Source organism: Peromyscus eremicus, chromosome 6, assembly GCF_949786415.1.
Source record: "Peromyscus eremicus chromosome 6, PerEre_H2_v1, whole genome shotgun sequence".
Lineage (NCBI taxonomy): Eukaryota > Metazoa > Chordata > Mammalia > Rodentia > Cricetidae > Peromyscus > Peromyscus eremicus.
In genome coordinates this window covers 48,025,923-48,170,101 of record NC_081421.1, presented here as the reverse complement: position 1 = coordinate 48,170,101, position 144,179 = coordinate 48,025,923, and the positions used below count along the sequence as shown (strand labels likewise).

The window sequence follows — 144,179 nt, the reverse complement described above, 5'->3', positions numbered from 1 at the left end:
CATATATCGTGTGATTTTGTATTTTGTTCTGATTCTTTTGTTTGAATTAGCACATATGCTAACCAAAATCACGTTTTGTCTCACGTGAAGAAAAGCTGCACCATGGTTGCCTATGCTATCTAGAGAGTTTTATAGCAGTGATTATCATACAATTTGTCACCCGGTCAAAGATCAATGTAAAACCAGCTCAGGGAAATGTTATTGTTGTGTAGGTTGTTATAAAAGGGGCACAGTCTTAGCTCCAATCTTCTACAAAACAGGTATGTAACATGTGAGATAAAGTTTGATAAGACAGACACTTGAAGTTGATCATGTTGCAACAATGTAGGAGATACAAGAATGGAAAACTTGTATAGCATATAGTAACAGCTTCAGAGTCTGGAAAGAAATGCAAAAAGATATTTAGTAGGCATGGAATACAAAGCATTATATATTACACTGTGAGATTTAAGGAAAGAATAGTTTCTTCTGTCACTTTCTGTAGTAAGTCCTCTGAAGTCAGAGACAAAAATCAATGTTAAATGAGTCTGAGGAAAATTTTCCTAATAATTTAGTCATCATCTGAGGGAGATATCTTCAAAGACATTGTGCATTACAGTGTTACAGAGTTTTCTCTATGGATGACAGTCTTTGACATTGTCACTTTGAGCTAATTGGCAATAGCAGAATCCTACCTGGACAAGCATCAGAGTTCTCTGTACAAAGTTCTCTAGTACAAAGAGAATCCCTTAGGGGTTTTGATATATTACTTGTCCAAGAGTCTGTTGAATATGCAGATTCCTAAGCTGCTGACTTCAAGGTTTTGAGGCACTATATTTGGGATCCAGAAGCCTGGTTTTGTGGAAATTCCAGACTATTCTAATGTAGTATATTTGGTCTATGTCAGAAAAATCTTAACATGCTTGCTGCTTATAGACAGGGAGGTTGCTTGTTCAGTAATGATTCAGGTACCTGAAACTTTAGGAAATTGTTACTCTTTGTAGTCATAACAGATGATTTTCTTAACTATAATCAAAGTTCTCCAATTGTTTAGAATCTGTCAAGATGATAAAATATTGACTAAATATATAATGGCTACATTATTTATGGTAGCCATATTCTTGCATATATAACTGCAGTAATTGTTTATAACCACAATAAATTCCTTAAATTGAGACACAAGTCTCAATCTGGCATCACTGCATTCTGCTTTTGAATTTGAAATATTGAGTTTGTATTTTTTATTGTAGTGATAAGATCCAGCACATTGCCTCGTGCTTGCAGCCACCATCCTCATCCCTGTGCAAATGCCATTTTCTAGAAGTCCTTCTCACACTAAAGCATTATCTCATAGTGCTTCTTATTCTTGATTTCCTGTACAGATATTAATTCACTTCAAGGTGTCTGAAGCCTTTTCTTAACCTTTTTTTTTGGCAAAATATATTTCAATTGGAGAGGTAGGAAGGCTAGTATTACTGCTCTGTTAAGCTTAGGAAGGTGACATTGGAAGTGCCGATGTCATATTTTTCTCTGCTTTCACTCCATTACCTGATGTAATGAACCAAAGTGGGAGATCTTTAGTCTTTTCTCATATTTATTCTCTCTTCATTTATTTATTTATTTTTGAATTTGTGATTGCAATGGATCTACTCATACTGTTAAATCTGAAATTCAGAAAACAGGTCCATACAATGTTGGTTAATTTGAGAGATAATATAAATTTGAACACAGCTATTTTATTTAGAAACCTGGACTGAGCAGCTGGTAATTAAGAGGGAGTGACTTAGCAGAAACTGCTTTGTAAATATACGTATCCTGGAAATAAATTAACACGATTGTTAAACACAGACCCAATCTGTCTTAGATGAATCTTGGGATCTCTGTTTAACAAGTCCAAACACCTGCTTATTGGTGGGGAATCTGGTAACACCTGCACTTATAATGCTGGGTTTCTTTGTCAGGAGCATGTTTGTGTAAAAGTCTTCATAACTAAATCAATGAGGAACCTGTAGCCATAGCTAGCAACTCTGAAAGCATCTAAGGAATGTTTAAAAGTGCATCTGTAAACCTTGCTTCACTGTCTTCCTTTTTTATTAGATTACATTAATTATATAAATTCATGGATTTTATTGGCCCCTGAGTACAATGTCTTTTGATTGTGTTGATCACATCTGTTGCATGTCCTTCCCCTCTTATTCCTCTACTGCATCCCTCATAGTCTTGTTGCCGTCACATCCTTCTTTTATCCAATGTCATCTTTTTTAGAAGTTGCTAAAAGATTTTTCATGCAAATTATTTCACTATATTATTTTCCATACCTCAACTCCTTCAGCTCCTCCCACCTTCCTACCCAAACAACTTCATGTTCTTCCCCTCCCTTTCTCTCTTAAGAAAAAGCAAAAATAAAACAAAAACAAAAAAAATCAAAACAAGCTAAAAAAAGATTGAAATACGTAACACACACATCACCACCACAAAATAATGTCCATTTTGTGTTGGTCAACTACTCCTGGCCACGGGGCTTATCCTGGGAGGTGGTTGATAAACCTACCTAGTGACATTAAGTTATATATATAAAAAAAAAAATTTCCCTCTCTAGGCCAGTACCAATTGCTCATAGCTCTTTCTTTAAGGATGAGGATTTTTTTCCACTTCCCCTTCTCTGTACTGGGATTTTGTCTGGTATTAAAATCAGTCCATATGAGTCCATTTAATGAGTAATAGGGATTTAGTAAGATATAAATTGAGGAAATACACTCACGAATACAGAATGGAGTAGACAGCTGAAGTTATCCTCTGATCTGATCGGGAGCAAATCCACCTCACATGTAGCAAGGAAAAGGGGCATGTGACCCTTCTTCCTCTCCTTTTAAGAGATCATGTACAGTGGTGGGAAGCACCACCTCCTTTGGGCTTTATAGCACAAGGTCATGGGCAGAGGAAATACTACTACATTTCCCCTTTTTGTCGAAATAAGGAGATTCTAAACTTAATTCAAACTATATACAATAAGAATGATTATCAAATATTGTCCAGGAACAACAAAAGGTAATAACATAAATAAAAATGGAACTACAACCAATAAGAATAACATCAAACAGGAAAGGCATGTTAAATGTCTAGAACATAGGTGAATGGCAAATTACTGAGATTACTCCATGTAGTAGGTAGACGTTCCAGCTTTGACCTGAAAATACCACCCCCTTTGAGGCTTCAGTAACTGTCATGCCTACAAGGCAGAGGCGAAAGAGGACCCCTGAAGACCCAGATATTGGTTAAAATATTAAGGCAACTCCACATAGTTAAAAGGGAGGTTTATTTTGTGGGGTAACTTACAAGTGAAGGGAGAGGTTACAGGGTCTGGGAAAGGTGTAGCACAGTCTGGTGGTGTTCTCTGGAGAACTCTGCTCAGTCTATCTCCAGTGTCCAGGGTCCAGGAACCAAGAGAGCTCCCCTATCTGGATCCTGGGTCTTCAGGGGTTCTCTTTCGGCTCTGCCTTGTAGGTGTGACAGTTACCGAAGCCTCAAAGGGGGTTTATTTCCAGGTCAAAGCTGGAACGGCTACCCACTACAACTCCAATAGCTATCCTATCTTGAAGATTCTAATTCTAGCACTAATATGTTCTAGCTAAGATATGAGAAGATTGTAACTGTAGCTATCTAGTCTTCAGCTCCATCAAAGCCCAGAGGAGGAAAATATTAATATCTGAGAAAACAGAAAATGCAAGCAAGCAATTTCTGAAATTCTTGTGAGAATAGACAGAGACAGCTGGCAGCCTGGACAGTCAGTTAATGTTTCTCAGCATCATTGGGGCATCCAATTTGGCTACAGGCCTAGAATATCTGATGGACCATTTTTAGAAGTGGAAATTTTGAAAGAACATCTTACCCTGTCTTGGCAGAGCTCAGTAGTCCCTTTCCTTGTGTCCTGCTTGTCCAGAAAGGAGAGCATTCATACTGTCAGCAGTCAAGGCAAGGGAAGTTTTTTGCCCAGCAGGCCATTTTGTGCCAAGAAAAAGACAAACTTCCAAACAGAAATGTCTAGAAGTCGAACATTCTCTTGGGATCAGATTGGTACTGCCAGGACCAATCATGTCTCATATCAACAGAATTCTAAGTTATCAAAACATTTAAATGCCATATTCTCTAGGTCTATGTAGTGTTTGAAGATGAAATATCCATCTGACATATGTTTCTGTAAATCTGGAGAACCTAACTAACATAACTATAGAAATGATAAGCATGAGTGATTATAGTTCTGTAAGTCTTATCTACCAAAATAACCTAAGAACTAAGGCTTCACATTAACAAGATACACAGTCAGCAAACAGATGTACCATATAAGGACAATGATCTCAAAATTTTGAGAATACACAAAATATCTTAAACAGAGGTAGAAATGTATAGTGCAATATCCAATATGACAACAATATCCTTAATATGTATTGACATATGTTGCTGTATCCTAATGGCTTCCTCGGGGAAGGGGTGAGAAGGTGTGGTGTCAATGGCACAGACATTGGGAGTCAATTGAAGGCAAACAACAAACTCATTTATTCAGTAATAGGGAAGGCCTTATATACCCTCCTCCCAGCACCCAGTCTGTGTTGCAATCTGGTGGGATTGCATGACTATCTGTCATTGGCTGGACAAGATCAGGAACTCTGACAGTGCCTATGCTAAGCCCTCAGGCTGACTCTGCATGATCTGGAACTCTTGTGGCAACCAGGAACTCCAATTGCACATGTTCCTAGGTCCCTAGGCAGACTTCAGGTTGACTCATAAGAAGTATGTTATGTGAAAGCCTTGGCAACTGATTTGAGCCAATTTCCTCAAACCTATGGGCCTGTCACACTATAAATATACAAAATATTTCAAATAGGAGTAGAAATAAATGTATAATACAACAAATATAGTTTTGTATTTGTATCAATATACAAATTATCTTAAATAAGAATATAATAGTTTACATTCGTATCAAATATACAAGAATCCATATCAGTGCAAATTATCCAAGGCTGATAGTTTGCTAAAACAGATTGCTAGTAGATACAATAATCTACCTTAATATACTATACCTATTCATTCCCCTTTTCCTTTCCTAAAGGAGAATGCTGAGTCTAAATTTTATTGTTTCATGCCCAACCCTATAACCATCCATCCATAATCCTGAGAAAAATGAAACCTTTGGGAGACAGGTGTCATTTTCTTAGAATTGCTTCCTGCTGTTTAGGGGATGATGGTATCTCTGTGGGGTCCTGCAAGAAAGCTTAGACAGTTAGGTCTCAATACAGCTAGCCATAAAATGTGCAGCCAGTCTCATAGTAATGGGTAAGATCATCTGAGATTCTGGCTAAAAGTGTAGTATGAAGGACCATCTTCTCTTGGAACTGTCCTGAAACACTATCAGTTCAAGGCTGGTCATTGAATAATGTTCTTAGGTACAGTGGCATCTTTCTGGACCAATTGGAGTCATTGTTGTGGGGACCCCATATTCCTTCTGGAGACTTCAGAGATTGCTATTGGAAAGACTTATTTTTTACTGAGGAAAACTTGACCATTATTAATATCAAAACGGAAAGTTCGGATTTATGCTCGATGGAGAAAGGGTTCCCAGAAAGCAAGGACAAGTGTTGATAAAAATAGAATCCTGATAACAACGGCTCTTGGATTATTGTTTTTCTTCTATCCCACATCATTTGACTCTTCCAATATGAGACAGAGTTTCTTAATTTTTCTTTTAGCAACATGTTTGGATTTTGAGAAGGAGAGAGCCACATTCCAACTCCAAAGCCAGCTTGATTCATAATTGAACCAGGACCACAACCATCCTAGAGTTTAAGAGATATCAAAGTTAGCCATTGAGACATTACCCTGTAGAGTATATTGGTACCAATATGTCCTTCTTTTATGCAATAGAAATCTAGGTGTCTAAGGTCTTATGATTTCATGAAGATGGGAACTTCTATTATCCTATAAAGAGAAAATTCTGTGCTAGCAGGAATACATTCAGCAGTTTCAATATGTAAAAAAAAAACTCTCTCTGCATATTGAGAGTCAGTAATTATATTGAGAGGTTCTGTAAAGTCCATTAGTACCATAAGAATGGCATACAGTTCTGCCTTTTGTACAGAACTGTAGGGGATTTGAACCACTTTACTTAAGTCTCCTGATTTATATCCTGCCTTTCCTGATTTATTTGCATCAGTATAGAATGTGGGAACTCCAGAGATTGGTTTTTGTTATACAATGTGAGGAAGGACACTTTCAGTTCTTTTTATGAATTCTATTCTCTTGATTTTGGGATAGCGATTGTTAATCTCTCACAAAAAGTTACTGCAGGCTCTTTGCCAGTATTCCTTATCTTCCCATAAAGAGGAAAATTCCTCATTAGTTAATGGTACTACAATTTCCGTTGGTCTATTCCTGTCTGTAGCTAGGGTTTTCCTGCCTGGCCCACAGTCAGGATAAATCTCTCTCACCTGCCAGTCCCATAGCCTCAGACCCGACCAAGTAAACACAGAGACTTATGTTGCTTTCAAACTATATGGCCGTGGCAGGCTTCTTGCTAACTGTTCTTATAGCTTAAATTAATCCATTTCCATTAATCTATACCTTGCCACGTGGCTTGTGGCTTACCGGTATCTTCCCATGCTGTTTGTCATCGTGGTGGCTGGCAGTGTCTCTCTGACTCAGCCTTCCACTTCTCAGCTTTATTCTCCTCCTTGTCCCGCCTACACTTCCTGCCTAGCCAATGGCCAATCAGTGTTTTATTTATCGACTAATTAGCAACACATTTGCCATACAGAACTTCCCACAGCACCTGTCAACTGACAAAGTTTTAATTTTCCTTTTAGAATCAAATCAGAGATCTTTTTAAAATAAGTCTTTAACTTCTTACTCGGTTTTACATGGTAGAAATATCCATTCCAATATAACATTTTCATTCTGCATCAAAATTCCTGTGGGGTAGTGTCTAGAGGGGAGTATGACCAGAATGCAGTTAAGTTCTGGATTCACATGATTCACATGTGCCTCTCATATTTTCTTTTCTACCAATTCGTTCTCAGCTTCAGATGATCATTATCTTGAACTACTTAAGTCCTTGTCCCCTTTTAGGGTATTGGCCAAATTTATTGGTCCATCTTTAGGTATTCCAATGATGGTATATAAGTTGGAAATGCTTCCTAACAATTTTTGAAAATTATCAAGAATCTGCAAACGATCTCTCCTGAGTTGTATTTTTTGGGCTCTAATTTTTTTTGTAGATCTATCTCATATCCTAAGTAATTAATAGTATTTTGTCTTTGTATGTTTTTTTCAGGAGCAATTTATAATCCCCAACAAGGTAAATTTTCTTTATTTCTTCAAACATGTTTTCTAAGGTATATAACTTTGGATTGGCTGATAAGATATATCATCCATATAATAGCAGATTATAGATTGTGGAAATTTTTCATGGAGTATTTCCAACTGTTTTTGCACAAAATATTTGCCCAAAGTAGGGCTATTTAACATTCCTTGTGGAAGGACCTCCCATTGATATTCCTTGACTGGCTGGGAATTATTATAGGTAGGTACTGTGAAGGCAAATTTTTCTCTATCCATTTCTTGTACAGGTATGGTAAAGAAACAGTCTTTTAAGTAAAAAACTATAAAAGGCCATTCTTTAGGTAACGTGGAGGGAAAGGACATCCTGTTCTGTAAGGAGCCCATAGGCTGAATTACTTTATTTATGGCTTCCAGATGTGTCAGCATTCTCCATTTACCATAGTTCTTTTTAATAATAAATACTGGAGCATCCCAAGGGCTGGTAGATACTTCAATATGTTGGGCATTTAACTTCTCCTGAACCAGCTAAAGCTTTTAATTTCTCTTATATCATAGGCCATTGTCCAATCAAGACAGGTTTGTCCATTAGCCATTTTAAACATAGGGCCATTGGTACTTCTGAGAGTTCAAGAGCAGTTGTGCTCTGTTTATGTACAGCCTGAATGGTTGGTGGCTGTTTTTTTTATAGTATCTTATAATATTATTCCAAGAAATATGAATTGGTCTATTTTCCACTCCTGAGATTGGAGGAATTTTAATCTGGGTGTTCCATTGCTGTAACAGATCTCGGCCCCAAAGATTCACTGCTATATTTGCCACATATAGCTTCAGACTTCCTCTTTGTCCTTTTGGCCCTAGGCATTCAACCCATCTCATACTGTGTTTAACTGAGATAGGGTTCCAATCCCTAGTAATTGGACATATACCTCTTGAAGAGGCCAATTTGGATGCCATAATTGTGGTGTAATTATAATCACATCCAAACCTGTGTCCACTAATCCATCGAGGACAATGTTATTAATTTGCACTTTAAGCTTTGGTCTTTGTTCATTTATGGAACTCTGCCAAAATATTCATTTTATGGAATTTTTGATCCATCTATCAACGTTGTTCTATCATCCTGTGCAGTATCATTCTTTACATTAGGCACTGGGTTATTTAATTGTCCTGGGGAGTAATTTTCTCTACAGTGATTGGAAATGTTTGGACCACATTCAATTTGGGGGCCTTCAAGAGGCCCCATGAGTTGTTTCTCACTTGTAAAAGGTTGCCTAATATGTCTCATATTGATCTGCATTCATTGGTCTAATATTGGCCTTTGCCACATCTTCTGCATAATCCAGAAAGTTGGGGTCTCCTGTTTGGGTTATTTCTATAAGAAACACTGATTCTAGGCACACCCTGTATACAATTTCTTCTTATATGACCTGGTATACCACAGTTAAAACATTTGTTATCTTGATGCCTCCTTCCACCTTTGGAAATCACTTCTCCTATCCAAGCCACATTACCATAGTTAAGAGACTCAACACCATTTATATGTTGAATCCATTCTTTCAAAGGTGCTGACCGACCTGACCTCTAAAGGTGTAAGTATTCTTTTTCATTCTGTATTAGCATTATCAAAAGCCAAATATTGAATTAATACTTGTCTTAACTGTGGGTCTGATATTACCTTGTTTATAGCCATTGTCAATCTTTGTAAAAAAGTCAGTAAATATTTTTTTTTTTTGACTGTTGAAAAAAACCTTCATATATAGCACAGTTGGTTTCCCTGGTTCTGGATTTTTTTCCTCCCTAGCATTTAAAGTTGCTGCACAGCATAGGAATAATGTATGCTCATCCAAGGCAGTTTGTACATTTAAATCAGCAAAACAGCCCTCACCAAGAATTTGATCTTGGGAGGTCTCAAAACCTTTCCATTCAAAGGTCTTAGCCTCTTCTCTAAACCAGCTTTTCCATTGTAACTGCTGGCTGTACTCTAATAAATCTGTAATTAATTGAGTCCAGTCATCTGGTATGATTCTATTTCTAGGAGATGACATATTTTACATATGTTGAATGGATTCCATAGGTGACTACTGCTTTTTAAATATTTAAAAAAATATCTCATATGAATATGTTACCAGATATATTCTGTATATTCTTCAAGGATGTGTACCATCTGCTGGCTTCTCATGGATAATGACAGGATAAGCCATTTTATAAGAGTCACCTGGTAATGTTATTATTTGTATGGCTCTGCCCTTCTGCTTATTAGTTTCTTTATTATCCTTATCAAGAGACTCCTCCAGAGCTTGAAATTTATTTACTACCACCTGTTGCAGTGTTTGAACCTCCTCTGTTGTAAAGGATTCTAGAGATTTCATGGAGTCATACAGTTTTTATGTTCATCAGAAACATGTTTCCACAGACTTTATTCCATTAACTAGCAAAGATCTTTCTTCCTTAGAAGTTATCTGAATGGCATTAAGATTGCTCTGAAGAGGTATTGTTTAATCCATTAAGTATTCATATTTATTATTAATAGAATTAAATCTGGTTGTCCAGTTATTATTAACTGACTGAAGTTCTTGTGGTTAATTAGCAGATTCCAAAGAAAGAATCCTTCTATTTAAGTCCTCTGTCGGTCCCACTAATGTCTCATTTTTGCTGTTATTATTAAGCCAATTTTTCATTGATAATAGATGAATCACTATGCTAATTACTATTATGGTGATCATTGTATACTAATCAGGAAGGTCGTGTATGTCCTGTAATATTTCATTCATAGTACAAACAAAAAGATTTTTAAATTCCTGAGTGGTGAAATTGTCTGTCATTTTTTGAGAAACATTCAAAATTTGTAAAAAAATTATATTATTTTTTGATTTATTAATCAGTTTAAAGTGTAAAATTGACAAGTAATTTACCTCAGATAAAATCCTTAAAAGGCCGGGCAGTGGTGGCGCACGCCTTTAATCCCAGCACTCGGGAGGCAGAGCCAGGCGGATCTCTGTGAGTTCGAGGCCAGCCTGGGCTACCAAGTGAGTTCCAGGAAAAGGCGCAAAGCTACACAGAGAAACCCTGTCTCGAAAAACCAAAAAAAAAAAAAAATCCTTAAAAGATTGTCCCACATGTCCAGATGTTCCAGGTGTAATTAACCAGGTTAGGGGAATGGCTGTTTCGTTCAATGACTTTTGGATGTACTATCTGTTTCTTGGCCAGTACATGACACAGGTGTAGCACCAAAACAGGTCTGGTGCGGGCTGACTCAGGCTCTCTGAATGGGCTCTGTGAATCAAACACTAACCCAGGCAACTCCTACCTATGAGTCCTGGGCACAGCTGCTGGGATCACCATGGATGAGGCAATACACAGAACATTGAGAAGCGCTGCCTGGGACACTTGCAGACACTCTGCAGGGCTGGCTGCACGTGTCTTGGTGGTTGTGCACAAAATGGCAATGGCGGCGGGCGGGAGTTTCAAAAGGTGGAGTTGGCAGCAGCTTCATCAAACAGTTTTAAAAGAAAAAGAACAGTCTGCTGGTAGTCTCTAACCAGGCGGGGGTCTGCTACCCAATCTGGTGCCTACAAGTATGGAACTAGAAAGGCGCCCAGCGCAGACACCTTTTCTCTCTTGCAGTGCTCTATCCACCACAGAACAAGCATGCTTCTGGCAGCGGTTGAAGTTCCTACAGCTGCCTGGCCTACAGACTCCCCACATGGCTGCAATCTGCAGACGGTCACCTTAGCTGGGGTCAGACAGTTCCTAGGGGCTTCACAGGGACTCTGCAGGGAAGAGAAACTCACCAGCAGCTGACCCCATGCATTAGAGTTTGGTCACATGAGTAGCCCCAGGGAGGACATGTGGGACTCAGATCCCTGTGGTGGGGCCCCAGGGGCTTGTGGGTGCTAGTGAGGCAGGCTTGCAGTAAGCACATGCACCACTAAGCAAATCTGCTGCCACTGCCACTGAAGCTGTAGGCAGGAGCCACATGAGTGTGGGGTCTTTTTGTCACATGGGTGTCACTAAGATCAATCCACACGAGTCTATTTAATGGGTAGTAGGGATTTATTAAGACATAAATTGAGGAAATATACTCACGAATACAGGACAGAGTTGACAGCTGAAGTCATCCTCTGATCTGACCGGGAGCAAATCCACCTCTCAGGCAGCAGGGAGAAGGGACATGTGACCCTTCTCTCTCTCCTTTAAAGAGGTCACATACAAGGGCAGGAAGCACCACCTCCTTTGGGCCCTATAGACCAAGGTCATGGGCTGAGCAAATGCCACTACAGTCTGGTTTAAACCAGTACAAGTCTTGTGCATCTTATCATAGTCTCTGTGAGTTTATATGTGCCTCAGTCCTGTCTTGTCAGAAAGACACTGCTTCCCTAGAGTCATCCACCACCACCTTTTTGTCTTATAATCTTTCTGCCTCTTCTTCCACCTAGATCCCTGAGACTTGAGGGGGTGGCTCATTAAAACATCTCATTTAGGCTGAGTGTTCCAAAGTCGCTCACTCTATTCTATTCGTATTGTCTAGCTGTGGGTCTCTTTGTTAACTACCATTTATTGCAAGGTGTTTCTCTGATGAAGGGGTTGCAATCTATGGGTATAGAAATATATCATTAGGAGTTATTTTATTGCTTTTGTTCCTTTAGTGGAATAACAGTAGCAGGTTTTCTTCTAGGGCCTTTGGTATACATAGTCTCAAGTTCTTTGTAACTTTAGTGGTGTCCTGGAGTGGGCCTTAAATCCAATCAAAAAGAGGCTGATTTATCCCTTATTTTTTGTGATACTCTTGCACCAGTACATCAACCTTTTTGTTTCCTTTTTTCTTTTTTTCTTTTTTTTTTTTTTTTAAGATGGAATATCACTATGTAGCCCTGTCTGGCTTGGAGCTCACTAAGAATATAAGGTTTCTTTGCACCAACAAAATACACCTGCCTCTGCCTTCAGAGTACTGGAACATCAAGGACAAACATCACCTTAAGGTAAAAGGATAGAAAAGATGTTCCAAGTAATGGAAACAAGATGCAAACAGATGGAGCTGTTGTAATATTTGACAAACTAGACCAAATAAAAAATCAGAAGAGATAGAAAAGGACATTACATACTTGTTAAACGTGTAACCTACCAAGAAGATGTAATTCTAAACATTTATGCCCCAAACCCAAGGGCACACAATTTCATGAAAGAAATACTACTACAGCCAAAATCACAAATTGACCCTAAAATAGGGATATTGAGAGGGATTAATGCCTCACTCTTGTCAATATACAGGCCATCCAGACAAAAACTAAGCAGAGAAATGCTGGAGTTAAAGTGTTTTAAATTAAATGGATCTGAAAGACACCTGAGGAACATTGTACCCAAACACTAAATAATATACTTTCTTTACAGCAGCTCATGTGACTTCCTCCAAAAATGACCACATGACACAAAGTACTTCTCAACAGACATAAGAAAATTGAAATTATACCCAGCATCCCATATGATCACTATGGCTTAAATCTGGATTTTGGCAACAATAGAAACAACAGAATGTATGCAAATTTACGGAAGCTGAGAAACTCACTATCGAATAAAAATTGGTTCAAGATAGAAATCAAGAAGGATATTAAAAACTTGATATAGTTAAATAAAAGTGAAAACACCAAATACCCAAGGCTATGGGAAACAATGAAGGTATTTTTAAGCAGCAAGTTCATAACACAAAGTGCCTACATAAAAAATAGTAGAGATATGTCATATTAATAACTTTGTGGCACAGTAGAAAGTTCTTGAAAAACCAAGAAGAAATTATACCAAAAATGAGCTGACAGAAGAAACAATCAGTTTCGGAGTGGAAATCAATGAACTAGAAACAGTGCAATTAGAAAGAATCAATGATATGGAGAACTGATTCTCTGAGAAAAATCTACAAAACTGGCAAAACATTAGCCAGTTTAAAGAAGAAATTTTAAAGACAAATTTATTTTGGTGTACTTATGTTCAGGCATGACATCAGTGATATTATATAGTGACAAATGTAAGTTCATCAAGAAACTGCATGTGTGAATAGTGTATAGACTTTTAGCTAAATAAATAAGTTGCTCATATTCTCCAGCTAGAGTTACTCTGAAAGACTATACTTATTAATTCATCACACAGATTAGATTAGTCTAGTTAAATTTATCTGAGTAGCTCAATTCAGTTTAATTTGGAGAAAATAAACATTAAAGGTATTTAGAACTGTATAAATCCAAGATGGAACTATATGAGTGATAGGAATGAGCATAAACTCAACCAATGTTAATACTGATTTTCAAGTTATTAATTTTAAACTCATGATTTGCTGCAATTGTCCATTAACTTATCTTCAAATTCCATCCCTTCCACCTCCCAAGTATCCAAGACAAAACCAAATCTTACTTAAAATTATCTTAAGGAGAAATATGTGATAAAAATGAGGACAAGATGTTTCAGCTTTCCCTGTTTAATATAGTCAACAGTTAATAAGAAACTCTAAAATCAACATGCTGATAATGTCACAGCCTTTAAAACCACTTTAAATTACGTAATAACTATAGGGCTTATGTCAAAAGCAATATAACAAAATGCGTGTGTGCACATATCTCCTTAGAGTGCCAGAATGGATATTGTGTTTGAGAGTGTATTCTATGACATTGTGAATACGTTATTAAAACTAGATAAAGATTTTATTGCCTGTAACAATCTCTTTCAAAAAAAAGTATTTAAACTTTCTGGGTCTCAGATTTTCCCTGCATTGCTTAGATTTATGATTTCCTAATGTCATAAATGATTTAAAAATCTCAGGAGGCATAGCTTAAGTAACTAACCAGGAAGATTCATCAAATAACTGTGATGTGAGAATTTTTTTATGTTTTCATTTAATCATCTATTGATGTAGAGTGTTTTAAATAATGTAGATAATTATTTTTTTCTATTAAATTTCTCAGTGTTTCTCTTTGTAGGATCCTAGTTCTGAAACACATTTAGATACATTTCTGGTCAAGTTGTATGTTTTAATAAAGAGTAATAAGAATAAGACTCTGGATTGCTGTTTATTTCTATTCCGTTTATAGTTTAATAGTTTCCATGCTTTTTTCTATCTGGGAGATTTAAAAAAAATACTAATTTATTATTTTCATTTTGTTGGGAGGGACATGCATACCACTGCACATACATGGAGTTCAGAGGGCAACTTTCAGAAATTAATTCTTTCTTTCCAATATTTGGCTCCTGGGAATCAAACTCAGGTCTACTGACTTGGCAATAAGCATCCATTGAGTCATCTTGTCTTTCTCTGGGAATTATTTTTGAAAATTATTCATGTATTGAACACATTATATGTAATTTTCTAGATAAGGGTTTATTTAAATGTAAACTCTGTCAGTAGTATTTTGCACATTATTAGAGGTTTTAAAAATGGCAAATTACTCCATACGGCAAATAACTAAAAAATGTTCTTAAAATGTAGCATTGAAACAGATCCATGGCTATCACCTCCCTTCAAAACACAAACATCTAAATTAAGCCAACATGGTGGTATATTCCTGTATCCTACACCATAGAAAGTTAGGGGAAAAGGTATTTTGAGTTTGAGGCCAGTCTGGGCTGTATGGAACATTATAGGTCATCATTAAAAACAAACAAACAAAAAGCAACCTTGAGACATTGTCTCAAAACCTCAAATAAAATAAAACAAAGAAATGAAAAAAAAAATTAAACATATTTGATTTAGAGAAATTTTCCAGGTTTATCAAATATAACAAATATCTCATGGTAGTCTTTAATAAACTTAGGCTACACAACACTCCTAGGTATACAGTAAATTAAATTATTTAACTTTATTTTTGTTTAGGCAACTTCTTTATTGCTCAGCACATACTAGGTAAGTCCTCTACCCACTAAAACATATTGTTGATACAACATATTTGTCATTTGAATCCATTTTTAATCACCTTTGCTGAGGCCAAACTGTCATCCCTTTTCAGTATTTTAATCACTATGGGAAGAGAGAAATGAAACTTGCATTTCTTGATGAAGAGCTTTGTTAGAAACCACTCTATTATAGCACGTGCTACCTGCATGTGTGTTATCAAATCAAGATAAAGAATTCTTATGAGTATAAGTGACCCTGGGAACTTTGAGACGTTACTCAGCTTATTCAGGTAGTGCCAAGAAGCCTTCTAATACTGGCATTGTACATGAATCTATTATTAATTATTTAAAATATATGACAGGGTAAATTCCAAAGTTGCTCATGATTGATGGAAAGAGCATTGCCTTTGGAGATATAAATCTATGTTTTTCCACTGAACATGGACATTGAACCACAGAGCAGCTGAACAAGTGCTCCTGAATATGCATTTTCCTTATGGATTTCTTTTCTTTCTCTCCTTTTCTGTTCCTATGTCTCCTTCCATCCCCTTCTTTGAGTATACAGCAAAAGCAAAGCATAATACAGTAGTAGTTTTGTTTTTGTTTATTAGAAAGTTCACATAGCATACATAAATGACTCCCCTTTCCTTTTCTCTCCCTTCCTGACACTGTCCTCGTGCATAATCCCAGATCTTCTCTTTTATTCTACAACCTTCTGTGATGACTCACCTCATACAACACAGTTATTTGAAAGTGTTTTAACTTTTAAATCATTTTTGTGGAACCCAACTGTTTTCATGTAGACTTCCTTTTCATGAGGAAGGTGACTTCAGATAGTGACCTAAAATAGATAAACCACTTCAAGTAACTGCTTTTACTTCACAATGATGCAGATTTTTAAGGGAAAGTCAACACAGAGTCATTTAATATTGGACAATTTTACAAGATAAATGACCTTAAGCTTCTCATTGTTCTTGTGTTTTGGATTTCCTTACCTCTGCATGTCAATAATGCAGCTTGTATTTATCTGTCTTCTTAGATCTTTGTTTGAATGGCTTTTGTTAAAATTGTTTGTATATTACTGCTTTTGAAAGAGAAAATATGGCTAATTATATCTCAACAATTTACATAATCTTGCAGACAATAATCTATGTGTAGATGTTAGAATATACAGATTTTCTCTAGATAAATAGCATGTAGTTTCTCTTTTAAATAACTTGATATGACCAAGAAAATACTAAAATATTCAGCTTTTCTTGCGTATTTTTAATGCAAAGTAATTTAAAATTAAACCATACAAAAAAACCTCAGAACAAATAATTTTGGGTGAGACCTTTCCACATCCAACTTGATTGGGACTCCTTTTCTTGTATTTATTCATGTCTTCAGACTGACACTGAAGCTAGAAACAGACATTTAGATAAAAGTACTATTTATTTTTTCAGAATGGGCTTCTATTTTCCACTTTCTGAGTTATGTTTTAGTCACAAAAGTTAAAATTCCTTTGTTTTTGAATCCTCATCAATATACCCATTTTAGTGAGCTTATGCTTATTATGATAGCTGTCCTATCTGAAGCAAGTCCATGGTGTTCCCAATCAATAAAGGACTGGAAAAATATTAATCAATTGAATGTGCAGACCTTTCTAATTTTTGTCAGTCATCTTAACTGCAAGAAATTTTATCTAAAAGCTAGTATGCATCAGTGGGTATATTATCAGCAGGATGATAGACTGGAAGGAAATGAAGGGATTAATGAGCCACAAAGGATAACTCCATCGTTATAAAGAACAAAGATGTGGGTAAAGAATATGGGAATCAAGAAGAAAGAGCTAAGAGGTCAGGATTTGTGTTTATCTCTGATAGCTAGATTCGCAAGCTAACACCAATTCACAAAGTGTACAAAAACTCAGATTATGTACAAAGAAGAATTTCCGAATTTTAGACCCATAGTTTGAATGTAGCAGCAAATGACAATAGCTGAAAAGCAATATTTCTCTGCCATACACACAGCTAGGTTTCATAGAATGACAGACCTTTATTCAAACTAGAACTTAGCATATAGATACAAAACCTGAGATTTGTCAAATGACTTGCTCAGTCTCAAGTTTAAGCATTCAGTAGTTTAACTAAGGTATCTGGCATCTGTCTCTAGGAATAAGGGTCAAAATTGGTTAGGATAGTCAATTCCCATAGACACAGAAATAAATATTAAGTAACCCAAATTCATGCTGGCTTTAGAAATAAAATCAGAAAACCGAACATTATAATGAATGCATTGTTACTTAAATGCTATACTATAAATACAGCATTAAATATACTACTATTAAATTATTCACTAATCTTTACTTAACTGATATTTGTTTATTGTATACTATCTAAGCTTCATAATACTGCCAAGAGTCAGTATCAAACATCATTTGCCTACTCTCTGTCTTTTTCATACATGATGTATTTGTGTTTGTCCACAAATATCACTCATGTGTGGACATGTGGAGACCAGAAGTCAATATGTCAGTATGGTTTTCTGTGTGTGTGTGTGTGTGTGTGTGTGTGTGTGTGTGTGTGTGTGTGTTTCCTCTCTCTCTGTCTCTGTCTCTGTCTTTGTCTCTATTTCTCTCTCTCTTCTAACAATTTCTTTATTGATTCTTTGGGAATTTCACACCATGCACCCTAATTCTGCTCACATCTCAGTCCCCCCATATCCTTTCCTCAGCCCTGCAGTGTCCCTTCAAAAGAAAATTTTTACCAAATCAAACCAAACCAAAACACAGCAAGTCAACAAACACACAAACAAAAAGAACAAAACCACCCCCACCATCTTAGCTTCTCTCTCTTCCCTGCCTCTCCAACACCTCTGGTGGCATTGGGAGCTCTGTGTTACATAGTACACCCTTTTGTCCAATCAGTTTTACTAGCAAATGTTCATTGCAATGGGTCACTTATCTGGTTCAATGTCTCTGGTTCATGGTACATCATCATCCCTGAATCCTCACTGAAACTCCGGAAGCCACTGAGAGTCTCGGACCTTCTGCCAGTAACGTTCCACAGGACCAGTTTCTTCATGAGGTCCAGTTGGTCCTAGAAGGGGTTGATGTTTGGGTGGGACAACCCAAGGTCCTGCTGGGGGCCTGGGTGGTAGCTAAGCTGGTCAGTTGAGGCCACTAGGGCCACCTGCTTTAGGTGAGGGGTCAGAGTCAGCCCTTTATGCCCATGGCATCAGACTCATTTCTCCCTCACCTGTAGTGAGGGGTTGGTCCACCTCTCCTGAGTGCGGGGGCCATCTCTCCAAGAAGGGTCAGTACCAGCTCTCCTTCTGCAGTGTCCAGTAAGAAGCAGGGCCAGTTTTCTCAGGGCCAAGGAAGGGTGGACAGCTCACCTCTGATTTCATCATGCATGGTTCCTATGGCCCCCTGAGGTGACACAGGCCTAGACCTCAACAGACCCCAGCTGCAGCTGGATCACAGACCCAGACACGGCCCTTGGCAACAGCTTGGGCCAGATGACATCCTGGCTCTGGGTAGAAGCACTGGCTACTCAGATGATATCCTTGGCTCTGGTGGCCACATGACCCACGATACCACCAAGGCCTCAGGTTGCAGCCCCAGTTGTGGATTTCAGTGTGAACTTTGGTGCCAATACAAGTCTCAAACTCCAACACAGACCCTAGCTGCCTAGTAGGACCATGGACCCAGGCATGATCTTTGGCAGCATCTGGGTCTGGATGTCATCTCTGCCTCAGGTGGCAGTGCAGGCCACTCAGATAAGCATGGGCACCAACATGACCCAGGCTTTGGGCATCCACACAGCCTTCAATGGTAACATGATCCTTGGACATCAACACAGACTTTGGCTGCAGTAGGGCACAGGCCTACTCAGATCCATATGGCCTCAGCTGCAGCCTGGTCCCTAGACTCCAACAAGGCCACAAGTTGCAGTCCAAACTCTGGGTCTCCATGTAGGCCCTAGTGGCAATGTGGGCCACTGACTTCCACACAGATCTTGGCTGCAGTATGACCACATCTCTCTCTCTCTCTTTTGAAAAGTCATCACTTCATAGAGCTTTATACATATTAATGTTACTGAAGGTTAAAAGTTCACAATTGATTTATAAAATTTGTTTTATTTACCTTTAAAATAGTTCTTGTGTCTTTTCCCTGTTCCTGTGAATTGGAGGTATAATCTAGTATAACTTCATCTGCGGACATTCTCTGACTCTAATTCAGCTTTGCTACTTTGTAACAGTGTTGTCAAACATAGGACACTTCTTACTCTATTAGCCTAGTAGTGTTATGTACACATACTTTCATTGAATCACTTCTTAAACAGCCAGAGACTAAAGGTGAGAAAATACTCACTAATACTATCACTTTCTTCCTTTTTGTGTGGGGGTTGTTTGTCTGTTTTGACAAAGTCTCTTGTGGCTCAGGTACACAAGGAAGACCTGAAACTCTTGACCTTCCCTCATCCACCTCTTTAGAACTGGGATGACAAGATTATGCCACCACAACTGTCTCGTGTTGAACATTATTGAAGTTTTTGCATACAAAGGCAAGCTTTTCATTGTGAGACTTTCATTTTGTTCTGATTCACACCCCACTGCCCTGTTTGGTTCTTCTCAAAGACCTTATTGTTCCCCTCTCCATCCCTCAAACAGTCCCTTTTCCTGCTTCCATGTCACATACATTCCCTTACCCTCCTCATGTTTCCCCTGAACCCTCTCTTTTATGTATCTTCTCCTCTCATAGTCTTCTGTATACTTTCATTATGTGGCTTTTAAATTACCTTTAGTGAGATATATATATATATATATATATATATATATATATATATATATCACTAAACTGAACTCATTCATATATATATATATATATATATATATATATATATATATATATATGAGTTCAAGCTGTATACAATCATAAGGACAAGCAGCACATGGCAAAGCATATTTTTTCATAGTGGCATATAAAGGATAATAAAAGGAAGCAATAATAAATAACTGAAGTAAACTCACTCCTGTCTTCTATACCTGGGAGGAGCATGAAAACACATTCCAAGAACAATTCCGTGTTTTGAAGAAACTGAGGTCAAGGACATTTGTGTTATTTTCTTGGAGTTTTCTCATAAGCACTAAGAATTCTCACAGACTCCATTCCTGGACCACGTTCTGATGTTTTAGTGTCTCTTACAGGGTGGATCTGATCACAATACACTTGATGTGTCTCTAGTTATGCCTTCTTTATTTTGTATATATATATATTTTGATCATGTTTTTCTCCTCCCCAAATCCTTCCACTTCCTCTCCTCCTCCCTACCCAACTTTAAGTTCTTTCTCAAAAACAAATAAAAGCCCAATACAACAACAACCCCCAAAACAAAAACCAAAAACCCAAAAACAAAAACCCAAGATGAAAACAACAGCAACAAGAAGGAAGAACAAACAAACAAACAAACAAAAACCCCACTGCTGTGGATGATTGATTGATAAGCTAAGTGCTGATTGGCCAGTAGCCAGGCAGGAAGTATAGGCAGGACAAGGAGAGAGGAGAATTCTGGGAAGTGGAAGGCGATGGCAGAGACAGGAGGAGATGCTGCCAGCTGCTGCTGCCATGAGAAGCAAGATGTAAGGATACTGGTGAGCCATGCACCACGTGGCAAGGTATAGATTTACAGAAATGGATTAATTTAAGATAGAAGAACTAGATAACAAGAAGCCTGCCACAGCCATACAGTTTATAAGTAATGTAAGTCTCTGTGTGTTTGATTGTGTCTGAGGGGCTGCGGGACTGGCGGGTGAGAGAGATTTGTCCTGACCATGGGCCAGGCCGGACCAGAAAAACTTCAGCTACACCCCACAAAGCTGTAACCAAACGAAAGCACCCCCCCCCACACACACACACACAAACAAAATTGTTGAGTCCATTATATGTTGGGCCTGTGTCAGTCTATTGAAGAAAACTGATTTTCTCTCTCCCATCAGGTATAAGTGACAGCTCAGTTGTAAACATTTACCATTGATATGGATTCACAACATGCCCCCACGGTTGGGTATGGTCGCGCATGCCCGGCAGGGCCTAGTCACTTCTGCCTAGTCATTTCCGGGTCAAAATGTCTTGCGTGACCAGGACCCTGTGGCTTTGTGTGGTTGTGTAAAGCAAGCAGCACAACCATGTGATCTACACGCATGCGTGGAATAGCCACATGGGCCTGTGTGCGCAGACGAAGCCCAGCCTGTATAAGCCGGCACCATGATTCCGGGCTCCATCTTTACCATGATTCCTGGCTCCATCTTTACTCATGTGTCTTTCCACAGGCCTGTGCACATCTGTCTCTCTCCCTTATCTTAATAAATCTCTTGTTAGTGGATTCTGTCGTGTTTTTTGACGTTTCCTCGCAGGGTAAGAGCGCTGCAAAAAAACCAACAACCATAATAGCTGGTTTTCATTCATTCATTCATTCACTCATTCAATCAATCTTTCATTTTAAATGCACTGATCTGGGAATACTTGGGATCTGAATTAGGAATTTCAACAAAAATTTGGAATTCCCAGAGTCAGTTCGCCTCATCTCCATTAGCCACTCCCAGCACCATTGGAATCTAGTACCACTTGAAGCCTGACTCAGAACTCTAGTTAGAGACACCCCAATCCAGTCTCTTCACCTGCTCATCTATCTGCCACCATATCAAACAAGCTCATCTGGGACCACTTGGAGTCTGAACCAGAAACCAGAGTGGCTAGTGTTAAATGAGTTGTTTCTTCTAACTTCTAAATGTCTAACAGAGACTTCTAACTTCCCTGATTTACTAAAACCTTGATATTGAAGTCCAGTGTGAATTATGTGCTATTCTTCCATCACTGGCAGGTACTTATACTAGCTGATGATGTTCTGTGCTTCTGGTGACCAAGAAGTCTCTTCAGTTATGGATAACAGTCTTTAAGGAATCTTTGTGACTCTGATTGCTGAGGTAACTGAACTAGAAACTGATTACAAAAAGATCAGACCATCATATTCAATGAAATACTGGATAAAGACTGATTTTCAGTATGGATTTATACACTTAAATACAAACACTTTTTTTTAAAGACTGTGCTTCATGTGACATTTTCATATTAACTCAGAAGTCACATTGAGAACCTGACACATTTGGTAATCATCATGTGAAGTGAATCATTTTATATTGTCCAATATTTTCCATATTGTTTCAACATTGGGATTAAACATGCATACTTAGGTCTCAAATCTAGCTGTTGCATGGACTCTTTAACAGGCATTAGCTTGGTTGCTAGCAGTGATGGAAAATTCGGGTAATAGTAGGAATCCAGAGGGCCCTAGTTATTGTTTAAAGTCAACCATGCTAAAGCCCTGGGAAGGACTTAGAATTCTACCCATTTCGCTCGCCCCACAGCTCTGCTGCTTCTGTCTGTAACAGGTAATGTTCCTGTTGATAGAAAGGAGACTCTCTAGAATGGTCATTGTTTCTAAGGTCCCAAGAACTTTCTTTTAACAGAAAGGATTTCAAGATGCTAGAAACAATGCTTTCTTCTGAGTGTCTGTTTGAGGTACAGTATGTTATACTGTATGTTTTACTAAAATGGTGACATTAACCAATGTTACTTTACATTAGACATGTGCATTTAAAACTGATCAATGTTGTCCTGAGGTACCCTCTCCAATATCATGTTTTATAGACTTTTCACATGTTGACACTTGGCAACCTGTCATTTGATTTCAGATTTTATTACTTTTTGCATATTATATACGATTCAATGAGTCTTAACTGTGGCTATAAACAACCCAGAATATACTCATGAATGCACAATGATTTTACTATCCATTAAAGCTGCTGCCTCCTTCTTCACTATCTAGTACAATTGTTTACATTTTCCAAGCCTCACATTCATCAATAATCAACAACAGTTATTTATTTAATATTTAAGTTTTTTTTCAGAGTAGGGTACAGTTTAATATCATGTTTTTCAGATAGATCTGAAAAGATGTCATGTAAATCACAATAAAATTAAAACTGAATTTCTATCTTGTAGTTTTTGAGACAGATATATTAGTATCCATAAGAACCATGAACTATATGTAAAGTCAAAATTACAATTTCTACTTAAGGGAATTTGATACGAATTAGTGGTTGTATAAGGAGGACAACATATAACAATTTTAGCTATATAAATGTTCACATACTGTGTCCCACTCACTGAAATCACTGGGCAATAAAATAAGATGTATCTAATGTTAAATGCATTTTAAAGTATTTTTAAAAGTAAATTGATTTTATCTTATATATTAAACCAAAAACCTACACACACACACACACACACACACACACACACACAATGATACAATAAAAATTCTGAGAAGGGAAAATTCCTCAAGAACTGAATTTTGTATATGTATTTGTGCGGCTGGACTGTGCCTTTGGCACCAAGTGAACGGGGAGGTCAGAGAAAAATTTGCATAAATGAGTTATTTCTGTCTTCCTAACATTTGACTCTAAGGCTCCAGTTCAGACTTGACAATAGGCATCCTTTACCCACTAAGCTACTCTGTTGACCTGAATGATCAGACTTTAATGAAATAATTAAAATTTGAAAGACAAGAAGTTTATCCTTAAAGATTTCTCTAAAACTGGTGGCACAAAAATGTCTCAGAGTGTTTTAGGAGAAAGTCAAGAGAGAAGATGGAGAGTATAACTCTGGAACTATTGACCTTGGGAGATGAAAACTCATTCAAGTCAAAATGTACAGTGGAATGTTATATGTTTGTGTTCTTGGAGAGAAGAAGATGAAAATAGAAATAATATAGAGGGAAAAGTTCAGCATGCTGCAGTTTAGGTGAGAAGAGAAAGTAAAAAAACGAGTTTAGCTGTTTTCAACAACGATATGACAGTTTGAGGGGTGAGTTCTCCGAGGAATAGGATTGTAAGAAAAAACATGGGTCTAAAGTAATTTTAAAAGCCAATAAAATTTTTTGTTGATCTATCTTTTGATATCTAGCTCAATATTCTCTTGACAATCATGGAAAATATGAAGAGTCCATGTTCAGAAAGCAAAGCTGCTGCCTCAAACACCTATCTTAAAAACAAAGACTTATATCAAATTCCATTTAAACCAACATACTTTTAACAAAGCAGTAAGTCATCTCTATATAAGCTAGGCACATCTTTTCTTATGGAAAACTTGATTCCATCCAAGTATGTTATCCCTTTGGCATTGAAAACAGAGAGAGAGGAAAACTATCTTTATTTTCTAGAAGTGCCTAAGTAAACTCCACACCTTTGTTTTTAGCCAAAATCCAGAATTGAAATTAAATATGAATTTTTCTATTTGCTATTACTAACTTCTGGTAAAATCTGTATTTGTTTAGCTAATTCTCTGTTACCATAGGTTCTTTTAAAAATTATTTTAATCTATTTTATTATAAATTGATTATATACGTGTGTCTATGTGTTGGAATATGCAAAACGAGTGGGAGTGCCCACAGAGGCCAGAAGATTTTTGTATCCTCTACAGAAGAAGTTACAGGCCGTGGTGAGTCAAAAGGCAAGGATGCTGTGAATCAATATTGGGACCTCTGCAAGACCAGTATGCACTTTAATGACCAACCTATCTCTCAGGTCCCTTTTAAATAGGTTCTTAATCTAAATTCTTTTATTATACAGGAGAATCATATTTACAGTCATTTCATGAGCTTTTGGATAAGTTGTATGTGTGCATAAAGATAGTTGTTATAGAACACTTAGCTTGTTATTGCTTTTTAACTGCATTTAGTTTTCTGACTTGTTTCTTTTGGAAGGCAAAAGGAAAAGTTGGATAATGGTACATTTTCCATTTTTAATTTTTTTCTAGAACAAAGTAATTGGTGGATATGGCTGGTGAAATAGCTCAGTGCATGAAGTCCTTGATGTATGTGCATGACAATGAGCATTCAGATCTACAGAATCAAGGTGAATTCCAGGAAGAATGGACAGTCCACCTGCAATCTCTTGCTAGGGGGAAGGACACAAGGTATACTAGTTGACTAGCCTGTCTAAAAGAATATAGAAGCTGTGGGTTCAATATAAGATAGCAGATAATGACTATGACCAATGATACCCAATGGTAATTAGTAACTTCCACATTCTCTCACACATGTGAATGTGTAGACACACTTTCATGTACATTTCACAATGTACTCACACAAAATTATTTAATATTTCACTTGATTACTTGAAGTACATATGATTTTAATTATTTAAAATTTTCAGAGAAGACATTCATCTAAAGTTCACTTATGGAAATTTTATCACACATCACAAGTGGATTAGGGTTCTTAACTTCCTTTTGTGCTATAATGAGTCATATCTATTGACTCAGAAGAACTGGTAACATGTTGCTAGACAAAAATACCACTCGTGTTTGTTCCTAGCACTCTTGACAGATAAACATCTGTCTTGTTGATTAGTACAGTCTAATATTTAAACAAATTTAGAAGGAAATAACTACATATATTTATAAAGAATTAAAAAACAATGGAATATGGTAAACTACATTTGTTGCTTACTAAATAAATTATTTACATAGGAATGAATTATAAATATACATATAATAATGACATATAAATCTGATCATAATATTTACATAGTAATAAGGATGATAGTGGCACTAAGAGAATTTCATTTTACATATTAAGATTCTTAATAAAAAAATCTTCAGATTGATTAGTGGTAAATACTATGTTTTTAAATCACTGATTGTATTTCTCTCCTGGTAGGCTCTGTGAGACAAACTTTTATAACTTTTAAAAAGACATTTTATTCTCTGTACCTAGAATAGAACATGATATTTGGAAATTGCTGAGTAATTATTGAATAAGTAAATAAAAACTTAAACACAAACATATTTCACGAAAATAACTTTCTAGTCTTTATATCTCTTTGGAATATTCTAAGAACTCTATATGCATTAGCATCACATGCCTATAATAAAAATGTAATTAATATGTAAAGTATTTAAAAATGACTTATTAATTTTGTTGATTTCATACTCACTTCTAGTGAATATTTAGTTATATAAATGAATATCTATTCTAGTTTAGAAGAATGAAGGATATAGTGTGTGAAGATGTCATTAGCGTGGAAGAGTCTAAATGAATAATCTGCTAAGGTATAATCCAGAAGAGTATCCAATTTTTTTAAGAGGTAACACTTGGCCAACTATGTTTATTATAACTTTATTCATAATAGCCAACTACTGGAAGTATCCTAGATGTCCCTCAACTGCATTGGTGTATTACTCAGCTGTTAAAAAAAATATCATGAAAATTGCAGGCAAATGGATGCTGTAGTCAGATGTTTCTATCCCATGTACCAGTTTGCGAATAACTACTCAAAGGCTTAATATTAATTATAGAGGCTTGGCCCTTAGCTCAGGCTTGCTATTAGCTAACTCTTATACTTAAAGTAACCAATATTTCTATTTATGCTTTGCGACATGGATCATGGCTTGTTACCTCATTTTTACACATTCTACTTTTTCAGTGACTGGCTAGCATTTCTCTGACTCTGCCCTTCCTTTTCCCAGAATTCTCCTAGTCTGGTCACTCCACCTGTACTTCTTGCCTGGCTACTGGCCAATCAATGTTTTATTAAACCAATTAGAGTGACAAATCTTTACAGTGTACATAAGCATTATTCCACAGCATTTCCTCTTTTTGTCTAATTAAAAAGGAAGATTTTAACCTTAATACAGTAAAACTATATACAACAAAAACAGTTATTTAGCAAGCTTTATTTGTTAAAACAAAAACAAAATATCACCACAGGATGAAACTAGAAAAAATAATCCTGAGTAAGGTAAACCCAGACCCAGAAATATAATAGTGCATATTAGCTGTTAAGTAAATGATAATCAGGCTACAATCTATAGTTGCAGAGAAAACAGATAAACAGAAGGGCTCTAACAAGGGGACCCATAATCTTCTCTGGGAGAAATGGAATACATTGTGTTGGAACACTGGGGCTCAGTGAGGATAAGAGTAAGAGGGATCAGGAGGCAGGGAAAGGATAGAGGGAGAAAATTTGGGGAGAGAAAGCTGCAGTTGGAGTACATTGTGGGGGGCAGTGTGGAATACTAGTGCAGTGGAAACGTCCTGGAATCTATAAGGAATACCCTAGTGAGGACTTCTAGTAATGGAGGATACAGAGTCTGAACTGGCTATCTTTTGCATCCACACAAGGTTTCCAGTGGAGGGACTGGTTTACATTCCTGTTGAGTTGTTGGCCAAGGAGGAAGTTCACTGGAGATCTCTAAACAACACAGGCTGATGCTAGGACAGGTCAGTCTCTGAAAACTGACAACAAGGCCCCATTGCTGAGGATAGCTCCCACACAGCTAATTCAATGTCTAGAGCTTGTAGGCTTGAAGCCCATGCCCTACACTGCTGGGATGACCAGGAACCAGAGACTGGATAGCTCAGAAACCTAGAGTAGACCCAAACAAGACTGTCAAAAAGAAAAAAAAATGAAATGATTCATAATGATATTCTGCTATACTCATAGATCAGTGCCTTATCCAGTCCTCATCAGAGAGGCTTCCTGTGGCAACAAATGGGAATGGGTGCAGAGACCCAAAGTCAGACAGTATGAGGAGAGTTAAGTATAAACTGGATGTCCCCATCAGGTCTCTCTTTTAGGAGCTCCAGGAATCTAGCAGATGAAGAGAATTTATTCTAGGAATTACCAGATGGGACACCAGGAGAACAGAATCAACTAAGTAGGGCTCACAGAAACTGAAGCGACAAGCACAGGGCCTGCATGGGTCTGTACTAAGTCCTCTGCATAGGTTATGGCTATAGTTTGGTGTTTTTGTGAGATTTCTAACTGTGGGAGCGAGTGTGTCTCTGACCCTTTTGGCTTGTCTTGGGTCTCATTTTCATCTATTGGGTTGTCTTGTCCAGCCTAGATATGAGGGGTTTTGCCTTGTCTTATTTTATCATGGTTTGTCCTGCTCAACTGTCATCTCTTGGAGGTCTGCTCTTCTCTGAAGAAGAAACAGGTGGGGTGGGGGGAGTCTGGGAGAAAGAGGAGGAGGGGGGAGGTAGGGCGAGTGTAGAGAGTGGAGGCTGTGGTTGGAATGTATTGCATAAGTGAAGAATCTGTTTTCAATAAATAAAAAAAAAGAAAATTTAAAAAAGGTAGCTTTTTGATCTTTCCCATGTTCTGTTTTAAACAGAAGTCAGAATTTTCAGTATTGGATAAAACAATCATTTAGGGAAATCATATTAAATTTTACTCATCAAAATTATACACTGTAACATTTATAATACATATTTATTGCATATAATGTAGCCTAAATCTAAACTTAATCCAAAATATCATTCTAAATTTATATTGCAGCTAAGGTCTCTCAAACGTTCTGAGAAGAATAAGTATGAAGTTAATAGTGTAATGTATATTTCTGAAAACTGTAGGGTAGTCACTGGCAACATAAAATGTCACTTTAGTCTTTGATTTATCTAAGTTAGACAGTTTTCTTATCATTTCATGAAGAATTCTGTAACTTGAGACTTTTGTTCCAAAGAGAAGCTCCTTCCTAGTTAACAGGCCTGTGATGGGAGTCTTACTTTCCTCTCCTCCCTAAGGAAGAGCTGGCCTTCCTTAAAACATTAACATGTAACCATGGTCACAAAAATCTCAAGATGTGGCACTTATTAATATTTGAGCTGGGAAGATTTTCTTGGTCCAATAGCTGTTCAGTGGTTTAGAAAATATATGGGCTAAATGACCCTTTATGTCCATCTTTTCTTCCTGGAAGCATATTCTTGAAATGACTGTTGATGTGGACATAGAAAAGCCTGTATTGGAAGTTGGTAGATGTAACATTAGGAATATCATATAGACATGGTAATTTATAAAGATTCTCTTATGACTCTCAACATTTTACATTAAATATCATTTGAAATTCCCCTGTGGTAACTGAGAGATAACATATAAACATTCTTAAGTTCTGCCTTTCTTCTTTATTTCATGGATAAGACACCAAAACAAACTCAGAAGAGGGAAAGGTTTATTTTACCTTACAATTTACAGTCTTTCATGAAGAGAAACCAGAGCAAGTATTCATAAAAATGGGAGTCTTAACAGCAGGAACAGAACAGAACATGAGAGGGATGTTTCTTACTAAATTCTTCCTCAAGGGCTTGCTAGCCTGATTTATTATACAACCTAAGACTCCAGGACCACCTGCCCAGTGATGGTACTTCTTAAATAAGAAGAACTCTCCCACATCAATTATTAGTCAAGAGTACACCCTACAACCTTGCTTATAGATAATTTGGGGAGGCATTTTCTTGGTTGAGGATCCTCTTCCCAAATAACTTAAGCTTCTGCCAGATGACAACAAAACTCACCATCTCAATTCCAAATATGAGAAATTGAGTATTTTTCCATGTTTCCTTGAAAATGCACTATTATTATTAAATACTTAAGAGACTTAGAATTTAAGGTAAATTTTATGAAGTCCTAGGAATTAATATAATGCAAGTTTTACTGTACATCTTTAACCATATGAAATTACTTTTCATATATTTAGAATGTAGATTTTGAAGATAGCTTTAGGGTTTTCAGGTTATGTGTCAAAGAAATGTGGTTTTAAGTTTCTAGATGTCTAGTTCAGAGAAGTAAACCTCAGCGTATCAGTTACCAGACTAATTTCAGGGAAGTCCTACTTGCCTTTAAAGTCTTTTCAGCTTTTATGTGTGCAACTTCTGTTTCAGCATGGTATATAGCTGTTCGAGTATAGTCAATTTTCAAAGTTCTTAGTCACTTTACTTTCTGTTTTTAATATATAAACAAATATTCCATATTTCCAAAGTAGTTTTGCCTGTAATAAATTTCCTAAAATTAAAATATGGAGATACACTTAAAGAAAACTATAAACAAGTTGGTAGTTTTAGACATATTTTTAGAAATATGATAGATTTTCAAAAATGTTTGCCTTATTTGTTATATCAAAATATATAGTGCAATATTTATATTAATTAAATGTTCCACTTTAGGTGAATTTTGTAGTGATGACAAGATAAACATTTTACATATCACAACCTGAGTAACTGCTAGATGAAGTATATTTTACCCATTTGCTCCAATGATGAACAAAGAACATGTTTTGAATATTATTAGGAGAATTTTAAGGACTTACGTTTGAAATAATGGACAGTTTTTTCCCCTCTGTCAATCTGAGTCTCCTCAGGCTGCTCTAGGCACTCATCGGCTTACACGTGAACAGCGTTCAAGCCCTTGATAGGCTCCTCTCCTGTAACGCTCTTTGCAATCACAGAGCACAAATCCAAATCCTGCTTCAAATCTCATGCCAAGTTTGAACCGACAATCTCTGCTCTCCCCAGATTATCTACAGCTGTGTCCCAGACAGCATTAGGCTGGTGCATCTTGACAAGGAGAAACTGCTGTGAGTATCTAACTATGCTATCCACTGCCATATCATTCCACAGAAAAGATCGGAGCAGCATTGTGGACCAAGGCAGTAAAGGTACTTCTGCTCTTTCTGTGTTCTCGCTCATCTGATGGCTTCAGTATAGGATGAGCTGAGCCAGCACTCGAATATTATATAACACATTGAGTTGGGTAAAGAAGAAAAATCTGTACTTTTGAGAAGTATTGTAGGAGAAGAAGTGGAGGAGTTTTTTTTTTTTTTATTTGAAAAATGATTGCTGTCAGGCAGGCTTTAAAATGTGGATTCAACCTGCATTAAGAAAGTACAAATCCTATGTGAGACCAAATAAACAAAGTTGAGCAGGTTGAGGTAGAATGGAAGCAGATTGTACTGAAAATGAAATTTAATACAAAATGGGGATCCAAGTCTATAGAGTTTTCAAAATGGTGCTTTTGGAGGGTTTTGTCTCACAATGCTTTGTCTTAGCTTTTTTTTTTTTAATATATATATATATACGTTTTTTAAACATATATATATATATATATATATATATATATATATATATATATATATATATGTTCAACAGAGAAATTGGGAGATTTTAATCTGCATGACTCTGAGAGGAAGAGACATTGAGAAAGAAACTGGAGTTGACAGAGTTCTATTTCATATCAACTGAAGATGAGTTACCTAGGAACTTGGGCATGAAGCTTAGGAGAATAGTCAGATATTGAGATTGAACCCTACAGTTGTCTATCCAGTGTATCCCTTCCTAATAATCTTGGGAACATTCCAGTCCCCCTAAATCTCTATTTTCTGAAGGATCTTTGAATGACGTCTAAGATTGTCATCTCTCTAATGACGATGACTTCGGGGTCTTGTCTTCCTCTTGTACTCCTCTTTCTGTTCTCCTCCTCCTCCACTAGTCCTCTCTTGCTCTCTTCTTCCTTCTCCTCTGTTCTTATGCCTTGTCCTACTTGTCCTCCCTTTATTCTCCTACTGAATTCTAAGTTCACCCTTTGTCACTGTGGTCCTCTGCTTCCTCTTGTTTCCTCCTGACCTTCTGCCCTTTGTCCTTATGATCTTCCTCTTTCCCTGCTGCTCCTTCTGCCCTCTTCTCCCTCCCTCTCTCCTTCCTTCACCTCATCTCACCTTTCTGCTTCGCCCCTCCCTCTTTTCCTTCTCGCCCCTTCTGTTTCCCTTCCTCTTTATTTCCTTTATTTCCTGGTTGGTGAAGTTTTTGACACGTTCCCATGTAGGATCAGTATCTCTCCCTTTTAACTTTGATATTTACTTCTGCTTCCGGCTTCTGTAAGTAAAGCTCAAGTTCTTCAAATCCTAAGGCCCCCTGCCAACTTAGCTTCACTCCCAAGCCTGTTATTTTATTTCATTTCTGGGTATATTTTTTGTAAGTCTCTGAAATAAGTAGGAACTTTCTGATAATTCCGTGTTTTTTTTTTTTTTTTTTTTTTTTTTTAATATCTCCGTATTATTGCTGTGAATGTTAAAGTTTGGTCCCTTATTCTTTCTACAACATTAAAAATCCACATTTAACTATAAAGATTTTGTAACTCTTACTCTATTGTGCATATTGGATATGTTTAGCTACCACAAATTTCAAATCCAGAAATGCTAATTAATATGTCTAAGCACATTGATTTATATAGAGAACATTTTAGCATAAATCTGTTTTGATTATAGTAAGTGTCACTCACTATTTATTTAATTTCACTCTAGTGTTTACAACATCATCTGCTATTTTATAACCTACTCAAATTTGAGTTATTTTGTCTCACAGTTTTAACATTTTTGTACAGTTTGTATTTTGTCAACTAAAAACTTTGTGGCTGGAGAGATGGTCAGGAGGTATGGCTGCTGATGGTTAGTTTTGGTTAACTGGGCACAAACTAGTCGTTTGAGAAGCTAGAACCTTAACTGAGGAGTTACCTACATCAGATTGGCCTGTGGGCGTGACTTTGAGGCATTTTCTTGTTTGATGATTGATTCTGAAGGGCCCAGACCAATTTGGGCAATGCTATCCCTAGATCAAGAAGGGCTTCTCCCAAATAATAATAATACTAATAAAAAGAAGTAGGTGAGTAAGCCAGGGAAACAAACTAGTCAGCAGCATTACCTCATGGGCTGTCTTAGAGTTTCTGCCTACAGGATCTTCTCTTGAATTCTCTCCTTGACTTCCCTGGATGATGGACTGTAAATTATAAGCAAAGTAAACCTTCTCCTTCCAAGTTTGCTTTTGGCCAGTGTTTTATCATAGAAGCACAAAGCAAACCAGAACACTGCTCTTACAGATGGAACTGAGTTCAGTTCCCAGCACCGAAATTAGGCAGCCCTAAATTGCCTCCAGCACCAGGGGAATTGATGCCTGTGGTCTCTGTGGACAACCTGTGCATACCCAAGCCCCCCCATAGGAACATAATTATAATTAAAAATAAATCTTTAGAAATTTACATTTATATCAAATTACAACATACAATGTGATAAATGCTTTTTTTTTTTGCTACTGCATATAATTTGTTTCTGTTCATAATTGAAGAGCTGTCATGGTTTTATTGGAGCTAAACCTCTCAGTAGTTTCTAAACCAATTACTTAAGGTAAAGGAGAGTGAGAAGAAAGATAAAACAGTGGCAAAGAAAGAAAAGGATGAAAGAAAGTGCTCGAGGGAAAGACCAACTCATAGTATCAGGCAGATGGGAATCACAGAAGAGAATGTATGAAAATGCAACCATATACATTTTATGAAGATTAAGTTTACTTTAAAAATAAACTTTGATTAGCACGTAAATATTAGATTTCATAGCAATATTTCTGAAACAAATGTTTTGTGGTTTCTTCTCCCCTCCACTCATCTCTCTTCCCCTTTCTACCACCCCACACTTTAGTAGCTTCCTATACTTCACTTTTTCACTTTTGCCCTTTTGGCCTCGCTCTTCCTCAACACCTGTGAATCCCCCCCCCCCCCCGTGCCACCCCTACCCCCAGCACCAATGATATTCTATCTAGTGTCAGGGCCTCATGCACTCTCACATGGTTTTACTAACGTACACACAAACACTCAAATTAGGGTCCACGTTTGAGAGAGAACATATGATTTTTGTGTTTCTAAATTTGGGTCAACTCAATGTACGTGGAAAAGACAAAAGCTACTACTTAAGATGTATTAATATACAAAAGAAAATGTGAAAGTGGAATAATTAAAATTGATAGTTTCATCCAAAGACGTTGAGCACTTGTAAAAATATTTGATCTTAATAGAGGGATAATAAGGGCAAACAGGCACAAACTGAAAATTAACAGGATTTCTTTATATTTTCAGAGAACTAAAGCTGATGCTAAAAGAATTAAACTGAACATTAAAAGTCACTTATGTTATTATTTTCGTAAATTAGAAGTTTCTAAATCTTGTTGCTGAGTAATTTGCCAGTTTATGTATATGTAGGATTGGCAACTAAATTCTTTACATTTTAAGGAAAGTTTGAATCAAGTAATTATGAAAATTTTGATACAAAATTTGTGTCTCAGCTGGGTGGTGGTGGCGCATGCCTTTAATTCCAGCACTCGGGAGGCAGAGCCAGGCGGATCTTTGTGAGTTCAAGGCCAGCCTGGGCTACCAAGAGAGTTCCAGGAAAAGGCGCAAAGCTACACAGAGAAACCCTGTCTCGAAAAACCAAAAAAAAAAAAAAAAAAAATCTCTCATCTATGTCTATTTTCTATAATTTTTAATTGATTTTTTATTTTATAGATGAATATTGTATTTACTTCATTTCTACCCTCTTCACCTTCCAAATTCTCATGTGCTTCCCAAAACTTCTTCTCCTCGTTATGTTTTCTTCTTTAATTATAGTTTAGTAATCCTATAATTTTATATTTATACATTATACACACATGTATCTCACCGAGTTTATTAGTGTTGCTACTGTGTACATGTGTTTAGGGATGCTGTCTCACCACTTGGGGTTGGATAACCTATCAGGGAGCTTTAGAAAAGTGCCTGGAGAAAAGTGATTCTTTCTCAACAGCAATTGTTGCCTATAGCTTTTTATCTAGGTTTGGGGCTTGTGAAATTTTCCACAACTATGTTGACATGTCTCCTGGAATTGTCACTATGCAGATCTTGTTTGGGAAACCACATTGTTGAGACGTTACAGATACAACATTCCTACCAAGCAGAGGAGCTATCATATCACACCAGACATCTTATTCTGGCCCTTACAGACTTTCTGCCATATGACCAAGCTGTACCACAGAAAAGATTCTTTCTACTACAGAGAAACTTGCTCATCCTTATTCACTGATGCTCTATTCATAATAAGAAATGGAAACAACCCAAATACCTTTTAAGTAAAGAATGGATAATGAAAATGTGGCATATATATGCAATAGAATCCCATTTAGCTGTGAATAAAAATAAAGTCACTAAATCTATAAGCATATGGTTAGAAATAGAAAATATACTGATATATATCTATGTATGTGATTATAGATAGAAGATAGATAGATAGATAGATAAATGATAGATAAATTGATAGATTGACAGATTGACAGATACAGATTTAAATGTATTTAGGAGATATAGAGGGAATTAATTCTCTCCACAAGAGCCATAGGCTATATAACAAAACACCAGTACCTCCCTATCATGTAAAACCTACTTCTGAATTCTTAGAGTAGTAGTCCAAGAGACCCTCAAAACAATTTATGGCCTTTCCATTGATCTTGGTTTATTCCCTAAATTTGAATTTAAGTCTCCATTGAACAAACCACAAACTTTGTACACAATACTTGAAGGAATTAATCTGTAAATGACATTGTAGTTTCCTCTGTGAATACAGCATTTAATATCATTGGAAGGTGCTAGGCAAGTTGCCAAGAGAAAAAATAGCTGCATGACAATGATTGTCCCAGCAATATACCCCCAATGGTTAAATAGTGGCTCTTTTATGTGGGAGTAGTCAATAACTGTCTTGTTGGATTTAAGGTCCATTCAGTGGGAGGGAATTCGTGTCTCACACAAAAAACACAGCTAATTACCCATGACTGAAGAGCTCATAGATCCCAGAAGAGAACCCAAGGCTGCCATTTTCTTAAAACAATATAGATTATAACTGTATAAAATATTTATCTTTATTCACACAGATTAGTGAAGATTTCACTTCTTATCCACATTCTTTTCAGCAAGATAGTAACAAAGATTCTCAACTGGCCAAACTATAGAAAATAAGTGACTATGTGGTAAACAGTCCTAATTAGTACATGTATAATAAAACACTCACAAGACAGAGACCCAAGACAGAGAAATAGTACAGATGAAATTTTATTTTAGCATTTTGAAAATATGCATTTTACTTTGTAGAACCAGCAGCTTGATATTAAATGAGAATGCTACCCATTTATTCATTTGGCTATTCTTTCATCAATAGTTTTTTAAGTCTTCAGAATAGAATATCTTCTAATAGTTGGGAAAAAGTTCTACCCAGACGAGATCGGGCGCGTTCAGGGTGGTATGGCCGTAGACGAGCCACCGCTATGTTCATATCAGCATTGTTTGTAATAGCCAGAACATGGAAACAACCTAGATGCCCTTCAACTGAAGAATGGATAAACAAAATGTGGTACATATACACAATGGAATACTACTCAGCAGAGAAAAACAATGACATCATGAGGTTTGCAGACAAATGGATGGACCTAGAAAAAATCATCCTAAGTGAGGTATCCCAGACTCAGAAAGACAAACATGGTATGTACTCACTCATAACAGGATACTAGATGTGGAACAAGGATGACTGGACTGCTACTCACATCACCAGGCAGGCTACCTGGAAAACAGGACCCCAAGAAAGACACAGGGATTGCCCAATGACAGAGAAATGGAATGAGATCTACATGAACAGCCTGGACATGAGTGGGGGTAGTGAAGGGCGAGGGTCGAGGGAAAGAGAGCTTGGGTGAGTGGGAGATCCCAGCTGGATCAACAACAGAGAGGGAGAACAAGGAATAGGAGACCATGGTAAATGAAGACCACATGAGAATAGGAAGAAACAAAGTACTAGAGAGGCCCACAGAAATCCACAAAGATACCCCCACAACAGACTGCTGGCAATGGTTGAGAGACAGCCCGAACTGACCTACTCTGGTGATGGGATGGCCAAACACCCTAATTGTCATGCTAGAAACCTCATCCAACTACTGAGGGATCTGGATGCAGAGATCCATGACTAGGCCCCAGGTGGATCTCTGGGAGTCCAATTAGCGAGAATGAGGAGGGTTTATATGAGAGAGAATTGTTGAGACCAAGGTCAGATAAAGCACAGAGACAAATAGCCAAACAAACGGAAACACATGAAATACGAACCAATGGCTGAGAGGTCACCAACTGGATCAGGCCCTCTGAGTGGGTGAGACAGTTGATTGGCCTGATCTGTTTTGGAGGCATCCAGGCAGTGGCACCGGGTCCTGTGCTCATTGCATGAGTCGGCTGTTTGAAACCTGGGGCCTATGCAGGGTCCCTTGGCTCGGCCTGGGAGGAGGGGACTGGACCTACCTGGACTGAGTCCACCAGGTTGATCTCAGTCTGTGAGGAAGGCTTTGCCCTGGAGGAGATTGGAATGGGGGGCGGGCTGGGGGGAAGGTGAGGGGGGCGGGAGGGGGGAGAACAAGGGAATCTGTGCCTGTATGTAGAACTTAATTGCATTGCAAAATAAAAATTAAAAAAAAAAAAAAAGTTCTACCCAGAAATGTGGCTTTTGTTCTTGAAAGGTGATTTTACAAGAACAAGTATATATATATATATATATATATATATATATATATATATATATATATATATATACTTGTGTCTTAGTTTTAGCTTCCAAATGGTAATTGTTACCTTGGAACTTAATGGGCTAACATGTATCATCCTTATATACATTGTTTGCATTCATATATTTTTTCTAGGGGATTTGGGGAGAATTTGTGGGGATTTTCTACATGTATTCACACAGTCTATAGGTAGAAAATAATAGTCTCAAATTTTCTGTTATATTGAACTTATTTTTTGCTTATGGAGGCCAGTCTAGGGCAATCTCATCTTATTTCTTTGTAACTAGAAGTTTTTCATTTCTCCCCAGAGTCCTGTAATGACTCACTCATACTGGCCTTTTGTTGTTTATGTTCACATTTGTACTCCAATTGCCTTGAAAGGGAGTTGTTCTTTCTTTTGTGATCACATTATTTTAATATTGCTCTGTTCAAAACGAAGTGAGAGACTGTTTGCAGAATTCCAGTACTATGTATGAGTCAAAGTAGACTGCCCTCGTGACAGTAAAGGTGGAACAGTGGTAAGAGACTATGAGAAATGATCTTATTCTCTCATTGAGCACAACACAAGGTAGTTTCTTTAGCTCTTTAAAGAAAACGAGGGGTATTCTTCAATAAATTTGCCCATAAAATTTGTGGGCAAGATAGATCTCATATCATGTCCTATGCTCTCAGAACCATAGTAATGATACCTTCAATTAGCAACATAATCAATTCTGTAAAGTTTGCAGAATGAACTGAGAAACATTTACATTATGGTTTTGTAAAATAAATTAGTGTCATACATAAAAATAAATGTATGTTGCTTAAGCCCTACATTTACATTTTCTTCTTATGAATTTCCTCAGTTCTGCCGCTTTAGGGCTAGTAATATACATGATTAACTCTTATATAATCATTATTTTCTAATGAAGTATTATCACATAATTGTTTTCATCTGAATGAATCTGATTTTAATTATTTCTTGATACAATGAAAATCAAGCCTGAGAGTGAACAAAATCCAATAGTCTGTAAACAGCTTCAACGCCATGTGTGGGAGACAATGACGGAAACTTAGAAGTGGTCCTGAGGGTTCATGTACCATATTCAGTGGTTCTGTAAATCTTTCTGTGCCATTTGAAGTCTTGTGATGTAAGATGTCAGCTCCAAACTTTGATTTATCACAGTGAAAAAATGCTAGCTAAGTGTTGGTTCTTGTAAATATTTTATAATCTACATTGTTCAAATGTTTTTTAATTTCATAAAAGAAGATAAAAATTCTTAAAACCACATCCAAATATTGAAATAAAAACAGACTTTACAAAGAGTAAAGCCAATTTCAAACAGTGACTATGAGATGTTTCAATATTTCCTACTATCTAGACTTCAAAAGCTATCTAAAAACATGGTTATTAATTAACTTGGGATGGCAGAGAGGTATATTTATATAAACCACTTTCAGGGCTCAGTTTTCAGCAATTGAATGTTGAACAGAAGAACATTAAAGGTTGATAAGCTTATGAAAGTGCAATAAAAGTTTGAGTAGTCAATATATACCTGAGCAATTTTCTCTGATCATTACTTTAACAGCCTTGCCCAGCTCCAACAGAACACAGCAAACAGGACAGGCTATGAGCTAAGGTAAGTCTCCAGGTCCCATTATATCACTCTGCTCATGTTTCTTAGCAAATATGGTTTTCTTTAATTATGTTAGATATAGCCCCATTTCTAAATTTTTTAATAGTCAAATAGTAAATTTGTCATTCTAAGTATGTTTCTTGTTCTGAAAGCAGAGAAATAAATTTAAATTTTATAAAATATAAACATGTTTTTCTTGCTTGTTCTAACAGTTTTTATTCAAATATAGGTAAAACCTTGGTTTTGTTTAAATATTTTTATAGCAGAAAATAGATTTGAATGTTTAAAAAATACTGGGAAGCTCCAGTTATTGTGAAAGTATTTTTTAAAGAATATCTGCATAGGAAGAATAGATTCTAGATTCATAACATATTTTATTATTGCTTGCAGAACCATAGAATAACATCCATCAAGATATCATTTAATAAAGCAATATTCATGTAAAATTGGTTATCAATTGTAACTTTCGTAGTTTTGCTGAAAATTAGTATGGTCTGAAAAATAATTGCTGTAATTTTCACTCACAAAGTAGATAATTTTAGCCCCTATTGTTTTTAATGCTCATATCTAATTTGATTTTTGAATAAAATTTTTGTTCTTGTTTTCTACATAAAGGAATGTTGGTGTCATGATACTATGCATTTTCAATTCTTTTTTTGTTGTATTATATTAGACTTTATAAAATGCACTTTTTCATTTTTTTTTGAGATTACAATATAATTACATTACATCTCTCTACCCTTTCCTCTGCCCAAAACTCTTCTCTGTAATCTCTTCAAATTCATGGCTTCTTTGTTTTTCATTGTTCTTACATATATGAATGCCCACAGCCTGTTGGCTTAGAAATTAATATATAAAAATTCATAATCAGTTGTGGCTTACTGACAAAAATTTTATGTTTAAGCACAAATTTCTTTCTTTCCTCAGATGGCAAAGAGAAAATTTAGCGGATTAGAAATCTCTCTGATTGTCCTCTTTATCATAGTCACGATAATAGCTATTGCTTTGGTGGTTGTTTTAGCAACAAAGGTGCCTGCTGTGGAAGGTAAGTAATACTCTCCATTGTGAGCAGTAGAGGGAAGTTTAGGGAAAGTTACTCCTCAAGTATCTGTGGGTTAAAAACTGTATTGGTGCTTGGTAAGGGGAAGTAATGGATTAAATTTCGTAAGTTGCAAGTTGCCCTCTTGCTTCCATAATCATGTAATAACATCAAAGCAATACCCCCTGATCAATGAATAAATGAAGGAGATCAATAAATAATTTATGAAAAGTGGTATGAAATGTGAAGAACTCAGTGTAAGTTCCAAAGTTGCTACAACATTTTCTGTCCAATGAAGTCTGATGTTTTCAATACAAAGCACTAAAATTAAAGAATCTGTGCACTTTGACATTAGTGGACTTCCCAGCATATGTTATTTAAGAAAGAGAAATGAAGCAAAGTGGTAAAATATTAAAACAGGTGGAATAACTTGCCAGTGGGATCTCCCTCCTCCTCCATCTCATCACTCAGTTTGTGGATGCCAAGATTTTTGCTTTGGTTTTCAGAAATTTGAACAGTACATGATGGATAGCATAGACAACATTCTCTTTGTCCTTGCTGTAATTGATGAAGTAGAGAATACATGACAAGGTACAAAGAAGGTGACTTAAGGCTTCGTGTTTCTAATGATCTTTTCCTATCCTAATTAGAGGTCCTTTATATTATTGTCGACCTCAAATTGTCTTTTCCACTTAAATTTCCATTGACCAGGCAGGAGGTGAAGAGGATGTTCTACAGTGTACTTAAGTCAAACACTAGTTAGAGATCCCACCACTGTCACTATCATACCTTCTCCATGTCTTTGACAGCTCTATAAAGACAATATTCTTTTTAAAAAGTTATTTAGTATGTATACAGTGTTCTGTCTACATGTATATCTGCATGCCAGAAGAGGGCACCAGATCTCATTACAGATGGTTGTGAGCCACCATGTACTTGCTGGCAATTGAACTCAGGACCTCTGGAAGAGCAATCAGTGTGCTTAACCTCTGAGCCATCTCTCCAGACCCTCTCATTTCCAACAGTTTAATGAAGATCTAAATAAAATGCTAGGTTCTACCCCCCCAAGACAATATTAATCTCTACTAGAAATCAGACCATGCCCATAATTTAAAAATATTATTTAAACCTTTCCTTTTACTGACCAAGACTTGAATTTTCAGATCTTCTAGAATCAGAAATTGATGTCATTTTAATTAAACATAAAATGAATCAACTTGTTAAAATAGTCATTACTTGAGAAATGCATAAAAATAATTTTAATATTTTCTTCTTCCAGTAACTGAAAATCCAACTTCAACCCCTAGTCTTGGAAAGTGCCCCAGTGAGCAAGATGATCGTATCAATGAGAGAATAAACTGTATCCCAGAACAAACTCCAACACAGGTCTGCTTAGAATGCTCTGGATGATTTTAGGAATAAATACACCATTATATGAAGATAACTGCTCAATAGAGATTAATTCCATATGATTAAAGATCTAAAAATAAACTTCACTTATGTTTCCATTATTTCTCTGGATAAACATACCACAGAATTGATATTTTAATGACTTGCTTTTGATTCCTTTGCTCTTCTCAAATTAAGAGGTTAATATCCATCCATACTTACCAAACTATGGTTGATATTATAAACCTTCATGAAATTTCCATCGCTCTTCCCTGCTCCTTAATGTATAATCTGTAATAGCACAGGGCTCTTGAATAGCACTTGAGCGTGAGCTATGTTATTTGTAGTGGCGGCGAGAAGAACAATTTCTAGAAAATTAAATACTACTCACTTTTCCAAATATATGTCCATTTTATTGTATGACAACTAGAAGAGAAGCTTGTTGGATTCATGTGACCGTATGTTGACTCAGACTTTTTAATTCACAAAACTTGTGAAAATAAAAGTCAATAAGTATATGTCTTTTATGTCTATATTTGACAAGTCCTATAATATTTGTGTTTGAATCTCACTTCAACATTCATTATCAAGCTAAATAATAAAATATTTACCAGAACTTTCATGCATTATAAGTTACATAGGATTTTCTTATTAGTTTATCAGAAATTATATAAATAAAGTATGCATCATAGTAGTAAACTTACAGTAATAACTCATATTACTCATTGATGGAGTAGCTAAGTAGATCAGTGATTACTGTTATATAGATGGAGGAAAGTTGATATTCTGATTACTATTATTCTCAAGAAATTACTGAAGATTAACCCTAAATTCTTTTTGGAAGAATATTGGTCTTCTAGGAAAGTAACAGATAAAAAGGCAGTGATTTAGCTTTGACGCCATCCTTAGGTCTTTCTTGTTTATTCAGTCCGTAAGTTGCTGAAGAATATTTTCCTTTTCATGTGCTTAGTAATAACCCAATAGTAATGAACTTAGTTATAAACTAAGCTCATGAAGTAAACAAATTCTACTTCAGCAAATACATTTGCCTTTGTCATTCAACAAGACGAAGTGAATCCAACATTGTGTTCCGTGCCTATCATTCCAGCTCCCCGAGAATCTGAGGCAAGATGACCATAAATCTGAGGCTAGCATGGGGAAATTAGCCAAGATTATAAATACGTCTTCAATGCACTCAGTGGTAGAGAGCGTACAAAGCATTGTAGGGTCTGGGCTGGATTCAAAGAACAGGAAATGAAGTTGAGGTAGAAAGAGACAGCAACAGAAAAGGGATTTCTTGACATTTAGAGAAAAAAAAATTCAAACTTAGTCAAAATAGTTTATCACTCTCACGCATTGAATTTTAGACTTAACTGGAAATTCAAAGAGCTTATCAAGGCTAAGTGAATATGTCAGAGGAATTCTACAAGTGTGTACAAAGGTCAATCTTAGCTCATGTTCCATAAACTAAATAGGCATTAGTCATTAACTAGTATATTATAATGTTTTTAATTAGATGATTTTCAAAGGTAAATTTTTACTGCAGAAAACTGATAAGTAAATGATGAATGAATAAAAAATAAAATGTGCCAGAAATCAGAAAAATGGTCTAAGCATTCTTTCTTCTTTCTCATACTTAAATTATAGTATACATTTTAAATGCAATGTTTATTCAAATCATGTTCTGTGGATTTTTATAATTCTATTTTTAATTATGTGTTTCCAAAACCATTTTCTCAGTAATATCTTGTAAAATCTTTAAGACACTTGAAGTGTTAACTTTACATTTTCTTTAGTGACAACCTAAAATATAGTTTATTAACTTAATATATATATATTTGTAACTCTAAATATGAAATTAGCATTTGAATACATTTTATCTAGCCCAAACAAGGCATTTAAGATTGAATTAGTCAAAATGATTATTTTCTGTTAATTTCCATAAGTTTTTTTATTATAAAATTTTTCTTGGGTTTTATATATTTGAAGATACATCATAATTGATCTAAGATTTAAATTTGAAATGCAAAACATTGTATATACAAGGCATGCAATATTTATTGTTCAGTAATGACAAGGTATAGAAGAGTCAAAATGGTAACTTAACAGCTATATTCTCATTCAAAGTGTTTTAGTTCATTTAGGCTCTGATAACAAATATCTCAAATTTGATAGCTTCTGCATATAGTTCCCATAGCTCTGGAGGCTAGTTGTCCAAGACAAAGTAGACATTTTCACTAATTTATAGTGAGGACTTTGAATTTGTTTTTAAGTATGTATGCTTATTAACATTATACCCACCCTTTCCTATCTTTCTCCCAACAACCCTCCTTCCCCCAGTCTCTTCACATTCATGCCTTCTTTTTCTTAATTGTTACATATACACATATAATTGAATAAATACAACCTCCTCAGTCCATTTAGTGTTGCTTGTCTGTGTATGTTTTCAGAGCTGACTGCGTGGTATTGGATAACCAATTAAGGGCCTTATCCTTTAGGGAGACTGATTCTCCTACTATCAGCAGTCCTTGACTGCCTGCACCTTTTCTAGGAATGGGACCTTGTGAGATTTCCCCATCCACATTTGGCATATCCACTACTTGTATTATTATTCAGCTCTTGTGTGGGTAACCATATTGTTCAGATACCATGGGATGCCTCCCTGCCCATATTTAGAAGAGACTGTGTCACAACAGAGATCCTGTTCTTCTTGAGCCTTAGGTGTAAAGGTTGGGCTGTACATATATCCGATAGAGCTAGGCAACATACCATTATTTATTCTTTACATTTTGACAAGTAGTGGCTTCCTGTAATGGTCTCTGTCTGCTGCAAAAGGACACTTTATTTCATCTGGAGTGAAAGATCAACTTCTCTGGGGGTATCTAGAGATAACTTGCTACTGTTATTGTAGGTACTCCTTCTTGCCATCCTTACTGAACATTTCTTCAGTGTGCAAACCAGAAGGAAGAAAATGTTTTTATAAGGACACCAATACTCTTGGATGAAGTTCCATACTATGACTTCATTGTAGTTCCTTTTCTTCCCTTAAGGGCTCTATTGCCAAATCAAGTAATATGGGAAGAAGAGGCAAGGCCTTCCTTCAACATTTGAATTTGAGAACACAATTTTGTTTATACCACTGATTCAGCTTAGTGTTATATACTTACGCAATAGAATTCTAATTATAGTATACACATGTATTCATGATGCATAATTAAATAAGAATTGAAGATTTTTTTGCAATTTTATTCATGAGTTTACTTAAATTATGACTATTAATGGATTTCAATGTTTCTTAACCTTTTGTCTTTCAAGCAAATCAGAAAAAACTATGAAATTAGAGAAATAAATAAGAGTATTAAAAAAATTAAATAATAGGAAGAGTAGAAAAACAAACAAAAGAAACATTAAATTCCACAAATGAACTAAAATTAATAACAATCACCTTTAAAGTTCATATTATTTTTAAACTAACACTATAATGTATGTATGTAGTGAGTTTCATTATGCCTGTCAAGTATTTATGTTGACTTGAAGAGTCCCAAAACTGGACCTTAGTTGACAAAAGGGTTTTCAAAGATCTATTTCAAATGTTGACTTTATATGGAGAATCTATTCAGAGTGACAGATAGAATAAAATTGAATGAAGATCAGAGCTAAGGGATGCCATCTCTTCCTGGAGTCACAGGGAGTCATGGAAGAAAAGGAGGATTCTCCTCTGGATCCTCAGAAGTAGCGTGGCTGCCTGGACACCTTGAGTTAGGACATCAAACCAGTAGTGCTCTGAGAGTTTATTTCTGTTGCTTTAAGGCACCTTTTGTTTTATGGTTTTTATGGCAGCCACAGGAAAGTAATAATAGAGTATGTTTTGAGAAATTTGCTATAATTCCACTTTACTAACTTTTTGCTTTGTCAAACTATGCTTATAATGTGCTCTGTTTTTCTTTTTTAAACATAACCTCACACGTTTTCTGATTATTACATCTATGTCTGGTTTTACTTTTGCATTTGAACTAAATTAAAATAAAACATCTTTGAAAGATTGCTATAATGACCATTGTTTTCATCTTTTCCAGCATATCTTTGTATTGTTGAGCATGTTTTGACAGGTTACAGAACTAGAGATACAACTATCCAAATAAAGGCTGTATATGAGTGGTGTCAACTGATCCTTTGGCACTCTCACGTGTAATGTATGCATGTGCATGACTGTGTACATGTCTGTGTACATGAAGCCATTTTAATGTGATAGGAAGATAGAAGATAGGAGTTTAAAGCATATATTCAATTGATCAACACGTACAATTTGAAAAACTGTTTTCACAAAAATAGTTATGAAAATGTTATACCAGTATTCAAACTGTAAAAATGTTTCATAATTGAAAATTATGTTATATGGCTATTCAGCTGTGCTATTGGTAATATTCAACATCATCATGCCATTCAACATTTTAAGCACGTGTGCATTTATGGCTTTTTCTACTTTATATGATTTTTTTAAAGAAGGAAGTAAAATCAATCACTCTAAGTCAACATTTTATAATGTTTATTAAATTATGGTAATTTGTTGTGACTATTTAAAATAACTCAACTGCTATAATGTTTAGCTAATAAATGGTTGTAAATTTGTTATAAACCTTTGGGCTAAGAATGTGATTAAGTTGCTGAGCAGTTATCTAGGATGCACAAGGTCCAGTTTGTAAGCGCTAATCTTTGCTGCATGGTGTATGGGCTTGAATTGAATCTAAATTTTTATTTAAGTAACTTCACCTGCTTTTGATGCTTGATGAACACAACATATGCATTGAAATTCTTCCTTATAAGTGTCATGATGAAGAAAAAATCATAATTAATGAAGGGCATAATGTTTTAAAACGTGTGTGCTTAGAGTGATAACAATAAGTGAAAATAGAGTCTAGTATGTCTGATTACAGTGCCAATCATGTTATTCATTTAAAAATATTTTACCAGGCAAAATGTGAAGAGCGTGGCTGTTGCTGGAGCCCATGGAACAACTCTGTCATTCCTTGGTGCTTCTTTGTAAATAATCATGGCTATCAGGCTGAGGCAGTAACTGTAAAAGATACTGGTAAGGAGTGTCCTTGTCATGGTAGATCAGTATATGTTCTAAGTTAAAAGATTTTATTTTATGTTTTTCTTGAAAATAATATCTTCAATAGAATCTAATAAGTACATATAGCAAAATATAATATTGAGTCATTTTTCACAGTTTCATCATGTAATGTAAAAAAGAAACAGTTATTTATACTATAAGAAAATTATTAATATAGATAAATTATGAATAATTGTTAATATCCATAACTTATTTCAAATGTATGTGCTTCCCCCCCCCTTTATTTAAGGACTTGAAGCCAAATTGAACAGGATCCCTGCTCCTACTCTATTTGGAGAAGACATTCAAAGTGTTGTCCTCACAACTCAGAGTCAAACCCCAAATCGTTTGCGGTTCAAGGTTTGACTTTTACTATTTCTAAAGATTCATTTCTGTTTAGTTATGTGTGTAAAGTTTGTCTGTCTATCTCTGTGTGTGTTTGTTTGTGTGTGTGTGTTTCACCTGAGAACAGTACCCATAGAGGACAGATGAGGCCAATGTATCTCCTGGAACTGGAATTATAGATGGTTATGAGGTATCATGAATATGCTGCGAACTAAATCCATGTCTTCTGCAAGAACAGCAAAAGACATTAACTATAGAGCCATCTCTATAGCCTTTGGCTTTTAATACTTCTAAAGAAGATTTTGTGATAAAGTGTACTTAAAAAACATACTTTGTCTTTCTCCTTTCCATGTGTTGTCCACTGTGAGAAATATTTATGTCAAAATAATAACTACAATACTAGTTACCCTTTCACATGTCATTCTCTCCTTGAAGACAATATCAATAAGAAAAGTTTCTTTTGTAGTCATTTTTCAAGAATTCAAGCAACGTATTGTAATTTAAAGTTTGCTTTGATAAAAGTTGATAGTGTTCTATGAATGCAATGGTTGAAACTTCATCCTTGAGTTTAAAGAGACCGTTGGCTTATAGGAAGGGATTAGTCATGTGCATGTATGCTCAAACATACACAGATATAATCTGGAGAGGAAAACGATGACTTCGCAATTTTTGGGAACACATTCAAAAAATAAATGACTTAAATTATTTATGTATTAAGTCAGTTTTGCATTGATAATGATGGAACCCATGAGAATGAATATGCTATAACGTGGTCTACTACCACAATGTATGACAAACATATTATTTAAAAACTCTTCCGTGTGTGTGTGTGTGTGTGTGTGTGTGTGTGTGTGTGTGTGTGTGGTTTGTTGAGAAAAAGTCACTCTGTATAACAGTCCTGGCTGTCCTGGAACTGTCCAAGAACAGGCTGGCCTTGAGAGATCTGGCTGCCTCGGCCTCCTGAGTTCTGGGAATAAAGTCATGCACCATCATGCGCAGTCATTTTAAAACACTTTATTCACTGTTGCAAAGAACTGGAATAAAACAGATGAACAGATAATTTACATACGTATATATGTATATAGTATGATGTATATACTATATGTATAGTTTGCTATTTTAATCTAGAGAAAATGTAATTACAAAAATTAAAATAATAATGGGTGGAGGAAGTACTAAACAGAGGTAATAAATAGCAGTTATGAAGAAGGATATATACCTAATTGTTTACTGGTATTAATTCTGTCAAGATGGTGGATAAACGCATAGGAAATATTCTGTACTACAAGCTTAAAATCCAGTGTGAAGCTTCACAACTTCCATTCTAATGGCTGTTTATAATCTAGAGATTCATTGGAATGTGTAGATTTGAGGTGTAGTTAATTTCAGTGTGTATTTTTTCATTTGTGAGTTTTTAAATAAAGTATTTAAAAAATTAAAATGAAAAATATTCAATCTTCATGGGAATATCTATAGAGACAGACACTTAAGGCACTTATAATGACTTTAAAATCTAGTTGTAAATTATACTTAGTGACAATATCTTACTCATCCTCATAGAAAACTTCTTAACCAATTAAATATAATTATCTCATAAGAATTCGTATGGCTTATCCTTGCACAATCATTAAAATGTTAAATTTATATTGTGGCATTAATTGATATTTTAAAAAAGTATATATGCATATATATACACATAATTCACAGCTTGTATGCAGTAAATCAGAGGTGGGAATTTCTCTATCACTTAATGTTTATGTATTAAAATTTTGACAGATTACAGATCCAATTAATCGAAGATATGAAGTGCCCCATCAGTTTGTAACAGATGTTGCTGGAATCCCAGCTGCTGATGCACTTTATGATGTACAGGTCACAGAAAACCCATTCAGCATCAAAGTGATCAGGAAAAGCAACAACAGAATCTTGTAAGTGATGCTTTCATTTTGCATTTACATCAGTTCCAATAGGTGGCCAACATTATACTCTTACCCGAGGATAAGAACCTCTTAATGTCAGTTCCAGTTCACAAAGAATATCCCAAAAAAGTGTAAGTAAAGATCTATAAATATGATGATGATGAAATAATTTTGATCCTCATTAAAAAATAAACTAAAGTAAAATTTGAAAACATCAGTTGATTCCAACCAAAGGCAGAGATGGAGAAAAGTGCTGATAACATTGTGTATTGTCAATATTACTCAAATGTACAAATGACTGCTCTGTTTGGTACCCTCATTACTACCTCTTTTCCAAAACAATCCTCAGAATTAAACAGTTTCTACTCAGTGAGGTAGGAATTTTCATGGCAATATCAAAATCATTTCCTCGTACAGATCAAGTTAAATACAAGTTGAGTATTTTCATTTAGAATGTGTTGTCTGGGGCAAGGAATAATTGTTGCAAAGAATTTAGTAATTTCTTGCTAAAATTTCAGTCTCATCATACAGGAAGCATTATATGCATGCACACACACACATAGAGTATGTAACAAGAATTAATAATAAAAGTTATAGATTTTAAAAGGGTAAACAGGGATATATGGGAAGGTTTTGGGGAGGAAGGGAAGGGGCAATGATATAGTAATTACATTATAATCTCAAAAAAAGAATTGTTTTAAAAATAAAGGTAATGATTTTTAAGTAGAGAAAAGTGAAGATGTAGGCTCTATGTTACCAGCTAATGATGAACAGTGTTGAAAACCAAATCTCATAAAATGACTTTCACTAACTATATTTGGAAATTTTTATATTTTGCTTTGTGCAATTTCCTAAAATGTACTTAATTCTAAGCACAGTAGTTCAGCACAGAAAGAAAAATATTCCACTGAATCAATTACGTGTGAACTCTAGACAACTTTAGCCATAGAACTGAGTAACACGATGCTTATCTTGGGTCTAGGTCGTGGTAGAAGATAGGAGGCCTTTGCTAATTAGTTAGACGTGAAGAATATGTTTTCAAGATTTTTCTCATGGTATATGTTTTATTTTTAAAACAGTGGTTTTCAAATTAATTTTACCATGAATGAAACCAGTAGAATGATGTATTATACACAGTACCAAGGACAATGAACACAGTTAAAACCTGAGTCTGCAGAATACGATTCATGATCTTTGAAAACATGACTTGCTTCATTCATTCATTCATTCATTCATTCATTCATTTACTTATCTATTTTTTATTTATGTGTATGTTGCATCTGTGTACAACGATAGATAGTGGTAGTTAAATTCTGAGACTGTGAGGAGGACTAAAGGGAAGCATGCCTGTGAAACTTTGTATTAATGAAAACGAAGTTATGTTGATGATATAAACAATTTATATTTGTGGAAGAATTTTTGTTTTCCCTAATCATGACTGCAGCTGAAATCTGACACCTTATAAATCAAATATCCTGGGTGGTGTCTATGTTTAACTAAAACGAAGGAATATTTCATCTATACACATACCATTTCTTTTTCTTCTGTGGTCCAGATTTGATACCAGCGTTGGTCCACTGGTGTACTCAAACCAATATTTGCAGATTTCAACAAAACTTCCAAGTGAATATATTTATGGTTTTGGCGAACATATTCATAAGAGATTTCGTCATGACTTATACTGGAAAACATGGCCAATATTTACTCGAGATGAACTGCCTGGTGATGTATGTTATTATCTTGGATTTATAGATGAAATGATTATACTGGAGAAGTTGATACATTCATGGAATTTGGCAATATTATTTATATGACGTTGCTGATTAAATTATTTACATAACAGAAATGCCTATCCTAGCATTGTACTTATTTTTAATTTGTTTTAAAATTATATTTGTAAAACAAATTATCAAGTTTATTATAAAATTTTCAAACACAATTTGTTTGTCTTAATCCTCCCTCCCCCACCTCCTCACAACCCTCTCATCCTCCTGCTTCCAGACTTGCCCCCTCTGACCCCTAGTAGCCTTACTGCTTTTTCTGTCTCATATGTTCTGTTACCGTCTCCCTTTCTCAACATCTATTTCTCTTCATGTTCTCTTTTCTGGTTACGTGACGTGTAACATGATAGAGGGAAAGAGTGAAAAAGAGAGGGTAGGTGTTTAAAACCAGTACTCACATGTGAGAGGGAACATATGGACATATAGTATTTGTCTCTCTGAGTCCAGATTACTTACCTAATTACAGTATTTTCCAGTTCCATTCATTTCCCTGTAAACTTCATTTCTCTTTAAAACAAAACAAAATATCGTTGTATATATTTATCACCTTTTCATTATTTATTCATCAGTTGATGGCATCTATTCTGATCCATTCCCTTACTATTATAAATAGAGTAGCAGTAAGTCTAGATATGAGGATATCTCTGTTGTAAGATATGGAGCCCTTTAAGTAAATGTCCTAAAGTGGTAAACATCAGTAATATGGTATTTTTTTTAAAAAGAAACTTACATACTGATTTCCATAATGGATGTACCAGTTTACACTCCCAACATCTGTGAATAAGGGTTCCTATGTCCACACATCCTCATTTGGGTTTTCAGCCATTTGTTTTCTTTTTTTGTTAATTAAAAATATATATTTATTTATTTTACTTTTATATGTGTGTGGATTTCGTCTGCACCTATGTATGTGTACCATGTGCATGCATGGTACCTGCAGAGGTCAGAAGAGTTTATGGATCCCAGGGAACTGGAGTTACTGATGGTTCTAAGCTTTCTTGTGTACTTCCTAGAACTCCGGTCCTCTGCAAGAGTGCCTCACACTCTTATCCACTGAGCCAACTCTCCAGTTCTCATCTGTTTTCTTGATAACCAGTCTTATTCAGGCAAAATGGAATCCAAGTGTTGTTTTAGATTGCATTTTCCTAATGGATAAGGATATTGAACACATTTTAAAATATTTATTGATCTTTTCTGTATTTCCTTGTCAGAGTCACCCATTCCATTGATTATTTCAGTCAGTTATCAGATTTGTTCTTTGGGTGTCTTGCAGTTCCTTATAGATTCTATTAACTACCCTGTCTGTAATATAGCAGTCAAATACTTTCTCCAGTTCTTAATATGGCCTCTCTTTTGCTCATACCTTCTTGGCCATGAAGATTTTAGATTCACCTTATCTAATTTGCTAACTCTTTGCCATTAGAGACTTGTTCAGAATGTTCTTCTCTGTACCTAAACACTTGAATTATTTTTCTCCACTAATTTCAGCATTTTAAGTTTTTAAAATTAAGAACCTTAAGTCATTTTGAGTTAGTTTATCTGAATTTTATGCAATAGAGATATGTAGATCTAACTTATCTTAATGAAAACTGATAAAAAAAATCTTCACTGATTGATTACTTGAGCATGCATTTCCAGCTAATGACTGCTTACTTTTTACTTTTGTATTTTATTATTCTATTTTTAGTCCTCTTGTAATTAAAGACAATGATCTGGAATAATTCCAAATACTATGCTCTCCGCAGGATGAAGTATCTACCTACATTTAGTCACCATGCATTGCAGTTTTGTTAACTTCCTCCTGATCTACAGCACACAATCCCCTAAAACATCTAGTTTTTGCAAGAAAGATGATTTCTTTGTAAATACCACAACTTCATGTTGTTTGTACTTCACATAATAAGTTATATGAAGTATCATGTTACAAGAACTTCTCCCAGACCTTACCACGAAGAATTCAGCTTCTAATACTTTCCAGAGCCTCTCACTTTAAGAGGATCATAGTCAGAGTGCTTTTTTTTTTCTGAATGAATTTGTTTCTTGCATTAATGTGGAACTTACAAGGCCAAAGGATCAACCTCTAAAGTTATTTTTACTTACTACTTGGTTATCTTTATTATTTTTAGACATGATCGCATGCTATTTCTCCAAAGGAGTAAATGGACAGTTGTTTTAAGCAACTTCCCTTGTTACAAAACTACTGATTAATTCTAGCAGTCTCTGTGTTAGAGTTGACCGCATTGCCCTCTGAAATAAACACCAGGCTGAAAGTTTCTTCAAGCTGTCTTTCTACACAGGCTTTCCTTTAAGCTTCTGTATAAAACCAATCAGATAGATTTAACTTTTCATTTGTCATCCTTTTTAGGACTTGCCTGTATTATCACACATTTTCACATGCTTTTAACAAATACACTGCAGAATCTAAGATAGACATCTTTCTGTGTGAGCTATGAAAAAATGGATCCTGATGAGTGTAGCCATATATCCGCATGGCTTATTGAAATATTTCTATTTCTAATAAAGCAAAGAGAAGCAAGTGATCTATTAATACATGTTAATGTTTCCTTTTGCTAACATAAAATAATTAACTGCAGTACATTATATTATTTTATACTATAATCTTCTATGTGATATATAGTAAGGGAAATTAGTGTAGAACTATAGAAGGTTAAACAACAAGAGTAAATGAATTTGTTAAGTCCATTCTAGCATATTTTGTTTTCAATTTAGATTCAGTTCAATATTTAAAATTTGAACTTCACCTTTCAGAATAATCATAATCTCTATGGGCATCAGACATTCTTCATGGGCATTGAAGATAACTCTGGAAAGTCATATGGTGTTTTTCTCATGAACAGCAATGCAATGGGTAAGCATGGTTTAATTGATAATATGTTTACATAGAGTTTATCTTGACATGTTCAAGCACACTTTTGATTCCCATCATAGATATTTGATTTCAAACTAAACAGTTTTGTAAAAATTTTATTAGAAGGTTTTAAAATTAGGTTTTAGCTGTGAGTGTTTCTATTTGCGAAAGTATACATTGTGTTGTGACTCACAGGCAATCTCTTTCCCTTCAGAATAAAGCTGAAATGCATTCACACAGATAGGTGCTTCACACAGCCTCACTGTCAAGATAAGTTAACACACTACCCTCAGGAAAACAAAAACTAAAACAACCAACCAAAAAACACCAAACAAACAAACCTAGAAAGATCTTTATGGCCAGAGAAGGAGTAAGTTCACTTCAAGTAAAGTAGAATCTTGTTTTCTGTATGATGTGAACAGACTATCTTAGGAGTTGATTGAATACTATTGAAAAGTTACAATTGTTCAGTAAGAAAAATTTTTTTTTTATAATTATTCAGTCAATTACTTGCACAAAGTTAAGTTAAACACTTTTCAGATTCTTTTTAGAAATTAATGTGTGGTAAAATGATCTTTCAATTGAAGTTAAATTGCAATAACTAATTGAGATACAATTTTAGCAAGACATTTGTTCTTGTTATGAGTTTTATCCATGCCAGCTCTGGAGAGGGTATCCTGTATCAGGCCTTACAAGGTGCACCTTCTGTTTTCCCCAATGTTGTTATTTTCAATAGCTTACTTCTTAACAATTGAATATAATGTGCACTGATACAGTTAACAAGAGGCTCTTAAATGTGGGTCACAATTATTTTATCATTATGAGCATTACTCACATTATGTATATGTTTTCCTATTTTTATTTGTAGAGATTTTTATCCAGCCAACTCCAATAATTACTTACAGAGTTATTGGTGGCATACTAGACTTTTATGTATTTCTTGGAGATACACCAGAAGAAGTAGTTCAACAATACCAAGAGGTTGGTTTCAGACTGAATTTGTCAAGTATTTCCTGTTTTATACGCTTTATAAGTGATAAACAGCTTTATAAGTTGTTTAATAATTTATTGTTGCATATATAGCCTTTCTTATCTACATGTATTTTTCTTCTCAAAATGTAAAGACATGGAATGATAATTTTTATTTCTTCCCTGTATAATGAAATCTGCATATTTTTAAATGTATGTTTTTATTTAATTAATTTTTATGATAGGATAGCTGAGTTCAGATGTCATATTTATTTAAAATGCTCCACATCAAAACTTTATTTAGTTAAGATCATTTTTGATAGAATAAAGCAAAGAAAGTATATAATTTTGGAGAATAGAAATAGTCACTGAAAGTGTAGGTCATTCACAATTTTGATCAGAATAGGAAATGAGGACATGACAAAACGTGTTCCTTTGTGTTATAATATCTTTTTTTTTACTATACTTTAATTCTTGTCATTAATTTTCCATGATAGACAAATATATCTTTGCAAATTTTATCTTCCTGATTATTTCTTTAACACAAAATACACAAAAGATGTGGGACAGAGCATAAACGGACTAAGCATTTTATAAGAAAGCTCTGGGAGATTTTGAAGGAAAAAGAATACCATTCAGATGGGATTCTGTATTGATAGCATGTAGTTCAGTGAGTACTAGAGGAACAGTAGAATAAAAGCACATCTACCAAGTTGAACTCAATCCTCAGGGGAGTCTTTGCAATGGAGGAGATGGGAATGGGGGGTGGCCTGGGGGAAGGCAGGGGGGAGGGAGGAGAACAAGGGAATCCATGGCTGATATGTAAAATTCAATTAAATTATAAAATAAAAAAAAAGAGTAGTAACTCTCAGGACATTCTTCTTTATTGAAACTAACTGACTGCCCATTTACCTCAAGCTCATTGGACGACCAGCAATGCCAGCATATTGGAGTCTTGGCTTCCAGCTGAGTCGCTGGAATTACAAGTCACTAGATGCAGTGAAAGAAGTTGTCAGAAGAAATCGGGAAGCCGGCATCCCATATGTAAGGAGAAGGGACTGGGGAACCAAAGATAAACATTATAACATAATAGGAAATGACTCCAAGTGTCAGGGTACACTGATACGTAAAGTGTGCTAGGTTGATGTTCTAGAACATTTATAATTATAAAACTGATTTAATGGTAAATTTATTCTATATTCATATATGGTGTCCATAGGCCAATTGAATTTATTTCCTTTTTTCTTTTTTGAATTTATAATGTACTTACATCATATCTCTCTCTAAACCCTCTAATATCTACCTCCTAGCTTTTTCCAAATTAATGGTCTCTTCTAATTTTTAATTGCTTAAAAAACATATTTTTGAAAAAAAACTTATCAGGAATTGTATTAAAACAAAAACGTTTGTTGTTAATTTTTAATGTAATTTTTGAGAACTCGTAAGTGAGTGCTGTTTTTAATCATTTGCACCCTCCCTCTCAGACTTCTAGTTCCTTCTGTGTTCCCATCATTCCTTCTCAAATTCATAACTTCTTATTTAATTACTGTTATATACACATAACATGTATATATAATTATATCCTCATGAGTACATTTAATGTTGTCTGTATGTATTTAAGGCTAATCTCTTAGGATCCAATAACCTATTCCAGGCCTTGTCCCTGGAGAAGATTGATTCTCCCTCTCTTAGCATCGATTATTTGCTAGGAATCTTCATCTAAGCTTGGACTTTGTGGACTTTCTACATCCATGATGATACACCAACTAACACTGTCATTGTGCAACTCAAGAATAAGGACCTATTATTAAGATTTCAGGGTGTCACTTCCTGTCACATACAAAGACACTATCTCATGGCAAATGTCCTGGACCTCTGGCTCTTACAATCTTCCTGTCCAGTCTTCTACAAATTTCCCCGAGTCTATGGGGATTGCACTGTAGATATATCAGTCTGAGTTGGGGACATCATGATCATCTGTTCTTTACATTTTCACCAGTTGTAGATTGCTGTAAAAGTCTCCACTGGCTCCTAAAGGAAGTTTCTTTGATTAGGAGTAAAAGCTACATTTATCTGTGTGTATAAGGATTGCAGTTAGCAAGTATATACATTTAGGTATATACATTTAAGTATGAAAAATAGCATTCTGTCTTTAAATATATATATATATATATACATATATATGTATGTGTATATATGACATGAATAGAACTCAGCAATGAAAAATTTCAATTAATAGTAGTTTAAGGCTTTTACACATAAAAATGAGATAACCTAGGGCCAGGAGAATTGTTCAGTAGTACAGCACTCATTAGATTCTAATTTTCTTAACAGCACTAAAAAAGGAAACAAAATAAATGAACCATATGAATGAAAGTAAACAATTTTATGAGGAATATTATGTCTTATTTTTATGAAAATAAAGTAAATTATAAACAATGACTCTCTCTGTAGCTCAGGCTGGCCTGAATTTTGAGGACCTCCTACTTTACCTTCCAAATATTGAGATTAAATACACTAGCCTGCTCTCTGATGACTAGATTGAGTTCATTGTTATGTTAGTTTCTCTCTGTATGAAACAAATGTTTGTGATTAAAGATAGACATTACAAGAAAACTCTTTCAACTCTCACTGAAACACATTTTGCTAATTTTCAGGATGCACAAGTCACCGATATTGACTACATGGAAGACAAAAAGGACTTTACCTATGATGCAGTTGCTTTTAATGGGCTTCCTGAATTTGCTCAGGATTTACATAACCATGGACAAAAATATGTTATCATCCTGGTAAAGATAAATTGTATAGTAAAATATATATTATCATTGCACATTTATACATTAACATTGCCTACAGAATATTATTTCTTTATCAGGACCCTGCCATATCTATAAATAAGCGTGCTAATGGAGCAGAATATGAAACATATAAGAGGGGTGATGAACAAAAGGTTTGGGTGAATGAGCCAGATGGAACTACACCACTTATTGGAGAGGTAAGTTCTCCCATCCATTAAATTCATGTGGCTCTGGTTTCCTATTTTGCAAACATTGTTTGTGTAAATGATGTGTGTGTGTGTGTGTGTGTGTGTGTGTGTGTGTGTGTGTGTGTGTTGTTGTGTGTTGTTTTCCTCTTTGGATTTAAATTGTACAAATATGCCATTAGTCCTTTCAGGAATTTAGTTGTACAAGAGTAGATAGCAGGTCATTTAAAGTCAATAATCAGAATCAATGCCAATAAATCTGGCATACTGTTTAAATTCTTACAAAAATTCTGCAATGTTTGTGTAGATGATTTAATACAAAATATTTGCAAATACAAACTGAGGAACTTTATACTAGGCACTGAGTTTTTTTTATTTACATTGAAACCTCAAAATACTGTGTAGTTATTGAAACTGTTGCAAGGAAGAAAACGGAAATATAGAAAATTGAATTAACATTTCAAAGATCACAAAACCAATTATGAAAGAATTCAAAAGATGCCTATCTTTTATATATATATGTGTGTGTGTGTGTGTGTGTGTGTGTGTGTGCATCTGTCTACCTATCAGTAAATGTTTCTATCTTTTTATCTATCTATCTATCTATCTATCTATCTATCTATCTATCTATCTATCTATCTATTCATATGAATGCAGGCTTATGTGTGCCATGGCATGTATGTTTGAGACAGGGCCTTTGCTTGCTGCATTCTCTTGTTCCAGGAACTCCTAAGGATTCTCTTGTCTCCTCCCATCTCATGTTAGGAGTGCTGGGATTTTAGACTGCACTACTGTTTTGGGAATCTGAATGGAAATCTCATGCTTATGTGACAAACACTTTACTGATGTAGCTGCCCAACATGTAAAGTACATGTTTGGATAGAATGAATATTCTTTTTAACAGCATACTCATAAGTCATGTTAAAAGCAAAGAATGACTTTATATATGGAGTTGGTAATTCACTGATGTGGTTTAATAAAACTAAGTAACACTGTAAGAGTAAATAACAATTTTTAAATGTGTATTTATTAAATCATTATTTACAATAGTGACAAATATCCTACCTATCCTTACTGTAGTTAGGAAACCTAAACTTTCTGGGGAAGCATTTCTTTCCATGATAATAGGCTCCACCAGACCTACATGTGACCCTGTTGTTATTACCCACTAATATTTTACAGATTAGGTTTTGTTAACACTTGTCACTGTGATCTTAGGCAGATCAGTAAGCAATTGTGTTTATATGGTTTTAAAACTACATAAACTTGTCCTAATTAATTAAAAAATTATTATTCTTTAATGCCATTAATTGAGGAATAGATCAGGAAATATAGTTTGGAAAGGAATACATAATCAAGAGACAACATAGTATACTTTATCTTTGATATCATAGGGTCAGGTCTTTGATGCCTTGAGTTTAAATTCCTGCCAGCCAGGTGTGAGGAGGACAGCCTTGAACATCCTATTTGACATGTCTGTGTGTCACTTGTCTCTCCTGAAAGATGGATTTAATTAACCTACCTTATATGTAAAATGATGACCAAAATGTATCTCCCAAATTTCTGTTGACTATTTTGTTAACAATTATAAAAATGTTTAGAACACAGAAAAAGTCTAGTGTATATTGCTATAATAATGAAATTTTCTTCTCTTGAAGTTTTTGGAAGTAGATGTCTTTGGAAATGTAGTATTATGCTTTCATTTAATGAAACTGGGATGCATTATATTACTCTGGTTTATTAATCTGATCAACAAAGATACTAAGAGATACAATTACTTCTACTCCATATGACATCTATTACATTTTCTTTCTTTTCTAAATACTTAATGCTTTTTTATATTTACTTAACTATTTTCCTGTAAGGGAGTTTAACATAATGTCCAGATAATTTTGAATGTAGACTGCACATGAGTCATACATACCTACTGAAGTACAATATTAGGAATTTAAAACTGATATTAAGTACTGGTGTTTGAAATACCACTTATTTTTCAATTCTCTTTTACTCATGTGTATATGTGAATGATCTATTCGTCTAGGTTTGGCCAGGATTAACGGTGTACCCTGATTTTACTAATCCCCAAACCATTGAGTGGTGGGCAAATGAATGCAGTATTTTCCACAATGAAGTCGAATATGATGGACTTTGGATTGTAAGTAGCTATTGTAAACAAATGGTTTTATTTTGTGATCATAAAATGAATTATTCATAAATACATACACAGGTATGCATTGTGTATCTCTATAGAGAATGTATTCTAAATAAAATTTAAATACTTTCTATCACTTTCTAAAACACAAACACAATTCATGTGGAAGAAAGGAATCAAAAGTAAAAACTGTAAATTTAGATGTTTTTCTCCCTTATTAGTGGAGTTTGAAAAATAAATTTAATTTTTTATATGAGGAGTTATATCTTTATCATCTATCATTTTTTTCTGGGATGGTTGATTTGGGGATAGGCCTAGGACAGCACAGTACCAAAGCACATTTGAATATATACAGGGGCCAGCTGCAGCACACTGTGTACCACTAGTGTCCACCTTAGGAGGCTTCCCTTCTAGTAAGTGATGGAAGAGAAGAACCTGAAATCGGTAGTGGTCTGTATTTTACTTCAAAATACATTAAAATTTAGTTCCTAAATGATTTATGAAATCACTAAAAAAAAAACCCATAATGTTTGGAAAATTCTTGGGATAATTTTTGTTTGCTTCTTTTCATAATTTTACTTAATCACAATTTGCCATTTACAGGGCAGTCCCCATAAGATAACAGTCAAGGCAAACCTGCATTTGCGGTGACTATAAACCTACTGGAGGGATAAAAATACCTCAAGATTCTAAACCCTAAGCTTAGAATAAACTTCTCATAAACATGAACAGAAAAAACAAACAAACAGAGGTTTTACGAAAAGCAGAACAGGCCGGGCGTTGGTGGCACACGCCTTTAATCCCAGCACTCGGGAGGCAGAGGCAGGCGGATCTCTGTGAGTTCGAGGCCAGCCTGGGCTACCAAGTGAGTTCCAGGAAAAGGCGCAAAGCTACACAGAGAAACCCTGTCTCGAAAAACCAAAAAAAAAAAAAAAAAAAGAAAAGCAGAACAGCTCTGTACAGTATTAGGTATTGTTGATGAGTTTTCTTTGACTATCTGGGTCTGTTATCATCTTAATGAGCTCACCCGTAAGTTAGTTATAATTAATTTATCCAATAAATTAATAGTTATTAGTTTATCTAGTAAATTAATAGTTATTAATTTTCTAGTAAATTAATAACTATTAATTTATCTAATTGGGAGTTGTTCAGTCCACAGAGATGGATGACTCAACTGGTCTCCTGTATATCCTATTAGAATCATGTAAAAGTAAGTTGCAATACCAGGTGAAGCCAGAGCAAGGGTATGCAGGAAAGGGCAAACACTTCCTTCTTCTCTGTTCTTCATATAGGCTGCCAGCAGAACCTGTGGCCCAGATATAAGGCAGATCTTAATTAAGTCATTTGAAGTGACTTAATTAAGAAAAATCCCTCTCAACTGTATTGCGCTGCTTGAGTTTTAATTAACTGAAGATATAATCCAATTTACAATAAGAATACCTATCACGTATACCTTAAAATAATTTCCCAACACTTTAAAAAAAATTGTTTAACAAATTCTTAAAATAAAATTAAGCTAGCTTAAGTTTCCTTGAAAAACTTTCAGGGTTTTATGCTGCTCCTAACATCCCATGCCTCCATTATGTATGACAGTTTAGAAGCTGTGGACCTGTGAATACTGGTATCAGCAATAGTCTGAGTGAATGATAAAAATCTAGATAACTGCCCATCAAAATCAAATATGTATAAGAACGACTGTGCTGGGAGAGGGGATACGTACACCACAGTGAGAAAACTGACACAACTCTCTCAATGATGTCTACTACATGAGCAGATGTGCTTTGTGTAGATTTATAATTCTGTAAAGTGAGAGGTGTTTGCAAGATTAAAATCTTTCCCTTCAGTCAAGGTACCTGTCTTAGCATATGCACCCATTCTTTAGGTCTGTCATGTCCATACACATGTATGTCATACATGTGAATGTGTGTGTATGTAATCTAGGAATTAATTTCAAGGATGTCTTTTTAAATAGCATAGGAAATCTGTTATTCACAATTTATTTTTCTATCCACTCAGGACATGAATGAAGTTTCCAGCTTTATTCAAGGATCTCTGAAAGGGTGTGCTGTCAATAAACTGAATTACCCACCTTTTACTCCTAGTAAGTTCTATTTGCTTATCTAATTACCCATAGTTGGGACAAAATTTGTGTTGACTTATAAATTCTAAAATATATTTCTAAATCACAAACTTGTTTATAATTTTGAATCCTAAAAATCACTGATTTTTTTCTTTTCCTTTGCCTAATAGAATAACGTGTGGTTCTAATGATGTAATACGTATTTATGTATGTGTTGTATGTATGCATGAATGTTTTCAAACTTACAGATGAGATACTGAGGGTCTTATCTACTGCTCTCTATCTTATTTATATTGACCTTTTCGTGTGTGTTGTTTGTGTATGTACACGTTTGTATGTTTCCACATGAATGCATGTGGAAAATAAGATGTTCATTTCTTCATCTATCATTCTCCATCTTATTTTGTTAATTTTATTTATGTGTTTATTTACTATGCCCATATGAGTGTAAGCATACACGTTCATAAACATGTAGGCTTGTGCTGAAGCATAGAGCCGAGAAGAAGTTTTCTGCTTTATTCTTCTATCTCCTTGTCTGTTCCACTGAGGTAGAGTTTTTCCTTCAAGTTAGGACTCACACTTTCCCAGAATACTCTAATGACTCTTGTTCTGAACCACTGAGTTATAGATCTGCACTCTACATCCATCCTGTTAGCTGGGTGCTGGGATCTAAATTTCAGTACCCAAGTTTTCGGAGCAAGCATTATTAATGATTGAGCCAAACTCCCTCAAAACTCATTTTGATATCGGATTTCTTCACTAAAACTAGAGGTCACTGACTGACTAGATAAGAGAGAGAAAGGAAGAAAGAGTGAGAGAAAGTGGAGAGAGAGAGAGAGAGAGAGAGAGAGAGAGAGAGAGAGAGAGAGAGAGAGAGAGAGTTCTGTAGATCCACCTGTCTCTATCTTACAGTGCAGGGAGGACAACTCATCATCATGTGTTCCTTGCATGTGAGTGCTAGAGATTCAATCTCAGGTACTCATTGTGTGCTGAGCACTGTACATACTGAGCCATTCCTCAGTTCCTAACCAATGTCACATTTAAACAAACTTGTGTACTATAAATGACTAAAATTAGTATTTGGGGAAATTTTATAAAAGTGTGTAAATTGCAATTCACTTATCAATAACTCTTTCCCGTGGATTTATTTGTTATTAAAACCATAGAATATTGTTTAGTTAAATTAAATTACCTTAAATGAATTAATGTGTATAGTATTTACACTTGTTATAGCTAAAATCCTTTTCCAGTCTCCACAGGAATGAAATATATAAACCTAATTGGATATTGTTCAACTAAATGTAGACTTCTGTTATTTTTTTTATTAGGTACGAGAGAACAGATTAGAAATAAAAGACACAAATGTTATCATAAAATATCTCATGAGAACATTTGCTTTGTTATTTCCTCTAAGGTATTCTTGACAAAATTTTGTATTCCAAAACCCTTTGCATGGATGCTGTGCAGAAGTGGGGGCAACAGTATGATGTCCACAGCCTGTATGGATACAGCATGGCCATAGCCACAGAGAAGTAAGGGAAATTTTATGCAGAAACTCAATGGCTCATTGTTTTGTTTATACACGTGTTTCTGGAAGATTAGCAATTTAGATTGAAAGTTGCAAGAGTAAGAATTAAAAAAAAATCTTTATGGTAAAATTCCATCCTATTAAAATATTTTTCTCTTTTACTGATATAGGATGGTATCAATATTAGTTAGTTATCAAGAATCACATACCATGGAGATTTGCATAATTCCTAGAGGTTATCCTTTACAGATTTATTCTATTTACTTTCTATGGAAAACCATAAAGTTTTTTTTTTTTTTTTTTTTTTTAAGCAACCATGAAGTTCTCAACTGGCTTAAAAAGTGATGATATAATAGCTGTTCTTTACTTTCCAAAAATAAGTGTTTCAATTCACTTAGTTTTTAAGTAGTTGAACATAATAGAATAAGGAGCATGACACAAAACAGAAAGCAGAAACCCAGTGCTTACTGACATTCTGTTCCTTACTAGTGTTCCATAAGGTTCCACAGAGCAATCACTGATAGCACTCAGATCTAGGGCTCAATATATTTGCAACTTTCTCTTTAAGTAAATGCTCAAGTGTTAATGCCTTGCTGGTGGCAAATCATGCAAAGTATCAAAACCTTTGCATATTTTCATTACAGTGTTGATACTTCTCTTTGTGCACATCTACACATATAAATAGTGAGAAAGGAACACTAGGCTATTTATTAGCTTGGAAATGGAGGACAACGGATGGTTTTGAGGGAGCATTCCTGGCACAGGTTGGGGAGAGGAAAGGGAGGAGGGAAACGTTATAGTTCTATTTTAATTATCACCATTCAAAAATAAATTAATAAAACCTTAATGCAATGTGAAACATTACGTTTTTTTTTTTTTTTGAGACAGGGTATCTCTGTGTAGTTTTGGTACCTGTCCTGGATCTTCCTCTGTAGACCAGGCTGGCCTGGAACTCACAGAGGTCTGCCTGGCTCTGCCTCCTGAGTGCTGGGATTAGAGGCCTGTGCTACTGCTGCATGTCAACATTGGGCTGGAGAGATGGCTCAGCCGTTAAAGGCTAAGTTCACAACCAAAACATTACATTTTTTAAGTAGGTAAATTATTGGAGGAAGAAAAAGAGCAATATCTTTTGGTTCAATATAATACAGTTTATAATATGAAAAAGGCATGTGATGATACCATATATTCACAAAGCGAGTCTGGTTGACTTCATATTTTGAAGTAATTATTATTGGTGAAATTATTTGTTTTTTTTTTTTTTTTTTTTTTGGTTTTTCGAGACAGGGTTTCTCCGTGTAGCTTTGCGCCTTTCCTGGAGCTCACTTGGTAGCCCAGGCCGGCCTCGAACTCACAGAGATCTGCCTTGCTCTGCCTCCCGAGTGCTGGGATTAAAGGCGTGCGCCACCACCGCCCGGCTTATTGGTGAAATTATTAAGGCCACTCCACGTGTTAAAAGGGAGGTTTATTTTGTGGGGTAACTTACAAGTGAAGGGATAGGTAACAGAGTCTAGGAAAGCTCTGGAGAACTCTGCTCGGTCTACGTCCAGGGTCCAGGAACCAAGAGAGCCCTTGCATCGGATCTCGGGTCTTCAGGGTCCTCTCTCGGCCGCCTTGTAGGTGTGACAGTTACAGAAGCCTCAATGGGGCTTGGAACTTCCAGATCAAAGCTGGAACGGCTACAAACTACAACTTATAGTTTTTTTGTTTGTTTCTGATGATTTTCCTTTGAGAGAATATTGTCTTTTCCAAAGATAACCTTTTGTATTTGATCAGAATGTATTCAAATGAGCTACATTTTGGCAGCTAAAAGCAAAATTGATGTTAAAATTTTACAAATTTTTGTAAATATTATGTCTTGTGTTGGAAAAAGGATCAAATATACATTTGAAAGTAATATTTTTTAAGTTAATGGATTCAATTTTATTTTAGAGTAATACTTATGTTTTATTTTGGTTATATTTTTAGAGCTGTAGAAAAAGTGTTTCCTAGTAAGAGAAGTTTCATCCTCACTCGGTCAACATTTGCTGGCTCTGGAAGGCATGCTGCTCATTGGCTCGGAGACAACACTGCCTCATGGGAGCAGATGGAATGGTCCATCACTGGAATGCTGGAGTTTGGTCTGTTTGGAATGCCTTTGGTAAGACAGTTTAATACTACACAAAAGATAAGGGCAGAGTAGTGTTAAAAATTTTTAAGGTAAAGAAAGTATAGTAAATTCTAAATATGAATTATGAGTCTGACAGTAAATCTAACAAAAATCACATAAAATTCAGAGATTCAAGATCATATAAAGTCATCACAAAATATTTGAAGTGCATGTCTAATGATTGTTCAGTTTTCTTTCATATGCATGAATAAAGTGAACACCCAAAACGCAATGAAACAAAGTAACTTTCACACACAATATTGAATTTGGAAGGTAAAGAAATACACCATCATAATATATACAAACAAATTCAGCAAAAAACAAGATGAATTTGAGAAAAGGAAGAAAGATCAATCTATTACTGAATGTTAGTAATTTGATATTTCCTAATGAAAGTTTGTATGTTTTTAGCTATAAGGAAAATTTATAGTCTTAAATACTAAACCAAAAACACAAGCAGGCAAGCATGGCCGGCATGCACGCAACCTCAGCACTAGGGACGCCATAGTCAAGATCAGGCTAGACTACTGAGTGTCAAGTATCAGGAAAAACTGGACTATGGAGCAAAACCTTTGGCTTGAATAATAAAAATAAATAAAATAAAACAAGCAAATATACGCTAACTAAACAAAATTAAAGATACAAGTAGTGCAAATTTTAATTAGTGCATGATTTAAATGTAGAAAAAGGAATGCAATTAACCTGAAATGTATAGCAATGAAAGAAAGATTATTTCAATGACACAAAGAGGAATATAATCAAACACACAAAAGTGATTATTTGAAAATTTGAACAAACACATTAAGTTAAAGCATATGCTAATAAAAGTAGAATTTCAACAAAAAATGTTCCTTAAACAATAAACACTGATATCAACAATATAAAACATTTATTTTGAATTACTTTTATTAACTTTTCATTTGTGTCACTCTGTTTTGCTCTTATTCATTCTTCTCCCTCTGTTCCAGCTCATCTCCCCTGATCCCCATGTTTTTTAATCATTTGAAAATTTTATATCTGCCTATTATGTGTTTTGATCAAGTTCACTCTCAATTCCCTACCCTCCACTTCTTTCTCTATCACCTCCAACTTTCCGCTCTATTTTTAAAACACGAGTATGCTTAACGCAGCCAGCATTACATTGTTGTAGGACAGTCTACAGAAGCACAGAAAACCTCTCAGGGATATTATCCTGAAGAAAATTAACTCTTCCTCAGGAGCCATGTACTATCAATAGCTAGGTGTAGGATTTTATGGGCCACTCTCCATCTGGGCTGCGATTTTGGTTCAGTCAGTCTTGTGGGCCTCCTTCCTCATCTCAACATCCCACACATATATTTACCTTCTCTTTTTGTCCTCTCTCCCCTTTCTCTTAAGATCTATAAGGGTCAGAAATAATAAAGGATCACTAAGTAAATTGAAGAGTTATACCACATTTGTAAATAACTGCTATACTAGAAACACAAACTTTTCCCAAGTTGAAATTCAAATTCACTGCACATGGTTTTGCTCTGTCAGATAAAGAAAAAGTAATTAACACATTGAATATGGTCTGTGAGTGTTCAATTAGGCTTACAATAAAAAAAGGCACAGGCTCATGTATATATACATATTTTCTAAATGTTCCACATTACTGTAGATATTTAAAGTACCAAATATTCATATAGATGTTTAATTGTACATTTGAAAAGACAAAATAACACATAGCTATTTCTCATGTATTCTGTAAAAAATCAATACCAAGTAGATAAAAGACATGTAATTAAAGTAAAGTTTAATCATTTTAGAAGAAAATATGAGTATAATTTATGTCATGTTAGAGGAATAATGTCTCAAACAGAACATATTGGACACAATTACAGATGAATGTAAATTGGATTAAAATGAAATTAAACATTTTGCTAATCAAAAAATATCTTAATGGTTAAAAGTAGAAAGCGACCAACATACTGGGAAATGATAGTTTCAATTTATATAATCATAAATGATTAATATTGAATTTACAATGCCTACTGTAAATCTATAGAAAACAAGAAAATGTTTGGAAACCTATGGAAAACGTGTGACAAACAATACTAAAAGAAAAACCTCTGCATAATCAAACACTTCAAAACATCTCAACCTAAGCAGAAATCAAGTAAATTAAAGTTAAACACTGGTGAGACACATTGCATGTAAACCAGTGCTAAAAATTAAGCCTGGTCATCGAGAACAATTCCGAAAATTAACAATAGGAACATTTAGGGCGTGGAGGTGAAGGAAGGAGGGAGATGGGAAGCAGAGAATAAAAATAATGTGGATAGAGATAAAGAAGGATAGAACATGGAGAGTAAATCAGTTTAGAGGATGTGTATGAAGGCCATAAAACAAGTAGACTATGAGCAATGCCAACTAGTTGTTGCATACATTGGAATGTAATAGACAAAGCAGAATGTCAACACTATGAATAAGAGGAACACTATTGTTTAGGTTGGAGCAGACATCTGTGGATTTGTGGCTGATACTACTGAAGAACTCTGCAGAAGATGGATGCAACTTGGAGCTTTTTATCCATTTTCTAGAAACCACAATGCTGATGGCTATGTGGTAAGTGACACTTGTTCCTCGTGTTTTTAAACAAGCACAACTGTACTTTTGAGCAATGTTCTTTCATTAGTATAAGTATGGTAAGATAAAAGTATGTAACATATTTTATAAATAAATGTTTGAAATCTACTTCTCAGTGTCAATATATTTTATATCTAATAGTGGACAAATGAGAAAAATCACAAAACAAAATGTATCGATACCATATTTTTGTCTTGGGTTTTGATAGTGAAAGTTTTGGATTATTTTATAACAAAATATAACATTATATGCAAGATCCTTGCTGTTTGTTTTTCATAAAAGGAAGTCCAAAGTTCAAGACTCTTTCTTATAATTGAGCCCAAAGTTATTTTGTAATGATTATTAAGAGTGCAATAAGCATGTCAGCAAAGACAATACTAATTACTAAAGCATACTTCTGAACTGGTAGGAACAGAATCGTAAGAAAAGTCACATATTATCGTCTGAAATATGCATGCTGTGGGCTATCATGGAAACATTGTAAAAAAGAGAACCATAGCATCCATTTAAATCTTTAAGTCAGTTAAGAACATGCTGATCAAGATAGTTTCAGTGTTCAAATGTTGCTCTGATACAAAATCTTACCTCCATGTGGCAAGTGTCAACTGCACAGTTCAGGCTGTAAAGAAACTTCAGAGAACAAAGTCAAAATGGGTATAAAGGAGATTTTGGGGAGTCCATGTCTATAGGAGAGCTTTGTACAAGCAATGCTGTATACATTTGAGTTTTCTAAAATGCAAATGGCATGGCAGAATGACTATGGTAATGATTAATTAGAAAAATGAGTGTGAAAGACAACAGAGTGACCGTGAGATAGTGGAGTGGTGAGACTCTTGGATCCACTGGTCAGGTCTGGGCTTCATGAAGCTGACAGAGGGTGGCGACTGGACAAGGGGCACCAAACAGAGCTGGGTTCTAGCAGGCTCTGTCAGGTCATTGGGAAAGATGTTATGGTGAACAGGACCCCTGGAATAGCCTTGAATCTCCAGAATACAGTCATGCACAGCAACACCACTGTCTATTAGGTGGTTGGGCTTAATTAAACAGGAAGGATGATTTCGCTGTAATTTTAAAGGGAAAACTCAGTAAATTCTGTGACCCCTTAGCAAAATGTGTAAACAAACTTTATCACTGTGGTCCTCCTTGGTACAGACTGGCAGTTATTTCATAAGTAGAGGATCTTTTGGTCTCAGGAGGAGTGTTGAACTTTAAAGCTGAAGTTTGCTAACTGGCCAGAAAGCTTTGTTCCTTATAGTTCTGGATCTGTAGATTGTTACTGTCCTTTCTGAAGTCCATGGCTATGAACAGGACAGAATCCATTAGTACATTTCAGGCCTGTGCTTGAATGTGCTACATACATCCTATTGGTCAAAGTGTGCCATGTAGCTGAGCACAAATTCAAGTGTAGGCATGCTGTTATAATTGAAATAAACCACAGATTATTTGACCAAGGTTTTTGAGAGCATGGAAAATTAGAATCATCAAAAAATTAGTAGTTTGAAATTTGGTCATTTTTTGCCTATTTAAAGTATATATTTGAGAAATGTGTACTTCGAAATACAATTTAATTAAAATACAACTGAGGATACAAACCCTGAATCATCCAGTCATAAAGAGCTTATACTAGAGATGTATTTAATTTTTCATAGAGGAGCACAAATTCAAACAATTTGCTTTAAACACAATAATCAGAATGGTTCCATTTAAATAATTATTTACATTTTCTTTTCTCATTTTAATTTCTTTTGATATCGTACAGGAGCAGGATCCTGCATTTTTTGGACAAGACTCTCTTTTGGTAAAGACATCAAGGCACTACTTAACCATCCGCTACACCTTACTTCCTTTCCTCTACACTCTGTTCTATAAAGCCCATGTGTATGGAGAGACAGTTGCAAGGCCATTTCTTCACGAGTGAGTATTGGGAATTATGAGTGAGAATTATGATTTCAGGGCTTAGAAAGCTGTCTCAGAGGGTTAAAATCCTGACTCTGCAAACAAGAGGAATAGAGTTCTAATCCCCAGCACTCATTCAAAAAGTTAGACATAGCTGCTTTTGATTGTAACTACAATATTAGGGGGCACAGAGAGAGGTTGGGTCCCAGGAACTCGCTGGTCTGCCAGCCTCGCAGGCCAACCTGGTCAGCTCCTGGTTCAGGAGGATGCCCTGATCCAGGTAATAAGATGAAGAACAATTAGAGTAAGACAAATGTCTTTGATCTCTACATGTGAAAATGGGCATGTGTGCTTGCAATTTCACATACATGCACCATACACACATATATTGCACACATGTGCAAACCTCACATGCCACACATATACACAACGTGACACATCCACACACACACCAAAAAACATAACATACATGCACACCACTTACACACATCATACACACACACATAAACACAGAGAAATCATAGTAAGAAGTATATTCAGAAATATAAGAAAACACTAATAGAAAAAATCAAGATGCAAAGTGGATCTATGATTACTATTTTTTTCTACTTGTATAGAAACTTTTTGAGATATATACATATATATATATATATAAAATGATTGTGATAAATATAAAGAGGGTAGAAAAGATAAAGCTACAAATGAGATAATTTAGCAGAACTTATGAAAGAAACTACATAAAAAATACATCAGGGATGCCAGAAAGATTTAGCTTAAAAGTTACTGAAAATGTAACAATCATGTATTGTAAAATCACCTAAATGTAGATAGTGTGGTATAATTATAAAAATGTACATCGTCTACATGCTTATATGATATGAACAAACAAAGTATTTCTTAGGGAATGACCTAACATTTCTTATAAACGCACATTACATTTTTGTTGAAAAATACTGAAAGTACATTATGAAATAATTCTAGAAATTTATGGACCTGCTTTACAAGAAAATAACAAACAAAATTTGTTTATTAGACTAAAAGTAGCCATATATCTATGGTAGACTTCTTAGGGGTTTTGAGTATGGAGCTAACTCATGCCTACCGTTCCTCTTTCCCTTTTACTCCCCTTAATTCCTCTTTGCCTGTATTCCTTATTGTTTGTTGTATGAACTACATTAGAATTATTGCTTAAGAATGTCAGAGTAAACAAGTATTTAAAGTAATGATTCTCAGTTAAGAGCTGAAGAGATAAAGAAAATGAGAAATTTTGCCTTGTGTGTTTTATAGTATCTTACATAATATCATTGTTCTTAGATTTTATGAAGACCCAAACAGCTGGATTGAGGACACCCAATTTCTATGGGGCCCTGCACTACTTATCACTCCTGTTTTGAGACAGGTAGGCTTTACACATGTATTATATTTATTGCTTAAAGACAATTTTGCATAACAAAATTTGTCTACAGTTATGATGAACCTGGATGCCACTTACTTCTCAATGAACTATTTCAAGCTCACAAGCTCTCACTGAAATTTAAAATGTCAAAAGATTTTAAAACTCACAAAGTTATTTTGTATGTCTAGATTACAAAATATATAATAAATAACTTAGCAAAGGCATCTGTATAGTCAGTTTTATATTGAAAAGTTTATATTTATTGCATTACCTCAAAGTTTATCATAATGTTAATTAGCTTACACTTAGAGAGACGTAAACATAGCAATTTTGCTAAGATGTGAGTAAAATAGCCGTGAAAAACAGCTGACCTTAAGAAAATGTAAAACAAAAAAGTGGACTGAGATTATGTGTCTTCTGTTTCTAAACTCTAGTGTCCATGTAGTTTATGTAGAAATGAACAATTTACATGACAATAATCATGCGGCTTATAACAGCACAAGTGCATACATGAATTGTAATTGTCACCCACATAGTATCCCCTCTGCCACTACAATGTGTATTTTACACATAAAGCTAAGAATTCAGAACTACTGGAGTGTAAGAACAGAGAAGTATTTTTTTCTCTTGAAAATGGAAAAATCTGAGCCGGGCGGTGGTGGCGCACGCCTTTAATCCCAGCACTCGGGAGGCAGAGGCAGGTGGATCTTTGTGAGTTCGAGGCCAGCCTGGTCTACAGAGCGAGATCCAGGAAAGGCGCAAAGCTACACAGAGAAACCCTGTCTCGAAAAACCAAAAAAAAAAAAAAAAAAAATGGAAAAATCTAAAATAATTCTTAGGAAGATTCTTTCTTAAGAATTTGAGTTTCAAAAATGTGCATAATATTTTGTGTATATTTATTATATTTTGTATATTTACACTGATTTTCTTTATCTTAGGGAGCAGAATCTGTGAGTGCATACATTCCTGATGCTACCTGGTATGATTATGAAACAGTAAGTAACCTAAATGTATATAAGGCCACAAGTACGTTTCCACATAACAGTGTATCTGCATCTGTGTTTGGGAGTTCTGAGATTATTATAAGAAATGTTTCTCAACTGGAGAGCTGTGTAAAAACTGATGTACAATTACTCTCATTACATAAGAGACAGATTTTTAATATAAAGCCATATTTTTATTAATATATTTTTGTTTTTAAATGGAATTAAAAGTTTTTTAGAAAGTAATGGAAACTTATTTAATTCCTGTCTTCTAGTTTACATCTGCCTTCTTGCCAGAAAACTTGAGATAGGTTTATGTGTTTTTAAATAAAAAAAATTAAATCATTGAAAAATTTTTTTCAAAGCCAATTAGAAAAGCCCAAATAATAACATTCACAAATTCATATATACAATTCTTTTTTTTTAATTTTTTGGAAGTGGATGTTACTAAGGCATCTTCAGATTCAGATATATTTATTTTTTAAAGTGACTATGTTTTGCATATTCATTTGGCTGAATAAGACTTTTGTTTGAAACAATGTTTGAAAAGACTTTCTCTAAAGGCAAGCAGACTTTATTTGGCATGTGTCATTTTTCTGTTATTTACTTCTTTATTATTTTAATTATGTATTTATGGAGCAACATGACAACCTAATGCAAGTATGCAATGTGTAACGAACAAATATGTTGACACTTGCCTCTCAAGCATTTTACATAGCGCTTTGATTGAAACATTACAAATGTACATAAATATGAGTTCAGTGTAATGTTTCATTGCATTTGTCCATTCTACACTGGTCAAATCAGTTTAATATCATTTTCACTCCCTTATCATTACCTGTTGTGTACTGCCTTTGAGCTCACCCTTTAATAACTGTTGTTGCCCATTATAACTCAAGTGTTGTTTCATTATAACTCAAGTATAATGAAAAAAATTGTAAAATGGTCCTTGGATGACAGTTACACTATTCTGGTGTAGAAAAATAGTACTCATTTATTACTTCGTTAATCAAATTGTGTCTTGGTATCTCTTACAAAACTCCCTTCTGTTTTCCCTTCTGTAAGGTAGCACAAAAGTTCCTCCCAAATCTACTGACAGATTTGGTTTACTATCAAATTATGTCACTTTGGAATGTATACAAGGATAGTGGCAGGGATGTTTCAAAATGATATACTCTTACGTTTAAGGTTGCACTATTCTGAGAGTAATATATCAAATCAAGCTCTACGTCCATTAGCTGAAGAATGTACAAAGAAAATGTGGTTTACATGCAACATACTATTACTCACACGTTAAAATAGTGAAATCCTGTCTACTACCAAACAATGGGTCGGGTCTAGAGGGTGTTCTATTGAATGACAGAGACACACTAAAGACAAATACCATGCATTCTCTATAAAATATAGACATATGTCTGAATGAAGAATCATTAATTATTAGAAGCATGATAACTTTAAAAAAGAGTAGAAAATGTGGGTATAATTGTTAATTATTGTAGGAAGGAAATATTTCTCTCTATCCTATTTTATATTTTAGAAGAAAATGAACTTATTTTCATATGCATTGAAAACTGAATGAAAATTATTTTCTCCCCATGATTATAAACAAATACATGGTTAAGTAGATAAAATGTATAACTTACAAACATTATGAAGAAGTTTAAAACATGCATTAACAATAAAAACAATATTTGTTCTTTAACTATAGGGTGAAAAAAAGCCATGGAGAAAACAAAGGATTGATATGTACCTTCCAGCAGATAAGATAGGATTACATCTTAGAGGAGGCTATATCATCCCAATCCAGGAACCCAGTGTAACCACAACAGCAAGGTAAAATGAAGGGCCATTTCATAGTCATACAGGCTCCTTATGCTTTATTTGTTGTATGTAGTATGTCTAGTATCCTAGACTACAAACTTCATGCATGTCCGGACTCACATTTTTATAAATTTATAACTCAAGTATGACACTGCCTGACCTCTATTTTCTGCAAATATTTATTGAGAAAATATGAGTGAGTACATAAGGTTACATTAGCCTTTTAATACTTTGGTTTTCTGGAATTGATTATGTTTACAAGTGTTTCATGAAAGTTTTCTCAAAGATCAATCATCACCCAGATCTTCCTGAACAACAGAATCAAACTTTGGCTAATGTGTGTAACATTTTCTTTGTAGAACAGTTGCTAGGTCCCTATAGTATCAGAAGCGTTATCTTATGGTGATACAGCAAGAAGATATGTAGTAATTGACCTCATGATTCAATTTCATTCTGACTGACCTCACTTTTGAAATTATTGTACATTTCAATGTTTTAATTTTAATGTTTAAAAATAACACTATTTTAGTTAGGGTTACTGTTGCTATGATGAAAAACCATGACCAAAAGCAAGTTGAAGAAGAATGGGTTTATTTGGCTTACACTTCCACATTATAGTTCATCACTGAAGAAACTCAGGACAGGAACTCAAGCAGGGATGGAACCTGGAGGCAGGAGCTAATGCATAGGCCATGGAGGGGAGCTGCTTACTGATTTGCTCTCCATGGCTTTGTTCAGTTTGCTTTCTCATAGAGCTCAGGACCACCAGGCCAGGGACAGCACCATGCATAATAGGCTAGGCCTTCCCACATAAATAACTAATTAAGAAAATGCTCTACAGGCTTGCCTACAGCAGGATCATATGGAGGCATTTTCTCAATTGGGGCTCCTTCCTTTCAGATGACTCTAGCGTGGGTCAAGTTGACATAAACTTATCCAGTACAGTCATATTTTCATTTGAGTAGGATAATTAACGTGTTTCAATTTAAGGTTATATTGGTTGAAATGAACAATCTATTTACTTTAAAATTTTATTTATATATATATATATATGCTTATATATTATGTTTTTGTTTGTTTACATGTATGTGAATTACCTTTTAACTCATAATAGTACATTTATATTGAAATTATGAATACAAAAGTATATAGATATCAGTGTTCATTTGTTAATAAACAACTAAAACTTCTTAAGTGGAAATGTATTTGTTATAAGTTATAATTTGATTGCAAAATTATTTTAATTCTGTACAAACCTCATTTTACACGGTAGCCGTAAGAATCCTCTAGGCCTCATTGTTGCATTAGATGAAAACCGCACAGCAAAAGGAGACTTCTTCTGGGATGACGGTGAAACTAAAAGTAAGCCTCAACAACATCTGCTCTGATGACTTGCTAATTCAGCTTTATTCATAGAGATTGCATTCATAATGATATTTTTATGTTTCTTTATGAAATTTGACATCACTATTTGACTTGTTTATGTGATTAACATATCAGCTTTGTGAACTGCTTTGACAAATGTATGTGATTCTTATGTTACATTCATACTTTTAATTTGACATAATTTTAATTTGTCAAATTTTCAATGTAGGAATTGCATCATGTTTTTGAGTATTTTGGATAATTCATTGTAATTTTTAAACATGAAATGTTATTAATGAAAACAAAAATGAAACCAATAATTTCAGATGTAGTTAATGTCAGTATCAATTTATTTAAGGTAAAAAAATTTCCTTTCCATTATTCAGAATGCTTTAGTTTATAGTTTGAGAATTTAGCACAAATAGAAATAAACTAAATAATTAATAAAACAACCACAAGCCATTTTATTATACAATGTTAATCATACCTATTAATTTTATGTTTTTAGATTTAATTGATCCTTTAAAATTTTACTGAAATTATTTTAATTTATTTATTTTAATATGTGACACTTAGATAATAACCATTTTATATGTATCTACAAATATTATCCTATAGTCTCCAATTGAACTCATTACTTTTCAAATCTTATTAAATTTTATTATCTTCAGTTTCCTTCAAATTTGGCTAGTACTACTCTTCAGTTTGCTTATAACAATGCCTTGGGAATGTTTTAATACATGTATGATACAGACATCACTGTTTTCTTACATTTCCCTCATTAAATGTCAGTTTATTTACAGGTTAAATTAGTTTTTAATATCTCTCTACATTCATTCCCTTTTCCAGAATAATGAAAAATAATAAATATAGAAATGTGAAATAGAATTGTGCTATATCATGTCTTCATAGAAAAACATGTAATTTCATAGCAAAAATATAAGAAACAAATATCACTTGAAATAGTAATTTATAACAACATATCATTCTTTATAATCTTTCCTGTTGTTTTAGTAATGGAGACAGGATCCCATATAGCCCAGACTTGGTAACATTCTCACTCTGCTTTCTCTACCTCTGCCTCTCCAACTGGGATTACAAGCTCCAGCCAATACATCTGAGGAGAATAAGTTTTGTTTCTTCTGAATTTCTAGACTCTTTTATTACTCATGAAAAAAAACTAAATTAGATAATATATTTCACAAGGAAATGAGATAACAAAAATTTAGTATCTTATTTATTATTTGAAATACACATACCCATATATGATGTTAATTTTAATTACTTAAAAATGATATTATAACTGCATCATAATTTCAACATGTCTCCTTTTTCTCTACCTCAAATCAGGGCTGACCATTAGATGCAGGATAACCATGTTGAGCCTCTTCCCTGGGGAAGACATTCTCCCGCTCTCAGCAATCATCAGTTGGCTGTAGTTCATTGTGTAAGGTTGAGTCCTCAGGAGCATTCCCCCACATACATGATATTTTTAAACTGTGCTCCCCACACATTAATTCCCTTCAGCCCACCTTGTAGCTGCCCAAGCAATTTCCTTTTAAACTTCTTGCCCTTTTTTCTTTTTAGTATAAGTCTTAACCTCTGAGTCTAGTTACTAGAAATGTAAAAGTAATTAAAACTGTCTACAGCACTTCATTATTATGATTTTAAAATAACTATTATATAAATGTAAAGTAAGAAAAGAAAATTTATTTCACTTTGATCGAATAACTATTTATTTTTCAATTTCAGATACCATAGAAAATGGAATCTATATACTGTACAACTTTTCGGTTTCCAGTGTAAGACATTGTTTTGGAAAATATATGTGTTTCTTAATGTCTGTTTTATAATTTACTATAGGCTACTTCTGGGGAGTGCTTAAATTTCTCTCCAGTTTTCAATAAAATTCAGTTAAAATAAATTGTTGAATTAATTGTTAAATTGAAATTATTAGATAATGAACAAACAAAACCTTTTTATTAACTGTATTAGATTATATTTATAATGAAGCTATGCATTGATTATTTGTTCTTCCTTAAGTCTATTTTAACATAGCTTGGAAAATAATTTCTATATATTTTATATGTTTTAATATGTAAATCACAGTGATAATTCATATATATTTGGCGATAAAAATGAAAAGTATGTGCACATTTAATTTTTTAAATAACTAATGAGTTTTTTCACAGAAGTTACATTTCTTTATTTGTTCTAACAATTCTGAGTTATCTCTTATCAATATAAAGGCTAGAATAAGAGATATTATATATCAATGACCTCATACGTGAAGTCGTCATTAATTCTAAAAATAAAGTTTTATGACATACAAACAAAGTCAATTATATGCACAGTGGTAACTGGTGGGATGGAACGGTGGACGCCTCAACCATTTCCTTTTTTATTCTATCCATTAATGGGGTTAATATCAAAGGACTTAACAGCTAACATGGCATACCGTTCTTCCTCAGAATGAACTGATTGCTACTTGCACACATTCAGCATATTCAGAAGGAACTGCCCTCTCATTTAAAACAATCAAAGTCTTTGGGCTGACAGAGACAGTCACAGAAGTCACAGTAGGAGAAACTGCTCAGCAAATGAATGCTCATTCTGGCTTCACTTTTGATGCTTCCAATAAGGTAAACTGGTCCCTTTAAAATGTCTGGTATATGTTTTTACCTTCTTTCATACTCAAGATAGAGTTCTAGATATTCAAGTCACACATGTGTTTCTCCGCCCCCTTAGGTTTCTGTTCTTCAAAAAAATATATCAAAATATTAAATAATTCTGAAAACCTACTGGGTTTGCTGTACTTTGAAATACTTTTAAATTTACCCATCATCAAGTTAAAGAATTAATCATTCCTTTTTTCCATAGGTTCTCTCAATTACAGATCTCACCTTTAATCTTGGAAAAAACTTTATAGTTAGATGGAATCAAATTTTCTCAGACAATGAGAGATTCGGTTGTTATCCAGATGCAGGCATCGCAACGAAGGATGTGTGCGAACAGAGAGGCTGCTTATGGCAAGAGGTAATGGCAGTTTTCTTGTGAACAAATATATGATTTTCATGTAAGCACATTAGTGGGAAATTTACACATGCATATTAAATTCAACAGCATATAAATTACATTCATTTGTGAATCGTTTTGTATTGAAATTTACACATTTAAATGGCAATCAAATTTTAAATAAATTCATTCTTTAAAGACGTAGCTTATCCAACCTTGGTCTCAACAATTCTCGCTCATATAAACCGTCCTCATTCTCGCTAATTGGACTCCCAGAGATCCACCTGGGGCCTAGTCATGGATCTCTGCATCCAGATCCCTCAGTAGTTGGATGAGGTTTCTAGCACGACAATTAGGGTGTTTGGCCATCCCATCACCAGAGTAGGTCAGTTCGGACTGTCTCTCGACCATTGCCAGCAGTCTGTTGTGGGGGTATCTTTGTGGATTTCTGTGGGCCTCTCTAGCACTTTCCTTCTTCCTATTCTCATGTGGTCTTCATTTACCATGGTCTCCAAGGTTGGATAAAGCACAGAGACAAATAGCCAAACGAACGGAAACACATGAAATATGAACCAATGGCTGAGGGGTCACCAACTGGATCAGGCCCTCTGAGTGGGTGAGACAGTTGATTGGCCTGATCTGTTTGGGAGGCATCCAGGCAGTGGCACTGGGTCCTGTGCTCATTGCATGAGTCGGCTGTTTGAAACCTGGGGCCTATGCAGGGTCCCTTGGCTCGGCCTGGGAGGAGGGGACTGGACCTACCTGGACTGAGTCCACCAGGTTGATCTCAGTCTGTGGGGAAGGCTTTGCCCTGGAGGAGATTGGAATGGGGGGCGAGCTGGGGGGAAGGTGAGGGGGGCGGGAGAGGGGAGAACAAGGGAATCTGTGGCTAAAAAATTTTAAAATAAAATATGAAAAAAAAAGACGTAGCTTAGCAGATGACAGATGAAGTGAACAGATAAATCACTTTTCATGTGGAATGGATGATAAGCTTTTCCCTTATAAAGTAGCATTTCGTTGTACTTCCTCTGTTCATTGACCACAGCTGACTGGCTAAATTGGCAAGGTATTTTGTCAGTAGTGGCAAGTACTTTCAAAACAAATTTTCAACCTATAAAAACTTGGATACATGTCACTCTGGGATGCTCTAGTTATTTTGGCCAGTCTGAGAAGAATGATGGCCATGTACAGCAGGTGTTTCTATCAGTGCTATAGGACAGAGGGATCAATGTGAAACATTCTCACCTGCTATGCTTATTATTCAGTTCTCGGCCTTTTCTTACATCTCAGAGTTTTGAGAGCAGGAAGCATTTATTTATAAGACCGAGTAATTAAATTTTCGTGTTATAGGACTAAAGCTACAACACATCATCCATCAACTTCCCAGGGGGTTCTACTTATGTGAAATAAGTCATAATTTCTGCTTCCTGGAAAATGCCCCTTTCCTATCTGTTTATAAAGAAGTGCATAGTGTTTAGCATTAGGAATAATTAGGCACATGATAAGTAAAACAACAAAAACAATTGCTTCTTTGTAACAACTCTGAAGGGGAGGAACAATTCTGAAGTCAATGCGAAGAATGTTAAGTGGTATTTGGTACTCATTTATCATGAATCTTATTGTTTAAATGCAGTTACAATCCTAAAGGTAACTAAGAACAAATTTTTTCCTCAAACACAGGTAACTTCTAAACATCAAAAAGTGTTAAAATGTACTTTCACAGAGTCAGTAATACTTAAGAAAGAAATATCAGCTGGTAACATGAAAGGAGTGGTTATCCACCAGCCACATTTCACAAATAGTAAAAAAAAAAAAAAAGGCCAGTGTGCGGGAAACAGAATTAGTGATGGAATAACATCAAGAATTGTGTCATAAAAACACAAAAACAAATCATTTAGATCAATCAGATAGTCATTTTTTAGAATAATGAGCCTTAGCCTGAGGGAGGTTGCTGGTAAGATACACAAATATCGAATCTGAATTTCTATTTTAATGCTGCCATCATTGTTGCTGTGTTGAAAAGACTGTTAGAGAGCCAATCAGTTAATTTGCTGTGGTCATATTTAAATCAATGAATGATTAGTCTCACACATATTTAACAAAAAAGCCAAGAATTTTTGTTTTCTCATTAGTGTGGAAAAAGGAGAAGAACAACTATTGACTTGAGGTTGTTGGTTTGAACAATTGGAAAAAAAAAGAAGTGTGTTAGGAGAGACTGAGGAATCTTTGTGGTTGAGGAGCAGGCTTGGAGGAGAAGCTTCTGTTTTAGATATATTGAGGTTGAAATTCCTAATAGAAGTTCAAGTACCTCTGTCAAGTAGCAACACACATTTAAACGTCTTAAAGGATACTTCCTCATCACATGTCAGCATATGTGAAGTATTCAAAGTCATGTCATGGGATGAGATGACCAAGGGAGTGAACATGAACAGAAAAGGGAAGATCAGGTCAAAGACTAAACCCTGAATCCTCATGGTTCTCCATCAGGAAAACAAAAAGTAGCAAAAGTATTAATATAGAAAATTTGTGGGCCCTTGGTAAGGAAGTTAAAATGCATCTTAAGCCAGATAAAATGATCTATCATTTAAATTACAGTTATAAATCTATGAGAAGAAGACTTAAAATTGACATCTGGATTTGGTAGGATGAAAGTCATTAATATTATTGGCAAGTAAAATGTTGAATGGGTTTTATGGCTACTTTAACTTAGTTAAACTAAAATGAAGTGAAAAATTGGAAATTTTAAGGTAGTAAATATGATAAAATTTTCATTTTTTTTCCTGTAAAGGAAAAAGAAACATGGAGCTGTGGGGGAAAGGTTTGTGAGGTGACAGTGTTTTTACTTTCTTTTTTAAAATTTATTTATTTATTTTTAAGAAATGTTCTGTTCATTTTACATACCAACCACAGGTGTCCCTCTCTTCCTTCTTCCCACCCCCAGCCTTTCCCCCCAACCCATTGCCCATTCTCATCTCCTCCAAGGCAAGACTCCCTGGCTGGAGAGATGGCTCAGCCATTAAAGGCTAGGCTCACAACCAAAATATAAGATCGTTTTTACTTTCAAAATGGGTTAAGTACAATCAGCCAATATTATTAAGGATAACCTATATGAATAGAATAATAAGCCATATAGGAGAAACTGGAGCTGAGATAGAAATGTCTCCCATCAGAGGAGTACTGGATACACAACTAAAATGTTTCTTATTTGATATAAACCAGACAGTACATACCATGTACTGGGAAGTGACATGATAAGTAGTTGTGATATTCTGCTCTGTGTTGTATTCTGATTGCTCTCCTTTCCACACTCAAATAATAAGGAAAGCCGTGAAGTCATAATGTAAATAAAAAAAAATTGTTGGCCAGCAGTGAAGAACAAATATTTTTGCACAGGTTTGGTGATAGTGGTTGAACAGTGAGAAGTCAACAAGGGTTTCAGCATTAGTACCCACTGGGTCTGTTGTGATTTTAGGAAAAGTGAGTGATCAACACGGCGCTGTATTACGCTACTCGTACATATCTTCATTCCTGAAGCATAATGCCAATTGTTTGTTCCAGGATGTGTGAATTTATATCGAGAATATAATATGAGAACGCTAATAAGGGTGTATGGATTAATGTCCATTAAAAATGAGGGAATTTAATGATGGAGAACTATGTCAGCTTGATAAGGAAGGAGTCAAAGATAAAAAGTAAAAAACAAGACAGCATTGGATGGTGTGGTTAATCCAGCTGCATTCAGACTGTGCATAAGTCATGATGCTTATTCCGATAAGAAAGCAAATATAAAATTTTTCTTCACAAGACACTACAGAAATGAATCACTGATATTATCGGGAAGCATAGACTTTCCTAGAATTGAGGTCCATTAGAGATTGCTCCAAGTCCACCAAGTGATCAGCAGTCTTTGTGTTTCTATTTAATCTGACATTAATTTTTCTGAGCCCTAAATGTCCTAATTGATCTGATGTCACTTGAAAACATCATACCTAAACTACTCAGAATTACTACTTTCAAAGTCACAGCAACTTATTTAATTCTCTAACATAGAGATTTATTGCCACATTGTAAATTTGTTTTAAAACAAACATTTTTTTTTTAAATCATGTATTTTAAGTTTAGGCATTTAGAAATTTCTTGGAAAACTCAAATTACTTATTTTTCTGTTGAATACTTATCATATAGGTACTTAGGCTGTTTTTATGAATTATTTTGTTCAGTTTATTATTTTTTTAGTTTTATATGGATGGCCATTTTGCATGTATGTTCAGTGCATGTGAAGGTCAAAACAGGATGTCCCATGGCGTGGGACTAAAATTTCAAAAGGTTATAAGCCACCATGTTGGTACTGGGAATCAAACCCAAGCCTTCCAAAAGAGAAGTCAGTACTTTTAACTGGTTAGCCATCTCTCCACTTCTCCCTAAATTACTAATACTAGAATATACACACTCTAAAAGAATGTCAGTTCTAATGGGAATGATAAACAAGAGGGTGATGGTGAAATTTAGGAAAATAACTCTGATAGAGTCCCGTAAAGTTGACCATTGTGTGAACTGAATTTCGAATGTGAACCACAGTATTCATATTTTAGAAGGATTGCTTTAAACTGATATTTTAAGCACCTAAAATCTGAGTAGCTAAAGCAAAATAAATTTGTTTTTTTTTCTTGTAAATAGAAATCCAAGTTTGGTTTGTCAGCATTTTAATATGATCAATGCGTCAGATTCTTCTATACAGTTTTGTCTTCAAAGTTTATCATAGCTATTGACATTATATTTGCAAGCTACCCAGTACAAGGAAGTTGGGAGGAAAAGACCATCTCGATGTAATTAGTTTGTATCAAATTCTTTTAAGGAGATTTGGGTGTTTCATAAAATTTCTGAAAAATAGACTGAAATATGGAGAAATGTATTGCTTCTTGAGAAACTATAATTGATCAATAACTATGGAAGACTGTGAGAAAATGCTATAGTAAGCTATTTAATGCTCAATGCTGTAGTTATCAATTTCCCTTTGAGTACTGTCTATTACTGTGTCAAATAGCAGATATAAAATATCTTAATTCAGAGTTCCTGTTTTAAATTTTGATAGGAATGCCATATCCAGCTTTGAGTATAAGCCATAAAAGATACTGTGTTAATATCAGTATAAGTGGAAGAGAAGAAACTACAACTTTATATTTTACAGTCATTTTCAGAAAGAGAAAATAGCAGCATTGTGAGGCATAAAATTACATACAGGCAAAAATTAAAGTAATGTTTATAAAAGCAATACAGTTTATATTATTTTGCATTGAAAAACAAACATTTGATCACTTGTGTCTACTATTCTAACATTAGAGTCAATATGTAAATATGTGATATAATAATTTAGAACATATCTCAGATGAATAATAGATTTTTTTTATTATGAGTTACACAAATTGTTACTAAGCTCAGATAACATCTTCCTGTTTGATTTTTGTTTTTTTTGTTTTTTTTGTTTTTGTTTTTCGAGACAAGGTTTCTCTGTGTAGCTTTGCGCCTTTTCTTGGAACTCACTTGGTAGCCCAGGCTGGCCTTGAACTCACAGAGATCTGCCTGGCTCTGCCTCCCGAGTGCTGGGATTAAAGGCGTGCGCCACCACCGCCCGGCCCTGTTTGATTTTTTTTTAAGTTCAAGTTTCCAATGCTTATACTTTCTGATGTTGAACATGTATTGCTTTTAGGTTCAAACACTATCCGGTGCACCTGAATGCTACTTTCCTACAAACCACAATCCCTATTCATTAACTTCAGTTCAATATTCGCCAACGGGTATAACAGCTGAACTCCAGTGGAATCCTGTAAACGCCAGAATAAACCTTCCATCTAATCCCATCTCCACTCTCCGTGTGGAAGTAAAGTATCACAAAAATGACATGCTACAGTTTAAGGTAAGTTTCAAATAAAGTTTCTTAGGAGAAAAGGTTAAACAATTTAATATTCTACTGACTTCTTAGTTTCTGCATTTGCAATGTTAGGTCTGTAAGGTAGATATGCAGAATCAGACAACAATTCTAAGTGCTCTCATTGGACATGTTATTTAAAACATGTGCTCTCTCAGCAGTGAGAATGAATACTCCTGTGTTGTTACTGTTTCTCTGCAATAGATTTACGATGCCCATCAGAAGAGATATGAAGTTCCAGTACCATTAAACATTCCAAACACTCCTACAAGCTCTTATGAAAATAGACTCTATGATGTTGAAATCAAGGAAAATCCATTTGGCATCCAGGTTCGAAGGAGAAGCAGTGGAAGGCTTATGTAAGTGATTAAGTTATTTGATACAAAGGAGAAATTTTTTAGTTTAAAAGAGCAATATGCTAACAGTTGGAGGTTTATTATTTTCCCAATTTTAATATTTTTAAATAATATACTCATAGAATCATATAAAGACTCATTTAAAATTCCATTTATTTTATAGGTATGATTACTTTTATTAGTAAGTATTAGATTCAGTAGTATAATAATGTAAAGCAAATTCATGTTAAAATACATAGTGAGTGATAATAAGATATGCAATTAGGAGTATATTATGCAAATGTACTATTAAAACTGTTGAGAATATTTGTGAGATCTGGAACCTGATACATACTGAAAAAAATAAATTGAGCAAAATATGTATTGATATTATGGTGAATAAATTTATTTAAAAAATCACTCTCTTTATTTTCACCAATTGCACCAGATTTAAAAGCATTTTCAGTTCAGCTCTGCAAGCCTTCTTTTAAATGATATCAGGATTCTGTCAGTTATTGGCAGTGTTGATGCAAATAAAGAAACCCTGACTGACCTGGCTTAATATGATTTTATTATAAAAAAATTTTAGTTTAAAAGATTAAGAAACAAAGTCATTCATGAAGCAGGCACTTGGGGACTCTTCTTATACAGTAATTTCAAAAATGATGCAAAAGCTTTGAGTGTGCCTCTGATTTTTCATAATACAAACACCTCTCCTTTGCTGGCCTTGATTACTTTTCATCCTTCTTTCTATCTTCTCACAAATAACTAAAGTAAAATGCATTCCTTTAAAATACATTTCTTCCTATATTCCATGTATTATAAATGCAAAATATAATAAAAAATGGCTGACTGCAGTAGCCGGGAAGAACTTGAAGTTGAAGGATTTTTTTAAGTTATAGAAGTTAAAAAGAACAAAAACAATGATTACCCCAAAGGATAGATCACATTTAATTTTAGGATATAAATCAAGGAAACAATATAATTTTTAAAAGTTTTATTTTTAAGACAACACTGAACTAAAAATGAATACATATAATATAGTCTCATCCTATATTTCCACACAATGTTACATAAAACACAGTTTACTTGTTAAGTCATTAACTTAGTCAAGAAAAAATATATATTACAGTAATTACATATATTCATTTGAGGCCTTGAGGTAATTAGGGCTATGAGAAACATTATCTCTTTTAAGATCACAAAGAAAGAATTGACATTATTATTTGCAATATGATTTTCTGTTTGCATACAGAAAAAGTATTTGTTTACTTTCAAGACAACAAAAATAACTACAGCTATTACTTTTTATTTTGCACATATTTAGAGTGATAGGCTTATTTCCTTTTATTTTCAGCTGGGATTCTCGCCTGCCTGGATTTGCCTTCAATGACCAGTTCATTCAGATATCTACTCGTCTACCATCACAATATGTATATGGTTTTGGGGAAGTAGAACATACAGCATTCAATCGAGATATGAACTGGCATACTTGGGGGATGTTCACAAGAGATCAACCTCCTGGTGTAGGTACCCATATGTGGCTGCCTTATGAGGAAGCTAAGATAATGATGGGGATCTAGTTCACTTCTTTGAAGGCTGATAGCTCAAGATTGAAACAATGCAAAGAGTGCCAGAGATTCACAGAGATGATGCAGTAGTTTTCTAAAAAAGATAAACAATATTATCAGAAATCATTGAGAAAAGTAGAGAAAATACAATTTGTTGGGTATTTTAAGAAAGTATATTGAACAATTTCTTTTAATTTTACTTCATGTTTTTATCTTTTAATTTTTGGAAATGTATTTTTAATTTGGGTATCTTTTTTTGAATCCACTAAGTCCAATTAGTGGTTCCCATATGCACATGGGCTCTGGATAATCTAGTGGAGCATGGGGAACCCACTAGTAGCTGTTTGTAAAGAGTGATTCTCTCTTCCTAGTACTCATTAATGGTAGCTAACTCTCAGCTGAGGGTGGGACACTCTGGCTCTCCTCCCTAATCTGTATGGAGATCCATTGCAGACAAATGCAGGAACTGTGAGTTTACGTGTACAGCAGTCATGTTATGTCCACAAGACAGCATTTCACAGAATTCTCCTTTCCTGGCTCTTACATATTTTATGCCTTGTCTTCTGATATGTGACCCGAGCCTTGAAAGTTGTTTGGAGATATAGATGTTCTATTTGTGACTGAGTAGTCACAGTTGCTTAGTTTAACCGTTTTGAACAGTGATACATTTTTTTTTTATGACCAAGATCAGTAGCAGCTCAAATCTGTAGAAATAAACATGACTTTGAAAAGTAATTTGACAGCATGCTCATTCAGAAAAACAACGTCAGTAGGTTCTCTGCTAGAACCTATGGCTTCTCTAGTCATGGTTTTTGACCGTGTTTGTAGTATTAGGCCTGAACCCCTCATGTGGGCTGATCTCAAGTCCAATCAGGACAGCAGGTGGTTACTTCCATATACTATCTCGCCACTATTGTCAAATTGTGAATCTTGCCAGGTGAGTCAATATTATAACATGTAGGCTCCAGCACTGGACAAGACCACTGATGTCTTTTCTATCCCCAGAAACCTGCATAGCACCTTGCAGCATTTATGAAAGCTAACCAGTTTCTTTAACCTTTCCAGCTACATTAAACAAAACATACTTATTCAATATTCTTTGAAATAACTGCTTATAAATTTTAAATTTCACTGTTCATGTTACATATAATACTTAATTCAATGAACAATAAGTAATATTATTATCACAATTTCAAATATATCATTAATAAATGTGTTTTAAAACTAGCTCACCTTTAGTTTTACTTGCAATTGCTGCTTAAATTATACATTTAGGAACAATAAAATTAATATTGCATTCATTTTGTGGTGATACGCACAATCCATTGCTATCTTTACTGTGTTGAAATTGTATCAGAATCTATTTTAAAGAAGGCTATATCAAAATTATTTCTGAAAACTCAATATTAATATAATAATTATTTGATAATTTTATCTTGATTCCACATTTGAATAATTTACTAAAATTCAAGTTTAGAGACACAAATTACATGTTATGCATATGTAAATTTGTATCCTTATGAACTCTTTCTTCTTGACAGGTTGATTACTTACATGACTATGATTTTTTTCCAGGATGTTTTATTTTAGGAAAAATGTCAACTTACAAATAAAGTGAGACACCTAACTTCTTGAAAGAAACGTAACTACTCTAACACCAGGGTTGTTTGCCAGTTATTCTTGCATATATCATATTCATTTTCATGCTCTGTGGAAGTATTATTTCAAACAAAAGAAGTAATAATTTTAGACGAAGTACATTTGTTTCATTCAAGTACTGTAACTTGGTAATCAGGAATATGTTAATTTCCAAGATCAATTGTAATGAATTTAAACAACGTTGCTGTAGTTTGTGCTTTAGTTTTCCTTAATATACATTATGTTTTTTATATGTTTCAGTATAAACTTAATTCCTATGGATTCCATCCCTATTACATGGCTTTGGAAGATGAGGGCAATGCTCATGGAGTTCTGTTACTAAACAGCAATGGAATGGGTAAACCTATTACTTGTTAAATTTCTCATATTAAATGGGTAAATGCGATTCAATAACAAATAGATGTCTCACATATAAATAAAAAAAATTAAGTCTTATTTTGAATTTTCAGATGTTACTTTCCAGCCAACTCCTGCTCTAACATACCGCATAATTGGAGGGATCTTGGATTTTTACATGTTTTTGGGACCAACCCCAGAAGTTGCAACAAGGCAATACCATGAAGTATGATTAAATATTCATTTAAAAACTATAAAGTTTTATTTATAATGTAAAATATTTCTTTTATCTCACATATAATATTTTTAAAGGTAATTGGCTATCCAGTCATGCCACCGTACTGGGCTCTAGGATTTCAGTTATGTCGTTATGGATACAGAAATACTTCAGAGATTGAGCAACTGTACGACGACATGGTGGCTGCTAAAATCCCCTATGTATGTATACCAATAAACTAGATGCTGTAAGGACAGAAAGAAATGCTTTAACACTATATTCTTTAGGAGTAAGATTTGGAAATAACGCTCATATTTTGGTGGTATCTTAATAATTGGATGAGGGATTTTTATATATCTTTGTCAGATACATAAGTAAGGAGCTAAAATATTCCACCATTGCCTACTTTGCCCCTTTAGTAAGACCCTGAACTGTTCTAAGCAAAACTCTTCACTTTTTTTTCCTCTCATAAGTTGTTGATTGCATAGTCATACATATTCTGTGTTCTCTTTATGTTTGAGTAATCTATAGTATCAATGGTAATGTTACAAGTTGGATTCAACTCCCTGACTTGAGCCTTAAAATATATAATTAGAGTCCATAGAGCTAAACAGCAGGCTTTACAGAATAAGTTCTTTCCACAATGCTTAGAAATCAGTTTGTTTTCATCAATAAAAAGAATTCTAGTACCACATAAACACTGCAGTATGTAATTCCTCTATGGAAGTCCTCATTTTACATCATGAACCTCACTAGATGACATTGATGTTGATTCTATATCAGAATCTAATAGTGCTGCATTATTATCATAAAATTATTTACATACATTGAAAATACAGAAGTATGCAAGTTGATATTTGAAATTGAGGTTTTCCAATATTATCCTAGTATGACAGCTACAGTTTTTCCAAAAACTAGAATAATCAAGAGTAATGTTGATTAAGAGAAAATGGTTAGAAAACCTGTTGCTCAAGACCAATTTGAAATTTTTATGGTAAAATTCAAATTTGATGGCTTAAATAAATTCCAATTTTTTAAATATAAACCATACATCCTTTAAGGTATATTAAAAATCAATTTGACTTATTTGAGAAAAAAATTTTATAATATCTGATGGAATTATAAATAATTTCTCCTTTTTGTCACTGGTAAAATTATCTTAAATTATTTTGATGTGATTTCTGGTTAACATGAGTTCAAAAGTATTTCTTTTTTTGGGGGGGGGGGTTTCGAGACAGGGTTTCTCTGTGTAGCTTTGCGCCTTTCCTAGATCTCGCTCTCTAGACCAGGCTGGCCTTGAACTCACAAAGATCTGCCTGCCTCTGCCTCCCAAGTGCTGGAATTAAAGGCGTGCGCCACCACCGCCCGGCTCAAAAGTATTTCTTTGTGCATGCATTGAAATTTCAGTTATAACTGACCATATTACCATAATTTCATAGCATTAAAAGTTTTTTACCTCTGTTTTTCATGGAAACCGATATTGCAATATTGCTGATTTAGAATGTTTACTTCTCAAATTAAATTATTGTTGAACTATTGACCAAACCAATCAAAATTGTTTTTAGCGTACTTTCCATTCTTTATCACCTTTTTCTCTTCTTTGACATAGACTTTGCTATACAGGTGAAGCTAGACACAACCTCTATAATGCTGTTACCAAGTTGTCTCTATTATCTATTTTAGGATGTTCAGTATACAGACATTAATTACATGGAAAGGCAACTAGACTTCACAATTGGTGAACGATTCACGACTCTTCCTCAGTTTGTTGACCGAATAAGAAATGAAGGAATGAAATATATTATTATCTTGGTCAGTATTTATTTTTGCATGAATTATATTATTTGTTTATATTTACTCTTCTAAAATGAATGTATGAAAGCTTTTCAAAAAGAAAGAGTATACCATTGGGCTTCGAGGCCTAGAGATGGCTCAGTAGTTAAGAGAATGTCCTCTTTTTAAGAAGACCTGAGTTTTGATCACAGTACCCATGTTGGACAGCTCACAATGACCTGTAACTCCAGCTCCAGGGTAATCCAATACCCTATTCTGGTGCACACCCCCACACAAACACACAAACACACAAATAAATGCAAATTTTATAATAATGCAAAAAACAGTTTCACATTCTCCTCCTATCTATTGATTTTTCCCACCATTTTATTTTGTTTACTCATGCTCTTACCATCTACCTTAAACTAAGTTATGTGTGTAAAGAAGCAAGGCAAGGGACAGATATTAAAGGCAAGTTGTGCTTGAGTTACCACCCAAGTTACAAACTGGCTTTGATTTCAAAGAATGATAGTAGATATTTTTGTCCCTAAGTAATTTTCAGGTGTTCTTTTGAAACAACAACAACAAAACATCGAATAAGCTTGCTTGAGTTCCTGACAGATGTTTTTGAGCATTTCTTAGAGTATAGCTGTGGCATTGGTGTCTGGTCATTTTTCCAAATGGGAGCCAAAGGCTACCATAGTGCAAAAAGAGAAAGTGACAGCATCTCTGAATGGACACACAACAAGCTGCAGTTTGGCTCTATATGTAGTTTGTTTTCATTTTGTTTTATTTTTTATGTTTTAATTTTAGGATCCAGCAATTTCAGGAAATGAAACAAAGCCTTACCCTGCCTTTGATCGAGGAATACAGAAAGATGTCTTTGTCAAATGGCCTAACACAAATGACATCTGTTGGGCAAAGGTACCTAATATTTTAAGTTTAATAATTTTGAAAATGTTAGGTATTTTATTTCATTAAATATTCTAAAAGCATATTTGGTATGATAGAAAAAATATATAGATTTAATAACTAAATATTATATGTAGTATCTGATCTAAGTATGAATTATTAGGCATAAATAAGGGATTCACACAAATCCTAAAATAAATTTTTGTCACTAAATTAGATTTTATTAAACTTTTAGATATATTTTGTGTTTAATAATGAAACTTCCAATAATGGAGTGGCTGCTCAGGATGCTCTGCTGTGACAAATGCTTATGCATTTTTCCTTTTGTTAAAAGTATGAGCAAAATGGTTTTGGGTCTTGCTGTTGTTTTGCTTTGAAAACTGAACTTATATGATGAAAGTGAAGAAGGAAACTCATTCACTGGATGTTACAAGCAGTGATACTTAGATTGAGTGAATTATGGCAATATCTGGATTTGGTTCCCATATAGTGTTTGCGAGGATTAAGCAGGCAGAGGGAATTGAAAGATGGAAAAGTCAGAATGACCTCTGCAGCGATATGAGACATTCCTTGGTGTGTTCAGGACATGTCAAGACCCAGCAGGACAGCCCCAAGGGTGCAGAGTAAAGGGCTCTCAGGAGTCACAGGCTTTGTAACTAACTGCCAGTGGGGGAGGGAGGGAAGTCAGGTCTTAGCCAGACCTGAAAACATTTTCTGTGTGAACTGTATTTGCGATAGAGAGAGCTAAGTCAAAATGCCTCTTTTTGCATCCTCTGGGCTTCATGGCCTGTGATGCGGGTTGGTTGTTTCTTGGGAATTCTATGAATAACAACTTCCTGGATCCCTGGGCCTGTTTTAGGTCCCTGGACTTGGAAGATTTCTTTCATATTTAAGAAAAATGTTCCCAAGCATCCAATAATGACATTCCAAATAGATTAATTTTACAAATTGCTATGATGGTGACATAATTTGCTATTTACGGGGTTTTTTTGTGATTTAATGATTTAGGGTTGTATTTTTACCATTGTCACTGGATCAGAGTGTTGACATTAATTATGAAAGTGAAGGAGTTCAAGCACAGCCTAAACATTAGTTAATTATATTGCATCTGTGGTGGTTAAAGGGAAGGTACATAAAGGAAATAGACTAATTTTTATCATTCTTTTTCTCTAAGTCTAAATATATTATAAAATGAAATGGATAAGATATAACTATAGGGATTAGAGGGCCAGGGATCTCAAAGTTAGACTATGTCTCTAATAACATATTCCTAATTGTTAAAGCATTCACTCCTTATTCATTTTGAATTATCAATTCACTTATATTTTCTTACAGGTTTGGCCAGATTTACCTAATATTGAAATAAATGAGAGTTTAACAGAAGATGAAGCTGTTAATGTAAGTTTTGTATTATTGGACTTTATAGCTAAAACACATTCAGAATTTGGGATTAAAGGTCATATTAGTGTATGATTGAATTTGAGTATTTTCCTTTAAATGAAGGAAGTTTACTTTAAAATATTTTCCACTTGATTAATTTTAATCACCTTTAATGAACTTTTCCAAAATAGGAAATTTTAGGAATAAATAGATGAAGCAATTGTATGTTTTACATTGTTTTCATGTGACAATAATATCTAAGATTTTTATCTTATCTTAATGCATAACATGAGATATATTTTACAAGAATTTTTAAATACCTTGTTATTAGATTGATGCTTTATTTTTCTTCCCTTGATTTTCTTATATCACTTAGCATAATACTCGTGAATTCTCAGTGATGGTAAAAGAAAAAGTATTATCATGCTTATATCAAAGAAAATAGATTTTCAGACACAAAAGTCAGAGATTTGCCTGGCTCTTCCTTTCCCAGAAGATATCAATTGCCAAAAGCTCCAGCTAGGAGTTGGACTTTTTGCACACTTCCTCTTTCTGTGTTGGGAATTCATCTGGTTTGAACTTGCATAGCTCTTGTGTACGCTGTCACATCACTGTGATTCATATGTGAAACTGCTCTATTTTGTCCAAAAAGGTTTGTCTGTCTCTGTGTGTGTGTGTGTGTGTGTGTGTGTGTGTGTGTGTGTGTGAGAGAGAGAGAGAGAGAGAGAGAGAGAGGAGAGAGAGAGAGAGAGAGAGAGAGAGAGAGAGAGAAGAGGTTTTCACTGAGTTATGTAGCTTTGGCTGATTTGGAACGAACTCTGTAGACCAAGCTGGCCTCAATCTCACAGAGATCCACCCGCCTCTGCCTCCAGAGTTCTGGGATTAAAGGCGTGTGTCACCACTGCCCTGCAGGCTGTTCTCTTATCATTCACTTTCTCTTTGCATGTGTATCCCTGTCCCATTGCCCCTGGATGCTGGAGAGAAACACGTGTAACTAGAGTCTGAAGACAAAGTTCTGTTCACATATGCATGTTCTCTGAGGACTTTTTGAGTATGAGCATGCACCTCCACTTTGTTTTGTTTAGGCTTCCAGAGCACATGTAGCATTTCCAGATTTCTTCAAGAATGCCACAGCAGAGTGGTGGACAACCGAAATTTTTGACTTCTACCATGAAAAAATGAAGTTTGATGGCTTGTGGATTGTAAGTAAGCTTTTAATATTTTATTTTATGTCTATTCTATAGAGGTTTTGTAAATCTAATAATGCCCATATAACCCTGTGCAGGTTAGCTCACTCTTTCATTGCTCAACATTGTTATACAAAAAGAATGCTAAAAATAGACATTTAACAATTTAATATATATATTTAATATATATGTATAACTGTAACTTCTTGGGCTTCTCAACTTGACCAAGTATCCAAAACAGCCTATGTTTCTGGCTATGAAGATGTATTAACCACTTATTTTATTTTTACCTAATGCAAGAATGACGCACTCAAATACTAAACTTTTACCAAAGTAACGCCTTTTGAACAACTTCCTTATCTTAATAAAAATATAGTTGCATAGTTTTGAGATGGTATAAAAAGAATCAACTCTTCTATAAGTAGATATTTAATGCAGGAGAATGTACACGATGCTTGTCTAGCTGTTTAGAGTGACATTGCTTGCTGTGATGCTTTGCACATGAATACTTGTATTTAGGTCGATTTTAACTGAGTACCTACATGTAATGTAGGTACTGCTATGTGCACACATATAGGATACAAAATTGCATAATATAGAATTCAAAAATCAATATTTATTTGATATTCAAATATTAAAGTATAAGGAATATTTCATAAATATGTCCTTGAGAATTATATATGGGTCAGAGAAGAAAACTTGTTCTCAGGTGTGAGAAGTCATTTCACGAGAGCTCCCCAGGTTTCTGTCCATTTTGCAGGATGACAGAGATTCTAGTCGATGTGCTCAGTAGAGAGGTTCCTTGTTTCCTGGCCCTTTGGTTGAGATCAAGCATAGAGATGCCTCTTGAAGCTGGCTACATTTTAAACTACATCTTGTATTAATTTATTTTTTTTTAATTTTTAAAATTTTTTTATTCATTTTACACACCAACCATAGTTTCCCCTCCTACCCCTCTTTCTACTCTCTCCACTGCCTCCCCCCTGACCCATCCCCAATCTCCCCTCCAAAACGGTAAGGCCTCCCATGGGAAGTCAACAAGGCCTGGTACATTCAGCTAAGGCAGGTCCAAGACCCTCAGCCCTGCATGAAGGTTGAACAAGGTGTCCCACCATAGGGAATGCGTTCTAGTAAAACCAGTTCATGCAGCAGGGACAGATCCTGATCCCACTGCCAGGGACCCCTCAAACAGGTCAAGCTACAGAACTGTCTCCCACAACAATTGATGTCACTTTGAAGAAGGGCTAGAGAGGGGAGAGGTTTTAAAAGATATAATATAATTTATATCATGGAAGCGTATTACTCAATTCACTCCAATGTGCATAATCTACATTGGGGATACAGTATTTTATGTTTTTAAAGTGAGGTAGATTATAGAAATCACTTTAAATATTCTGAAGAAAACTATACATCTTGATGAAATGTTTTATAATTTTGAAATATGGAGTAAAGAAGAGACTGTTCAAACCCAATTAATTCATTTGCACCTTAACCCTTCAAGTTGATTACCTGGAACTCCCTACCTCCCAGGTATCCCAGACTGCCTAAAAGTCATGACAGTACTGCTTCAGTCTCCTGAGTTCTGAAATTACAAACTTGTGTTACCTATGAAAGTTTACAAATTATTATTTTCAACAGATATGCAGTAAAATGCTTAAAACCCCTTGTTTTTCTCTTTCAGGATATGAATGAGCCTTCGAGTTTTGTAAATGGAACTGTTAGTAACCAATGCAGAAATCACACACTAAATTACCCTCCATATTTCCCAGGTAGAATTTGATGGCTATACATTTTATAATATAATACGGTGCTATTATTACTGTTTATTGTTTGTTTAGACCTTAAGTTGCAGTAAGTGGAAATTCATTCTAAAATTAAGTAGTCAGTCACACAGTCCAATATGCCCAACCTCAGGTCCAATATCTAATAATTCAACACTCTTTTGAGAAGAAAAGTAAATGTTTTATTTATGTACCCATAATTCTATCTTAATTTAATTTGTTTTGTTACAGTTTCCTCAGAATTTTCTATTTTAAATGATTTAATACTCTTTACTCATTAAATATTGTTTGCAATAACTATTCTAATGAAGGGAAAATGGAAAAAAAATATTCTCTGCTCATCTGTGTCCTGGTGACAGCTAATGTCTGGAAGGAGGCAACAAACACGATGTTTGTTGATGACAACAGTGGCTTTTGTTCTGAGATTTGTGCTCCAATTGGATTCTTTTAATGAAAAAGTACTGAATCAGTACTTTTCATTTAAATGAGTAAAAAGAAGTAGAAATCTCAGGGATGGACAGACGGTTTAAAGGTAGAGTGCCTACTGCTCTTGCAGAGAACTACAGTTCAATTCCTGGCACCCACATGGGGAGACTCAATACTATCTATGTAACTCCAGATCCAGAGGATCCAATACTGAGTTCTGGACTTCATGGGCACTTATGCTCATGTACATTTGCACATATACACAAATAAAAAGTAAAAAGGAAATCTTGAAAAATGTGTGTAACTGACAATATACTCATGTTTTAGATTTTTATATAAGTACAAGGTTCAACTACTATTACATAGATCACTACAGAGACTTAAAATTAGTATACACAAGTGTACAAATGATTACAAATCAATAATTATTTGAAATCTCATAATTTGAATATCAAAATGTATGAGTGGATGCAATTTTATTATTTGAGGGAAAGAATACCTGTTTTATATGGCACATCAGGTGTTTCAGAATATTTATAAGAACAGGTTGTTCACATACATATTCTCCATAAAGAAATGTTTAAAGCATTGAGTGATCATTACACAATATGCTATAGTAATCTGAATCAATTACCATCCAGTTTATACTTGCTTAAAACATTATCTTGCACTTCATGTGTATCTTTTAAATCATTAGTAAAATTAGAATCTGAAAATTAAGTTTTAAAGAATGTGTGGTTATGAGCTACACTTTTAAAGTCCTGTTCTTCAAAGTATTGTTACTACATTTTTCTTGTTTTTTACCAGAACTCACAAAAAGAACGGAGGGGTTACATTTCCGGACCATGTGCATGGAGACTGAGCAGATTCTTAGTGATGGATCATCAGTTTTGCATTATGATGTACACAATTTATATGGATGGTCACAAATAAAACCTACTCTGGAGTAAGTAATATTTATCATTTTCTTCTCTGGCTTTTCTAGTTCATTTTTATATTGATGATATCAGCTTCAAGGTTTCATATTTCAGGAGTCTTGCCGAATTTCTTTCTTTTCCAATTGTTCTTTGTAAATTACTTCTTCCCACCTAAGTCTCAGAAGAAAATAATTTCTATGTATCAGTCAGTTGAGCAATGGAACAAAATCTACCTGTCCTCATTATAGCCTTATTATTTTTATTTCTTTCATGTTATTCCAAAAAATTCTTGGCCATACTTACTTGTTTTTCAAAATATACTCAGCACAATACTTGGTGAATAATGTTGAATGTATAAATGAGTAAATAAAACTTGAGTAAATATACAATTTAGACTAATTATTAACATAATCTAGATAACCTCCCACCAGCCTTCAAACAAACCCCCAGATTATTCTAGATTATGTCAAGTTGGTAACTAACACTAACCATCACTTGAATAACAAAGCAACACAATGAGTTGTTATAGCTAAGCAGATCCTAAGAATCACTGTGTTTCTTGCTATGACCAGAAAATTATATGATTCTGATAATGAACTTAGTCAATATTAAAATCTACCTAATTATGTATTTGAGTTGTCATCTCCTGATATGTTTGGGTTATTTTTATTTATTTGTTTTGTTCTGCTTTTGAGACTAGATTTCTCTTTGTAGCCCTGATTGTCCTAGAACTCACTCTGAAGAGTTCAGGCTGGCCTTGATCTTACAGGGATCTGTCTGCCTCTGCACCCTGAGTGTTATTATTAAAGGCATGAATCACCTCTGTCCATCATTCTGAAATACTTTTATAGTTTGTATTCATATAAAGTCATTTTTGAGTAAGAGCAAATTTTATTTCAATTAATAGAACTTGTATGTATATGTATATGTATATATATATATATATATATATATGCTAGTCAGAGAAAGAAAGTGATAGATGAGAAAGCAAATGAGGAATGACAGAGAAAAGTGAAAGAAAGAGACGCAGAGAACATAAACTAATGTAATATTGCATTATATTTTAAACTTGAATATGTTTTAAGATGCATAAGTCATCAATGCTACTCTCTCTCTCTAAAGGTAGAAAAGAAAGAGAAGACAAATTATAAACAAATTTGTTTATTTTCTTGATGAGATTTGACTTGAGATAAATTCCACAACTAAATTATGATGATTCTTTATTAAAAAAAATAATCCACTAAATATTTTCATTCTTTATTTACTGTAAAGCAGGGGAGGCCTTAGCATACATATTTTTCATATTAATATGTACAATAAAAGTCATAGGTTATAACTGAAAAGAACTGCATTGATTTATCACATCTATATTTCTACTAAATGTTGCAAATTTAAGTAGAATAAAATGCTCTATTTGAATAATTAGCTTAATTAATATTATTTGTAGTTACATACATTGAAAGATTAAGAAAGGGAAATTTCACATTATATATGCATTTCACTCTAGCAAGTTTTAGAAGGGAAGAAATTTATCTGTTGTACCTTGGAGCATTTTACTCCATAGTGAGTGAAGGCTCTGTTATGAAGAGTTGACTATGACAGGAAACCTGACCCTAAAGTAGATACTGTGTGTTCATGGAAGTTGTTTGTATGGAAATATTTAAGCCATACATGGTAACTCAAGTCTCCAATCCCAACACTAGAAAGGCAGATCTCTGAGTTCAAGGCCAGCCTGGTCAACAAAGCAAGTTCCAGGACAGCCAGGGCTACATAGAAATACTCTGTCTTATAAAACTGCAGCAAAAAGAAATATTTAAAGAAAATAAATAATGTAAACATGCAACATATGTCTTCATTGTGTAGTGCATTACAGAAGACCACTGGCCTGAGAGGGTTAGTCATCTCTCGGTCTACATATCCCACGGCTGGTAGATGGGGCGGACACTGGCTCGGAGACAATTATGCAAACTGGGACAATTTGGAAAAATCTCTCATTGGTATGTGATAATTATAATCTATTATTATTTTAAGCCCTACAATAAATATTGCTTTGCATTGTGCTAAAAATATATCACAGCTAAATTGTAAGAATTAAAATACTCACATCATTTTTATGACACAGTACTTCATTGAAATGTCACTAGTCAGAAAGGCATAATCAAGGATGCTTCAAAGAAACAAATGACTGGTGATATTCAGCTAGTTTATTTAAATTAAAAAAAATCACTATCTGTTCTGGACCCTGTTTCCTAGTTGAAGAAGGCACGGGCTTGAAGAGACACTATTCTAAAGCTAATAAGGCAATGTATAGAAATAATCTGCTAGAGAATAAATCACTGAGAAATGGTCAAGAAGGAAACACATGAAATCAAAGCCTTTTCTGAGAATAGAAACATGGCAAATAGCAATGTCATTTCAAACCACAAATAAACAATTACTGGTTTCATTCTAGACTTAAATCTTATTGAATAATGAAAGGTTCATTAAAATCATATTTAGAATGTTTCTTTTACAAAAGAGCTGAGAAGTTACATACATTCTATTTGGTTGAAGTTATCATTTTAAATATTAATTAATAAGAATAATTATATTTGTTTTATATTGTAAATAAATGGTTAAATAATAGCAGAAAAACAATTTATTTTTAAAAATGAAATTAAGGAAAACACTACCACTCAGTCTTATGCCACTGTTGTGTTTATAACTTAATTGTGTTTACATTGTTTTAGTGCTATTGTCTCTATTTTCTTAAAGCAAATGATCTCTTATTTTTGAGAATATCATTGACATTAATAAGTACAATAAGTATGATTATAAGAGAATAATTTATCATGAATATCAAAATGCTTTATTTAATAAAAAACATATATATATATATGAATAGAGCATATTCACTAATAAAATACTAAAATTTTTATTCTAACTTTTAGGCATGCTGGAATTTAATCTTTTTGGGATACCATATGTAAGTAAATCTATTCATTTTAGATTTGCAGTCTATAACTATTAAGAAATAGTACATAATATGCATTAAATATAACTGTCTTTTAGGTTGGAGCAGACATCTGTGGTTTCTTCAATGACTCAGAATATCATCTCTGTGCTCGTTGGATGCAAGTTGGAGCCTTTTATCCATATTCAAGAAACCACAACATCCAATTTACTAGAGTATGTAATTACTACATTTAGGTCAATTTTCTTCTATTATGTTTGTTTTTGTCCCCTACACAACCTTAGATTGTATGTTGTTGTTGTTTCAATCATATTTTACTTGACAGAGTTTTACATAAATGCTTCACATCTTTTCATGTTTATGAAGTACTTAGTCTATCTTTTTAAGACTTTTAGGACCTGAGGTGGACTCAAGGCGCATGTTTGATTGGGGAACACACTGTTCTATAAGATGTTGGAAGAGTTAGGAGAATGTCCTACTGTAGAACTTATTCCATGCTGGGACAGAGCAACAATAAAAAGTCAACTTGGAACTAAATTGGTTAGAAGTATGAGACATTTGCAACGATGAATGAAATGGGAAGGTTTAAAATAAAATATCTAATGAGTAAGTTGGTAAATTGAGAAAGAAGAAATGATAGCATGAATTGCAAGCTCAGATTTCTGCACAATGCCAATCACTGAGAGTTATTAACCTATTTCCACACAAATTTTGAGCACTGTATGAAACAGTGCTTAATTTTATGGAAAACTGTGGACAGTTAGAGGCAATATCCTAATAAACACTAGCTTGTGCTAAACTTTTAGTTAATAGTGCAGAGAAAGAGTGAACTGAGCAGAATATACGTCAGTCAAAGGTCGACAATATAAAGACATAGTCAAAGCATATTTCCTAATCAACAAATGCCTGCTGCGCTGAGAAAATTTTGTACCATCCAAATTTCACTTAACTAGAAGAGGTGGATTTATTTTCTTTATAGCCAAAATTCAGTGACATAAAGCAAGTTACAACTACATTTTGAAGTAGATTGAAAGACAGACAAACTGTGGTGATATGTTGGAAGAAATATGAAGAATATAATAGAAACTTGTTACTAATGGATGAGATAGAGACACTGGAGGGAAAGGGCAGGGACTAAGAAAGGCCCAAATCAAAAAGGAGTGATTTGGGGAATATGCATTGAGATGTATCTTTTAAATATTTAGTGTATCCATTCTAGCGATTCATTATATTCTAATATGATTTATTTATATTTATATCTCCTTTACATTTAAAATATTTTAAAGTCATATGAGCATAGGTTAAGGAATATATAGTTGAAGAGATACGTGGAGATTCTGCACCTGAATGGTAGTTCCCCCAAGGACTTGTAAAAGAGAACATTTGAACCCAGATCTCAGTGAGAAAAATATAAATATTTGGAGGAGGAAAATTTCAAATGTAGAATTCTAGATTCAAAAGTCCCTAAGATGGTAACATTGAGAGGGAAGGACAGATGAAAAAAACATTTGTAAGTAAGCATTCCCAGAAAAGAAAACTCAACTTGCTTAAGTATGAATTAATATAATTGAGCTTAACACTCTATGACTTAGATATATATGCTAGTGTAAGACCAGAACAAAAGCTGAGATTAATTAACTTGGCTATATCCTATGATTTTTGTGTCTTTCTACTTACTTGACTATGAAACTACAAAAATATATTGTGTATAACTAACATATATTATACATAGGATCAAACATAATTTAATAATTGTTCAGCTAGTGTAGTTTCAAGTCTTTGATTATTCTAATAGTGCATCTGCCAGGGAGAATACCAGGTTATCATTTCAAATTTCTTATTTTCTAAATCTAGTAAAGTTGGAATCTTCATAAATATGATGTAGCTCTAAATGACCCCCCAATGATTACTATAAACAAACATGAGAGGTGTTCTTTGTAATTGTGAGGAAGTGCAGTTTGTATACATGATACAAATTAAAATATACAATAATCACTGTCCCTCATTCTTCATAAAAGGAGAACTGAGACAGCATTCAGAATTTTTGTAAAGATAGTTCATAGTACATGACATTGCTAATAACTTGCTACTTTTATTCTCCAATTTGATGTCAAGATTTAAACAGTGAGTTATGGCTTTCTTTCAGAGACAAGATCCTGTTTCCTGGAATCAAACTTTTGCTGAAATGTCAAAGAACGTTCTAGAAATCAGATACACTTTGCTGCCCTATTTCTACACACTGATGCATGAAGCCCATGTTCACGGTGGCACAGTCATCAGACCCCTAATGCATGAGTAAGTACAAGCTGTATTTTTTCTACAAGTAGCTTTCATTTACTTTAATCTATTATCTATTTTAATACAATATATTGTAGTTGCTTTACTATATATTTTGAGCTAATAAAGGGTTTACAAAAAATAAGTACAATAAATCTATTATTGGAGTCAGTTAGCATATAAATGCCCTAATTATTAAAAAGTAATGCTTATTTTAAAATATCTCTTTAACTTATTATAAGGCACTTTGCTTCTCAACTCTCCAACTATTTTAACTGAATTTTACTAATAATCAAGTAATAAAAATCACAACTGTATAGTATAAATTAAGACTGAGTACTCAAAGTAAATTTATCAAAATAGTAATTTTCCTTGTATGCCTTCACTTTTTATTAAAGATTAAAATATGTAGCAAATAACAAACCGTAGTGTGCTCAGCCCTAAATGGGATATCCATGCAGTTCCTCCTTTCCCAAGGCTCAGCAATCACCTCAGGAGAGGTGGAATGCCTGTAAGAGGCGGAGGTTGTGGATGACTTCACTCAGTGTTTTCTCCACAGCAGGGCAGCTGCACATATGACCTCACAGTGTTGTGACAGTGTGCACAAGACCTGTGCAAACTCAAGCCAGACAAAGTCCAAGCATGGAAGGGGAAGGTAGACAGGAAATTCTACTCCTGGCTGAGGAACTACTAGTAACAGATGACTGGTAGGAGAGGAGAATTAGTTTGATGTGTATAGTAGGTTGAAAACACTCCAGTGGCTGGCCATAGAATGAAGAGTGTATAGGTAGCACTATTTGGACCCAGTAGCTTTTTATAATAAAACAGAGGACAGAGAGTAAGGTATGGAAAACAAAAGGATGTGGAAGTGAAAGGACCCAGCAGTTGTAAAGGGGATTAAAATACAAAAATAAATTCCCAGGGAAATTATAAAATGTTTTAAAAGAGGTAAGGGTGTAGTAAAAAATACATGCCACCATTTGAAGTACGTTAAGGTTGTACTCTTACCATAGCTGCAGCCACTCATCTGTTTCATTGTCATAATGACACTCTTACATTTCAGATTAATCCCCTTTGTATTTCTAAATTTTGAAAGTCTGCTTATAGATTCTGAATTTTTTTTTTTTTTTTTGTCTCACTGAGAGTGCATCATGCTTCAGCCTTTGTCTCATGGGGAGTTCAGTGACGGCTAAACCTCAACTGCTTCTTTATCACTCCTCTTGGTTGCTAATGAAACAAAACAAAAGCAAAACTAATTATAAAAATGATTAATTGTTTAATTTCAATAGCATAAGAAAGGAGAACATTTGTTAGTGACGCTTTCCAAATGTGTAACTTTTTTTTTTATGGTCAATTATTTTTCAATGTTCGAAATCAACTTACACATGTGAAAATCTTTAATGACATAATGACATGTTAGACAATATAAAGAGCTCAAGATAGGCAACCTCCCCTACCACACACACACACCATGACATTTTTTACTTCGTTTTTTGAACTAAGCATTCCCTCTGCAGCAGTGTAACTCCTAGCTTCTAAGGTCTTATCTTAGTTCCATACCTGTTAAAGTGGTATCTCTACATCAGTGGGTGCTGTGGGATGGTCTGTATGTGCTCTGATTGGTCAATAAATAAAACACTGATCGGCCAGTGGCCAGGCAGGAAGTATAGGCAGGACTAACAGAGCGAGAATTGAGAGAACAGGAAGGCGGAGGGAGACAGAAGGAGACACTGCCAGCCGCTGCCATGACAAGCAGCATGTGAAGATGCCGGTAAGCCACGAGCAAGGTATAGATTTATAGAAATGGATTAATTTAAGATATAAGAACAGTGAGCAAGAAGCCTGCCATGGCCATATAGTTTGTAAGCAATATAAGTCTCTGTGTTTACTTGGTTGGGTCTGAGCGGCTGTGGGACAGGCTGATGACAGAAATTTGTCCTGACTGTGGGCCAGGTAGGAAAACTCTAGCTACAAGTGGGCCTCACTTACTTTTTATTATTTTTAAGATTATTTGAATTTTGGAAACAGAATTTTACTTTGTGTATTTAGAACTCATTACGCAACTCAGACTAATCTTCATCTCATGGCAATTCTCCTGCCTCAGTTTTCGTGTATGGCATTACAGGTGTAAACCTACACACCTTGTCTTTAAAAAAAATTCCATTTTAGAATTTTAAAAAGAAATAATAAACATTCATATAGTGACAGTTTTACAAACTTTTTGCAGGTTGTTTGTAATCCCTGTTTCCAATTTTGCTGATTTTCCACTAGACAAAGTTGATATTTAAATACCTATACTTACTCTCCTGTATAAACTCTACTTCATAGTGACATCATTATTTTGTTCAAATATTCCTTAACAATCCCTTCACTAGAACATTTAGACATAATTTGGTTTTACTCGTAAATTATATACTTTTCCACACTGTGTTCCAAACAATAGACTAGCTTTTTGTTTTAACTATTTTTGAGCATAGTTTTTAATTAAATCCACAATGGTTCCAGCAATCTGGGGCCTGAATAAGCATTTTATGGTGTTCAGAAGAAAATAAGTTCTTTGGTTTAATTGAATACCTTGTGATTCTTCTGTGAAGGTTCTTTGATGACAGAGCAACCTGGCAAATCTACAGGCAGTTCCTGTGGGGTCCAGCTTTCATGGTGACTCCTGTCCTTTACCCTGTAAGTGTGACCATGTGTTTGTTCACACAATGATTTGACTTGATTTCAGGTGATTTCAATGACTTCCTTTCTTCCATTCCAGTACATGAACAGTGTGAATGGCTATGTCCCTAATGCCCGATGGTTTGACTTCTATACGGTAAGTTTTGGAAGAATTCTTGGAAATTAACTATCCTGAAATATGTTATATTTGGATGATTCATATGATAAGTTATGTATCTGTTTATTTTCTACTCAAAAATTCAAAATTAGTTATGTGCTGTTAATTATTGTTGAATCAAAATAACATACCATGGAATAATTCATTTAATCTGATCTAGTGTGTTATGTGGGTCATTGTTTTGTTTTAGTAAAAAAACACAAAATTGTATACTATATTACAAACATATGTTGCTTCCTTTGGTTAGGAAAAAAGTGGTCATTAAAAATAATAGAGTTTTTCATCTTTTGTGACCTTGCAAAATCCACACATTGTGCCTAGGAGATCTTGAAAACAAATAACAACCATGAGGATGAAAATGTAACCAGGACCTGAGGATACACTTTAAACAAGATTTATTTTTTAGAGTCATAATTGTTTTGCTAGTTTTTAAGTAGAAAATTGTAACATTTGGTTTCATAACTGTGCTTTTTTACATTCTTGCATTACTCATTATTTCGTTTCTCATTCCTCCCCTCCTTCTTGTTACCAGGGGGAAGATATAAAGGTCAGAGGCCAACAAGAAACATTTCCAGCTCCTTTTGATACAATAAATCTACATGTCCGAGGAGGTTATATTCTACCATGTCAAGAACCCGCACAGAACACATACCTCAGGTAAGTGAACTGTTTGTAGGACTTTCATTTCATTTTGTAATATATCCTTTTCCTAAAAGTCAGTGGTTAGAAAGGATCTGACCTTTTCCCTGTAAGCCTTCTGTAATAGCAAAGGTGCTCAATTAGAAACAGAAGGTGTGGCAGAAAAAGAGACTTTTGATGAACTTCGGTTTTCCCTGCTCCCCAATCCCACAAGAATGACCTTTTGTCATTTGGGTAGATCCTGAAATTGAAGCTTTGAGTCAGCTGAGCATCCTCTTATCTAGGGGAGTTGAATATGTTTTTATGAGATGCAAACAAAACCTATCCATCCTGAGCTTGGAAAAAGACATTCATTCTCTTTAGTATAATGGACAGTGAATATAATAATGAACAGTAATTTATAGCATTTTAAGATATGCTCCTATCTTCCAACATCACCTACTCAAAAATTTCTTAAAAATGAAATTAAATTTCTGGTCGCTCTTTACACGCAATATGCATAAATCTTGAAGACTCATGGAAAATTATTTCCGAGTGGCACATCCTCTTTAAAAGTAAGGCTTCCCTGACTGAGTATGAACTAAAACTTCATGAGCTCGGTGTACAATATGCAGAGGCATTTGTAAATGAATACTTTGTCTTTTGAGTGGCTAACTAAGCAAGGTCATCATCTCTTTATTTTTAACTATGACATGGAAATAGCTACAGCTCTTAAAATATTATTTTGGGATTTTTTATCTTTTTATATTTGAGACAGGATCTCATACATTAAAAAAAGCTTTGAACTTGCTATGTAGCAAAGGATGACCTTAATCTTCTGACCCTGCTGTCTGTCTCTCCTTCCTGAGGGCTGGGATTTCAGGTGTGTTCCACTCCACCCTAGCTTCTGTAGGGCAAAAGCTCGCACCCAGTCCTTTATGCATGCTGGGCTGGCTGTCTTCACTATACCACATTCCTAGACCTGAAAACAATATTTTCATAAAACTTTCTAGAATACAACTGTGAATTGTAGAAAACTAAGAGAAGGGTTTAGAGATCTCAACATATTCGTCAATTTCATAGCCTCTTTATCGTAAACAGCTTCACCATATTTGATGAACCTGCAAAAGCACATCACTATCATCCAGTGTCAGTAGTTTGTAACAGGGCTCATGCCTGCTCTTTTACGATCTGTGGTTGTAAACAAGAGACTAATATCACCGAGAGCAGAGCAGTTCCGTTACTCCAAGCAGCCTTTAGTTTCTGTTCACTCAACCCCACGGAACCCTTTGCAACCACTGAGCCTTTAGCATTCATCAGTTGCAGCTCATAGAATGACAGATTTTGGGAACTCCATGGCTTGTAGCCTTTTCAACTGAATTTCATTCATTTAGTAGTACACTCACATAGTCCCTCCATCTCATAACATCTTATTTCATTTATTTATATCACTGAATAATATTTGATTTTTCTGAAGTTTACAGATTTCAAGTCCCATTTTACTTGGAAGATTTTATTTGGAAGTTTCCTTTGGTTTACACTTTATTTCACTGCCTCTACATCTTCCTTTCTGTCCTGTGGTATATTTTCTGACTTGTACTCTATGAAAATACCGATATCCATTAACACTATAGTTAACAATAGTTCCTTCAAATTACTGAGTTCCCCGATATCTGGAGGAGCAGGACCTACCTTCCATCTTCATAAAACCTTAACCTGTATGAAGACTAATGGAGACAAAGCTGCTTTGAATTTCTATTGTTATTCATTATTTAATAAAACAACAGGCCTTTCTTAATTCATGAGGGCTCCTAATGATATGTCCAACCTCCGAGGAATGTGAATACATTCAGTACCCTGTGGTTGATGTAGGAGTAACTCTTTGGCTTGCTAATGCTTTCCTATGGCTACTTTCCTGGAAAGCTACAAGATGAAACCCAGTGGCCTTCAACAGACCCTGCTTAACTACGTGAGCCATCTCTCCATATATACATAAGAATACGTAATTTGTAGAATAAAGAACTCTCAGTTTCACTGAGAGAGGTCTTTCTTCTACTTCTTTCTGTTTATGGGGTGAGGGTCACATCTTCTGTGGGGTATTGGCATTACATTTACACAGAATTAGAGAGTAAGCTATATGATACTTTAATATACTTTTCATGAGTATTTGTCAATTGTGGGTTTGACCAGATTTTATTTTTGTTTTCAAGGCAGAATTTTGCTATGTAGCAGATGTAAACATTAGATTTGTGATGTTCTGTCTCAGTCTTTCAAATTCTGGAAATATGGGATTAAAGTTATGTGACACTATGCATATCACTAAATCAGATTTTTATATTTATAAGATATAGTTTCCTTTATCTAAGTAAATATTAATAGTCACACAAACATTTGTCCTTTGCTGTGTTTATATAAAAATTGAATATGAAGTTGTTGAATAATTGAGCCTTAAAACTCTGTATATGTTAGGAATCTTAAGGACAGTATGCTTCAATATCTCTAATTACCAATGCAAGACAGAAAAAAAATAGTGTGTTAAAGAAACATCTTTCTTAACCATTTGATGCCTTCAAACCAAGAACCAAGTTACTTCTTACACATTGCTTGAGTGAGCTGTCTTTAATTCATCAATGAGTCTATGTAGTCATGAGCTGAGAGACATTGTCCATTAAAAAGACTGAACTTTGAACTATCTAGTTATTCTTTTCATTGTTAATTATATTTGAATTCTTTATATGTAGAAATGTAAATAAATATTAAGCTTAAGATATTGAAAATTCTATTAATTGGACTGAGGCTACAGCTCAGTAGCAGACTACTGGACATACATCTCTGATCCTGCTACTATGAGACAGAGAAAAGGGGAAGCAGGGAGGGAGAAATTGATTAAAATAGTGACACATAAAAGTAAAGATATCCATAAACTTAATGATTTTAATTACTGTGAATGAGTCCTCCTCTGATTAGTGGCAGCAGGTGGACTCTTATAACCCAGTGATGTATGTGACATTTCACTTTGAATATAATGAATTTCCTTTCTGTATCTCGTTTTTTCTAATTTATAGAAGGAAACTTCTTAGTTTTCTCTGTTTAGATGTTTGTTTCCTTAACTTCCATTCTAGTCATACTCTTTTTATGACTATCATACCATAAATTATCCTACTCTGGACACATGGATAGACTACAAGAGATCTATTTCTTTCTTGTAGTCGAAAGAATTTCATGAGGCTCATCGTTGCAGCAGACGACAATCAAACGGCACAAGGAACTCTATTTTGGGATGATGGAGAGAGTATAGGTGAGTGTTCTGCTCACCAGACGAGTGGAGCTGACAACATGCACATTCCCTGCAGTGTGTTAACTTTGCTCTTAAAAGCTGAGCACCGATCTAGAGATATCAGTTAATGTTAAAAGAGTATAATAATTGTTTGAAACAGTACCCACAAATTTTTCTTAAAAAAACTTAAAGACTACTCTCTTACTTTAAAAGTACTTAATTCATGTATTAAAAGATGAGTTAAGAAAATTGCATGGTCAGAGCTTACTTGTAGCAGAAGCTGGCCCAGTGCTGTTTACATTGACATAGGTCAACAAGCCAAACACACAGTGTTCCATGTGCATAAGTGATAGACAAAACATATCTCTAAAACCAGTAGATATGCTGGGCGGCAGTTTAATCCCAGCACTCAGGAGGCAGAGCCAGGAAGATCTCTGTGAGTTCGAGGCCAGCCTGGTCTACAGAGCAAGATCCAGGACAGGCACCAAAACTACATAGAGAAACCCTGTCTCAAAACAAACAAACAAACAAACAAACAAACAAAAACAGTGCATACTCTGCAAAACAGGCTGAAGTAAGTTTACTTTCCTTACTGTGTTACTATTGATTTTTGTTTTGTTTCTCTTTTTGCCTTTCTTTTTTAACATACTATTTGTTTTGTTGTGATTGTTTCTTTTTTTTTAACCGTAACATATTCAACTATCTTAAACCTAAATTTATTTTCATTGTATTCATAACTGTGTCCCAACATCACAATAAATATCTAAACCTCTCACTATATGTTTTGCTCTCCATTGGCATCAGGCACACCTAGAGGTTCTGTTAAGAGTACATATTCTGAAAGTTGCGAAGATAACTCAAGCTTTAATGTACTTACGTTGCAAACAGGAAAATCTGATTTCTGTCCCAAGAACATAGCATCTCCCAATTTTTTTCCAAATCAGAGTAGTATGCTCTTGTCATCCTTCACTGAGGAATTGGAACCAGCCTGAGCTTTGGGGTGAGATATAAACAGTGTAGTCTATGTGACAATTCCTGGGTTAGTGGGAGAACCTGTCTCAAAAAATATAAGAGTTGGAATCACCCACCTTTCACACATAAATGAGCACAAAACACATGTATATATACCTACATGTATACATACACAAATATGTAGCTGGGGAATTTTTCTCCAGCTCCAACTGCCAAGTCCCACCAGTCCCGAAGCCCACTTATAAAATAAACACACAGATTCTTACATTATTTAAACTGCTTGGCCATTAGCTCAGGCCTATCATTGTCTAGCTCTCACTCTTATATTCAGCCCATTTCTATTAATCTTTACTTTGCCACATGGCTCGTGGCTTACCGGTACTTTACATCTTCCTTGTCTTGGCGTTGGCTCCAGCCCGTCTCTCTTTCCTTCCTCCTTCCTCAATTTTCTCTCCTTGTCCCGCCTATACTTCCTGCCTGGTCCTGGCCAATCAGTGCTTTATTTATATAGAGCAATATCCACAGCACAAATACATAAAAAAATACATGTCTTCTGTGTGAATATATAGAAAAAATGCTTGTGGCAGAATATCAGTTTTAGAATCAGAAAAATTAGCAACAAATTAATTTTCAAAAAAGTAATGACATGAATAGACTATAATTTGCACATATTAACATATGTGAGTAGGTGGGGAATTGAAAGACATTAGGTTTTCTACATTATGCCAGTCCATGTTTACATCATATATGTGACTGTACTTTTCTTTTTCCATCTTCTAAATCCTCTGTTCTTGTTTAAGTAAAAGGAAAATCATATTTATATTTGTATTTTTTAAGTTTCTTCATAGGTTTGTCTGATGACAGATTACTTCTTTCTACAATGAGAATACCAACAATAATAATGATGATTGTGATAATGACAACACATATCTCCTACAGCGTTTCTGTTATTGTACATAGAATTTGCCAAACAGTCTTTTGTGAGTGTTGGTTAGATTATTATTATGGCAAGATGGACTTTAGATAAAGTCATGGGTCCAAATAACATTTTTATGTGTTTGTGTATTTGACATTACCTAGAAATGCCACAGTAGAATATGGCTCCATTTATAACCAGAAAAAAAAAAATATACTGGTATTTACTATTGTTCTTTGAAAAATAAAATCACTTCACCTTTTTCTCTCTCTACAGACACTTATGAAAGAGATCTATACACCTTGGTACAATTTGATCTAAAACAAGTATGTAATACCTTCTATAATTAATTGTACTAAGTAATGTATGGAGTTTTATTCTCTGTTCATTATATAAAATGCATTATTTAATATATTTGAATCACTAATTTGCTATGCAATACGATTCATTTTGGTTCAAAGCTATGTATTTTTCTGACTATTTACTTGAATTTTCAAATAGAGACTTTTTCTTTGCCTTTATAGAAAACTTTAAGAAGCACTATACTGAAAGATGGGTATAAAAACAAAAATGAGATGATACTTGGAAACATCCATGTGTGGGGGAAAGGAACAGCCAGTGTCACTGAGGTTAATTTGATTTATGGTGGAGTGACAGAAAAACCTATATTTACTGACGATGCAGGCAAGGAGGTGAGTGACATACAGATGTGAATAGACTTTTACTCAAACATGACTGTAAAACATCTCTGTGACTCCTCATGGGCATCACCTTGTTGTCAATCTTGTTATAGTCACATATTTATGTGTCATTATTCTCAATAACATGCCATACAAATCAATTTAATGACAGCTATTCTATAATTTTCCTCATATAAAATAAGCAATATTAATTTAGATTAATACACCAAATTGCTATCAAGAGGAACAATTCCTCAAATACTGTTTTCAGTAAAAAAAGTTTACCTTTAATCATTGCATGTATCTTAGATAAAAAAGTCTCTGAAATTGATTCAAAATTAATATATCTCTTCTTAGTAAAATGAATATTGTCATCACAGAGACAATAGAGACTCTGAGCCAGGCATCAGGAGTCTTGTGTCAACAGTACCACTGCCTACATTGGCTTTTCAGTTTCCACTATAATTTCAGGTCTTTCCTCCAACTTTGGTAGATCTGTAGAAGTATCCAATCTGTCAAGTTCTTTCACATCTAAGTTGGGTGAATACATGACTCATAAGTGTGGATTTAATATAATATATATTTAAAAACTCAGTTAACTCAATTTCCTCTGAGTGAGGCCATGTCTTCATGACTATAACTGCGAGAAAAACATACTTTTTGAATTTAATTTTGTATGAAGGAGCTACCAATCAATCAGTCACTTCTAGTGTACTTAATTTACAGAGTAACTGGTTGCCCAACCTCAATTTTAAGAAAGACCCCTTTGGACAACTTTAGGTTCTAATGAATGGCCCAGGCTTTTGGTATTAAAGGGTACCATGGCCATACGTCTTTCACTGGACTCCCTGAACACTCTCTGTTGATACTGATGTCCCCTCTGCAGGTTGGATTTCCACTTCAACTTAAAATTTAGTCTTTTTACTGCTTTGATGTCAAACTATCCTAAATTTCTTTAAATTATGTCAACATTGGGGGAGGAGTAGTTTGGGATATTTGTTGCCCTTTCTTGGTAATAGTTAATAATTTAGTTCTTCAGATCTACCTTGTTTGTGAAAATTGTACTGGCTTATAAAATTCCTAGTAAAAATGATACAGATTTAATAATACTTTTGTCAGAGGTAGAAGGTCAAGAAATTATTTCCCTGTAAAAGCAAACTGGTTCTCCTAGGCCCAGGTTTTATGGGCTGTTAATAACAGTTTGAAATAAATTGTGCTATAATGCGTATTTTTTAGTTAGATTGAAAAAAAAAGATGACATGCTTTTTATATTTTCTTGATAGTTATTTAGCAATGTTAAATAAACCTCATAATTTTGCTATAAAATTGAGTTGCATAATGACAGCTGAACAGGGTCAAGTGAGGTATTCTGACATGTGTTATTGCAAATTCTTTTGGGACAATTATATCATTTAAAATTATACTCTTTCAAAAGAAGTTTGCTTCATTGATTATACACCTTTGCACAAAAGTTTAAATGTTAAGAAAATTAATGATTTTTAAAAACATATCCATTTAAAATAGCAACTATAACCAGTTCTTTGTAAGTCTATTTCAATAAATCTCATGCATGAATATATACCTCAAAGTTACATGTGTTGGTTATCCAATACCAAATGGTCAGCCCTGAAAAAATACATACAAGTAACATTATTCACACTGTTCAAATTTTATTTAGGTATTTAGGAATATATATTTAAGTAACAACAACTAATGAAGGCAGAGGCCATGAATTTGAAAAATGACAATATAAAAATCATCAACTTGACACACTCCAGAATCACCTGGGAGAGAGTCTCTATGAGATATTGTCTAGACTTGGTTGGCCTGTGGGCATGTCTTTGGGAGTTTGTCTTGATTGTGTTTATTGACATGAGAAGACCCAGTACACTATTCCATTCCTTGAGTCTGTGTCTTAGACTATATTAAGACAAAGAGAGCTAAGCACTAGCAAGAGGTCATGTATCCACTATGTGATGTGACTTGTTCTTCTAAGTGTCCAAATTAAAAGCTCCACTTTGGCTTCCTGGGATGATGAATTATAAACTGGACTGTGAGCTAACACACACACACACACACACACACACACACACACACACACACACACACACATACCTTTTGAGAACCACACACACACAAAGGATCATGTATGAATGCCGTCATCAAAATAAGGAGAAGCTATATCTGTTTATTTACAGATGACCTGATAGGGAAATGGTGTTTATTTTTTTTAAAAGTGACAGGAAAAACATAATTATAATTAAAGAATTAATTGTAACTTTACTTCCTGTTTTTAGATACTAATAATTGACCTGAAACAATGGAATGTTTCTCTTTATGAACCAATAGAAATCAGCTGGTCATGAAGATTACTGTCAGTTTGAGTTCCTGAGGAGGAATTGATATCAGGTTCATAGTTCACCTTCATACACTACTCTCTTCCTGAATTCTTACATTCTTTAAAACAGAATTGCCATAGTCTTTATCTGAATATTTCTGCATTGTGTACATCAAAGGAAGTGCTAACATGTTCTATTAATGTGACCTAGATGCCACTACTTTGAAGGTTTAACAGGATTTGAATAATTACAATTACGTTTTAAGCAACAACTAAACCTGTAAACGTGTATGCATGTAACTAGTATATGATTAAAGGAAGTGATTTTTTAATTAACAAAATTTTTGTAATATAAATTATACATGATATTGTATTCAACTGCATTGACTTAACTTATTTAAGAAATCATAATACTTAATACTTTTTGTACTATGTATATTTCATTACAAAACAAAAAATAAAGGTATATAAATACATTAAGATGTGGCTTCTTTTCCTATATTTTTCAAGGAAGTTCGCTCTCTCATTCAGGTTGTGATACTAAAATGAATTAATATAACCTATTTTAATCAAGAATATCAAAATTTCCCAGTTCTTGAATACTGGCAGATCTTTCAGTATAGAGTATCATCTTATACTGACAGAGAAGTCAAGAAAGGAATCTCCTCATTGTATCCCTTCTCTGGTGGGCATTAACAATTTTATGAAAACTCCATCCTCATGGCCTAACTACTTCCACAAGGTCCATGGCCAAATGTCATCACATTGGTGTTTGAAGTGCACAAATGTCGGAAGTCCTGTTTCTAATAAAAATCATTTTCTTTGTTTACTTTCACTTCACAGACAAGGGAAAAAAATAGTGTTGTCTATTCTTAGGCATTCAGGCTGTAGGGCTGGCTCCCAGTCTTAAAATAGATCCCCATGTTGTCTTTGAGTTTTCAGATTTTAATATAGCTGCAGTAATCAGCATCAAGACTGGAACTGAAAGGATAGACACTTAAGTCAGTGGAACAGAATACAAAAATATCACAGAAATCTGGAAATAGTAGAAAGGCAACTTGGATTTTTTTCTTTTATTGTAAATAGATTCTTTTCTCATATAATATACCCAAATTATAGTTTCCCTTTTCCACATAATTATAGTTACTCCTCCCAGTTCCTTCCCATAGCCCCTTCCCTCCAAATCCACTCTCTTTCTCTCTCTCCTTAGAAAAGAATAGGCTTCTAAGTTATAACAACCAAACATAACAAAATAAAATACAATGATATGATGCAAAAACTAATATACTGAAGTTGAACATGGCAACCTAACAGGAGGAAGAGTCCAATCATGGTCACAAGAGTCAGAGACCTACTCATTTTCAAAATTAGGAGTCATATAAAAACAAACAGTAAGCTAATAGTGATAGTATATATGCACAGGACCTGGTGTAGACCCATGCAGGCTCTGTGCTTACTGCTTCAATCACTGTGAGTTCATATGTCCCTTTCTTCCTTGATTCAGAGGGCTGTGTTCTCCTGGTATTCTGCATCCCCTCTTGCTCTTACAATCTTCCTCCTCTGATGCTGGATTCTCAGTGTCCTGAAGGGAGATATTTGGTTGAGACCTGCAATTCATACTTTCTCTTTGCATAATGTCTGGCTCTGGCTGTGTCTCATAGCATTTGTTTCCATCTACTGCCAGAGAATACCTCTCTTGATGGTGATTGAATAAGACATTGATCTGCATTGATCTGTGAGCATAGTAGAATATAATTAGGAACCATTTTATTGATTATTTTTTTTAGACCAGTAGTGTTTGGTTTTACTATAGGTCTCTGAGCTATCTAGTCTTTGATTCTTGGTTACCCAAGCAGTACCAGGTATGGATTCCTTCCTCTAGGATGGGCCTCAGGCCAAATCATACAGCGGGTGGCTAATTGCACAAGTTTTGTGCCACCATTGCACCAAATTTTGCAGACAGGGCAGATTGTGAGTTGCTGGGGATGCTGTGAATGTGTTGCTCTGATTGATTGATAAATAAAATGCTGATTGGCCAGTAGCCAGGCAGAAAGTACAGTGCAGACGGGATAAGGAGAGAGGAGAATATTGGGGGGTGCAAGGCTGAGGCAAGGCGACGCTACCAGCCACCATGAGGAGAAGCATGATGTAAGATACCGTAAGCCATGAGCCACGTGGCAAGGTGTAGATTTATAGAAAAGGGTTAATTTAAGATATAAGAACAGATAGCAAGAAGTCTGCCATGGCCATACAGTTTAAAAGTAATATAAGTCTCTGTATGTTTAATTGGGTCTGAGCAGCTGCACGAGCTGGATAGACACAGGAATACTCCAGCTATAGTGAGTCAAAGGTTTTGTGCCTGAGTTGGTGTCCACATTTCTCTTCGGTAGCCTGCAGAGTACTTTCCCATACCAGAGACTAGAACATAGAGGTTTGTATACAATTAACCTAAAATCTTGCATGAACAAATTTAGCTGAAATTAGAAAGTTATTGCCACGATATGATATTTGTAGATGAATAAATTCTAAAAACTTGAAAGCAAGCTTATCTTTGAAAAAGACATGCCATGACTAGGATTAGAGATACATAAATTAATAATAAATATTATTAAATAAATAAATTTAGAGATATTGCATATTACTCTCCTCAAAATTTTTGATTATTATTTATTGTATTGCCTTAAAATTTGCAAACAAAACATTTACATACACATTACATTTACAAACAAAATATAGTTTTTCGTTATGTATGTGTGTGGTTATGTGCATGTGAGCACAGGTGCCTGCAGTGGCTGGAGGAGGGAATGACATTCTCCAGAATTGGAGTTACAGGTACATGTGAGATGCCCAACACTGAGTTCTGAGCCATCCTACAGAACCTAAAATGTACATTTTAATTATATATTGTTATCATCTTTGCTCCAATCCCCAGACTGAGTACTCTCTGGGAGCATGAATTATTCATTTGTGTACCCCTAGTTCTCTGAAGAACACTAAACATTCAAAACAGTTTTGGGAGTGCATGAAATGGCCCTTTTAAATGCTGACACTTGAAGTTTGTAGGTTAGCTTTCATTTAAGCAAAGTGGGAAATTGCTAAATTCAGAAAGCAAAGTTTCACTACAAAGATGAGGATTTAATTTGCAATGCTGCCTTCTATTTTGCTTTCGTGCCCTTATATGTAGTTGGAACAGTTGGGGATGGTAAAACAAAAAGTATTCAAACAAAAAATCATTACTTTGTATAGAAATTCCTAGAATACTCCATTTCCTGGTTTTCCTCTATTTAAAGTGGTAAACACTGGGCTAGAGAAATGAATTTCATGTTAAAACTCACTGGTGTTCAAGAAGACCAAGATCCTAATCCCAGCACTCATTTGGAGCTCATACCATCTGTACATCCCATTCCAAAAAATCTTCTGCCCTCTTTTGGTCTTTGTGGGCACTTCATGTATCAAGTGTATGAATATGCATACAGGCAAATCAAACACACCCATACATTTGTAAATTAAAAATAAAATAAAATTTAAACGATAAATGTTAAAGAAGCAGAAATATTTATTTATCTTTTCAATGGTGAAGTTCATCACCCAATTAGTCATCTATCTATCTACCTATCTATCTATCTATCTATATGATAAAGTTTAGCTGACAGAACCCTGAACTATCAAAATATAGAAAAAATTTACATTTTACATATTGAAAATACAGTTTCATTCTATTTGGTTCAATGCATCCTAATTAGTATAAATATTTAATATAAGACTTAAAATTGTATTTTATCTCCTCAAATACTGCCAACTTATAAAATAGACTTTTTTCTTAAAATGACAAACTGTTATTTACTAAGAAAAATTGAAAATGAAAGCTTACACATCCCATGCTTAATTTATACTTAAGACTGAAATCCACAGAAACATCCCATCACAAAACAATTTTTTGCCTCTTTTATTTTTTTTTATTCTTTGAAAAATATAATTTTAAGTTTAGGCAAATACAAGACACAACAATCAAAGAATGATGAATTTGAAGGTTTATGGGCTGAAACCTTAATCTGTGCTCTATTATTATTCTTAACTGTCATAAAAAGAAAAATATCCATGTAAGTATACATGAATTAAACCTACAACCTGTGAACATGTAAGGTTATATGATTAAAAGAAATTGTCAAGGTTGAGGATAGTTTCTATCAAACAGACCTTGAATTGGAGAGATTATAGTTGGTAGAGTTGCTTGAAGATAATCAGAGGTTGTAGGTCTTTAAAAATAGAGAAAAGAAAAAGCAGATCTTTGAAGATCAAAAGGAACACACATATAGAGACATAGACACACACACACACAAATACACACACTGCAGACATTTTAAGGGACAGAAAAGGTCAAGAAAATAATTTCCCTGCTGCAATACCAAAACATGGTGTTCTTACGATAGTTTGAATTTTTCTGTTAACACTTACTACGGAATTCTGTCATTTGATACTAAACCATGTGCTGTTTATAAACACTATTACAGTGTTGGTTATATACGTGTATTTTGTTCACGGTATTTTTATTTTCAAAATTTTCAACTATAAAAACAAAATTAACCATGCTAATGGAGTACAGGTTTTGATAAGTTTGTACCACAGAATGTCTACACACACATAAATCTTTATGATTTATTCATCAGGGAAAATTTGCAAGTATATTCATCTTTTTGAAACATAACTGTGCCTCATTGCTATCAACAGCACCCCTAATATCACTCTACTGTGCAATTTACCACCAGGATTCTCTTCCCCCTTTGTGTAAATTAGTAGTTGTTGCTGGCATTTGTAATTATAAAAACCTTTTTGTCTTTACTTAAAAGCTACTGTACTTTTTATGTTTTTATAGCAACAATAGAAAACAAATTCATTTCTTGTGAGGATTTAATATGAAATGAAACAAGGATGCTACTCCTCTTTTGATGATTTTCACTATGTATATTTGTAAAATTATATGTAATATTAGCTATAACAAATATATAATTACATATAGCATTATATATAATAATACATAACATACAGAGTCAGAGATTTACTTGTTATTTTAATGTAATTAATTTTGACTGATACTCCCATCTCCATTCTTCTCTCCATCTCTTTCTCCTACCTCCTACTTGAACCATATTGTCCTTTCCTCTCACCCCTGCATTCTTCCTTCCACTTTCTTGGTCTATGCCATCTGCTATAGGCCCAATGCCGCTCTTAAAGCCACATTCCCAATGATGAACCCCTGTGATCTCTATCCTCAGTCACTTCCACAAAAATACACATGTAAAAATTAGAGGATCGGTCTTGTACATGAGAAAGATCATGAACTATTTCTCTTTCTGAGCTTGGTTTACCTTAATTAATATATTTTCCTGAAATTTTCACATTTTATTTTTCTTTATGGCTGAATAAACTTTAGTTATTTATATTACTCTATTTTCATTATTCATCTATCTGTTAATAGATGCCAAAGCTGATTCCAATTCCTTGCTACTTGTCCTATAGAGCAATTATTAACAAGGATGTGACAATGCCTCTGTGGTAGAATAAAGCATTTTGGGTATTTTCTTGGAAGTGGTATATCTAGGTTGCATAGTAATTTTATACTGTAGTTTTTGGAGAAAAGTTCCCACTAATTTCCATAGTGACTATGTAAGTTTACAGTCATATCCATAGTTTAGTCTTTGAAATTCTTACATATGTACCCAGTGCATTTTAATATAGTCATGCCTCACTTCAACTGTCCTGTTCATTCACCCCTCTAATATTTCTCCTTTTCAGATTCAAGTCCTCTTTAATTTTTTGAATTTATTTTTTATTATTTTATTAATTATATTCACCCTCTACTCCTGCCTCTATCTCTTTCTAGATTAAGAACTACCTTTCTAGACCTCTACCACTTAATGGTCTCTCTCTTTTTTTTTTTTCTTTTTCCTCTTTTACTAGTTCAGTGATTCTAAGTTTTGCTACAATATACTCCTAGGCATGGGGTCATCTAATAAAGTATGGTCCATCTCTCAGGAGACACACAGTCATAAAAACCGGACTATTCCTCTGAAAGAAAACATCAACTCTTCATAAGGGATGGGGCTGTAAATCTCTTCCTACTATATGCTAGAATTTTGACAATTTGATCCAGTGAAAGTAACCACAACTTCTGTAAGTTTATAACTATCAAGATCTTGTCATGTCCAAAAGACAGCTTTTAGTTGTTGATGCAGGGGATCATGCTCACCTCAAATGCTACAGGTTGCTAAATAAAAAGCCCAGAGCCAGATGCAGTATACTATCCCTTGGATTGTTGGTCAGATGCATCCTCTATGGCTCCCCCATCCTCAAAAACAATATAGGCTATTTCCGTTGCTCCTAGTTTCACACCAGAACTTGATAATTAGACATTATTTCTTCAGATACCACATACTTTGAACACAGAACATGGGGAAATTAAGTTGGTACTGGCCAAAAAACAGTCTGCAGGTTAGTTTTCATAGTACAGGAAGGTGCTATGCAGGCTGCTGGATCCACAAAGTAAGTCATCACAAGTCTTACTTCATATGAACTGTAATAATGACCATCATGGCAAGAGGCACCCATGGATACAATAGTTGCATAAATGTTATGGGGGTAATCATCCGACTTTCTGATTGGACGTAAGTTCCATTCTACAGGGGAAAACATGAAGTTTATACTGAAAATCTGGCCAAGGACACATGGTTGAGAAGCTCAAAGGACCTAAGGTAAACCTACTACTAGTCTGCTATGAAGACATAGTATCAAACTACTCTCTAAATTGCTCTCTCTATAGATAAGTATTGTTCCTAGATCTCATCAGAGAAGTTCATTATGATAATAAATCAACTCATAACTGTTCAAAAAACCAGAAAAGATAGCTCTTGTGCCACATAATAATCAAAACACTAATCATACAGAACAAAGAAAGAATATTGAAAGCTGCAAAAGAAAAGGACCAAGAAATGTATAAAGGAAGATCTATTAGAATTACACCCATTTCTCAGTGGAGACTCTTAAAACAAGAAGGGATAAGACAGATGTCCTGAAGACTATAGAGACCACAGATCCCAACTCAGACTATCCCTAACAAAACTTTTGAACACTGTAGGTGGCAAAAACAATATATTCTATGATAAATCAAATTTTAAAAATATCCATCCAATGTCTGTAGGGCTAAACAATGTCAGCCCTATAGAAAATACTAGAAGGAAAACTCTAATACAAGGAGGTTAACTACATCTATGAAAACACAGGGAATAAATGATGTCACACCAGCAAAATCAAAAGAAGGGAAACACACACCACACACACGCACACACACACACACACACACACACACACACACACTACCACCACCACCACCAACATCAAAGATAGACATTACCTCAGAGTAAAGGGTTGGAAAAAGATTTTCAAAGCAAATGTTCCTAAGAAACAAGCTGTTTACAGCCATTCTAATATCTAGCAAAGTAGACTTCAAACCAAAATTAATCAAAAGAGAAAAGGATGGATACTTGATACTCATTGAAGGAAAGATCAACTGATATAGTCTTTTAATTCTTAACCTATATGTCTCAGACACACAAAATCCATGTTTGTAAAGGAAACACTGGTAAAGCTTAAGCCATGTATCAACTCTCACGCATTGATAGTGGGGACTTCTCTTTGGTGTACACCCAAAGGAAGCTCCATCCTACCATGAGATCACTTGCTCAACCATGTTCATTGCAGCTTTATTCATAATAGCCAGAAACTGGAAACAACCAAAATGTCCCTCAACCAAAGAATGGATAAAGAAAAATGTGATACTATTTTACAGTGGAGTATTACTCAGCTGTTAGAAACAATGACATCAGGATATTTGAAGACAAATGTATGGAACTAGAAAAAAAAAATCATCCCGAGTGAGGTAACCCAGTCCCAGAAGAAACACAAACATGGAATGTGCTCACTTATAAGTGGACTTTAGCTGTTACATAAAGGATGATTGTGCTGTAGTCCATAGATCCAGAGAGGCTAAGCAACAAGGAATGCTCAAGGCAGGGACACATGGATCTCCTTGGGAAAGATAAATAGAACAGATTTTGTGTATAGCCTGGGGGTGGGTGAGGATAGAAACAAGAGGGATCAGACAGGGTGGGGCATGGGAGGGATGGAGGAAGAGAAGAGTATTGAGAGAGACAATTGGAATTGGGGGACATTTTGGGGGCGATGTAGAAACCTAGTGCTGTGGAAACTCCTTGGATCCTATGAGCATGATCTTATCGATGTCCCCTAGTAACGGGAGATAGAGAGCCTGTCTTAGTTGGGATTTCAATTGCTATGAAGAGACACCATGACCACAACAACTCAAGTGGCAGCTTACAGTTCAGAGGTTCAGTCCTTTATCATCATAGTGGGGAATATGGCAGCTTGTAGGCAGACATAGTGTTGACTACATCTTGATCAGAAGGCAACAGGAAGTGGACTATGTGTCACACTGAGTGAAGCTTGAGCAAAAGAGACCTCCAAGCCTGCCCCCAATGTGATGTATTTCCTCCAACAAGGCCACACTTCCTAATAGTGCCACTCCCTTTATGGGCCATTTTAATTCAAACCACCACAAAGCCTTAACCAGCCATCTTCTATAACTAGGCAAGGCTCCTAGCCATGGGACTGGGATATCAACCTAGTCATAAAACCTTTGACTTACAATTTGTCCTGGCTGCAAGATGTGCTGGAGTAATAGCTGTGCAGAACTCGTGAGAGTGGCCAAGTGATGACTGGACCAACTTGAAGATCACTACATAAGAATGAGCCCATGCCTGACTCTGCCTGGTTGGTTGTTCACCAGAGGTAGGATAACCCAGAGACCCAGAAAAGAACTAAACACAACTGGCAAAACAACAACAACAAAAACAAACAAAAAGTCAATGAAATGATTCCTAGTGTTATTCTGCTGTTTTCATTAGAGGGTCATTATCCAGAAACTGATGGGAGTAGATGCAGAGACCCAGAAGCAAACACGAGGTGAAGTCAAGGGATTCCTCTGCAAAAGGGCAAGAGGAAGTACTGTAGGAGCCAAAGAGGTCAAGGACACTACAGAAAACATGGCCCACAGAATAAGCTAAAGAAGGCTCATAGGTATTCACACAGACTGAAGAGACAAGCATGAACTTTGTATGGGTCTAAGCTAGGTCTTCACATACCTTATGGCTGTGTACCTTGATGTTCATATAGATCTTTAAACAATGGAAATGATTGGTGTCGTTTTTAAAATTTTTTAAAAATTTTTCTTTATTAAGAAATTTTCTACTCACTCCTCATGCTATCCACAGACCCCCCCTCCCTCCTTCCACCCCTCAGCCCTCTTTCCCAAGCCACCCTGTATCCCCACATCCCCCAAATCGAGGTCTCCCATGGGGAGTCAGCAGAGCCCAGCACTCTGATCCTAGGAGGTCCAAGACCCTTCCCACTGCACCAAGGCTGTGCAAGGTGTCACACCACAGGCACCAGATCCCCAGAAGCCTACCCATGTACCAGGGACAGATCCCGATCCCCCTGCCAGGGTGCCCCCGAAACAGTTCTAGCCAAACAACCGTCTTCTGAGTAGAGAGGGCCAAGTCCAATCCCATGGGGGCTCCACAGCCACCAGTCCACAGTTCATGGGTTTCCACTAGTGTGGCCGGTCATCTCTGCACGTCCTCCCATCATGATCTCAATGTCCCTCGCCTGCAATATCTCTCCTCTCTCTCATCAATTGGATTCCTGGAACTCAGTCTGATGCCTGGCCATGGATCTCTGTGTCTGCCTCCATCTGTCACTGGACAAAGGCTCTATGATGACACCTAGGTTATTTGCTAGGCTGGTCACCAGAGCAGACTGGTCCAGGTGTCGTTGACTCCTGCTTGCATGTGGGACCCCTTCCTTCTCCTGGGTTGCCCTGTCCAGCCTTAATATGAGGGTTTGTACCATCTTACTGTATCTTGTTAGACTATGTTTGGTTGACATTCCTCAGAGGCCTGCTCTTTTCTTTTCTATGGTAACAGAGGAAAAGTGGGTATGAGGGAGCAGGGAGGTGGGAAAAAGGAACTGGAAGAGTCTAAGGAGAGGAAATTACACTCAGGATATGTGTGAGAGAAGAATAAAAATGTTTGTTTTTGTTTGTTTGTTTTTTGTTTTTTTTTGTTTCTGTTTTTGTTTTGTTTTGTTTTGTTTTGTTTGTTTGTTTGTTTTAAGGCCACTAACCTGTTTGATTGGATTAGGGCCCATAGGAATGGGCACATTTTAACTTAATCACAGTACCTCCAAATAGAGTCATATTTTGTGGTACTAGGGATTAGAATTTAAAGACAAGAAATTTTTTGGTGGTGGTACAGTTCACCTCATATATTGACTATACGATCTTGAACAAGTCACTTTTGAACCTGTTTCTCCTGAGGTAAATGGAAATAAAGTTAATTTTTTATGTAAAATGAAAAAAAAAAAATACTGGGAGCCTGGCTGTGGTAGCAAAGCCTTTAATTCCAGCACTTGGGAGGTAAAGGCAGGCAGATCTCTGAGAGTTTGAGGCCAGCCTGGTCTACAGAGTGAGTTCCAGGACAGCCAGGACTATACAGAGAAACACTGCCTTGAAAAACAAAACAAACAAAAAAGATTTCTAGGGATAACTGGTCATAACCTCACGCACCATTAATCCCAGCACTCAGAAGGCAAAAGCACACAGGATTACTTTGAGTCTAAGTCCAGCATGGTCTACATGAAGAGTTCTAGGCCAGCCTGGTCTGTATAGAGAGTTCTAGGCCAGCCACAGATGCATAGGGAAACTCTGTCTCAAACAAACAAACAAAAACAACAACAAAAACTACTGAGACTATGGGACTAGAGAGATGGTTCAGTGGGTTAAGTGTCTCCTGCATAAGGATAAGTACCTTTGTTTGCATCACCAATAGCTTTGTATGGGCAGATATACACTTAAGGCACAAGAACTGGCAAGTTGGACACAGGATATTCACTGGCCAACCAATCTAACCAATCAGGGAACTCAGGTTTGGTGAGAGACACCCTCAAAAGATAAGGTAGAGAAGAGTTTGAAGATGATACCAAATATTGACCTCAGGCCTGCACACAAACATGCAAACACACACACACACACACACACACACACACACACACACACACACACACACAAATATCAAGACAAAATAAAAAGTACATAAAGAATTCTAAGAATATAAGAAATTGAAATTCTAATGTATCACATCATGTATAGAAAGGCAGTTGAAAGAGACTTGTGGTACATGTGTGTTGTACTTGAAAGCATGGGCAGCAAGTTATTAATTTATTTTTAATATTTATATTGTGTGTATATGTTCCTGCATGTGCAGATACATGTGGTATGTGTGTGTGTGTATGTGTGTGTGTGTGTGTGTGTGTGTGTGTGTGTGTGTGTGTGTGTGTGTGTGTATGTGTATGGGTATAGGTCAAAGGAAAATCTCGGCTACCATTCCAGTTCCATTCACCTTATCTTTAAGATGGGCCTTTCATTGGTCTCAAGAGTGTCCATTAGTCTAGAATGGCTGGTCAGAAAGCCCCAAGGAACCTTTAGTCCCCACCTATCCAGCACTGTAATTACAATTGCCCACCATCGTACTTGGCTTTTCTACATGGATGCAGATAGCTGGTCAAAGAGTGTACCTATGTGATCACAGAAGAACACAGTGTGATAAATGGATAATTTTATACTTCATAGATGGATGAATTTTAAACTGAAAGAGATTTTCTTCTATGGATGGAAAGATGGTATAGGGATTACTGTTCCTCCAGAGGACCAAGATCAATTTCCAATGCCCACATCATACAGTTCACAACTGCCTGTATCTCCAGCTCCATAAATCTCATGCCTTCTCCTGGCTTCCTCAAGTACCCAATTATAGAGGACATACATTCTCTCCCTCCCTTTTTCCCCCTCTCCCTTCTTCTATCTTTCCCTCCCTCCCTCCCCCACACTCTGTCTCTCTTACATACATTTTATAAATGAGATCTTTTTTTAAAAGCTTGTCATTCTCACAGGGATATTGGATTTCATGATGGATAATTTATGCTTTAGAGGACAAGGTAAGCAGTCTTTCTAAGATTAAAAACAAAATAAAAAATCTAACTCTAAAAAAGTAAAAATTATAAGTATGTGTAAGGAGTTGTTTCTACCCTATCTTTGGATGATAATTAATGTAGGCTAAGACTTAGCTTACCTGACGACGTTTAGACACTTGCCCACAGGTATCACATTGGATTAAAAAAAATGGTCCCTTTATAGATGAAAGAGAAGTTTCTCCATTAGGAGTCCTTTTTCAAGAGACACTCGGCAATTTCATACAAATATATATCACATAAGAATGTAGAAAGGTTCATTAGGTAGACAATACCACCAAGTATTAGTGGGAAATAGTTTTACAAATTTAGATTATTTCGTTATTATACTATTTCCCATATAATGGTAATAACACAATTCAGTTCTACATTTGTATGGACTAAAAGTAATGATGATTGAAAAGTATTGAACTAAGAGTCTGAGGAAATGCAGTTGGTGCTGAATGTATATTTGTTGTGTTCTCAGACATCAAAATTTAGATACATACAATGAGCTCAATGTAGACTAAATATTCTACTTAAAAAATAATTCAGAATATAATGAATGTAAGACTCCAGCTTATTTCTATTAACTTGTTTTATCACGTTTAATTTACTTGAATATTTCTAATTACTTGGTCCTGTGTCTCTTACTTTACCAGAACGTAAAGACACAGTCATCTGTTAATTAATAAATGGCTGCCATTTTAAGTGATCAATAAATTGTGGTCATTCTTATTTTTAATATGTAAGTGTTATTACTAATAAGGGATTTTTAATCCAATGGAATTTATGGCTGGATAAGTTGTCTTCTTTTGCTTGCCAGTAGGTGAGAAGCAAATAGAAAGTATGATATATGAAATTAAGATTTGTATTGCATTATATGTCTAGCTTCATATGGAGAAAAGATGATAAAGTATGTGACAAAATATGCACCAGAGCGGTTCCTCACTATTCTTACTGCAGACACGGTGTTGTGCATTAAGCACCATCCACTTTGAACCTGGGTGTACTCCTCCTGCACTTTGAACACATTATTAAATGATGTAATATTTAAAATGTCTTGTATAATATTGTAAAGATATTAGGAGGTTTTATTAATTTAATGTATGTGTATTGTGTGACAAAGGGTCTTAATATATCTCTGGTTGGCTTGCAACTGCATAACCCAGGGTGGCCTCAAAGTGGGAATGACCTTCTTATCTATGCCACTAAACAGCTAGAATGCCAAATATATGCTACCTTGCACAGCTTTATTCAGTATTTGCCATTATACATATTACTTAAGGAAAATTCAGTGCATTGCCTCTTTCAAATAAAACAAAATTGTAATAAGAAAATAATTTGTGATCATTGCAAAACATTACACTCAGAAATGTTCATCATCTAAAGAGTTCAATATATATACATCTAGGGAGCATAAAAATGTTCTTAATATATTGCTTAATTCCAGCAATAGTGTGAGAGTAGAACATACCAGCAGCATTTATTTCAGTCTGTTCTGTTTCTTCATATAGTTACAACTAATACAAAATATATGTTACAGTTCCTAAGGAACTGTACAGATTTATAATTATAACAGTTAAGGTGTTACAGTTTAATATGAAATGGTCACTGCAGGTGTTTGTTTTGCTTGTTTCTTACTGTTAGACAATATTATTAGGCTATTTTTCCACCCAAATAAGAATACAATGTGACCCTTCCCACTGGTTTTAATCTTCCTTTGAAAATTTAAAGAGCTTATTTAACTTATTTCTTTAACAGTAAATGAACATCAGTAAATCTGTTCCTAGGATTCACATTTCAAATTTTCATATATGCAAATTTTAATGCAAATGTAAGTTGTATTTTTCAAACCCACAAGGACACTTGCTCAAACCCACATTAAAATCACCAAAGGAGCAGCTCACATGGAGACACTGGAGACAGCCTTGAAGTTGAGGCTGTACTGCAAGTTGGTCTCTCTTCTGAAATAAATGTGACCCTTACTCATAAATGTCCAAGTATGCATGTGATTGGGATTTATACCACTACAAAATGGAAAATTACCATGCCAGAGACTCTTCTAGTCATTATTGAATTATCTAAACCAAGAATGCAGATGAGAATTTTTATGGCATTTCATTTCAGATATTTATATTTTTCCTTCTGGTTTGAATTTCAAGGAGTTGCTCTGAATTATTTAAAGGCTATCATGCTGTCTTTTTAGACTCTGAGGAAGACAAATCCCTTCTTAGTCACTTGCTAGAAAATATTCTTCTCAGTCAAAAGATTTGGGGCCAGGTTCAGGCATCAGACTAGTTAAACAAGGCAGCAACAACTTGTAGTTAAATACTCATTTCTTTGAGTCCTCCCTCCCACTTCCTCCCTCTTTCTCCCATCTACAGATACAAAGTCATTTATATTTTAATAATCAAAACTACCAAATAAATCATCTTAGTTTTAGAGAAGAGAGTTACAGAGTTACTGACTCTAAGACTGTTTCTCTTTTACCTTTAATATTAAATAAACATTTGTGAATCTATTCCTATGATTCAAATTTCAAATTTTCATATACACAAATTATAAAAAAAATTCAAGTTATATTCTTCAAACTCACACTTAAGATCACCAAAAGAACAACTTACATTGAGACATGGGAGACAACCTGTCTGACAAAATGGTCAGCCCTGAAATCATCCATATAAATAACAAATGATTCTTAAACAAATACAGTTTCTCTGTCTGTATAATGTTTACTTGCATGCATATGATTTCAGGTTTGTTCATTTGGTATTGGATAACCATTGAGCAGGCTCTTTCCTGGAGAAGATTATTATTTCTTTGTATCTTAGCATTCTTAATTGCCTTTAGTTTTTTGTCCCGAACTGGGGCCCCTAGAGAGTTTAGCTTGACTGTTGTGTCATCTTTCCAGGTCTTGTTTAATCACTCCTGTTGTGACATCATGGGTTGTTTCTCAGAGATGCAACCTCACAGGAGGGTAACTGCTTCTCTGGCTCTCCCATTGTTTCTGCCTACTCTTCATGATGCTTCCTGAGCCTTAACACCTTTTATTTTTCCAACATTCAATGAAGTTATATTTTATTTATATCTGTTTGCAATTTGTTTGTTTTAGAAACAGAGCCCCTGTAGCCCTGGTTGCCTTAGAGCTTTTGATTTTCTTGCCTCCGAGGCTCCCATGCTCCACTCTAGTAAATGCATCTTAAGAACATATATTATAGGTACTACAATGCCCAGTTATACCATCAAAACAAGAGGAAACTAAACAGAATAAAATACAAAAGTATTTGTTTTCCACATTAGCTTAGGTAATTAGTTTGTCTGTATACTCCATTAGCAATATTTGACTCCGTGAGAGTTGATTTCTGTTCTTGACACATAGAAAATTATTCCCATCAATAGGTAATCAGTCACAGTCATGCAAGATAAAATTTCAGTAGCTGTCAATATGCTGTCATGTTAAAAATTGTGGTAATAGTTGATTGCTCATTTTTACTAAAAGTGATTTAGAACAAATGAATATGTAGGTTGGGATTTAAAATATCTAGTTTTACAAATTAGGCCAGATTAAAAAAATATTCTTCCTTTTTCCAGTTAATCTTCAGTAAAATTCTGTATAGCGGTTTTTGAATACTTTTTGTTGTTTTTGTTTAGCATTTTTTTTTGCCTTTTTGGCTTATTTGATTCAATTTTTGTGGTGTGTGTGTGTGTGTGTGTGTGTGTGTGTGTGTGTGTGTGTGTGTGTGCATTTTGTCTTTTTTACAGAGAGAGGGAAAACGCAGTTGTGTAGGTAGAGAGGTGATGAAAACCTGGGATTAGTAAAGGGAGGAAAACTATATTATCAAAAATAGTGTACGAAGACAAATGTGTGGATAAAAACATACCAGAAACTGAGTAAGTTGTAAAAAAAAGATGCTTTTTAATACTCCAGTGAAGAATCTAGGAGTCCAGAGTAGGAAAGGCTGTATGAACAGAGGATCTACTTGCTGAATCCCATGGCAAAGGGTATCAGGTAGAGGAAAAGCATAGAGCAGGAAAGAAAGAAGGCCTCCTGTGGTGATATGAATGTAAGGCCCCCATAGTCTCATAGGGTGTAGCACTATTAGGAGGTATATAGGTGTGGCCTTGTTGGAGGAAGTGTGTCACCGGGGCTGGGATTTCAGGTTTCAGATGCTCACATCCTGCCCAGTGTCACTCTCTTCCTGTTGCCTTAGGATCCAGATGTAGAACTCTCAGCTACTTGTCCAGCACATCTGCCAGAATGCCACCATTCTTCCTGCCATGATGACAACAAACTAAACCTCTTAGCTGTAAGCCAGCCTCCATGCAAATGTTTTCCTTTATAAGGGTTGCCATGGTCTTGGTTTCTCTTTGCAGCAAGATACCACCTGCCTGCCTATATAACCTCTCAATAATTATAATTAGCTCATTAAAATTATGTGGCAATGCCTTTTTGTGTTTATGAGAGTGGATTTCCTATGTCTTAGGTGTTTTCTAAAAGGATTCAGTTCTTGATATTCTCACAATAACAATCATTCATTGTAAGACTGAAGTCAAAGCTGGACTGAATAAAACAGATAAGTTTTATTTTTTAAAATTTTTAAAGCAAAAAAAATATCTTTCTACAATTTTCCTTCTATAATAAAGTATGTTTTTTTTTTTCGGAATTTGAATCTAGAGTATAAGAACAATGTAAATCTGATTTTCTTTTTAATATGAAACTGACAAGTAGCAGTTACAATGCTGATTTCATAAGAACATGCTAAAAAATAGATGAAAAATTCTCTGAAAATTGAACACTAGTGTTTATTTAGATCCAAAATTTCATTCATATTTGAAATTGTCTCTGAAATTTTGAAATAGTAAACATTATAACAATAGTGTATGCTCTGATTTTAATATTTACCAATTTGTGGGATCACATTTTCTTTAGTAAAACCTTTTTTCATAAAGAGGGAAAATTGTCTTTGTCTTAGTTACATTTCTATTGCTCTGATTAGGCACCATGACCAAAACAACTCATAGAAGAAAAAGATTATTTGGAGCTTTTAGTTTTAGATGGTTAGCATCCTTCACCATCAGGGCAAGGGTGCACTGTGACAGACAGGAAGGTGTGGCACTTGAGTAGTTGGTAGCTTGGAGTTTACACCTCCTTTCAAAATCACAAGGCGGAAAGACCAAATGGAGAACGCCATGGGCTTTTAAAACCTCAATACCCATCCCCAGTGACACACCTCTTTCAACAAGGCCACACCTCTTAATGCTTCTCAAAGACTTCCACCAACTGGGGATCAAATATTCCAGTGTATGAGACTCTAGCAGCCATTCCCACTCAAATAAACACTGTCTTAAAGATATAATGAGCAGGGCATGTTGTAGCCAGCCTCCTCACATTGGCTTGCTCTCTGTTTTTCAGTGGTGCCTGGCAGCCTTGGAAAGTGAAAGCAGCATGCTCTTTACACTGGGTAGATAGGCTCTGTGACATTAGTCACAGGAAAATTATTACTTTTGTTTGCATATCTGTATTTTCTCTGTGGACTATGTTCTTCAATTTTATCTTTATTGTTCTTGAAATATAATCTGAGGACCAGTGGCTTTCAGCAGCTGCCTTGAATCATAAAAGTTAATATTGTAAGTAAACAACAGTTTAATTGCTAAGTTTTTTCACTATTGTTGCCCAGGTGTATCACAGCTACATTAATTTTCATTTATCACAAATATTTATTAAGGGCACAGTCTTATCCTGGGTTTTAGAATGGGAGCTATGAGTTATTTTTCCTACAAAAGTTATCTAAGTACTGACTCCAACTGTAGCTGTAAGAAGCTGAGAATTCATCATAGTTATCTAAGCCTGCTGTATAGGCAAATATGTGATAAGAAGCTTTTAAATTAAATGCATTAAAATTTTCTGGAAAGCAAATTGTTCTGTCTAGTTGTTTTGCTTGTTTATTATTTTTAAGTTACTTATTTTTTTATTTATTTATTAAGTTGACATAAACAAGCATCATTTGAGAAGAGTAGGAAATCTTAGTTGTGAAAATGCCTGCATAAGATCCCACTATTGGCAAACCATTGGGGGCATTTCCTTCATGGAATTCTGGACATCTAGCCAATGAAAATAATACTATCTGCTAGGCATGTGGTCCTGGGGTATACAAGAAATTAGGCTGAGCATGTAGCTCATGGAGAACAGGCTTACAGGCTCAATTTCAGTACCTGATGAGCTTTTCCTCTGACTCCTTTCATAATGGAGGTGGTGATATATTGTGCTCCCCAATATATTGTGCACCCTAATAAACTTTTCTGGGGTCAGAGAACAGAACAGCTGCTAGATAAACATAGGGGTCAGAAAATGGTGGCACACATACCTTTAATCTTAGCATTCCGGAGACAGAGATATGGAGATCTGTCTGGATCTCTATGAGTTCAAAGCCACACTGGAAACAGCAAGGCATGGTGACACATGCCTTTAATCCCAGGAAGTGATGGCAGGAAGCAGAAAGGTATATAAGGTGTGAGGACCAGAAACTAGAGCTCGTTAAGCTTATAGGCTTTTAGCAGCAATTCAGGTGAGATTCATTCCGTATGAGGACTCAGAGACTTCCAGTTTGAGGAAACAGGATTGACTGAGAAGTTGGTGAGGTGAGTGAGGTTAGCTGTGGCCTGTTCTGTCTCTCTGATCTTTCAGCATTCACCCCAATACTTGGCTCCAGGTTTGTTTTTATTAATAAGACATTTTAAGATTCGTGCTACAGATGGACTGTGATGTGAAAGTGTAACAAACTCTTCCCTCCCCAAGTTGTTTTAGGTCATGATGTTCTATTACAACAGCAGAAATCCTGATTAAGACATGAAACATAGATATTTTATGAAATGTCTCCTATTTATCTACCTTTTCAAGTTATGTAATATTTTCCCACACTTTTGTTTTATTGATTTCTGCCACTAAAATCAGATGAAGAATAATATATCCTTGTTTATGATATCCTAGATGGCAGGGACAATCAAGACCAAGAATTTAAGATACATACTGAACATGAGGTGACTGAGTTCCCTGCCAGATTCAAACTTTCTAAAGTTATTTCCTTCTAGAGTTCTTTTTAAAAGTTTATTTTCTTGTTTTTACATCCTAACGAATGCTTCCCCTTCCTTCACTCTTCCCAGTCCCTTCCATCTACCCACCTCCTCCACTGTTTCTCTTCAGATACAGTCAGGCATCCCATGGATATCAGCCAGCCGTGGTCTATCAAGATGCTCTGAGACCAGGCACCCCCTCCTCCACCAAGGTTGGATGAGGCAATCTGACAGGAGGAATGGGTCCCAAAATCAGGCAAATGAATAAGAGACATCCCCTAATGTCACTTCTAGCCCAACTGTCACCAGAGAGGCTTCACGCAGCAACTAATGGAAACAGATGCAGAGACCCACGCCAAATATTAGGCAGAGCTGGGGTATCCTGCAGATGAGGGGGAAGGAAGGATCATATGACCCAGTGGTGTCAAGGGTACCACAAGAAAACCCACAGAACAACTAACCTGGGCTCATAGGTGTTCACAGAGACTGAACCAACAACCAGGGAACATGCATCACTGACCTGGGAGCTCTGCACATACATTACAGTTGTGAACTTCTTCTTTGTGTGGGACTTCTGTAGTTTTTATAGTGCATTCCTAGGGTTAACTTTTGTATTGATTAGATAATGGGGGAAAGAGTAGAATAAAAGGATGATTATTCTCACCTATCTACAAGGAGCTAACACTCTGTCACCGGACTACAAGTATCCTATATTATTTAATGTAACATTTTAATAATATTCAGCCATCCATGTCAGCATGTATTTATAGCTTCTTTTATCCTTTTCATACTTCCGTAAATTCCTTCAGGCAGAGCTTTACTTACCTAATACCTATGTCTAAGCATTTCATTTTGTGGTCATATACCTTGTATTGTTTGTAGTTCTTAATTCCAGTTGATATCTTGCCATGGAGAAAATAGTTCAGTGTTCTATAATACTATATTTTCTAGCGTTGATGAATCATGTAGTGGTTCAGGATGTTTGATTGACTTACTAATGTCACAGGAACCATGTCACCTTTGAAGGACTGATGGAGTGCTGATTTGGATGAGAAGGATCTCATAGGCTCCTATATTTGAATGGTTGTTCTGCAGTTGGAACTGTTTGAGAACTATGAGGAGGTATGGCATTGGTGGAGATGATGGGTCAGCCACTCCCTTGCTCTGCCTTACAGCTGTGGATCATGTAAGCTCTCAGATACTTGTCCAACTCTGACTGCCTTCCTTCTGCCATGCTCCCTGCCATAATGGTCATGGACTCAACCTCTAAAACTCTAAGCAAACTTCCAGTTGACTGTTTTCTTATACATGTTGTGTTTGCCATGGTGTCTATTCACAGCCACTAAGACAAGGGCTTTACAACAGCCTTCTGAAACTTTATGCATTTTATTTAAAAATTGTTGTATTTCTTAAAAAATAACCCAGGACTTTGTGGATAATAGTAAATAGGAGTAGTGAGAAAGGACTTTTTCCATGTTCTGATATAAATAGGAAATATCCAATTCCTGCCCCAAATGATTTTTTTTCATATTCATATACTTTATCAATTTGATGTTGTTTCTACATATTACTATTTTTGTGGAATATTTTTAAAAATCATTACTGAGTGTTGAATAGAGCATACATTTTTCTTATTTTCTTAAACCCAGTATGTAAAATCATATAAATAGAAAATTGAATCAGCTTAATTTCTGTTTTCAACTGTAGCTTTGGCCATCAACTGATTAAAATATTACTAACAGGTTTATAGTCAGCCCTCAAATGTTAAATGTAATGCACTTGAAAGCCATAGTGTGAAATTATTTAGAAACAGACCCATAGAGTAATGTGTGGTATCTGGTTCATCAGCCAATCACATCATTTTAGTCTAGGTAGAAAAGTTGTCACCCAGGAGCACTTCATCATCCTTTCTCCCTGTTGAGGTCTGTTCATTCTCTTCTATAGTTGGCCAAGTTTGAATCTCCTTCTGTTCCTTTTATTTTGTGGCAGAACACTAGAAATAATCTGAGATTTCCCAACAGAATGCTTTTAGTTGGAGATTTAGCTGAGGATCTGTGGTAGACCATTGAATTGGAAATTGGGGCCAGATTTCTATGTGGAATCTGAGACAGAATGCCGTTTCTGTCGACATCAGTTTTGGAATTTAAAACCTTCACACTTTTGGATGAGTCTTATGTGTATCATGAGAGAAATAATGATTACTTAACATAAAAGAGCTGGTGAGAAGGCTCAGCAGGTAAAAGTCACAGGGGTCACTAAATCTTAAATTGTTAATCTTAGAAGCACTGTGATCCACTTTGTCAAAGGGGTGGCAAAGTTGTTCCGTGAACTCTGCTGGCATGCTGTGGACATGTGCATCCACACATAAGAACATAGAGAACAAGTAACTGTGTAAGCAAATAGAAAATATTGACAGTAGTGATTATGAATGTTCATCATATCTGCAAAATATCTGCACAACGATGTTTAGACTAGGGTTTGACCAAACAATATAGCCCAGCCAAGTGGATGTATAAATTCAATTATCACAGTTTTAAAATTTTAGTATTTTGTATTTTCATTATTAAATATTATCTTTCAGGTTTGAAATTGATGACTTCTTTCACTGATTTTTTTATATAGAGAATAGTATTTTTAATTTATATTGTCCTCTTAGTGCAATTTTTGTAGGAAGTTAACAACTGTTGTCAATTTTGTTAACTAAAAACAAAATCAAGTTCACATTTTAAAAACTAATTGGTACAAATAGTTTAGCTTGAAAACTACCATAGACATGAACTTATATTCCCATTCAGAGTGATTTTTCTTCAAGAAATATTCTTAACAAAAGAAAAATTTTCAAATAAATTATATTAATGATTCATTCAATTGGATGCCTATTATTAGATTCTTCAATATCATGGACAGTTGACACCTTTTAATTAAATATGTTCACAAAATAAATAATTTTAGACAATATATGAAAATAGACTAGCTCACTGTGCTGCAAGTGACTGAGAGGTTTGTTTTCTTTGCATATTGCAGGTGTGACTCAATTCTAACTTCCCAGTGTAACTGGAGTTCTATGCATTTTCCATGACATGAAGTAGGCCACAGCACAACTCTCTGATACACATGTAAATGAGAATGCAGCATGATGTGCTTTCCCTTCACCACCTGAGGCCATGCAAACATCTGCCTCTGTGGGTAATTGACTTCTATCAGCAGGTATGTGCTCTGTTATTGAAAGTGTGGTGCTAATTCATTGTATTTGACAAACAAAAGGACATTGATTAGGATCATTGATGGCCATCATTCAGACCCTAGCAGTTATTAAAATGTAAATGTAACTCACTATTTAGCAGTCTCATGTTGTTCTATATAGGAAAAGGAGATATTTACGAGAGAGGGTGTGGGAAGAAAGAAGAGAAGAGGGAGAGAGTTCTAACACACCTTGCTTCACAAAGGAATTCAAATCCACATTATTATAATGGAAAATACACTACAACGCATAAACTTAAGATAAGCAGCTGGAAAGAGACAACTTCATGTTGAAGGAATGAATTGGTCATTGTAGAGAATGGAACTGAGAAAGCATAATGTCATCCATTATATAGTAGAACTGAAGCGATTCATACTGAAAAACAATTGACAATCATCCAAAATTCAATGATTATTTTTATAGAACATCAGCCTATCAAAAGATAAATAAAATGCTACAGTAGAAAAAAATATTATTCCACTTAAAAACCTCACACATTTAATTAATGTATCAGTTTTGTAAGCTTTATATCAAATGATCACACATCAGCTTCCAGCAATATTGATTTATTAAGTTATGAATTCTTCCCACTTAATCACAAAGGCTGATCCATAAACTGTCAAAACACATAGATTATAAGAGAAATTTTTGCTTTATAATATCATTTCTGATAGTCTCTATGTTCACGTCCTTCAGTGAGCTTCTTTTCTAGTAGGATATTGGGCCAAGAGGGACAACAACTGTAGCCCCCTACTGTTGATCCACGGGAATGACTAATATATAGGGGTCATGTGAAATAAATAAGTGGGAAATGGAATTTTCCATCACCTAAGTTCCCTTTTTCCACCACCCTGTAGACCCCTCAGTCCTCCTGCATCAGGGAACACACACAATCGATGCTCTGGCAGAGAGACCTCTGCCCTTCACTGTTCTGATTAAAGCCAAATCTGCTTCCTAAGAGGTGGTGCTTCTCCTCTTTCCCCACAGCCTCCATCAATCCCCACCTACCAGGAAGTGTATCCTGTTTGCCTCAAAGTGGATCTTCTGATCTCCTGACAGATGCCCTGAGGAGTATTTTCAGCTCACATGGAGCCCAATAATGGAGAAAAAGAGCCACATAGATATATGTTTCTATTTCTAGAGCCGTAGAAGCCCTCTTCTCTACATCATATTCTACGTTATTTTTTATAGGGCATAGGGAGTAGTGTCTCTGTTCCTATATATGTAACTCTTCCAACAGTTAGTATATTTTTACCTCAGTGAAAAGGGAGACTTTTAACAAAGTTATCCTTTTCCAGGTCATTAAAAAAAAAGAAGCAAGCATTTACCTCATGAAAGGAAAAGGCACAGAGCAGTTTAGACTACATTTAGACTTGTATCTGATTTGGCTTTCTCTACCCTTGGTTTTCTTGTTTATTGCAATTTATCTGAGCCATTCAGTAGTTTATGTTTATATGTAAACACTTTACATATTTGCATTGAAATCATGTGTGATATAAAACTAAAGCACTGTAAAGATATAAATTATCAAACTACTGAAAGGGCAGAATAATATGAACAGCTAAATAAAGCACAGGTACAAGATTAGGGTTATGAGCCTCATGAGTTGAAGTAGGAGCTTTGTGCTCTATCTTCAACATCATAGATGACTTCTGAATACTTTCATTATTGCACGTGCATGTGCACAGACAGACAGACAGACACACACACACACACACACACATACACTCACACTAGCAGGCTTGCAGGCATGTGTGTGATGTGGGTCTGGGATGTGATTGGAGGTAAAGCTGAAGGCACAGTGAAGTCACAGGACAATAACCAAGAGCAAGTTCTTTCTCTCTACCCTGAGTTCCAGATTTGAACAGGCCCTCAGCCTTGTGGATGTAAAGGAGAATTCCTGAAAAGAAATCGGTGGCTGCTAAAACCTACAAAGGTTGGAGAGTAGAGCATGTTGTTGATAGCCTGCTGAGAATTTCCTTGGGGTTATCTTTAGCCCTCAAAAGTCTTGACCTATCAGATTTAAAACCCTGTGTCTACCAATGAAAGAGCTAAGAATGCTGTGGTAAATGAAGACCACACGAGAATAGGAAGAAACAAAGTACTAGAGAGGCCCACAGAAATCCACAAAGATACCCCCACAACAGACTGCTGGCAATGGTTGAGAGACAGTCCGAATTGACCTACTCTGGTGATGGGATGGCCAAACACCCTAATTGTCGTGCTAGAAACCTCATCCAACTACTGAGGGATCTGGATGCAGAGATCCATGACTAGGCCCCAGGTGGATCTCTGGGAGTCCAATTAGCGAGAATGAGGAGGGTTTATATGAGAGAGAATTGTTGAGACCAAGGTCGGATAAAGCACAGAGACAAATAGCCAAACAAACGGAAACACATGAAATATGAACCAATGGCTGAGAGGTCACCAACTGGATCAGGCCCTCTGAGTGGGTGAGACAGTTGATTGGCCTGATCTGTTTGGGAGGCATCCAGGCAGTGGGACTGGGTCCTGTGCTCATTGCATGAGTCGGCTGTTTGAAACCTGGGGCCTATGCAGGGTCCCTTGGCTCGGCCTGGGAGGAGGGGACTGGACCTACCTGGACTGAGTCCACCAGGTTGATCTCAATCTGTGAGGAAGGCTTTGCCCTGGAGGAGATTGGAATGGGGGGCGGGCTGGGGGGAAGGTGAGGGGGGCGGGAGGGGGGAGAACAAGGGAATCTGTGGCTGATATGTAGAACTTAATTGCATTGCAAAATAAAAATTAAAAAAATAAAAAAAAAAAAAAAAAAAAAGAATGCTGTCAAATGGTGTCTGGGCCTTATCTGCCTTGCTGTGACCTTTTTCTCTGATGTATCCACCAATGCGAGTTCAAATTGCCTTGGTTTATGACTTCCTTTGTTCTGCTCCAATAAAAACTCCATGAACTCAGAACCTGAGCCAACCTAGTTCCATGCTTCCAGGGCCATGGTCACTCAAATTGCCTCCAGAATAAACTTTATTCCCTTTGAAGTGAGACTGTGTTTTGCTTCTGTTATTATTTTATTTGCTTAGACAATTTTTCTAATTTTGCATAGACAATTTTCCATACACAACAAGTAAGCATTTTTACTTTTTGGTCCAAACCTACATCTTATTAAAAATATTTAACACACAGGAATAATAAATTTGTATATCTAAGTGTAGTTCTCTTGTAAAGATGATATATTTTACTAGTTTTCAAAGGAATAGTTTTTTTTTTTTTTTTTTTTTTTTAACTATGCCACAATCCACAGACCCCGAGAGTCCGAGAGTCTAGGTAATATGGAGAGTTGGGAGGGAGGGTGCCAAGACATCCTTGGGAAGGGGATATAGAAGAGATTTCCTGGGTGGACTGAGGGCAGGCAGGGATAAGAGCATGAGCAATCAAGTTGGGGGGAGGAGGAGGGAGATGTTGCTGAGGGGGACTGCTGGGGTCAGCAGTTTGGGGTTGGGTGGAAGCCTGATGCAGGTGACTTTCCTAGAAGTCTATGAGAAGGACCTGCTTAGGCTCCTAGCAATAATGGAGAAATAACCTGAACTGGCCCAATTATCATCAGAGAGACATCATCCAGCAACTGATGGAGGCAGATGCGAAGGTCCACAATCAAACCTTAGGCAGAGATCAGGAATCCTGCAGAGATGTGAAAGGAGTGTAGGAGCCAGAGGGGTCAAGGACACCACCAGAAGGCTCACACAATCAACTAACCTGTGCTGTGGGATGTTCTGTATGGCAAATGTGTTGCTCTGATTGGTTGGTAAATAAAACACTGATTGGCCAGTAGTCAGGCAGGAGGAAGTATAGGCGGGACAAGGAGGAGAATAAAGCTGGGAAGTGGAAGGCTGAGTGAGAGAGACACTGCCAGCTGCCGCGATGACAAACAGCATGTGAAGATGCTGGTAAGCCACGAGCCACGTGGCAAGGTATAGATTAATAGAAATGGATTAATTTAAACTATAAGAACACTTAGCAAGAAGCCTGCCATGGCCATACAGTTTGTAAGCAATATAAGTCTCTGTGTTTACTTGGTTGGGTCTGAGCAGCTGTGGGACTGGCAGGTAAGAGAGATTTGTCCTGATTGTGGGCCAGGAAAACTCTAGCTACAAACCTGGGCTCATAGGGGCTTTCAGAGACTGAACCAACAACCAGGCAACCTGCATGAGACTGACCTAGGCACTCTGCATATATGTTACAGTTATATAGCTTGTTCTTCTTATGGGACTCCTAACAGTGGGAACAGGGGCTGTCACCAACTCTTTTACTGGCTTTTAGGGCCATAATTCCTCATCCTGGGTCACCTTGCCCAGCCTTAATACATGGGGAGGTGCTCATTCTTACTGCAACTTGGTATGCCATATTTTATTGATGCTTATGGTAGATATACCCTTTCCTGTCTGGAGACAGACTAGGAAAGGATTAGGAGGTGAATGAGGGGAAATGGGGGAGAGGATTAGGAGAGGAAGGTGGGGGTGGAGGGGTGCTATGGCCAGGATGTAAAATAAATGGATGAATAAAAAAAAGGATATCTGAGAACAAAAATTCTGTAATGACTCAACATTGAAAAGGTCAGGGCACAGTCTATGTTAATTCTGTTATATAATTAATTGTTTAGCAGAATTGGGAAGCTTCTACACATGCAAAAGTTTTAAGGTTGTGATTATATTGACAGGTTTACATAACTTACAGAATTATCACTAATTTTAATTATGATCATGCATATTTCTATGTCCTAAGTAGATAGCTTGCTTTCCATCAGCAGACACTCAGTCAATCCTGTGGCAGAATTTCAGGCATGGAGTTCACTCTACTGATTATTATTAATAAACTGATTATTTGAAGTCTAGTTATCTCATTTCCAGAGATTGCAACTGTTTCCACTTTACTCTAAATTGAGTTTGAATTCACAATTTAATTGTATTTACCTTAGTAAAACATTTCTTTCTTTTAGAGTGGAAAACATTTTAGGGAAACATATCTTTGAAGCAGATATTTCACATTTTTACTAATTTGAAAATTTAAGAATATTTGTGTCTATATTTCTAAAGTCATACTAATGGACAATTATTAGTTTGAATTTATTCAACTGGCAAGTGTCATATCTTATTTATAAATTTACAGTACTATGCCTACTTAAAAGTGTAGAACAGATAACCTGCATTTTCTGTGTATAATGACATTTGAAAATAGTTTTTCGAAAAAGTTTGTATGAAATTCTTCTGTGTCTGTTGCTAAACATTGCCACAAGTGAGTTAGTTGGATGGTAGCCTGTCTTTTTCTGAAGGTCTTTCTGCTCCATATCAAGAGGAACATGGAGGCTAGGGTTTGAGTGTCTCCACTTCAGAACAATATAGGGAAGCTTACATGTCACCTTCTGGTTTCTACTCTAACAAGTCTGTAACAGCATTTGAAGCGATTTTGAGCTCAAAGTTTATATAAAGTAATTTCCAGATATCACATTTAATATCACATATCAAATGTCATGAAGCACATTTTAAGAAATACTGGGCTGTTTTACTCTTGTTCTTTTATGTAATCTAAAAACAGTGCATGCTTACACAATTTCACTGAAAGTCAGCACCAGGTAGCATTATAAAACATGTCCACTGCTGCAGTTTACAAAATTTTCTGTCTTAAATAATTTCATAATCATCTCATACTATTTCTGAAAAATACTCAAATGAATGCAAATATTACTCCAAACAGACTTTTTTTGTACACACATGACAACTTGCAACAAAAATTCTACATACAGATGAAATGTAAGGGATTTGTAATTCTTGAATGTGTGAAAAAATTAGTCCTTTAGTGTATTCTAAGTTATTTTGCTTGCAGGTAATGAAATTAAGAATTATAGTAATGAACTCAAGAATCAAGAATATTATGAGGTGTTGTCTTTGACAGGTTCTTGGGCTGTGATGGTATGAAATCCAGAAAACTCAAAAGGATCTTTCCAACAACTCATGTTAGCTCAAAAATACAATTACTTTATATTTACTTTTATTATTTAGTACAAAATATGTATTCTTGCATGGTACTTTCATATAGATGTACATATCTATGCATACGGAATTTAGCCTTTCTTCAGAAAGGTATTTTAGGCACTGCTGTATGGAAGCAATCATCAAAGCAGAATAGCTGATCCGTAGAGAAATAGTTTTATGTATAATATTGAAGAGACAGTGATTGACTTCAAAGGGAGAATTAGAATTATTGAAAGTCAATTCATGTAAATATAGTATATTTCATAATTGTCGTTTCATTACTCAAATACATGTTTGAGGTGACAATTTTTTTATGTCAATATTTATTTGAAGGAGTCAGAAAAGACAGTGTTATCAGTGTCAATGCTCACAAAAACAGAGAAAGAATATTTTATGATAACAAGTGCCACTTTAAGGGAAACATCCATATTCCCTATCATTTGTCATTCACACTGGCTTATAGATATATTCTAGCAAAGAATATAAGAAAACTGACTTCTCAAGAAATGTATGAGTATGCTGTGATAGACAATAATTATTTAATGTGTTCTAAGTATCATGTAAACATTTACATTACAGTTAATACTCATTCTAATTTGTCAGGGTAATTGAAATTAAAATATTCTTTAGCTGTGCTAATGTAGGATCAGACATTTGAAATATTTATTTGTTAGTATGACATATTTGTAGTTCTAATCTTCGGCTTTCTTTCTAGCAAGGGATTTTTTGTTCCCACTAAATTCTGCTGTATTTCATAATAAATTTTATTTTGTGTGTATGTTTATGTACATGTGTATTTAAATATAAATGCATACATATTTATGTATGTGTATTTGTGTATTCACAAATGTATTCATGTGTGTATGTGTGCGTGTGTGTGTGTGGGGGTATGTGTAGAGCAGTGAAGATTTTGCTTGCTTGATCCAAATGAAGCTCTATTAAAATTTGAGATTGGCATAATGGAAAGAAAGAAATATGCAGTTTTTTGTGGGTCTTTCACAGGTGGTCTATGAACAGTGAAGATGCTGCTGGCAGTTACTGGATGAGTCTTCCCTTCCCTGGTGTTTCTTTATAGACAGTCATGGCCATAAAGTTGACTGAATGACGATAACACATGCTGCTAAGGCAGATTTTTCTCTTAGAACCACATGTTCTTTATTTCTACAACCCTATAGTGGTGTTTGTGAAATCCCTTGCCTGCTTCTTTAACTTTTTCACTTTTAAGAAATTAAGCCCTTTGACTTAGGTGAGGTTAACCAGGGTAAATTCTCAGAAACATTGGAACATGGTTCTGTCAATGAAAAGTATGATAGAAAAGCATTTCTACTACAAAACTGGGTTTAAAGTGTCTCAAGTTCAACTTTGTTACATATGAAAATTATTTATCACACAAGTTCATTTATATTCTATCTTAATTACTATGATTTAAAGCTGAGAGTTTATGAACTCTGTAACTAAAGTGGATCAAAATTTTTTGAATAAAATCTGGTAGCTTTTTATTTTCTATTTTAAATAATCATCAACAATGCGAGTACTCGATAACAAATATTTACTTCTTATTCCTCTCCACAAAATACATGCATAAGGTTGATTTGGAACCATTTTTATGAGTATAACTAGAATGTATTCAAGGAAGTACTCTCTAGTTGAGAGATACTGAGTTCATCTGTTCCAGATAACTTCGAGATAAGACATAAAGTACCACTGGGTTATGCATTCATTCTAAGAATCACATTCAAGATATAAAATGCATCTATATTTTAAATCTAGAGATTTTACTGTTATTTGACAAATATGTATATCACTGTGAATTAGCCACAGATAGAATATAATATTTACCTAAATCTCATAGTACTGTTATACTAAATATGTATATTTTCTAGTCATTTTATGTATTGGGTGATACTGGTTGGCATCTTATTTATTCTTTCTAGAAGATAAACATAAAATTAAACATGATAGTATCAATTTTATATAAGA

At 35.1% G+C, this 144,179-nt stretch overlaps 1 protein-coding gene across 1 annotated transcript; it reads left to right on the top strand.

Moving 5' to 3' along the window:
- The first annotated feature begins 39,994 nt into the window (after nt 1-39,994).
- Si (sucrase-isomaltase) lies at nt 39,995-113,781 on the top strand. The gene is made up of 47 exons (XM_059264731.1): nt 39,995-40,112; nt 41,386-41,492; nt 46,467-46,584; nt 46,859-46,968; nt 48,730-48,881; nt 50,428-50,599; nt 53,423-53,522; nt 54,391-54,503; nt 55,410-55,535; nt 57,149-57,280; nt 57,367-57,486; nt 59,516-59,629; nt 61,643-61,727; nt 63,121-63,238; nt 65,200-65,371; nt 67,850-67,966; nt 69,747-69,901; nt 71,198-71,282; nt 72,218-72,274; nt 73,971-74,095; nt 75,357-75,445; nt 77,201-77,250; nt 77,920-78,090; nt 78,329-78,484; nt 84,171-84,377; nt 84,594-84,748; nt 86,082-86,250; nt 88,195-88,291; nt 88,404-88,516; nt 88,603-88,728; nt 90,191-90,319; nt 91,094-91,204; nt 92,528-92,590; nt 93,658-93,774; nt 95,441-95,528; nt 96,774-96,912; nt 98,747-98,880; nt 99,814-99,848; nt 99,935-100,051; nt 101,983-102,131; nt 104,708-104,792; nt 104,875-104,931; nt 105,485-105,609; nt 108,780-108,868; nt 111,012-111,061; nt 111,260-111,427; nt 113,713-113,781. Exons 1-47 carry the CDS (start codon nt 39,995-39,997, stop codon nt 113,779-113,781), a joined length of 5,454 nt encoding a protein of 1,817 aa, XP_059120714.1.
- The last annotated feature ends 30,398 nt before the right edge of the window (nt 113,782-144,179 follow it).

Coding starts and splice junctions, on each gene's coding strand:
- Si (XM_059264731.1), top strand. CDS start 39,995: ATGGCAAAGAGAAAATTTAGCGGATTAGAAATCTCTCTGATTGTCCTC. Junction 69,902..71,197: donor GCAAGGCCATTTCTTCACGA/GTGAGTATTGGG, acceptor CATTGTTCTTAG/ATTTTATGAAGACCCAAACA. Junction 93,775..95,440: donor AGTTTGATGGCTTGTGGATT/GTAAGTAAGCTT, acceptor TTTCTCTTTCAG/GATATGAATGAGCCTTCGAG.